Source organism: Natator depressus, chromosome 3 (genome assembly GCF_965152275.1).
Source record: "Natator depressus isolate rNatDep1 chromosome 3, rNatDep2.hap1, whole genome shotgun sequence".
Taxonomy (NCBI): Eukaryota; Metazoa; Chordata; order Testudines; family Cheloniidae; genus Natator; species Natator depressus.
In genome coordinates, this window is record NC_134236.1 from 1511972 (window position 1) to 1633867 (window position 121896).

At 56.5% G+C, this 121896-nt stretch overlaps 2 protein-coding genes across 4 annotated transcripts; both read right to left on the bottom strand.

The window, feature by feature from the left end:
- Window positions 1–26962: 26962 nt before the first annotated feature.
- MAPRE3 (microtubule associated protein RP/EB family member 3) lies at window positions 26963–98909 on the bottom strand. 3 transcript variants are annotated; one of them, XM_074947288.1, is made up of 7 exons: window positions 79829–80002; window positions 34712–34839; window positions 33632–33777; window positions 31915–32116; window positions 29806–29960; window positions 28507–28659; window positions 26963–28061 (listed from the first exon to the last, which is right to left on the bottom strand). In XM_074947288.1, exons 2-7 carry the CDS (start codon window positions 34830–34832, stop codon window positions 27993–27995), a joined length of 846 nt encoding a protein of 281 aa, XP_074803389.1. In that variant the 5' UTR covers window positions 34833–34839; window positions 79829–80002; the 3' UTR covers window positions 26963–27992. The 3 variants fall into 3 exon arrangements, with proteins under 3 accessions (XP_074803389.1, XP_074803390.1, XP_074803388.1); XM_074947289.1 differs by lacking the exon at window positions 79829–80002 and adding an exon at window positions 98813–98909 and having other exon boundaries at window positions 26964–28061; window positions 31960–32116; XM_074947287.1 differs by lacking the exon at window positions 79829–80002 and adding an exon at window positions 98813–98909 and having other exon boundaries at window positions 26964–28061.
- Window positions 35586–118298, bottom strand: LOC141983976 (uncharacterized). Its single transcript, XM_074946932.1, has 5 exons — window positions 118234–118298; window positions 117143–118119; window positions 37046–37251; window positions 36589–36714; window positions 35586–35923 (listed from the first exon to the last, which is right to left on the bottom strand). The coding sequence occupies exons 2-5, from the start codon at window positions 118039–118041 to the stop codon at window positions 35586–35588; spliced, it is 1569 nt and encodes a 522-aa protein (XP_074803033.1). The 5' UTR covers window positions 118042–118119; window positions 118234–118298.
- Window positions 118299–121896: the final 3598 nt, after the last annotated feature.

The following is a 121896-nucleotide window of genomic DNA, read 5'->3' on the forward strand; positions in this document are numbered from 1 at the left end:
CTTCCCCTCACTGTAGGCCACCCCCACATTCCCAGTCCCCCCTCCCTTCTGAGCCCCCTCACTCTCACACAGTGACCTCCTCACCGCCAACCCACCCTCATGCTACCAGTCCCGCCACCTAGCTCCCCTCACACACCCCCACCCCCATTGACCCCCCCCACCCACACACACCCAGCAACCCGCCCTCTCCTTCATCTTGCTTCTCGCCCCAGTACCCCTCACATACCCACCCTTTCCCCCCTCAAGTTTCAACCCTGACCCTCCCCCCCAATGATCCCCTGTGTCCCATCCCCCACCTGCTCCCCCTCATTGACCACACAGCTCTAATCCTTCTGCATGGACACCCCTCATCTCCTCCGCTTCCACCCCCCATGGCCCTTCCCCACCTCACCTCTCCCCTTGCCCATGGGGGCACTGCTGGCTCAGGAGGGGCTGCGCCCCTGCTGGGGGAAGTGAGGGCCTGAATGCCTACACTCACCAACTAGCCTGTGGTATTCGGCACAAGAGCAAGGAGCCGGCCAGAGTCTGGCCAGTCTTTCTGAATCTCCCTCACAGCTTCCATTTAATACCAGCTTTGTTTTCATTCCCTCTCCAGCATGGCCATGCAGCTCTGCTGTGCACAGTTATACAGCTGCTACATTCCACCCCAGAGGTGGCTGCATTTCTATTCTGGCAGGAGCTGTCTGGTACACGCAGACTGTAACGTGCTGCTGAACCCTCCAGGATGGAACAAGATTATCTACTGCTCTCGCTGACTGCCCCCGTGATTTGCAGCATCTTCCCACGAGTCAGACATTTCAAGACCAGAAGGGACTGTTAATCCTGTAGTCTGACCTCCTGCATCCAGTCCATCACCTCTCTGCGAGCTGGCATCTAGATCCAGTCTTGATTTAAAGACTTCAGGAGATGGAGAATCCACCGCCCTTCCTAGGTACATTTTTCCAATGGTTAATTCCCCGCGCTGTTAAAAATCTTCACCTTGTTTCCAAGTACGAATGTGTTCAGGTTCAGAGATTGCAAGGCCACAAGGGACCACTGTGATCGTAGTCTGATCTCCTGCCGAGCACCAGCCAGAGAGCTGCCCCCCAATAATTCCTAGAACAGATCTGTCTGAAAAACAGCCAATCCTGATTGAAACATCATCAGCGACGGAGGATCTACCACGACCCTTGGGAAATTGTTCCCATGGCTAATTATCCACCCTGCTAAACATTTTCACCCTATGTCTGGTCTGAATTTGTCTAGCTTCATCTTCCAGCCCTTGGATCTTGTTAGACTTTTCTCAGCTAGATTGAAAAGCCCATTATCAAATATTTCTTCCCCATCTAGATATTACTGATCAACCTTCTCTTTGTTAAACTACATAGATTGAGCTCCTCCCTAAATCTATCATTATAAGGCAGGTTTTCTAATCCTTTAACCATTCTCTTGGCTCTTCTCTGAATTCCCTCCAATTTATCAACATCCGTCTTGAATTGTAGACACTAAACCTTGACACAGAATTCCAGCAGTGGTTGCACCAGTACTAAATCCGGAGGTAAAATAACAACTCCACTTCTGCTCAAGATTGCCCTGTTTTATGCATCCCAGGATTACATTAGCCCTTTTGGCCACAGCGTTGCCCTGGGAGCTCATCTTCAGCTGATTATCCACCACAAACCTCAAATCTTTTTCAGTCTCAAGATGCCCAGGATATAGTCCCCTGTCCTGAGGGGCAATGCTCTGGAACTACTCCATACGAAGCCAGTCAGGACTCTAGGGGAGCCTCCTCTCTGGGAGCAGACTGTCTCCAGGGCAAGAAGCTCACACGGCTTCAACCTTCCTAGGTCTGACCTCGGAGCATTCAGCATCCTCTGCCCCTCCGTGTGCTTCCCCCAGCGAGTCTGCACAGGCGGGCTCCTGGGGAAGCCAGAGGGCCCTGCACCCAAATTCTGCAGTCAGACGTGACTCTCAGCCAGCCAGTAAAACAGAAGGTTTTTTAGATGACAGGAACATGGTCTAACACAGAGCTTGTAGGTGCAGAGAACAGGACCCCTCAGTCAGGTCCATCTTGGGGGCCAGGAAGCCCAGACCCCCATCCGGGCCTCCCTCCATTTCCCCAGCCAGCTCCAAACTTCAACTCTCCTGCCCCTCCTCTGGCTTTTGTCTCTTTCCCAGGCCAGGAGGCCACCTGATCTCTTTGTTCTCCAACCCCTTCAGTTGGCACCTTGCAGAGGAGGGCCCCAGGCCATCAGTTGCCAGGAGACAGGGTGAGTTGCCATTCTCTGTGCAGACACCATCATACTGGCCCTCTAGGGCTCTGCAACAATCACACCCCCTTATCCCACCACCTAGATACTTAAGAACTGCACAGGGGAAACTGAGGCACACACACAGTATTCAGAGAGGACATTAAGAACAGTCCCACTTCGTCACAGCAGGTTTGTATAATTTTTGTTGGTGCCCAGAATGGGTCCAAGTCCCACCCCTCCCCTCACCTGCCTACATCTCTGGGAGGGAGTTTGGGGTGCAGGCTCTGGGAGGAAGCTTGGGTGCAGGAGGGGTGCGGGCTCTGGGAGGGAGTTTGGGTACTGGGTGCAGGCTCTGGGCTGGGACAGGGGGTTGGGGTGTGGCATGGGGCTGGGGCAGGGATGAGGAGTTTGGGGTGAGCAGGCAGGCTACCCTGGGGCTAGGGCGGGGGACCAGAGAGGAGGACTCCCCCCAGCCCTCTACCTGCTGGCAGCAGCGAGCTCCGGGGGGAGTGGAAGGGGGGGGGCCCTCCCTGGCACGACACTCACCCAAGCCCCCCTGGCTACTGCTCAGGAGGTCCAGCCAGGATAAGCTCCCCCCACACCCGAGTTGACTCAGAGTCACCTGCCGGGGGGCGGGGGGGCTGCCATGCACCTCCTCCCCTCCTCCCTCTGCAGGCGCAGCAGCCGACTCAGCCTGCCCCCAGCACCGATCCCTTGTAGCCGGCAGCAGCTGGTGAGGGAGCGCAGTGTGGAGCTGCAGGGAGCAGCCGCCTGCTGCCCAGGGCAGGCAGGGACTCTCGTGGGACGGGGAGCGCGGGGAGAGTAGGCGGGGCCGGGGGAGAGACCCGGCCCCAAACATTGGTGGAACCAGGGCCCCAGGCCCTGAATTCATAGGTATTAAGGTCAGAAGGGACCATTATGATCATCTAGTCTGACCTGCTGCACAGTGCAGGCCACAGAATCTCACCCACCCACTCCTGCGATAAACCTCTCACCTATGTCTGAGCTATTGAAGTCCTCAAATCATGGTTGAAAGACTTCAAGGTGCAGAGAATCCTCCAGCAAGTGACCCATGCCCCATGCTACAGAGGAAGGCGAAAAACCCCCAGGGCCTCCTCCATATTTGGGAGCAGGAAAATTCCTTCCCGACCCCAGATATGGCGATCAGCTGCACCCTGAGCATATGGGCAAGATTCACCAGCCAGATACCCAACATTTGCTGGAGCCTGGGCACCATGGGTCCATACAACTCTCTGCCCCTGCCTGTTCTGTAAGTACGGCCTACATTCTTTGGTCCTAGATGTGTGCCTTTACATTTAGCCATGTTAAAACAATCCAGATCACTATATCAATGATTGCTCCTCTTAATCATTTGCCACTCCCCCAATTTGTGGGTCATCTGCAAACTTTGTTAGTTGTGATTTTGTGTTTTCTACCAGGTCATTGAAAAAATTGTTAACTAGCATAGGGCCTACAACCGATCCCTACAGCACCCCACTAGAAACCCACCCACTCAATGATTATTCCCTGTTTACAATTACATTTTAAGACCTATCATTTAGCCAGCCTTTAATCCACTTACTGTGGGCAAGGTTAATTTTATATCATTCTAGTTATTTCATCAAAATGTCATTTGGTAACCAAGTTAAACGCCTTAGAGAAGTCTGCTACATTAACACTATGACATTTATCCAACAAACTTGTAATCTCATAAAAAAATAAATTGTTAGTTTGATAGGATCTATTTCCCATACACCATGTTCATAGGCAATAATTATATTACCGTCTGTTAATTCTTTATTAATCAAGTTCCGTATCAGCTGCTACATTATCTTGCCTGGGATCAGTGTCTGAATGACAGGCCTATAATTAGCCAGGTCATCCCATGTGCCCTTTTTAAATATTGGCACAGCATTAGCTTTTTTCCAGTCTTCTGAAACTTCCCCAGTGTTCCAAGACTGATTGAAAAAAATTGACATTGATGGTCCATCAGGCTCCTGAGACAACTCTTTTATAACTCTTGGGTGTGAGTTACTGTTCAAATTCCAGCATTTGGATCCCATTTTGTCTCTGTCTGCAAGGGTCAGAGCCCGCTGCTATTACAAGACTTCTCCCTGGGGTACAAAAATACCAAGATCAAGTCACAAGTCAAAAGGTGCATAGTATGTGAGTTACCGGACTGCATGAGTCTGTCCTGCACTAAATGGGGGCTGCTATAGAGATGGGTGATATCTAGGGTCAACATTTAAGAACATAAGAACGACCATACTGGGTCAGACCAAGGGTCCATCCAGCCCCGTGTCCTGTCTTCCGACAGTGGCCAATGCCAGGTGCCCCAGAGGGAATGAACAGAACAGGCAATCATCAAGTGATCCATTTGATAAGATGCTACTTTACTTCTGTATTCCTTGAACATGCCTCCTCCCCAAATCCCCCCTTCCATGGCAGAGGGCCCAGAGTCTCCCCAGAAAAAGAAACAGTCATCACTTCTGCAAGAAGGCTGCAGGGCCGGTTATCCTGCTGCTGCAGCTCTGTTCGCTCTCACTGCCCTTGCTAAGGCCATATCCCAGGGTGCATGACATGCCCGAGACCCCAGGCAGAGCCAAATCTCTGGGGCTGTGATGATTCAAAAGCTTAGAGCATCCTGGTGTGTAAACAGGGAGCCTCACAATGCCAGGGAGGTAGAATGGAGCCGCTCTGTTTGGACAGTTCGGCAAATGAAGCAAGTGCCTGTCCCATGCCTGGTTGGCTAGGAGCTAGCTGGGGTGAGAGAAGGAAAACAGACCTATCCAGCGAGGTCTCAGTGCTCTACCAATCTCCATGTCTTGTGCACTGAGGCAGGCTGCTCCCCACCAGAAGCAAGACAAACTAACCTTGGAAGGACCGACCGTCTGGGGCATGACTAGTGCAATCAGGCTTCCTGCTGAGCTCTGCAGAGGCCAGACAATTGCTCACGCCCAGGCTGCCCCCGTGACTTTTCCTCCAGCAGACACCAGCCCTGTGTCCAGCCTTAATATTTATTCCCCTGCCCCATCCAAAGTGGAGCAGAAACCTTTGCCCAGAGAAATGGTGTCCTCACACAGCAGTCTGGGTTAGCGAGCTCAGCTCTGAGGTGTGGAAACTGGACTTCAGATCATTCCTAGAGGCGTTTCCGGTTGCATATTTTGGGGTCTGTGGGCGAGTAGGTGCCCTGGGATCCAAGTGATGCCATAGTCTGCTCCTGTGACTGTGCAGCAGCGCTGCACTGGCGACCAGCTGAATTCCCTGGAAGCCGCGTGGCCGCACAGCAGGCCATCAAGGGCCGCACAGGTGGGGAGAGGCACCCCTCCCTCAGCCCAGCCCTGCCCGGCCCTGCCAGAGCTGCTGCGGACATGGACAGGCTGCCACAGCCGGGAGAGCTGCCCTTCCTCCTGCCTGGTCCCAAGTTTCTGCAGCAAGAGAGAGCTGGGGGGAGTCCTCTCTCCCTGGGGCAGCCTGCACCCCAAACCCCTCATCCCTGGCCCCACCCCAGAGCCTGCACCCCTAGCCGGAGCCCTGCACCCCAATCCTCCACCCCAGCCCAGCACCCCCTCCTGCACCCAAACCCCTCATCCCCGGCCCCACCCCAGAGCCGACAAACCCACTCGGATCCCTCACCCCAGCACCCCAATCCTCTGCCCCAGCTCTGAGCCCACTCCCCCACCCCAAACCCCTCATCCCCAGCCCCACCCCAGAGCCTGCACCCCTGACCAGAGCCCTCACCCCCCGCACCCCAACCCTCTGCCCCACTCCTGAGCCCCCTCCTGTACCCCAAACCCCTCATCCCTGGCCCCACCCCAGAGCCTGTACCCCCAGCCGGAGCCCTGCAGCCCAATCCTCTACCCCAACCCAGAGCCCCCTCCTGCACCCAAACCCCTCATCCCCCGCCCCACCCCAGAGCCTGCACCCTCACTGGAGCCCTGCACCCCAATCCTCTGCCCTAGCTCTGAGCCCCCTCCCACACTCCAAACCCCTTGGCTCCACCCCTGCCACACATCACCTCCATATTGGTGCACATGTAACCCTTCTGCCTGTCAAAGTTATCAGCAACAAGGGCCAGGTTCAATATCTAGGGGATCCATTCCAATAACACAATGCAAAACCGGCTCAAGCCCCCACCCAGTGACCTGGGACAAATATATACCACCCCCGCTGGGCGCCTCCAAGAGGCAATACTTCCCCTCTCGCAAGCACAGAGTCTGAGTGTAGCAAAAAGCCTTTTAATAACAGAGAGAAACCATGTGGCATTATGTTGGGGAAACACCACCAACAGGATTCATAACACAACCCATGAGCAAAAAAACCCACCCCAAGCAAATTGGGGCATGTCCTATCCCTTTGGTTCTTGAGTCCAGCAACCCAAAATCACCCAAAGTCCCAACGACCCGAAAGTCTCTGTCCCTGGTCAGGGTAGCTCCAGAGTTTGAAAGTTTATCTGCAGAGTTATACCTCCCAACCTGAGTAAAGATTGGAGGGGAGTGGGGGTTAAGGGGCACCTTACATGGTCCAAAGCTGATGGCCCCACCTCTCCGTAGGGCTCCGCTCTGCCAGCCGCCCCATGAGCTGCTCTAGACATCCAACAAACTGCTCTGCTCCACAAGCCGTTCTGCTCGCCCTCCCGCAAACAGCTCCACCATAGATCTTCAGGCTCCCCCACTACTTAACACAACACTCAGTGATTTCAGCTCTTAGTCACTTCAGCTCTTTTGTGGTTTCAGCTTGTAGTAGGGGAGTCTCAGTACTGGTGCACCATGAGCCCAGAGTGAATTCAGCTCAGCAGCCTGTAACTAGACTCCTAATGGAATCAACATTAGCTCTGATATTCCACAGTGGAGAGGAGAAAGTGCAATTAGCATGTAAGGCCCTCACCAGAGGCCCATGTCCCCTACCTCTCTCCATTCACAGACTTTTGGAACCCATGTCCCTTGCCTAGCGAGTGCTACTTAGTTGATGGCGAGTCCCTCCATCAGAACAAAAGGCCAAGTGCAGTTCCACTGTCCTTGATTCCCATAATCAGGGTAATAACAATTTATTCTTCCTGCCCCAATAACAGAGACACTGGGGATCCCACAGCAGCCAAAGTGACCATTTGGGCAGCTATGGCCTCATTCTAGGCGGGGTGGGTGTGCCAATGCAAATGAGATCAGCCCCTGAAGTTCTTTTCCACAACTTGCCACACCTCACCACCAGATGTCAGGGTGGAGCTCATCCTGACTGCTTACACACATAACAAAATTCATTCTGCACATGGACGTAAAAAATTAGAGGGAACAATGGTCAGCAGCCAGCAGAGACAGCAGCCCCTTCTGAGGCGTCTGTCTGGCATCCACCCCATCTCTGCAGCCTCCCAGGGAGCAAGTTCAGAAATTGCTTGTCAGCCTAGCTCTCCTCCCCAGCAAGGGCTCTAGCATTTCACAGCTGTGCACTGCGAAGTCTACTTCATTATGAACATTATTGTCCTTTCCGAAACTCACAGGAACTGTACATGGAATGGACCTATAGGGTAGGTTCATCAATCCCAGTTGTCCACGGCAAGATTGTTTATGACAGTCAGGGCTTTCTCCAGTCTAGTGCAGACATCCTGAACAATTGGGACCCTTCTCATTTCCCCATATCTCACCGTCAGGCATGATTTCCGGAGAGCAAGCCTAGAGCTAACCCCCTTTGCTCCCATGACCCCTACAGGAAGGACTCAAAGAGAATCCCTGTAAAATCCACCCTCCTCCAAAGATGTCCAGGCCTGTGGATACATGGAGACACTTAATTGGAATCCACCCACCCATGTGTGAAAGGGACCCTGCCATCTGGAACAGCGTGCACACCCACAACTCCCGGTGAAGCCAGGCCTCAAGGACACTTATTCGACAGCAGCATGATTCCATGTGCATAACAGAGGAGGTGATGTTGCATTGTACATCAAGAATATATAAACTTGTTCTGAGGTCCAGAAGGAGGCAAGAGACAAACCGGATGAAAGTCTCTAGGTAAATATAAATGAGTGGGGAAAAATTGGGGGGATGTCCTAGTAGTCTTCTGTAGACCAGGAAACCAGGAGGTGGAGGAGGCATTTCTAGAACAAATAAGAGAAATATCCAAAGCCAAGACCTGGTAGCAACGGGGGACTGTCGCTACCCAGACATCTGCTGGAAAAGTGATACCGCAAAACACAAAATTTCCAGTAAGTTCTTGGAATATATTAAAGACAATATTTGTTTCAGAAAGTGAAGATAGAACCAGGGGGCAGCCATTTTGGACTTGATTCTGACCAACAGGGAGGAATTGGTTGCAAATCTGAAGGTGGAAGGTTCTTTGGGTGAAAGTGATCATGAAAGGACAGATTTCATGATTCTAAGGAAAGAAAGAAGTGAAAGCAGTAGAATAAGAAGAATGGACGGATAGGTAAGAGATTGATAGGTAAGGACTGAAGACTGATAGGTAAGATCCCATGGGAAGAAAATCTAAGGGCGAAAGGAGTCCAGGAGACCTGGCAGTTTCTCAAGGAGACAATATTAAAAGCACAAGTGCAAACTATCCTGATGCAATGGAATTATAGGAAGAATAGTAAGAAGTCCATATGACTCCATCAGGAGCTCTTTAATGACCTGAAAATCAAAACAAATTCCTATGAAAAGTGGGAGCATGGACGAACTGCTAAGGAGGAGTACAAAAGAATAGAACAAGGATGTAGGGACAAAATCAGAAAGGCGAAGGAACAAAATGAGTTACACCTAGCAAGGGACATAAAAGGCAATAAGAAGAGGTTCTTTAAATCGATTAGGAGGAAGAGAAAGAGGAAGGAAAGCATAGTCCTCTACTTAGTGGAGAAGGAGAGCGAATAATGGATGACATCAGGAGACTGAGGTGTTGAATGCCTGTTTGTCTTCGGTAAAAAGGTTAATTGTAACTAGATATGTGATGTAAACAACAAGGGGAAAGGAACATAAACCAAAATAGGGAAATAACAGGTTAAAGAATAATTAGATAAATTAGATATATTCAAGTCAGCAGAGCCTGATGAAATTAATTCTAGGGTACTTAAGGAAAAAACGGTTACTCATCTTCTCTAACTGTTGTTCTTCGAGATGTGTTGTTCATGTCCATTCCAATTAGGTGTGTGCGTGCGCATGTGCACGGTGGCCGGAAGATTTTTCCCATAGCAGCATCCATTGGGTGGGCCTGGGCACCCCCTGGAGTTGCGCCTTCATGACGCCCAATATAGAGCCCTGCTGACCTGCCACCCCCTCAGTTCCTTCTTGCCCGCTACTCCAACAGAGGGGAAGGAGGGTGGGTATTGGAATGGACATGAACACCACATCTCGAAGAACAACAGTTACAGGAAGTGAGTAACCATTTTTTCTTCTTCGAGTGCTTGTTCATGCCCGTTCCAATCAGGTGACTCACAAGCCCAAGTTCAGGAGGTGGGGTCGGAGTTGGAGCACTGCTCATCCGAAGGTCGCATCATCTCTGGCCTGCTGGGTAACCGCATCGTGCGCGGTGAAAGCGTGGATGGAGGACCATGTCACTGCTCTGCAGATTTCCTGAGTGGGAACCTGAGCCAGGAATGCTGTTGATGAAGCCTGGCCCCTGGTGGAGCGCGCAGTGATTGGAGGTGCAGGAACACCAGCCAGGTCGTAGCATTCACGGATACAGGACACGATCCATGACGAGAGGCGTTGGGTTGACACAAGCTGACTTTCATTCTCTCCGCCACTGTCACGAGCAACGGGACCGACTTTCTGAACGGTTTGGTTCTCTCGATGTATAAGGCCAGCGCCCTTTGGCCACCCAGAGAGTGGAGTTTCTGCTCCCTGCTGCTGGAATGTGGCTTAGGTAGAATACCGGGAGAAATGTGTCCTGGCTGGTGTGGAACTGGACACAGCCTTCTGGAGGACAGCAGGAGGAGGCCTGAGCTGCACCTTGTGCTTATAGAACATGGTGTAGCGAGGGTCTGACGTCAAGGCCCTGAGCTCAGACCCCTCCTGGCTGAGGTTGTCGCTACCAGGAATGCCACCTTGTAGGAGAGGTAGAGCAGGGAGCATGTTGCTAATGGTTCAAAGGGGGGTCCCATGAGCCTAGAAAGGACCAAGTTGAGGTCCCAGGCAGGGACAGGCTGACAGACATTAGGGTACAGCCTGTCGAGCCCTTTTAAGAATCAATTAACCATGGAGTTAGCAAACACAGAGTGGCCCTCCACCCCAGGGTGGAAGACCGAGATGGCGGCTAAGTGCATCCTTACTGAAGACAACGAAAGTCCCTCCTGCTTCAGATGGAGGAGGTAGTCCAGAATGAGCAGCACCGAATCGGGGACAAATGGCGCGGCGCCGACCAGATTGCAAATCTCTTCCACTAGGCAAGGTATGTGGCTCTCATAGAGGGAGGACCTGTCTAACCGGGTCTGAACAGGAAAGCTCCAACGGATTTAACCATGGAGCTTCCACCCCATTGGAATGGAGTCCAAATGTGGAGCTACGGGAAGTTCCAGCCACCGTTACTGGCGGTAAGATGGAACTGAGGGGGTAGCGGGTCGGCAGGGCTCTATATTGAGCGCCATGAAGGCACGACTCCAGGCCGGCCCGACAGATGCTGCTAAGGGAAAAATCTTCTGCGCGTGCACACCAGATTGGAATTGACATGAACAAGCACTCGAAGAAGAACAAGCTGAAACAATCTTGGAACCATTAGCAATTATCTTCAAGAACTCATGGAGGACGGATGAGGAGCAAACATAGTACTTATCTTAAAAAGGGGAGAAAGGAGGACCTGGGGAATTATAGGCCAGTCAGCCTAACTTCAATATCTAGAAAGATACTTGAACAAATAATTAATCAATTAGTTTGTAAGCATCTAGAGGATAATAGGGTTATAAGGAATAGCCGTCATGGATTTGTCAAGACCAAATCCTGCCAAACCAGCCTAATTTCCTTCTTTGTCAGGGTTATTGGCCTAGTGGATGGGGGAAGCAGTAGACATGATGTATCTTGATTTTCGTAAGGCTTTTGACACAGTCATACATGACATTCTCACAAGCAAACTAGAGAAATGTGGTCTAGATGGAATTACTAGAAGGGGGATGCACAACTGGTTGAAAGACCATATTCAAAGTGTAGTTATCAGTCAGTCCTGGGTTTGGCGGTATTCAATATTTCAGTTAACAAGCTGGATAATGGAATGGAGAGTATGCTTATAAAATATGCGGGTGACACCAAGCTGGGAGGTGTTGCAAGGACTTTGGAGAACCAGATTAGAATTCAAAATGACAAATTGGAGCATTGGTCTGAAATCAGTGAGATAAAATTCAGTAAAGACAAGCGCAAAGTACTTCACTTAGGAAGAGAAAATCAGGTGCAGAACGACAAAATGGGGACTAGCGGGCTAGGTGACAGTGCTGCTGAAGAGGATCTGGGGGTTACAGTGGATCACCCACTGACTATAAGTCAATAAAGTGGGTGAGGTGATAGCTTTTAGTAGACCAATTTTTGTTGGTGAGAGAGACCAGCTTTCGACTTTACACAGAGCTCTTCTTCAGGCTGGCAACAATGTGCGGCAGTTGTGAAAAAAGCTAATTTATTGGGGTGTGTTAACAGCAATGTCCTAACACTCGGGAGGTCATTGTCCTGCTCTAGTCGGCAGTGGGGCGGCCGCAGCTGGAGGACTGTGTCCAGTTCTGGGCACCGCTCTTTAGGAAAGATGTGGACAAAGTGGAGAGAGTCCAGAGGAGAGCAAGAAACCAGGAAGAAGCCCATCTCCCGCTGTGCTCTCGGCGCAAGGCACAAAGCCAGTCCAGCCTCCGTGCAGCGCAGAGCCCAGCGCCCTGCGCGGGGGCTCACCCCAGAGGCCCTTTTCTCGGCATGGCAGACAGCAATAGCGCCACCTTGTGGCCACAGTAAACAACGCAAGCTTCCATAGGGTAATCAGCACTGAAAGAAATCTGTCCTGAACCCCCCTCTTCTGGCCCCCAGAGCCGTCCCTTGGGTATGGCAAATTGGGGCAACCGCTCCAGGCCCCGCACTTTGGGGGGCCCTGTGCTGCAGTGTGCATGAGTCGTATGGGGGGGGGGCGCCAGGCCAGCCCAGGAGTGGGGTTAAGTATTCGGGGGGGGCAGGCTGGCCCGGGGGATCAACGGGGGGCCGGGCGCCAGCAGCGGGGGTCAGGCCTGCGCTCACCGCTGGGAAGCGCACGTTGTATTTCTTTTTCTTGCTCGCCCGCCGCCCCACCAGCCACCAGCGTCCTAGCACCGCCAGAACACGCCAGCGCCAGACTGACCCCGTCTGTTGCCCTTCCGCCCTGGACACCTCCATTTTCTGGGACCCCCCAGCACAGGGGAGGTCCCTTGCCCCTAGCATAGGTGCCACCCTGTGACTCTCCATCGTCCCTCAGCACTGGTGTCCCCTCCCCACACCAGATTTCACCTGTATAAAAAATGTTAAGGGGGCCCCATACAGGCTGAGTTGTGCCAGGCCCCGCACCCTGCTAGCCCCCAGCCCCTCCAACCTCATCATCAGAAGCAAGCTCCCCACAGACCAGGATCCACCTACTCAAAGCGGCGCCAGACCCTGCCAGAGCAACAGATGCAAAATCTGCAGACCTCTCTCCACTGCTACAATGATCAACACCCCCCACAACTCACCTTTCAATATACGTGCCTGTCCCAACACGCGGTATGGTGCGCCTCATCCCGTGCACCCCAATGCCTGTCCCAACAGCAGATTACTGAGTAGGGATGTTAATATCCCTTTAAAAAGTTAACCATTTAAACAACTAAAATTATGTCATTTAATCAGTTAACAGATCAAAGGGAGAGGGGCTGGGGCTGCTGGGCCTGCTCTGGCCAACTGGCGCGGCTTGGGTTGGCGGGCTGGTGCGGCCTGGGGGTTAATGGTTAGGGTCCATTAATTGGTAAGACTAATGCTTACCGGTTAATCGATCAGTATTTTACATAGAATCATAGAATATCGGGGTTGGAAGGGACCTCGGGAGGTCATCTAGTCCCACCCCCTGCTCAGAGCAGGAGCAATCCCCAACTAGATCAACCCAGCCAGGGCTTCGTCAAGCCTGACCTTAAAAACTTCTAAGGAAGGATATTCCACCACTTCCCTAGGGAACCCATTCCAGTGTTTCACCACCCTCCTAGTGAAATAGTTTTTCCTAATATCCCACCTAGACCTCCCCCATTGCAACTTGAGACCATTACTCCTTGTTCTGTCATCAGCTACCACTGAGAACAGTCTAGATCCATCCTCTTTGGAGCCCCCTTTCAGGTAGTTGAAAGCAGCTATCAAATCCCCCTCATTCTTCTCTTCTCCAGACTAAATAAGCCCAGTTCCCTCAGCTTCTCCTCATAAGTCATGTGCCCCAGCCCCCTAATCATTTTCTTTGCCTTCCACTGGACTCTCTCCAATTTGTCCACATCCTTTCTGTAATGGAAGGCCCCAAACTGGACACAGTACTCCAGTGCTGAATAGAGGGGAACGATCACATCCCTCGATCTGCTGGCAATGCTCCTACTTATACGTCCCAAAATGCCATTGGCCACCTTGGCAACAAGGGCACACTGCTGACTCATATCCAGCTTCTCGTCCACTGTCACCCCCAGGTCCTTTTCTGCAGAACTGCTGCCGAGCCATTCGGTCCCTAGTCTGTAGCGGTGCATGGGATTCTTCTGTCCTAAGTGCAGGACTCTGCACTTGTCCTTGTTGAACCTCATCAGATTTCTTTTGGCCCAATCCTCCAATTTGTCTAGGTCCTTCTGTATCCTATCCCTACCCTCCAGCGTATCTTCCTCTCCCTGTAGCTTAGTGTCATCCGCGAACTTGCTGAGGGTGCAATTCATCCCATCATCCAGATCATTAATGAAGATGTTGAACAAAACGAGCCCCAGGACTGACCCCTGGGGCACTCTGCTTGATATCGGCTGCCAATTAGACATCGAGCCATTGATCACTGCCTGGTGAGCCCGACAATCTAGCCAGCTTTCTATCCACCTCATAGTCCATTCATCCAGCCCATACTTCTTTAACTTGCTGGCAGGAATACTGTGGGAGACTGTATCAAAAGCTTTGCCATAATCAAGATATGTCACATCCACCGCTTTCCCCATATCCACAGAGCCAGTTATCTCGTCATAGAAGGCGATCAGGTTGGTCAGGCACGACTTGCCCTTGGTGAATCCATGCTGACTGTTCCTGATCACCTTCCTCTCCTCCAAGTGCTTCACAATGGATTCCTTGAGGGCCTGCTCCACTCTGCCCCTGAGTGCAATGCAGCCTCTGTGGAGGCCAAGCACACTAGACTCAGCCCACAGCCAGGTGTGTCAGCGCTCCTCTGTCACAGGGCGAGCAGGCGCCTGCCCACGCCCCCACCCTGGACCTAGTTCTTACAGGGCTTTTGGAAGTACCATAAAGGAGTGATCGTCCCTTCAGCAGGGCCCACCCCAGCTTTCAGGCACCTCAGCAAACCTGCCGCTGCCAGCCCTGACGATGATGACTCCCCATGACTCTGAGCACACGGACGGGGCAAGATGCCACCGGCCACACACCTCACCACACCAGTACTTGGGGGCGTCTACTCTGGGCCTTTTCACTTCTGGCCAGGATGGACTTTAATGTGATTAGCGCTCCATGGGGCGCTTTCTCCCCACATGGGGACGTCCCACTTCACGGCTTGCACTGTACGGGGCAAAGGCCTGGATTCCCCAGGAGGCACAGCTCAGAGAGCGCGAGTGGGGCTCATGGCCGGGTGCCAGTCCTGGCGGGGTGGCAAGCAGGCAGTGACAACGTCTCCCGGCCTTAGAGCTGGCCAAGGCCCCGGCCCGGGGGTACCGCAGGCCGTGTCTCTGGTGTGGGCGCTTCCGCAGCAGAGCCCTGGAGCCATAGGGCCGTGCTGTGGGGCCAGCCGGGGGTCTGTCGCTAGCTCGGGCGACGGGAGCATTCGTCCGTCAGTCCAGCCGGAGCATAGAATCATAGAATCATAGAATATCAGGGTTGGAAGGGACCTCAGGAGGTCATCTAGTCCAACCCCCTGCTCCAAGCAGGACCAATCCCCAACTAAGTCATCCCAGCCAGGGCTTTGTCAAGCCTGACCTTAAAAACTTCGCAGTGCGATGGCTGAGTGCAGGCTCTGCATGAACCCTCGTGTGTCGCGAACACAACCCTGACCCGAGTCTCAACGCCTGGGACACGCGGCAGGTGAGGAAACTGAGGCCTGGAGAGAGGGACGTGACATGGGCTTCGACCCCAGGAACTCTCGCCTCTGGGGCCTGCTCTCAGCTGGCGCCTCTCGCAGGGGAAGGGCCTTGGCTGTGTGGCCAGCTTAGGTCTGTTTGTTTTTCTAGAGGGAGGCGGGAAAAGCCCTTCGGCCCCGCAGGGCAGCCTGGGAGTCCTGGCAAAGTCTAAAAGCCAGCACTGTCTTACCCACCTGTCCAATCACACAAACCCGAAACCCTTGCCCCGCCCCTTCCCCGAGGCCCTGCCCCTGCCCCTGCCCCACGCCTTCTCCAAGGCCCCACTCCACTCGCTTCACCCCCCACCCACCCTCACTCACTTTCACTAGGCTGGGGCAGGGGCTTGGGGTGCGGGCTCTGGGCTGGGGCCAAGGGGTTTGGAGTGGGAGGGAGCTCCAGACTGAGCCTGGGGCGGGGGTTGGGGTGCAGGCTCCGGGAGGGAGGTTGGGTGCTGGAGGGGGCTCAGGGCTGGGGCAGGGGATTGGAGCACAGGAGGGGGTGAGGGGTGCGGGCTCTGGCTGGGAGGCGCTTACCTTGGGGGCTCCTGGTTGGCAGCACAGTGGGACTAAGGCAGGCTCCCTTCCTGACCTGGCCCCGCGCCGCTTCCAAGCCGCCGGCACATCCCTGCGGCCCCGGGGGGAGGTTAGGGGGCTCCGTACGCTGCTCCGGGAAGTGGCCGGTACGTCCCTGCGGCGCCGGGGGGAGGCTAGGGGGCTCCGCGCCCTGCTCCGGGAAGTGGCCAGTACGTCCCTGCGGCCCCGGGGGGAGGCTAGGGGGCTCCGCGCCCTGCTCCGGGACATGGCCGGTACGTCCCTGCGGCCCCGGGGGGAGGTTAGGGGGCTCCGCACGCTGCTCCGGGAAGTGGCCGGTACGTCCCTGCGGCCCCGGGGGGAGGTTAGGGGGCTCCGCACGCTGCTCCGGGAAGTGGCCGGTACGTCCCTGCGGCCCCGGGGGGAGGTTAGGGGGCTCCGCGCCCTGCTCCGGGAAGTGGCCGGTACGTCCCTGCGGCGCCAGGGGGAGGTTAGGGGGCTCCGCGCCCTGCTCCGCGAAGTGGCCGGTACGTCCCTGCGGCCCCGGGGGGACGTTAGGGGGCTCCGCGCCCTGCTCCGGGACGTGGCCGGTACGTCCCTGCGGCGCCGGGGGGAGGTTAGGGGGCTCCGCGCCCTGCTCCGGGAAGTGGCCGGTATGTCCCTGCGGCCCCAGGGGGAGGTTAGGGGGCTCCGCGCCCTGCTCCGGGACGTGGCCGGTACGTCCCTGCGGCCCCGGGGGGAGCTTAGGGGGCTCCGCGCCCTGCTCCGGGAAGTGGCCGGTACGTCCCTGCGGCCCCGGGGGGAGGTTAGGGGGCTCCGCACGCCGCCCTTGCCTGCAGCCGCTGCCCCCGCAGCTGCCCGTGGCCACAGGTCCCAGCCAATGGGAACTGCGGAGTGGTGCTTGTGGCAGTGCGTGGAGACCCCCTGCCGCCCCCCGACCGCAGGGACCCGCTCGCTGCTTCCGGGAGTGGTGCGGGGCCAGCGCCCCACTGTCCCACCTGAGTTCTACAGCCTAAAATCTCCCGGTTTGGCTTCAGGGGCCTCCGGGAGATAGATCCTGGTTCCGGGAGACTCCCGGCAACGGTCGGCAACGCTATCCTCCCGCTCCTTGTGGCCGTGGGACGGGACGGGGCTCAGCAACCCACTCGTGGGGCTGCTCCTGGGGAGGAGGATCTGTCTGGTCCGGGCTGCTGGAGCCGGGAACCGGATAGTCTACTGGGCTCCCCGTCATCCCTTAGGCTCCGGCCCTGAGCTGCTTACCCTGCAGGGCGGCCCGCAGGGGCAGGAGGGACCCTAGCCCAGTGCCTTCGGCAGGACCTGTCCTGCACCACCAAATACCAGCCCTTCCCTAGCCAGGTGTGGGGGCCCCTGCCCCCCTCCATTTGAAGCTGCCAGGCAGCAGAATGCCCGTTTTGTATCCCCCATCCATGGGGGCACGTTCTTGCTGGCACGTGGAGGTCAGGCTGGGACAGCACCTGGTTGGGCTGGAGCCCTGGGCTGGGCTCTCCTCAGCTGCCCTCCTTCCTGGGCACTGCACTCGCCGGGAGCCGAGGCTTGCTCTTCCTGGAAGGCTCCCAGACACCATGGTGATGGGCACCCTTGTAAAGCCTCACTCAGGCCCTGGCCTGTACACGCAGTGCACGTCCCCATGGGGCCCGACCGCTCCACCCCTCTCCCAGCCCGGGTTTCTGCTGCAGGATTTCCCTGCTGTGGGATCTGAGCCTGACCACGGGGCCTTGCCCCAGCCCTGGGTTTGTGTCTAGGGCTGTGTCTGTTGCCAAGGAAACAGCTGGCCCTGGGAGGGGACGGGTTGTTGGCACGCTGTCAGTGGGTGGTTGTAGGGCTGCAATGCTGGCGGATGAAGCTGGGGGGACTCGAGGGGTTCCCCCCAGGGCTGGGCGTGAGACAGAGAGAAAGGCCGTTCTGGGGGGGAGGGTGGTGGGGATGGCTCAAGACGCAGGTGCTGCCTTATGCCTGAGCTGCCTTGGGGCAGTGTCTGGGGGGCCCTGCCAGCTCATAGCTGCCCAGCCCGTTTCTGCCCATGCACCATCCGTCGGGTCTCAGGCACCAGTCGGCTGGCATGTGAGAGCCCAGCACAGAGGGCCGGGGGGGTTGTTTGCCGGCGGGAGATGGCAGGCGATAGTAACCCTGGGCTGCTCCAGCCCGGGCGGGACAGGGCCTTTGTGACCAAGCCTGGGGGCGACATACATAGGCGGGGAGAGAGGGCGGCTGCCCTCTGCTCAGCCCAGCAGCCCAGAGGCCTGGATCAGCAGCCAGGCTCCTGGGCGACTTCTCACGGGAAGGTCCAGTGGCATGCGAGGCACCCGCCTAGAGCCAGGCCCCAGGGAGAGACTTTACCCAATAGACCCTGGAGCAAGCCTGCCTCTCCCCATACCTGGCTTTGCAGGGGCTGCCCTTCCTCTTGGAGGATCAACCCAGGGGAGGGAGACAGCACAGCCTTAGCCAGCCCCTCCCCAGCAAGCAGCTCAACGGGAACCTGTGACCCTAGGAGCACCCGTCAGCCAGAGGGCAAGCAGCTCCCGGTGTCTAGCAGCTAGCCTCAGCTGGCCTGATCTGCTCAGTGCAGCCCACGCACTGTTGGCATTGCCTGTATCTAAAAGGTGTTGTGAAAGTCACATACACATTACCCATGTGTGTTAGCGCGGGGTGTATGTACGGGTCACACTGGTCAGTAGTGTTAGCGTGGAGTGTATATGCGAGTGAAACTGGTCAGGTGTGTTATCATGGGTGTAGCTATGGGTGACAGTCAGTAGCATTAACATGGGGTGTAGTTAGGGGCGACGCCGGTCAGGTGTGTTAGCACAGGGTGTAGGTGTGGGTGACGCCGGTCCGTAGTGTTAGCGTGGGGTGTAGGTGCGGGTGGCGCCGGTCCGTAGTGTTAGCGCGGGGTGTAGGTGCGGGTGATGCCGGTCCATAGTGTTAGCGCGGGGTGTAGGTGAGGGTGATGCCGGTCCGTAGTGTTAGCGTGGGGTGTAGGTGTGGGTGATGCCGGTCCATAGTGTTAGCGTGGGGTGTAGGTGTGGGTGACGCCGGTCCATAGTGTTAGCGCGGGGTGTAGGTGTGGGTGATGCCGGTCCGTAGTGTTAGCGCGGGGTGTAGGTGCGGGCGACGCCGGTCCGTAGTGTTAGCGCGGGGTGTAGGTGTGGGTGACGCCGGTCCATAGTGTTAGCGCGGGGTGTAGGTGTGGGTGATGCCGGTCCGTAGTGTTAGCGCGGGGTGTAGGTGCGGGTGGCGCCGGTCCATAGTGTTAGCGCGGGGTGTAGGTGTGGGTGGCGCCGGTCCGTAGTGTTAGCGTGGGGTGTAGGTGCGGGTGGCGCCGGTCCGTAGTGTTAGCGCGGGGTGTAGGTGCGGGCGACGCCGGTCCGTAGTGTTAGCGCGGGGTGTAGGTGCGGGTGGCGCCGGTCCATAGTGTTAGCGCGGGGTGTAGGTGTGGGTGACGCCGGTCCATAGTGTTAGCGCGGGGTGTAGGTGTGGGTGATGCCGGTCCGTAGTGTTAGCGTGGGGTGTAGGTGTGGGTGGCGCCGGTCCGTAGTGTTAGCGCGGGGTGTAGGTGCGGGTGACGCCGGTCCGTAGTGTTAGCACGGGGTGTAGGTGCGGGTGGCGCCGGTCCGTAGTGTTAGCGTGGGGTGTAGGTGTGGGTGACGCCGGTCCATAGTGTTAGCGCGGGGTGTAGGTGTGGGTGATGCCGGTCCGTAGTGTTAGCGCGGGGTGTAGGTGCGGGTGACGCCGGTCCGTAGTGTTAGCGCGGGGTGTAGGTGCGGGTGGCGCCGGTCCGTAGTGTTAGCGTGGGGTGTAGGTGTGGGTGACGCCGGTCCATAGTGTTAGCGTGGGGTGTAGGTGTGGGTGACGCCGGTCCATAGTGTTAGCGCGGGGTGTAGGTGCGGGTGGCGCCGGTCCGTAGTGTTAGCGTGGGGTGTAGGTGTGGGTGACGCCGGTCCATAGTGTTAGCGTGGGGTGTAGGTGTGGGTGACGTCGGTCCGTAGTGTTAGCGCGGGGTGTAGGTGCGGGTGACGCCGGTCCATAGTGTTAGCGCGGGGTGTAGGTGCGGGTGGCGCCGGTCCGTAGTGTTAGCGTGGGGTGTAGGTGTGGGTGACGCCGGTCCGTAGTGTTAGCGTGGGGTGTAGGTGTGGGTGACGCCGGTCCGTAGTGTTAGCGCGGGGTGTAGGTGTGGGTGATGCTGGTCCGTAGTGTTAGCACGGGGTGTAGGTGCGGGTGGCGCCGGTCCGTAGTGTTAGCGCGGGGTGTAGGTGCGGGTGACGCCGGTCCGTAGTGTTAGAGCGGGGTGTAGGTGTGGGTGATGCCGGTCCGTAGTGTTAGCGCGGGGTGTAGGTGCGGGTGATGCCGGTCAGGTGTGTTAGCGTGGGGTGTAGGTGTGGGTGACGCCGGTCCGTAGTGTTAGCGTGGGGTGTAGGTGTGGGTGATGCCGGTGCGTAGTGTTAGCGCGGGGTGTAGGTGCAGGTGACGCCGGTCCGTAGTGTTAGCGCGGGGTGTAGGTGCGGGTGACGCCGGTCAGGTGTGTTAGCACGGGGTGTAGGTGTGGGGTGTAGGTGTGGGTGACGCCGGTCCGTAGTGTTAGCGCGGGGTGTAGGTGCGGGTGATGCCGGTCAGGTGTGTTAGCGCGGGGTGTAGGTGCGGGTGACGCCGGTCCGTAGTGTTAGCGCGGGGTGTAGGTGCGGGTGACGCCGGTCCGTAGTGTTAGCGCGGGGTGTAGGTGCGGGTGGCGCCGGTCCGTAGTGTTAGCGTGGGGTGTAGGTGTGGGTGACGCCGGTCCATAGTGTTAGCGCGGGGTGTAGGTGTGGGTGATGCCGGTCCGTAGTGTTAGCGCGGGGTGTAGGTGCGGGTGACGCCGGTCCGTAGTGTTAGCGCGGGGTGTAGGTGCGGGTGGCGCCGGTCCGTAGTGTTAGCGTGGGGTGTAGGTGTGGGTGACGCCGGTCCGTAGTGTTAGCGCGGGGTGTAGGTGAGGGTGATGCCGGTCCGTAGTGTTAGCGCGGGGTGTAGGTGTGGGTGATGCCGGTCCGTAGTGTTAGCGTGGGGTGTAGGTGTGGGTGGCGCCGGTCCGTAGTGTTAGCGCGGGGTGTAGGTGCGGGTGACGCCGGTCCGTAGTGTTAGCGCGGGGTGTAGGTGCGGGTGACGCCGGTCCGTAGTGTTAGCGCGGGGTGTAGGTGCGGGTGACGCCGGTCCGTAGTGTTAGCGCGGGGTGTAGGTGTGGGTGATGCCGGTCCGTAGTGTTAGCGCGGGGTGTAGGTGTGGGTGATGCCGGTCAGGTGTGTTAGCGTGGGGTGTAGGTGTGGGTGACGCCGGTCCGTAGTGTTAGCGTGGGGTGTAGGTGTGGGTGATGCCGGTCCGTAGTGTTAGCGCGGGGTGTAGGTGCAGGTGACGCCGGTCCGTAGTGTTAGCGCGGGGTGTAGGTGCGGGTGACGCCGGTCAGGTGTGTTAGCGCGGGGTGTAGGTGCGGGTGACGCCGGTCCGTAGTGTTAGCGCGGGGTGTAGGTGTGGGTGACGCCGGTCCATAGTGTTAGCGCGGGGTGTAGGTGTGGGTGATGCCGGTCCGTAGTGTTAGCGTGGGGTGTGGGTGCGGGTGACGGCGGTCCGTAGTGTTAGCGCGGGGTGTAGGTGCGGGTGATGCCGGTCAGGTGTGTTAGCGCGGGGTGTAGGTGCGGGTGACGCCGGTCCATAGTGTTAGCGTGGGGTGTAGGTGTGGGTGATGCCGGTCCGTAGTGTTAGCGCGGGGTGTAGGTGCGGGTGACGCCGGTCCGTAGTGTTAGCGCGGGGTGTAGGTGCGGGTGACGCCGGTCCGTAGTGTTAGCGTGGGGTGTGGGTGCGGGTGACGCCGGTCCGTAGTGTTAGCGCGGGGTGTAGGTGCGGGTGACGCCGGTCCATAGGTGTGGGTGATGCCGGTCCGTAGTGTTAGCGCGGGGTGTAGGTGCGGGTGACGCCGGTCCGTAGTGTTAGCGCGGGGTGTAGGTGCGGGTGACGCCGGTCCATAGTGTTAGCGTGGGGTGTAGGTGTGGGTGATGCCGGTCCGTAGTGTTAGCGCGGGGTGTAGGTGCGGGTGACGCCGGTCCGTAGTGTTAGCGCGGGGTGTAGGTGCGGGTGGCGCCGGTCCGTAGTGTTAGCGCGGGGTGTAGGTGTGGGTGATGCCGGTCCGTAGTGTTAGCGCGGGGTGTAGGTGCGGGTGACGCCGGTCCGTAGTGTTAGCGTGGGGTGTGGGTGCGGGTGACGCCGGTGCGTAGTGTTAGCGCGGGGTGTAGGTGCGGGTGACGCCGGTCCGTAGTGTTAGCGCGGGGTGTAGGTGCGGGTGACGCTGGTCCATAGTGTTAGCGCGGGGTGTAGGTGCGGGTGATGCCGGTCCGTAGTGTTAGCGTGGGGTGTGGGTGCGGGTGACGCCGGTCCGTAGTGTTAGCGCGGGGTGTAGGTGCGGGTGGCGCCGGTCAGGTGTGTTAGCGCGGGGTGTAGGTGTGGGGTGTAGGTGCGGGTGACGCCGGTCAGGTGTGTTAGCGCGGGGTGTAGGTGTGGAGTGTAGGTGTGGGTGGCGCCGGTCAGGTGTTTTAGCGCGGGGTGTAGGTGTGGGTGACGCCAGTCAGGTGTGTTAGCGTGGGGTGTAGGTGCGGGTGGCGCCGGTCCGTAGTGTTAGCGTGGGGTGTAGGTGCGGGTGACACCGGTCAGGTGTGTTAGCGCGGGGTGTAGGTGTGGGGTGTAGGTGCGGGTGACGCCGGTCCGTAGTGTTAGCGTGGGGTGTAGGTGCGGGTGACGCCGGTCAGGTGTGTTAGCGCGGGGTGTAGGTGTGGGGTGTAGGTGTGGGTGACGCCAGTCAGGTGTGTTAGCGTGGGATGTAGGTGTGGGGTGTAGGTGCGGGTGACGCCGGTCAGGTGTGTTAGCGCGGGGTGTAGGTGTGGGGTGTAGGTGCGGGTGGCGCCGGTCCGTAGTGTTAGCGTGGGGTGTAGGTGCGGGTGACGCCGGTCAGGTGTGTTAGCGCGGGGTGTAGGTGTGGGGTGTAGGTGCGGGTGACGCCAGTCAGGGGTGTTAGCGCGGGGTGTAGGTGTGGGGTGTAGGTGCGGGTGACGCCAGTCAGGTGTGTTAGCGTGGGGTGTAGGTGTGGGGTGTAGGTGCGGGTGACGCCAGTCAGGTGTGTTAGCGCGGGGTGTAGGTGTGGAGTGTAGGTGTGGGCGGCGCCGGTGAGGTGTGTTAGCGCGGGGTGTAGGTGCGGGTGACGCCGGTCAGGTGTGTTAGCACGGGGTGTAGGTGTGGGGTGTAGGTGCGGGGGACGCCAGTCAGGTGTGTTAGCGCGGGGTGTAGGTGTGGGGTGTAGGTGTGGGCGGCGCCGGTCAGGTGTGTTAGCGCGGGGTGTAGGTGCGGGTGACGCCGGTCAGGTGTGTTAGCGCGGGGTGTAGGTGTGGGCAGCGCCGGTCAGGTGTGTTAGCGCGGGGTGTAGGTGTGGGGTGTAGGTGCGGGTGACGCCAGTCAGGTGTGTTAGCGTGGGGTGTAGGTGTGGGGTGTAGGTGTGGGCGGCGCCGGTCAGGTGTGTTAGCGCGGGGTGTAGGTGCGGGTGACGCCAGTTAGGTGTGTTAGCGCGGGGTGTAGGTGTGGGGTGTAGGTGCGGGTGACACCAGTCAGGTGTGTTAGCGCGGGGTGTAGGTGTGGGGTGTAGGTGCGGGGGACGCCAGTCAGGTGTGTTAGCGCGGGGTGTAGGTGTGGGGTGTAGGTGCGGGGGACGCCAGTCAGGTGTGTTAGCGTGGGGTGTAGGTGTGGGGTGTAGGTGCGGGTGACGCCGGTCAGGTGTGTTAGCGCGGGGTGTAGGTACAGGATCTAAGTAGAGTGATGAAAGCCATTTGGCCGCCGTCCCCTGGCGAGCTAGAGAAACCCAGCTCCTGACGGTGCCCGGGCCAGCCCCGCTGGATAGGAAATCTGGGGTGAGCAAACGACTTTGAAGCAATGCTTCTAGTCTGTAAATTGGGTTCAAGCCTCACAGCAACTTTGCACCTGGTTGTTTGTAACCGTTGGCAGCCAAACCCCTTTGCTTTGGCAGCACTGAACAAGCTGCTCGGGGTGTTTACACGCCAGCCAGGCACAGTGGATAATCCCTCTAGCGGAGCGGCCCATGTCCCGAGGCTCTGTGAGCTTGACGGGAGAGGGGCTGTGTATGGCAGAGGAAATGCTTTGGGGCACACGGGGCTGGGGGTCACCCTGCGTGAAGGGACCAGGCAGGTGGAAGCCAAGGCGAGGCCCTTGTGCCGTCAGCAGGCAGCTGGTGTCAGGGCGCCGAGCCAAGCTGCACAGCACGGAGTCAGCCAGGGGCACAGGGCAGGCGATGACACTGCCCCACGCTGCCCTGGGTAGCCCCCGTGGGACAGACCAGCCTGTGCTCAGCGGAGAGAGGCTGACCAGGAGCAGGGCAGGCCAGGGACAGCTGTGCACTCTTGCCAACCCCCAAGGTTTAAAAAAAAGAGCAAATTTAAGACTCTCTGACTTTTAAGCCAATCATGGTTGGGCTTGTCGGTTGATTTCCTGCTGTTCCCTGCAGCCAGATGGGCTAGAAACGCACTTTTTCTTTGACAGCCAGGGCGAGGCTGACCATGCCCCGCCGGACTCCAGGAGCTGGGGTTGTCAGAGGAAGGCTTAGCGCCAGCATCACTGAGCGGACGCTAGCGGGCGTCGTGTCCGTGCAGGCTAGTAAGGTGCTAACACAGGCCCATTGCAAACAGACTCTCAGCCCCTGCTGGGGCACCGGGGCCAGCGGGACAAGACGTGCAGGGCCCCAGCCAGTCGGTTACCCCTCTGCCAGCAGCGAGCGGAGGGCTGTGGACACCAAGGCAGGAGGCACTGCCACGTGGCCCCCTGGCCCCGTGCTAGGAGAGCGCGAAAGGAAACTGGCTCCGAAACAGGAGCCATTAAATGGTGCAGCAGGGCAGCCGCACGCGAGCACTTACCTCTACAGACGGTAGCCCGGCTGGCACCCACCCAGAGCCCACCCAGGGGAAGGGAATCTGGTGTCGCGTAGGCAGTGACAACCCAAGGACAGTCAGAGCGACGAACACCCTGCGCAGACAGGCTGGCGAGACAGAGTGAGGGGAGACGAGGGTTTGCGACCCAGGGACCACTTGACGCCAAGTGGGCATAAGGGTGACCGGGATCCCGGGGGGCTGGGATTTACACTCAAACTCACCGGTGTGTGGCCTGGGAGGTCTCCGCTGAAAGCCGGAGTCCCGCCGGGCTCAGGCGCTGTGGTGCGGGGGACAGGCGTTCCGGAGCAGAACCAAAGCTAGGTCTGTGCTAGGTTCCTCTTCGGCAAGCCCGGGCCGTGGCCTCGCGTGGTGCCCCCAGCCGGGCGGGGAGACCCGTTCGCACTCTGTGTGTATGGGGGAGTTGTGCGCTTGGCAACGGAGGCCCTTTTAATACTGAGTGAAGCGGTAGCGAAGAGCTGGCGGAGGCCTCAGGAGGAAGCTGACAGGAATGGTAAGGGGGGGCCTAGCTGGAGGTGAGCAGCAAAGGTGTGTCCTGGTATATTTGGGGGTGAGGAGGAACCCGGGCATCCTTCAGTCCATAAGCGCAAGCTGCCAGCGGCTCCCTCTTATGAGACGCGACCTCACCCAAAGTGGCTGCAATCCGGGGCACAGCCTGTGGGGTACACACTGGCCTCTAGGGTACGCCAGCCCGGGGGATACGCTGGCCTGTAGGGGATGCTCTGGCATGTGGGGTAATCCGGCCTGTGGGGTACGCTGGCCTCTAGGGGATACTCTGGCTCGTGGGATACACTGGCCCGTGGGGGGTACGCTGGCCTGCAGGAGAGCGGGGATGTCCAGCCCTAGGACGTGGTATTGTTTTATTTGCCATGGACCTGTTTGTCCCCATCTCTCCCATTGGTTTCACCGGCCTCGCTGTTCTTGCAGGTCTCTAATGGACCTGGTGCTGCGGGGCCACCGGCATGGCGGGCTAAGGTAAAACGGGGGCCCAAAGGGACTGGGTATCCTAGGGGGACACTTGGTAGGGACGGGGAGGCTGCCATAGGCCAGAGGGCAGCGCTGGGGGTGGGAGGGAGCTGATGCCCTGTGGCACAGGCTGCAGGCAGGGGAACGGGGGCGCTCGGCCCGCGGAGGGTGGAAAGGTGCCGGGTGAGGATGGCACCGGCACCCCGAGGAGGGCAGTGCGGACATGCACCCCGCAGGAATTACCGTGCTGGCTGTGAGGTCACGGGTTGAGTGCCGACAGCCTCAGCAACGTTCTCAGGCCGTGTCCACACCATGGGTGCTGGAGGAACCTAGCACAGACCACACCAAGAACGGGGGCCGGCGCTGTCATTACCCCCGGGGCAGCAGGAGCTCGTGGGCGGCAGGACACGCCTGCTGACGGAGCTGTATCTACACCAGGGGTTCGGGCGGGTTAGCTTCGGGGGGAGCACGGTAGCTAGTCTGAGCAGCCACAGACGGGTCTTGGGCTGAGCGGGTACATTGCAGGGGGAGCTCCTGGGGGAAGCCGAGCCCTCTCCCCGGGCAGAGCCATGGCGCGAGCGATGGGGGGTGCAGCGTGGGTCTGTGAGTTCGACGGGGTTCAGGGAACTCCGGGGGTTTCCTTTACTGGCCCCGCAGGGCCGGCTCTGGCCTGAGCGAGGGTCCAGCAAAGAGGTGCCAAGGGAGGGAAGCACGGTGCTGGTGGGGTGTGCCAATGGGAACCACCTGCCTCTGCCCTGGAATCCTGGTTTTTGGCTGTGATGCCACGTTCTGTGCAGTGATGGCCGGGGCCCTGCCCCGACCTCAGGGCATTAGGTGCCCATCCCTCAGCAGCTCCAGAGGGCCTTGCCCTCCTGAGACGCCCACCCCCTTTGGAGCTGGGCCCCGGCCTGCTGCTCCGGAGGAACCCGGTGCTCCATCCCCTGGCCTGGGGTAGCCGAGCCAGAGATGCCCCCAGACACTCGTTTACCACACCAGTTTATTTGAAATCCAACGTAACACAGATGCAGGTTTGCACAGCAGGTGACTGGGCAGACAGGCAATATGAACAGGGAGGCGGGCAAGGCAGCAGCGGCTGTGTGGCATTCTCATCGAAACGGCAGGACCCCCGGCGGTGGTGCTGGAACCCGTGGGGCAGGGACTGAGCCTCCCGGCCCCGGGTCTGCACCTCCAGGCCCGGGTCCCGCACCCCCAGCAGCGGGCCAAGTGCCCTGCGCTGCAGTCAGGGAGGGGCGCTTTGTGGGTGACCAAAGGGGAAAAAGAACATTCGCAGATCTCAGTGTGGAGCCTGGGGGCTCCCGCTCCCCGCAGCGCAGTCGTGTTGGGGGTGTCCCCTGCTCTGGGATCCTGCCAGCCCCCAGGATAAGTGGACACCTCTCCCCCTGCCCTGGGCATGGCAGGCAGGGGGCGGGGCGCGCTGGGAAAGCCACATTTGCAGCTTAGTCGTCGTTTCTGACAACGTGAACTGAGACCAATAAATCAACGCGCCGTCCCCAGCGCCTGCGAGGCCAGGGCAAGGCCAAGCCTCGTGTGGCGCAGGGACGCTCCTGGAGCCCGCACGCTTCCCAAGCCGTGACAACCGGGCGCCGGTGCCCACACAGGCAAAGTGCAAGTAAACGCCATCCCGGGGCTATACACAAAGGGGTCGGGCTGTAGCTATAATACAGGGGCCAGGCTGGGCGGCGCGGGGGCCGGAGCCTTCCCTGGGAAGGCTGCAGCGCTCACACCAAAGGTGACAACTGAAATAAATAAGGGGGATGAGGGGGTGAGGGGCCTGAAGGGCCGGGGCCCTTCCCCACCCTGGCAGCCCCATGCGTATTTACAACTCGGTTCTCCTCTCTAGGCATTTGTCGGAGTCCGTGGGTCCCAGGATCTGCTGGCTGGACAGAAAGCACTGGGGTGGTGGGCTGGTTGGTTGAAACTCTTATAATGTGTGATAGTGCAGGCCGCGGCTGTACACGCAAACCCTCCAGTGTCTATGTCAGGACGAGCACGGCCGGCGCGTCATGGGATGCAGGAGGGCTCAGAGCTAGTATTCGTCCTGGTCCTCCGGCTGCTGGTCCTCCACCTCGTCATCCTCCGGAGGCGCAAAGCCTTCCTGTGGGGGGCGCAGAGACGGCGTGAGCCTCCCCTGGCCCCGTGCCACGGAAACCACCCAGAGAGACTCCCACCAGGGAGGAGACGGGGGGGCCCGGCGCCACCTCCCCTGGGAACTCGGCCCCATCCCGCTCCCAGCACCAGGTGCACGGCTCTGACCGGCCTCCCCGGGAGCGACCTGCTCAGTGCCCAGCGGGCAGGCACTTGGCCCTGGCAATGAGGAGAGACCCGTACCCAGCTCCCACAGCAAGGCCCACAGAACGGGACGGAGCCAGGCACAAAGATCTGCCCTGGCACCCGCTGACCGTGAGCCCCAGGGCCTGCCCAGGGCAGGGCCGAGAGACGAGACAGCCTCCCCGATGGTCAGCAGGGCCAGCTGGCACCGGCCCAAGGACCGGCCAGCACAGAGGCTGGAGCTATCCCATGGCGCTCTCGTGGGCACTGACCTCAGTGGCATACAGGATGCCAATGATGCCCGCGATGACGGGGCTGTTCTCGCTCTCGTGCTCCTGGCAGATCAGCTCAATGTCCCGCAGTTTGCTGAAGTAGAAATCGCGCTCCTTCTCCAGCCCGTCCACAGTCAGCTTCAGGTCCATGAGCTGAGCAGGGCAGGGAGAGGAGCTGTTAACAGAGCCCGGCAGGACCCGGTGTCTGTGCCCCCCAGCAGGACCTGGCTTCTGTGCCCCCCAGCACCCTGCAGGATTGGCATCTGTGCCCTCTGTGAGGAAGCAGGACTGTTCTTAATGTTTCCTCTGAATAGTATGGGTGTGCCTCAGTTTCCCCTATGCAGTTCTTAAGTCTCTAGGGGGTGGGGTAAGGGTGTGTGATCATTGCAGAGCCCTAGAGGGCAGGTGTGTGCAGGGGTCTGGACACAGAGAATGGCCGACACCCTATTTCCTGGCCACTGATGGCCTGGGCCCTTCCCCCCTGCAAGGTGAGAGCTAAAGGGTTGGAGAACAAAGGAATCAGGTGACCTCCTGGCCCGGGAAAGGGACAAAGCCCAGAGGAGGAGGGGCTGGAGGGAGTTTCAGTTTGGGGCTGGCTGGAGACATGGAGTGAAGGGCAGACGGGGTTGTCTGGCTCACTGCCCCCCAAAATGGACCCAGCTGAGGGGTCCTGTTCTCTGCACCTACAAGCTCTGTGTTAGACCATGTTCCTGTCGTCTAATAAACCTTCTGTGTTACTGGCTGGCTGAGAGTCACGTCTGACTGCGGAGTTGGGGGGCAGGACCCTCTGGCTTCCCCAGGACCCCGCCTGGGCGGACTGGCTGTGGGAAGCGCACGGAGGGGCAGAGGATGCTGAATGCTCTGAGGTCAGACCCAGGAAGGTGGAGCCGGGTGAGCTGTTTGCCCTGCGGACAGGCTGCTCCCGGAGAGGAGACTTCCCCAGAGTCCTGCCCGGCTCCGTAGGGAGCAGTTCCAGAGCATCGCCCGGGGACCCCGTGACACCCCCCAGCACCGCACGGGATCCAATGTCTATGCCCCTCAGCACCCCGTGAGACCTGGCACCTGTGCCCCCCAGAACCCTGCCAGTGGGACTGGCATCTGTGCCCCCCCAGCACCCAACCTGGGACCTGGCACCTGTGCCCCCCCAGCACCCTGTGGGACTGGTGCCTGTGCCCCCCCAGTACCCTCTGTAGGGCTTGGTGTCTGTGCCCCCTGTGCCCCTCATGGGACCTGGCATCTGTGCCCAGCACAGCTGCTGCCCATGCCCCGGGAGCAGCCCTGCCCGCCCACGCCCCTCACCTGCTGGTTGAGCTCCAGGATCTGGGTGTCGGCCTCGCTGCCCCCGTTGCGGGCAGCAGGCGGGTTTTTCCGGGTGATGTTGCTGGGGATGACATTGGTCACTCGGGTTGGCACCGGCATCGTCTTCGGGGCTGTAGGGGAGGTTCTCTGGGGGGCTGGAGAGAGCCGCCCGAGACAGCCAGAGGTTAGCACGGGTCCCAGTGCAGCCCCCCCAGCCCCAGCACAGCCCCACCCCAGTGCAGCCCCCCCCAAGCATAGGCACCCCCCAGCGTGCCCCACTCCCGGTACAGCTTGCTCCCAGAGCCCCTGCTCAGCACAGGCCCTGCCCTCTACTGCGGGGTGCGGGACACGGGCATGCGGGGTGCGGGTGTCAGGGGCAGGGGGTCATATAGGTCTGCGCTGGGCAGGGGGTTGCAGACACAAACCATGGTGCAGGGTGGCACTGCCCAGAGCACAGGAGTCAGTCAGGATGCCTGGGTTTCATGCCCTAAGTCCTGGGTCTTCCCTGCCTCAGTTTCCCCAGATGGGAGAACAGGACCTCCCCCATGGTGGTGCGGGCTGCAGGGGGGTCATTCATTAGCAATTGTGGGGGAAGGGCAGGGCACAAGAATGCCCGTGGGGCAGCCCCATGGCCCTGTGGGCAGCAGGGTACAGATATCACCCCCCCGAACTGGTGCTCCCCCCTGCCAGGAGCATGCGGGGAAGGTGCCACGTACAGCCATGCACCTGCCCCAGCTCTGTGGCCCCCCCTGTGGCCCCCAGAGCTCAGCAGGCTCCTCCCCTGCTGCACCCCCCACCCCACCCTGCCCTGCCGCGCCCCAGCTCAGCATGTCCCTCCCCGAGTGTGAGGAAGCGGGACTGTTCTTAATGTTTCCTCTGAATAGTGTGGGGGTGCCTCAGTTTCCCCATGCAGTTCTTAAGTATCTAGGGAGTGGGGTAAGGGTGTATGATCATTGCAGAGCCCTAGAGGGCAGGTGTCTGCAGGGGTCTGGACACAGAGAATGGCCGACACCCTGTTTCCTGGCCACTGATGGCCTGGGCCCTTCCCCCCTGCAAGGTGAGAGCTAAAGGGTTGGAGAACAAAGGAATCAGGTGCCCTCCTGGCCCGGGAAAGGAACAAAGCCCAGAGGAGGAGGGGCTGGAGGGAGTTTCAGTTTGGGGCTGGCTGGGGACATGGAGTGAAGCGCAGACGTGGTTGTCTGGCTCACTGCCCCCCAAATGGACCCGGCTGAGGGGTCCTGTTCTCTGCACCTGCAAGCTCTGTGTTAGACCATGTTCCTGTCGTCTAATAAACCTCTGTTTTACTGGCTGGCTGAGAGTCACGTCTGACTGCGGAGTTGAGGGGCAGGACCCTCTGGCTTCCCCAGGACCTGGCCTGGGCAGACTCGCTGGGGGAAGCGCACGGAGGGGCAGAGGAGGCTGAATGCTCCGAGGTCAGACCCAGGAAGGTGGAGCCGGGTGAGCTGTGTGTCCTGCAGACAGGCTGCTCCAGGAGAGGAGACTTCCCCAGAGTCCTGCCTGGCTTCGTAGGGAGCAGTTCCAGAGCATCGCCCAGGGACCCCGTGACACCGAGCCAGCCCCCACTCCCTGCACTCCGGGGAACCCGCCTGCCCCCAGGGCCTACGGGCTGTGCCCCTCCTCTAGCCACCCCCTCCCTCCGCTGACTCTGCAAAGCTGCAGGGCCTTTGCCAGGCCGGCACTCACTGCCAGCGGCTGGGTTGGGCAGGGTGGGGCAGGTGGATCCGCAGCAGGAGGAACCCCCCATCACGCACCCCTTCACCGGCCCCCCACCCCATCCCTCCACCCCTGCTGGCCTCCCGCCCCCTTGCCACCCATCCCCTTGCTGCCCCCAATCCATCACCGCCCCCCACTTCTGGGAGTGCCCCACCCCTCCAAACCTACTTGGCACTCCCGAGCCACCAACACAACGCACGCGGCGCCACGCCACCCAGGGGCTGCCGGCGCGATGGGCAGGGCCCGACTGGCACCACCGGCGCAGGGGCTGGGGCAGGCAGCCGAAGGCCATGCTAGCAAGCTGTGCGACCCCGGCGGAGTGGGGATCCTGCAGGCGCAGGGGTGCCAGCTGCCTCCAGGGGTCGGCGACATTACCTGCAGTGCCAATGGGTTTCTTGGGTTTGTTGAAGTTCTGATCACCTGGGTTTGGAGACGGTGCCACCTCCTGCCCTTGCCGTGCCAGCAGCGGGTTGTATTCCTTCCCATCGTAGTTGGCATCAAAGAATTTCTTAAACCACTGAATAAACTCAAAGTTATCCTGGAACTTCCCTTTCACCAGCTTCTCCACTGCGATGATCTGGAGGGACAGGCAGGGTGTGAGGGGCTGGCAGGCTCGTGCTCCCCCACTGCGCCCAAGGGTGAGCGCCAGGGCAGCTCCTGCAGGGTCAACTGGCATTTGCCCACAACCACAGCTGCTGAGAGACTTTGGGGTAATGCCGATTCCTATCGGCTCCCTGGGCCTGTCTCAGCCAGTCCAAAGCATTGGTGGGGGTAGGGGGGGCTGGTGGGGAGTGGCTGGCGGGCATGCGGGGGGTGCTGGCTGGCACAGGGAGGTGCTGGTGGTGGGTGGCTGGCAGCCATGTGGGAGGGGTACTGGCAGGAATGTGGGGGCGTTGGTGGGCACAGGGGATGCTGGCAGGGGGTGGCTGGTGGGCACGCAGGGGCTGCTGATTGGCACAGAGGGAGGCTGGAAGGCATGGGGAATCTTGCATGGGGTGACTGGCAGGTATGCGGGGTTCATGGCAGAGGGGTGACTGGTAGGTGTGCGGGCTGCTGGCTGGCACAGAGGGAATGCTGGCAGGCATGCGGGGGTGTTGGTTGTGGGTATGCATGCGGGGGTGCTGGCGGCTATTCTGCGGGGTGCTGGCAGGTATGCTGGAGGGTGCTGGCAGGCACAGGGGGAGGCTGGCAGGCATGCAGGGGGGTTCTGGTCGGGGGTGGCTGGCAGGTACAGGGGGTGGCTGGCAGGCATGCAGGGGGGTTCTGGTGGGGGGTGGCTGGCAGGTACAGGGGTTGGCTGACAGGCATGCAGGGGGGTTCTGGTGTGGGGTGGCTGGCAGGCACAGGGGGAGGCTGGCAGGCACACATGGGGTTCTGGTGGGGGGTGGCTGGCAGGCACAGGGGGAGGCTGGCAGGCATGCAGGGGGGTTCTGGTGGGGGGTGGCTGGCAGGTACAGGGGTTGGCTGACAGGCACGCAGGGGGGTTCTGGTGGGGGGTGGCTGGCAGGTACAGGGGGTGGCTGGCAGGCATGCAGGGGGGTTCTGGTGTGGGGTGGCTGGCAGGTACGGGGGAGGCTGGCAGGCATGCAGGGGGGTTCTGGTGGGGGGTGGCTGGCAGGTACAGGGGGAGGCTGGCAGGCACACATGGGGTTCTGGTGCGGGGTGGCTGGCAGATAGGGGGGGGCTGGCAGGTATGCTGGAGGGTGGTCATGGGCACAGAGGGTGCTGGTGGGCATGGGGAGGCTGGCAGGGAGTGGCTGGCAGGTACAGGGGGAGGCTGGTGGGCATGGGGGGAGGGAGGGAGGCTGGTGGTTCTGCCTTGTCCGCACTCGCCTCAGGCTCCCAGCTGGGCTTCCCACCCCCGGATCTCTGCCACCGGGGTCCCCACATTCCAGGGGTGACTGACCCTGGGCACGCGGCTCAGCGCCTGGCAGGGCAGTCAGGAGAGGGGCCCCGCCCCCGCCAGGCCGTATGGCACCCAAATGACTGGGGCACAGGGTGAGCAGTCCAGGCCCTCAGGTCAGTCCAGCTAACTGGGCCCCCACGTGCCGAGCCGCAGGGCGGATGGGAGTAGTGCCCGGCAGGGACCCACCTTGTCCACCCCCATCTTCTTGAAGGCGGCCTGCAGCACCTTGAAGTTGTGGATGAATTCGTGCTCCAGCTTGGCCTGGAACTTCACCTTCCGCAGGTGCACGCAGCCCGGGAAGAGCATGTCCATGAACTGGCAGTAGGCAGCACCTGCGGGCATAGGGCTGCCAACTTTCTGATGGCACAAAACCAAAACCCTGCCCCGCCCCTTCTCGGGAGCCCTGCCCCCACTCGGTCCTTCCCCCTTCCTCCATCACTCGCTCTCCCCCACCCTCACTCACTTTCACTGGGCTGGGGCACAGGGTTGGGGGGCGGGGGCGAGGGCTCTCTTGTGGGGTGCAGGCTCTGGGGATGAGGGGTTTGGGTGCAGGAGGCGGCTCAGGGCTGAGGCAGGGGGTTGGGGAGCAGGAGAGGGTTCAGGGTCCCGGTGGCACTTCCCACGTCTCCCAGGGCGTGGCCGCCAGGTCCCTGCAGCCCCTAGGCGCATGGGCGGCCGGGGAGGCTCCACACGCTGCCCTCCTGCCCACAGGCTCCAGCCCCGCAGCTCCCACTGGTCGTGGTTCCCAGCCAATGGGAGCTGCGGAACCGGCACTCGGGGGTGGGGGGTAGAGCGTGGCGCCTCCCTGGCCGTCCATGCACGTAGGGGCTGCAGGAACCTGGTGGCCACTTCCGGGAGCTGCGCGGAGCCAGGGCAGGCAGGGAGCCTGCCTCAGCCCTGGGCCCCTGCTGACCGGACTTTTATCGGCCCAGTCAGCAGTGCCGACCGGAGCCACCAGGGTCCCTTTTCCACCGGCCCTTCCGGTCAAAAAACGGACACCTGGCACCCTATGCCGGCAGCACGGGTGCAGGGCACCTGGCTTCCATGCCTGCCAGGAACGGCACAGCTCTGCCGACGCCCCCCCAGCCCCTGGATCCCGGACCTGGGCCCCCCCTTGCCCTGCAACCCCTGGCAGGGACAGGGCAGGGGCTGAGAACTCAACCACCCAGAGGGCACCTCTCCACGGCTGGGCTGGCTGGCTGGGGCAGAGCCGCTGGGCCCCTCCTGCCCTTGCCCCTCGAGCGGTTCTGGGCCCAGGGCCCCTACCTGAGCAGAGCTGTTCGATCTTGGTGTAGTTGAGGTGCAGGGAGTCGTTGACCCAGGCTAGCATGTCATGGCGACTCAGGTTTTCGCTGGTCACGGATGTGGAATACACATTGACGGCCATGCCCCAGCTGGTGCACAGAGAGAGGGTGTCATGGCAGGCTCGGCAACCCAGGCCCCCTTCCCCCCGCCATGGGGCCCCGCGGGCCACGGGCTGCTCCAGCTCAGCTCCCCGCCCAGCAGGGCCAGGGCCGGGGCCAGTGGGCAGCGTCTCCTCCATCCCAGGAGCCAGCCTGGGTCGCCTGCCACCCATCTGTGCTCAGGTGGGAAGTGTCCCCAGGAAACACTGGGTTCCCCGGTGTGCCCGGCTCAGCCTGGGGGCCCCGGGGCAATGGATGCTGGGCTGTGCAGGGCCATTGGCACATGACGTCCCCTGCTGGGGGCAATGCATGCCAGGGGCCGGGGGCAATGCAGGCTGGGGGTACACACCGTGCCCTGCTGGGAGAGCTTCCCCTGCAGGTGCTCCTTGAAAGCAGAATGTCACCAGGCTTTACCCCAGCAAGGGGCGAGGGTGGGGGCGCCCAAGAACCCCTCTTGGAAGCAGGTGCTGGGAGCAAACACCCCATGCGATGGAAAGGGCGACGGGATGAGTGAGGAATGTGCACGGCCAGGGCTCAGTGCCCTAGTGCCCCCACTCCCCACAGCCCGGCCCCCCACTGAGCCTCTGCCCCGCTCCCCACAGACCGGCCCCCCACTGAGCCTCCTACCCTCAGCACTGGGTCTGAGGGGACAGCGCCCCCTAGTGCAGCGGTTCTCAACCTGGGGTCTACGGACCGCAGAGGGCCTGCATTGCCTACCCATTAACCCGACACAGCCGCTATTTCGGTTTGCACCACACCTTCCCGGGGCCCGGCCGGCGCTCACCGCGCCGCACCCTCCCGGGGCCCGGCCGGCGCTCACCGCGCCGCACCCTCCCGGGGCCCGGCCGGCGCTCACCGCGCCGCACCTTCCCGGGGCCCGGCCGGCGCTCACCGCGCCGCACCTTCCCGGGGCCCGGCCGGCGCTCACCGCGCCGCACCTTCCCGGGGCCCGGCCGGCGCTCACCGCGCCGCACCTTCCCGGGGCCCGGCCGGCGCTCACCGCGCCGCACCCTCCCGGGGCCCGGCCGGCGCTCACCGCGCCGCACCTTCCCGGGGCCCGGCCGGCGCCGCAGCGCTCACGGCACAAGTGTCAATGTAAAACACTCACTGCCTGGGACAGCAAATCAGAAGGTTTTTTTCTGAGACATCTGGCGGGTGGAAGTGGAATATTTGTATCATGTGTGAGCAAATTACATTAAAATGGAGACGTTTTTAAAAGGCCCTAATTCTAATCCTGCTGGTTGTGCTGAAGCCAAGGACAACGCACAGCCAAGGAGGAGGAAAGAAGTGAAGGACGGAAAGTTTGAGGAAAGCGACAGTGATTTCGGTGTTATGGAACTTGGCGACAGATGAGCACAATGCGTTGTGTGTGTACAGATCCCATCCACCGGAGCAGTGAAACCTGCAAACCTGAACCCACAACTCCCAGCAAGGCACTGGAGTGTAAAGACAAATCCAGAGACTTTGTCCAACAAGAGAGAGAGGCATACAATCCACAGACAACTCAAATGACAAATGTAACATCGGTTCCTGGCAAGGCTCTGAAAGCATCTTTCTCTCCAGCACTTTGGATTGCAGAGTGAAAACTGCCCTGCCACGGGAGACGAACTGCTTCTCCCAGCAGCTGTAGAAATGTGCGTCGTGCTGGTAAGCGAAGCTGCAGCGAAGAAATTAAGGCTACGCCACTTTCGAAGGACACGGCTAGGAGGAGAACTGACGAGAAATGCCGCCAAACCGTACGTGTGAACAGTTTGCAGTTCAGCTTGAGGCGACAGCTGCTGTCGGCAATGCAGAACGACGAGTTCTTGGTCATTATATGTTTGGCTGGGGGAAATTCTGGAAGATTTTCTTTTTTGTCAGGAGTTACTGGACAGGAGAACAGGTCAGGACGAGTTCAGGGCTCATGACAGCTGAATTGCTGAACTGGGAGAAGTGTTGCTCTTTGCACGGACGGTGCAGCTGCCATGACAGGCCACAGGAGCAGTGTCGTAGCAAGAATCCGCGCCCGAAACCTGCAGGTGACGAACACACTGTCTGTTGCCTCGCCAGGCCCTTGCAGCAAAGAGACTGGGACCCGAATTCCATGATGTGCTAAATGCAGCTGGGACCGTTGTGAATTTTGCCAAGTCCTGGCCTTTGAGTTGCCACCGTTTTGCCAAGTCGCGGTTAGCGCTGGGAGCAGGACGTGACAAGTTACCGTTCCCTACGGCAGCGTGCTGGCTGTCTCGCGGCAGCATGGCAGAGTTCTGGAGCTTCGCACGCAGCTGCTGGGTTTTCTTTCTGTGCTTGAGCCCAAGGTCACGGCACTTCTCTGCCCCGACGTGGAGCGCGACACTCGCCGGCCCGCAGACACTCTCACTTGCGGGATGCGCGACAGCCACGCCCGGTGCCCAGAGAGCAGCTCTTCAGAAGAAAGCAGAGATTGGGACACCGAGACTGAGCGGGGGAATCTCAGACCTGGGTCCGCCACTGAGTGGATTTCTGGACACTACCAGCACCACCTCACCGTGGGAGAGAGAGCGTGGCCGCGCCCCGTCCACTTCCGCAGAGCGCTTCGTGCTGGGTCCGGGATCCGTGCTCAGCGTTTGCTGGAGCTGCTCGAGCAGACACCTGGCCAGGCGCTGTGGCGGAGCCCCAGAAGCAATGGAAGTTGCTGGTTTTCCCTATGCCATATCTCTGAGCGGCACCATGGCACTGGGCCCAGGCTCCGAAGGGGCCCCAGCCTGGCCTGCTCGCCCCGGCAGCTCTTCTCTGCCCCCAGCCCCCTGCCCCCCGCTCGGGCTCCTTTCCACCCCCTGGCCACAGCTGGGGCTCAGAGAGCTGGAGCCCAGTGCCGCCTGTCTGGGGCTTTGGCCCTCCCCCCACAGCTCCGCGCCACCGGGGCTGACCCTTCCTCTCCTCCCCCAGCTCCCCGGGCCGTCGCCAGGGCTGATTCTCCCCCTCCGCCCCCGAGCTCCCTGCATTGCTGCCAGGGGGCTGGCCACCAACCCCCCCAGCTCCATTCTGCCCAGGGCTGGGCCTGACCCCCCAAGCCCTGCTGCCTGACACCTCGTGTCACCACCCCCCCCAGACGTTCCTCCACGCCCCACCCGACGTTTCTGGTAATCTGGGCATGTGTTCGTTTGCTCTGGTCAGTTGGGAAGATCAAACGGAACAAATGCCCGTTTTTGTCAAAAAAGTCGGGATGGCCAGGACAGGGCTCCAAAAGGGAACTGCCCCAGCCAAAAGGGGGCGTATGGTCACCCCACCGCCAGGCAACTGGGTCAGCTGGAGCGGGGGCAGACCCTGGCCTGGCTGGCTGCACCATTTCCGAGAGGCCAGAGCAACTCCCCACCCTGGCCCTGGACCGGCCCCAGCTGCGCTCCCAGCTCAGCCTGACAGATGCCATCACTTCCGAGTAGGGCTGATGAGTGTGGCCAGGGGCAGGGCGTGGGGGAGTGGGTCTCTGGGAGACTTGTGAGGGGGTGCTGGGCTGTAACGAAGCGGCCTCTGGCGGCACACTACTGAGAGTATCAATTCAGGACAAATTGCTTAGAGCAGGGCAGTCACAGGCCAAGGCTGGGGGTCCTTTGCACCCCAAGGCAAACCAAACCAGCCAGACAGAGAGGACTTCGGTCTCACCCCACTGGCTGACCACAAGTCACACAAGCAATTCCCTTAGACACTCCAGTTTCCCAGTATCCCCACCAGTGCCACTCGTTATGGGGACAGATGGTTATGAAAACCAATACCCCAGTAAAAGAGCAAAGGTTCCCTCGATCCCAAAGGACCAAGCCCCAGACCCAGGTCAATATACAAATCAGATCTTACCCACAGCTCACACTGTTGCCAATCCTTTAGAATCTAAAATCTAAAGGTTTATTCATAAAAAGAAAGAAATACAGATGAGAGCTAGAGTTGGTCCAAGTAATCAGTTACATACAGCAAGCAAGTTCCAAACACAAGCTGCCCAGCACATGGCCTGACAGCCTCAGAGTCCTCTCCATAGACATGTCCTTGCTGAGTCCCAAGATGTATCTGCCTTCTCTCAGTGGGTCAATTGTACAGCTGATGGTCCTTCATGGGCCATCAAGCAGGCTAGGCAGAGCTGATCTGTCTGGGGTGTCCCCAGAAGCATAACACAAGTTTCAAATACAGACAGTATAGAACCAATACTCATAACTTTAAATACAAAAATGATACATGCATACAGATAGCAAAATCACAACCAGCCAACCATAACCTTGTCTTAGACACCTTATTTGACCTCCTTTGTACAAGATTTGGTGCCACTATAGGACCTTGGTTGCAACAATGATCTATACGGTCACAGTTCATGTCAATAACGTCACATGGGCATCGGGAGTCGGGGGCTGTGTGGCACGGCCTGGGCCCACCCCCGAGGGGAAGGGGCAGGCTGGCAGCACAGGGCCGGGTGGGCCAGTGTGCGTCTGGCAACTGCTAGTTCGTAGACAGTGCCCTTGCGCTGGGCTGGGTGGAGCGGGGACAGCCCCACCATGCCATGCCCCATTGCCCCGGCTGGCCTCTTGCTCTGGGGACTGACCCCCCCGCGCTGTGTTCCACTGCCCCCATGGGGCCCCACAAAAGGTTAATCCGGCCCTGCTGCCCGGCCAGCCATGGAGAACGATGGATGAGTTTGCAAACCCCAGGGCAGAAGGACTCTGCAGTCAGATGCAGGCAGGCCTAGCTCTGAGACACTGTCCCAAAGCGGGTTGGGGTGGGGGGGGGAAGAGTGCACGCAACACTGTGCAGTCTGTTCTCAGCTGGTTCACATGCATCCGAACGGGGTATAGCAACAAAAACCACTTTCAGATGCTCTGCCGCCCCCCGGCACGGCGCCCCCCAGTGAGCCCCACTCTGCTGACCCCGGCACGGCGCCCCCCAGTGAGCCCCACTCTGCTGACCCCGGCACGGCGCCACCCAGTGAGCCCCACTCTGCCGACCCCGGCACGGCGCCACCCAGTGAGCCCCCACTCTGCCGCCCCCCGGCACGGCGCCACCCAGTGAACCCCCACTCTGCCGCCCCCCGGCACGGCACCCCCCCAGTGAGCCCCACTCTGCCACCCCCCGGCACGGCGCCACCCAGTGAACCCCCACTCTGCCGCCCCCCGGCACGGCACCCCCCCAGTGAGCCCCACTCTGCCGCCCCCGGCACGGCACCACCCAGTGAACCCCCACTCTGCCGCCCCCCGGCACGGCGCCCCCCCAGTGAGCCCCACTCTGCCGCCCCCCGGCACGGCACCACCCAGTGAACCCCCACTCTGCCGCCCCCCGGCATGGCGCCCCCCAGTGAGCCCCACTCTGCCGACCCCGGCACGGCGCCCCCCAGTGAGCCCCACTCTGCCGCCCCCCGGCACGGCGCCACCCAGTGAACCCCCACTCTGCCGCCCCCCGGCACGGCACCCCCCCAGTGAGCCCCACTCTGCCACCCCCCGGCACGGCGCCACCCAGTGAACCCCCACTCTGCCGCCCCCCGGCACGGCACCCCCCCAGTGAGCCCCACTCTGCCGCCCCCGGCACGGCACCACCCAGTGAACCCCCACTCTGCCGCCCCCCGGCACGGCGCCCCCCCAGTGAGCCCCACTCTGCCGCCCCCCGGCACGGCACCACCCAGTGAACCCCCACTCTGCCGCCCCCCGGCATGGCGCCCCCCAGTGAGCCCCACTCTGCCGACCCCGGCACGGCGCCCCCCAGTGAACCCCCACTCTGCCGACCCCGGCACGGCGCCCCCCCAGTGAGCCCCACTCTGCCGCCCCCCGGCACGGCGCCCCCCAGTGAGCCCCCACTCTGCCGCCCCCCGGCATGGCGCCCCCCAGTGAGCCCCACTCTGCCGACCCCGGCACGGCGCCCCCCAGTGAGCCCCCACTCTGCCGCCCCCCGGCACGGCGCCCCCCCAGTGAGCCCCACTCTGCCGACCCCGGCACGGCGCCCCCCAGTGAGCCCCACTCTGCCGACCCCGGCACGGCGCCCCCCCAGTGAGCCCCACTCTGCCGCCCCCCGGCACGGCGCCCCCCAGTGAGCCCCCACTCTGCCGCCCCCCGGCACGGCGCCCCCCAGTGAGCCCCCACTCTGCCGCCCCCCGGCACGGCGCCCCCCCAGTGAGCCCCACTCTGCCGCCCCCCGGCACGGCGCCCCCCAGTGAGCCCCCACTCTGCCGCCCCCCGGCACGGCGCCCCCCCAGTGAGCCCCACTCTGCCGCCCCCCGGCACGGCGCCCCCCAGTGAGCCCCCACTCTGCTGCCCCCCGGCATGGCGCCCCCCAGTGAGCCCCACTCTGCCGACCCCGGCACGGCGCCCCCCAGTGAGCCCCCACTCTGCCGCCCCCCGGCACGGCGCCCCCCAGTGAGCCCCCACGCTGCCGGCCCCGGCACCTGAGCCTTCTCCAGAGGTCCCACCACAGGAGCAGCCAGGACCCTGCTTATCCCGGGACAGCAGAGGGTGACGCTGCTGTCAGTCATGCCGAGAGGCAAGCTGCCCCCTCCACCCTGGGGCTGGAGTGGATTCCCCTCTCCTCCTGGGACCAATGCAGAGCCACCCCCATGTGCCGTGGGGCAGAGAGGGAGCCCTGGCCTGGATTTGCACCACTCCTGCTTTCTGGCTCCGTGCTGCACATTTCAGTCTCACCACCAGGGGGAGCCCCCTGAAAGGCAGAACCGGGCGCCTGGCAGCTGTCTACACCGCAGCGGGGACCCGGGCTGGGCAGACAGGCAGGCACTAGTGGGGCTACAGCTGGCGCCTAAAACTAGCAGGGTGGGTGCGGCGGCTAAAACAGCCCCGGACCCCCAGCCCGCGCACGGGTGGCTAGCCAGGATCTCCGCCCAGCGGCTGCATCCACACTGAACTAACAGCTCAAGCCCCACTCGTGCCGGTCTCTCCGCCCAGGCTGGGAGCTTGCCCCCCAGGGCAGCGCAGACGTGGCCAGCAGGGGGGAAGCAGGCAGCCCTGGGTGTGGGGGGAGGAAGAGCGCAGCCCAGGCGGAGGGGGGAAGCTAGCAGCCAGCACCAGCTCCCTGCCCTGTGCCCAGGCTTTGCCCTGCCCAGGGTGGGCAGGAGGCAGCCAGCGCTGCCCTGTTTGCACACAGCCCCTCTGTGCCCGGCCCCTGGGGCTGGAGGGGTGGCCAGGCAGCCTGTGCCCTCCCGCACCGGCAGCCCCCGCCCGGGCAGAGGCAGCCCCCAGCGCTCCCAGCAAAGTCACCTGGACGAGGCTCTGGCCTGCTGCGGCCCCAGTACTCAACAGGGTGCTGCCCCCCCAGGGCACCGAGCCGCTGTGTCACAGAGCCCCCCCCTTCCCAGCCAATCAGACGGCAGGACGGGGGGCACCTCACCACCAGCCACATGCACACAAAGGGCAGGGGCACAGGTCTAGCTGGGCGGAGGGGGGAGGGCACTGGCTATGGGGAAACCTGGTGGGGGTGCGACTGGATCTTGGGAGAGACTCCCTGGCAGTGGGGCCCGTCCTGGGAAGGGCTGGGGACTCCGTCACTCCCCAGCAGGGAGATGGGGCTGGCGGGCGGGTGGGTCTCCCCGGGAAGGGCTGGGGGCCCTGTGCTGGGATGTTTAGGCCCAGACCAGACACAGCCTGGCTCCAAGGGGGATGGACAAGCTGCGCCCCCACTCCCCAGGGCCTAGCCGGCCAGGCTCACCCACGTGAGGCAGAGAGGAGGCTCTGACAGGGCAGGTGTCCCCGGGCCCAGATCCTGTCTCAGGCCAGCCCTTGCTGACTGCCCAGAGCTCTTGGCCTGGCTCCCCACTTGGGCAGCACTGGCTGTAGCTGGGTCTGGCTGTGCTGCCTGGCAGGTCCCGGCCCCATGGGAGGGGAGGACAGGGGGCCAGGCCCACTACCCTGCACCAATCCCTACTCGGCCCCCCACGGCCCGAGCCAGGTGATCCCTCTGGGGGTCTGCTCCGGCTCTGGGCTATGCCAGAGAGGTTCCCCCACCAGTGCCAGTGACCCCTCGGGGACCAGTCCCCACGGCACAGTGCTCAGCAGCGGGCTCTGGCCGGCATGGGCTGGGGGGCAGCAAGGCCCTGTGTGATGAAGCGGGACTGTTCTTAATGGTTCCTCTGAATAGTGTGGGGGTGCCTCAGTTTCCCCTATGCAGTTCTTAAGTATCTAGGTGGTGGGGTAAGGGTGTATGATCACTGCAGAGCCCTAGAGGGCAGGTGTGTGCAGGGGTCTGGACACAGAGAATGGCCGACACCCTGTTTCCTGGCAACTTTCCTGGGCCCTTCCCCCCTGCAAGGTGAGAGCTAAAGGGTTGGAGAACAAAGGAATCCGGGGACCTCCTGGCCCGGGAAAAGGACAAAGCCCAGAGGAGGAGGGGCTGGAGGGAGTTTCAGTTTGGAGCTGGCTGGGACATGGAGTGAAGTGCAGACGGGGTTGTCTGGCTCACTGCCCCCCAAAATGGACCCAGCTGAGGGGTCCTGTTCTCTGCACCTACAAGTTCTGTGTTAGACCATGTTCCTGTCGTCTAATAAACCTTCTGTTTTACTGGCTGGCTGAGAGTCACGTCTGACTGCGGAGTTGGGGGGCAGGACCCTCTGGCTTCCCCAGGACCTGGCCTGGGCAGACTCGCTGGGGGAAGCGCACGGAGGGGCAGAGGAGGCTGAATGCTCCGAGGTCAGACCCAAGAAGGGGGAAGCCGTGTGAGCTTCTTGCCCTGCAGACAGGCTGCTCACAGAGAGGAAACTGCCCCAGAGTCCTGCCTGGCTTCATGGGGAGCAGTTCCAGAGCATCGCCCGGGGACTCCATGACACCCTGCTAGCCGCTGCCTGGGAGCCCGAGGGCCAGCTGCCCTCCCCAGACTGCTGCCCAGCAAGGCCAGGAGCACGCATTGGCCACACCGTGCCAGGACGGGGTGGCTGCCCCCGTGCAGGATGCAGGCTCAGACCCAGCGGGGAGTGGCCATGGAGCCCGAAGGGCTGGAGCCAGGGTGAAGCAGCCCGGAGCCAGCCCGCGGGGTGGAGCTGCCCTGCCAGGAGTCACTCTGTGCAGGGGGCTCCAGGGGAAACGTTAAGCTGATAAGCGGTTTACAGGGGTTCCCATTTCGCCTCAATCGCGTCTTAATCCGCCCGAGATCGGCCACAGGGTACGTTACAAGGGCTCAGGCCGGCAGCTCTGCCCAGGAGTTTGTCAGGGTCAGGCGCTCCAGCTGGCAAGCCCACATTAACCCCCTCCTTGGCATGCCCGCACTGGCCTGGGCACACGGCAGCCCAGCGGTCTGCACACGCTCCGCAGCAGCGACTGAGGGGTTAAGCACAGAGTGCTTCGAGCTGGCGCTTGGCTGAGCGAGGAGCTCCCCCGGCCCCTGGCGAGAGCTGGGGACCCGCAGAATCCCCTCCCTGCCAGCCTCAGCCAGGCAGAGCCGCGGGCACCGTCGGGCTGGGAGGAACACAGGATTTCCAGGGAGGGGCAGAGGAAGGGGGCCCCGGAGCCCGAGCAGCCATGGAGCCCGATGGCAACTCACACACCGGCTGCCGAGCGGCGCAGAGTGGGCAAAGGGGCAGCTCTGGCTCTGGGCAAGGTGCAGTGTGGGGGGTGGGGATCCCAGGTGTCAGACAGAGCTGGGCCAGCCCTGGCCCAGGGTGAACTGGTCCTGTTCGCGGTCAAGGCAGCTGCCTCAGTTCCCAAGGCTTCAGCCAGCCTGGACAGCTCCCCCCTGTCCCAGTGCAACCAGCCCCCCCGGCTGTATCCGGAGTCAGCACAGGCCTGAGTGTGAGGCTGCCGGGGCGGGAGAGAGGTGATTGCTGGGGGGTGCGTTCCTGTCTGGTTCAGAGCAGCGAGCCCCACAGAACTCTGTGGGCGGAGGGGCCAACAGGGCGGCATGGGTGGCAGAGGGGAGACCCAATGACTTCACAGCGTGGGAGGGTGTCGCTGTCCCCCCAAACCCAGGGGAAGCTCAGCTGGTGGCAGACAGGCTGTTAAACACCCCCTGGCTCTCCCCCCCCCGCCATTTTTTCCCTGAAAAATTAGCAGCAGCAGGAGTCTGCCTGCAACCACGGCAGTGAGCGTCGCCCCCATCGCCTGGACCCGGGCCTCCACCATCCTCGGCCTGAGCCGAGGGAGCCACGTGCCCCCTCCTCCAACCCACCGCCACGGCCTTTGGCATCCCCACTTTATTCTGCTCTTTCCTCTCTTGCTTTTCCTCCTGTCTAACACGAGCCTGGCTGAGCCGGCCAAGACTGCTGTGAGCCTGGGACCACTGAGGCAACTCAAACAAATCTCCAAACTGGCTGATGCTGGCACGAGTTTGCCAGGTCTCGGAGTCGCTGCTAAAACGGCCAGGTGGGCCTGCAGTTCTCCAAGGCTGAGGCTGCACGGGCAGTCACCACCAACGCCAGAAGCTGCATTTTCTGTCTCTGCGGTTCCTCTCTCCCCCCTCGCGTGAGTTTGTCTGGCTCAAGTAGCCAGGTTTAGTGTCACAGCAACAGCCCTGTCAGTGCAGTGAACACAAAGGTACAAAGCTCAGCAACCCTGCGGCTGCGGCAGAAGGACTGTTACCGAAACTCCAGCGTGAACCCCAGCCTGATACATGGGAGATCCTGCTCTGTCGTCCTCTCCCCATGGCTGCTCTGCTCTGCCCCCATCTTCTTCCGCTCTCTTGGCTTTTCACCTGATCCGAAAATCAACTGTACGGAGATGAGACCGCCCATCCAGCTCTGCTGGGCCTGAGAAGGACCAGTGAAGGACAGGATCTGACCAGACCAACCAGCTGATGTCCCTGACCAGGGAGGCGAGCTGGGGTCCAGAGCAATAGCTGGTTTGCCCAACCTTCCAGCACAAAGTATCCATCTGTGACTGACCAGTCGCCCTATACCCAAAAATCATGACTGGTGTGGAGAGAGTGAATAGGGAACTGTTATTTAGTCCTTCTTATACCACAAGAACTAGGGGTCACCAAATGAATTAATGGGCAGCAGGTTTAAAACAAAGAAAAGGAAGTATTTCTTCACACAACGAACAGTCAACCTGTGGAACTCCTTGCCAGAGGACGTTGTGAAGGCCAAAATAATAACAGGGTTCAAATAAGAACTAGACACATTCATGGAGGAGAGATCCATCGATGGCTATTAGCCAGGATGGGCAGAGATGGTGTTCCTAGCCTCTGTTTGCCAGAAGCCAGGAATGAGCGACAGGGGATGGATCACTTGATGATTCCCTGTTCTGTTCATTCCCTCTGGGGCACCTGGCATTGGCCACTGTAGGAAGACAAGATACTGGGCTGGATGGACCATTGGCCTTACCCAGCATGGCTGTTCTTATGTCACCTCCCTCTTCCCTAGCGTATCAAACAGAAGTTCCACTCTTGAGGCTCTTTCTGGCCTGTCCCACCCTACCTAGCATCGATGACCCGCTACCGAGGTGTCGCCTCTCCCCGCCATCTGCCCATGGGGCCAGCATCTACTGCCCCCACATTTACCTTTCACACACGTTTACCTTTCATCCCGCTCCCTCCTGGGAACGGCCACAGAGGTACTCCAGCTCTCCTGCAAACCTCTCCTTTGTCTGCAAAACCTGACCCCGGGGAGGCTGCTGCTGGGTTGAGCGCTGCCCAACACGGCCCCCTTGTCCTCTCACGTCTGCCTGTCTGTCTGCAGCTGGTCTCTCGTTTTATTAACTTTGACTGTCAGCCCCGTGGGGCAGGGGCTGGCTGTTCACTCTCTGTCTGTCCAGCACCTGGCACAATGGGGGAACTGACTGGGTCAAGATGGGGGGCCCAGGTGCAAGGGTAACCCAAATAATAAGAATACTCATTTTAGAAAGAAATCTAAATCTAGTTCTGATGTGAATTCTCCAAGTGGGGGAGAATTCACGGCACCCTGGCCAGCGGACCCAGTGGTTAACTCACCGTGGGGGAGAATTCACGGCACCCTGGCCAGCAGACCCAGTGGTTAACTCACCGTGGGGGAGAATTCACGGCACCCCGGCCAGCGGACCCAGTGGTTAACTCACCGTGGGGGAGAATTCACGGCACCCCTGGCCAGCGGACCCAGTGGTTAACTCACCGTGGGGGAGAATTCACGGCACCCCTGGCCAGCGGACCCAGTGGTTAACTCACCGTGGGGGAGAATTCACGGCATCTTGGCCAGCAGACCCAACGGTTAACTCCCCTCACCATGAATAACCTGCAGTGTAATGCCTGTTGGAATCTGCCCCATTTCACTCACCAGCCCTGGGGCTGGTTCTGCCTTTGGCTGAGATTAAGGAGCTGCCTGCTCTCAGAAATCTCTCCACACAGATGCCGGCCAGCCGGTCGATCAAGGCACCTCTCAGCTGTCTCACAGATTCTTTAGCCTCTCCCTGCCAGGCCCTGTCGCTCTTTCCAGTCAGCCAGCATGTTCTCAAGTGTGGGCACCAGAGCCGGGCACAGCACCCCGAACGGTCTCCCCAACGCAAGGTGGGTAACTCAGATGGGGAAGGTGAGGGCAGCGTCACATTGGCTGAGTCTGGGGTCAGAAGGAGTAAGGAAGCATGTCCCAGCCCCCACTTATCCTAGCCACAAGCCAAGCAGCATCCAGCCCCGTGCCCACCAGCCTGCCCTGGAGCCCTGCCCGCCCTCTGGGGAGACAGCAGAGAGAAGGGAAGTAGGCTGGAAGAGGCTCCTGCAAATAAACAAACACTGCTCTCCCCCCCGCAAGAACCCTCTTATCCAGGAGCCCTGGGGGCGAGAGCTGGACACCTGCCCTCAGTACAGGGGCACCACCGCCTGCTGATAACAGAGTCCCCAGGCTGCCCCTGAGGTCTCACCACTTCCGAGGGGGCTCTGTGCCCCCAGCCCTCTACCACTGCTGTCAGGGTTCAGCTGCGACCTCCCACCCCAGCAACAACCAGTATGTGCTTGGAATGTGTCTCTGGAGCCACTGGGGCTGGCCAGAGGGTGCTCTTGCTGAATTACAGATCCCTTTAGAGAGGGAATCGGCGGGTGCGAGGCGTGCCAGGGCGGGTGCAAAGTGGAAAGTTCAGCGTGAGCTCTGCCCCGTGTGCAGACGTCTGAGCGTGGCATATTTGTGGCTGTACCACTGGCTGAGACAGGCTCCGAGGCTGCAGCCTGCCCGTGGATTAGCTCACGGGAGAAGCCCTGCGTGCTCAGCACATAACGAAGGTGGTACCTTCATGCATACCAGGGAGGAGAATTAGGGCTGCATCTAATACTTCTCATTGCCTGATTTCCGCTTGCTTTATAGCTCAGCCTCAGTGGGCACTAAGGCCAGCTTTCATCAATGTCACCTCACCTGCCAGGGCAATGCAGCCACCTCTGCTGGCCAGCAGGCGATCAGCACCCCATTCCTTTGAATGCTCACGCACTGCTGAGCACCACTGTTCCCATCTCTGCCCACTGCAGGGACAGCTTACGGTTCAGTTCGGGCCAGACACCACAGCTGCTGCCTCTGCCCTGGAGGAGAGGGCATCACTGCTCTTCGCAGGACTGTTGTAGCCGGGAGGGTCCCAGGACATCAGAGAAACAAGGTGGGGGAGGTAATAGCTTGGATTGGATCAGCTTCTGTTGGGACAGAGACAAGCCGCCGGCCCAGGCCACCCAGAGCTCCGGGAGCTGAAGACAAGCTCTGTGTAACTTGAAAGCATCTCTCCCCAGCAGAAGTGGGTCCAACAGGAGATGTTACCTTCCCCGGGCCCACAAGCAGTCAGGCCTGGCTGTGTCTCGTCGGAATGACAACGCAGCGCAGCCTGCTAGGACACCAGCTCCGTCCTGGCTCCATAGGACAGCAGCCTCCCGCAGCCCCAGGCCCCTCCTTGGAGGTCTCCCACCCAAGCTCTGCCATGTCCTGCGCCTCCCTCCCCGGATGATTTGAACCCTTCTCCTGTCCCCAGCCAAAAGCTCTTCCTGGCCAGTTCACCCGTTCTACTCATGCCAGCACGGGCCTTCAGCGGCCTCTCTCCCTCCCTGGTGCCCCAGCACCCCGCTGGGTTTACAGACAGCGCGCAGACCCTGTCCCACATGACGCAGGCCCTCAGCAGACAGCAGCTCACGCACGCCTCTCTGGATTAGTAGGGGCCCTGCTTGGCCCCCCAGCTCAGCCAGGAGGGGGGAGGGTGCCCAAGCCAGGCCTGTGCTTCTCGAGAAACACCAGCGAGGCCCCGCTGGTGCTGTGAAGGAGACAGGGGCCTTTGCCCTGCCGCCGGTACAGCTCTCGGTGGAGGGTGGGCTGGGCGAGGCAAGCTCGGACCAGGAGGCCATAGGCCCTGAATAGGGCAGGGGAGTTGAGGAAACTGGCTGCCATCCTGTCAGGTGGGGATGGACGGGTGCCTGAGGTCAGAGCGCGCCAGCCAGGCACAGCCATCGGGCAGGGCGTCTGCAGAGAGATGCCTCTCTAGGACAGCCAGGGCCCAGGCCAGGCTGCGCCGCAGAGCGAACACAGCGCTTTGGAAACAAACCGGCAGCGAGGGCAGGTGCCTGGCACCAGCGCCGTATTCCCCCAGAGCCACTCAGGCCGCACCGTTCCCTCACCAGCCCGTGCTCAGGGCCCATTCCGGGCTCCGCCGCGGCCGGCAGGAAGGCAGCCCCAGGCCTGCAGGGCCGGGCCGTGAGCCGCAGAGGCAGGCTCTGCCTGCTCGCCGCAGCCCCCTGGCCGTTGTGTGTGTGTGTTTTGACGTCTGCAGCCCTTCTGATGCCTGGAGCAGCGTGCTCAGCCAACAACCTGCTCCGGCCGCTGAGCCAGAGCGGCCCCCGCACCGGGCGCTTGCTCCAAAAATCCATTCCGGGCTATTTCCAGCACTTCCCCACGTAGCCCCAGAGTGTGAGCTGAAGCGGGGAGACCCTGATCGGGGCTGGGTTGGAGGCCTGCAGAGCGCAGACTAAAGCTCCCAGCATGCAACGCTCCAGCAGCTGGGACCAGCAGCCTCAGTGGCCCCTTAAGGATGGCCAGGTACCTCCCCCACCCTGCCTCTCTATTATCCTGGGCCTGGACAGCTACAAGAGCCCAGCCGATGGCAGCGATTCCAGCAGCGCCGATCGCTGCCCGCTGCTCCCGAGTGAGCCTCAGAGCCCTGCTGACGGGGGTCGGTGGCACTGCCGGCGACAGGGCTGGGGGGAAGGTCCGGCGCCGAGCGTGGAACCCGGTGGGGCCCAGGCAGCGTGGAGGATGCTGGCCTCGCAGGGCTGTGCGGTGCTGAAGTGCAGGCCCAGCACCCGTTCACAGGGAGTGGGGGCGATGCAGCCTTTGAGGTGAGCGTGGCTCACAGGCAGGCTCTCCTGCTCTGCCAGGGGTCGCAGGTACCGCCCCGTCTCTGCGGTTTGCATGCGGAGACACCCGAGGGCTGTCACGGCAGAGACTCGGTGTGCAAGGAGCCCAGGGCACGGGGCACCTGCTCAGAGCCAGGCATTAGGCTCCAGGAAGGGCATGAGGTGGGCGGTCAGACGCTCAGGACAGGCTCTGGGGGCGGACGTGTGACGGACAGGAGGCGCCGCTCAGCCCTGGAAAGCAGAGGGAACGGAAGCAGGTGCCTGGGAGGGGGGATGGGCTAGGTTTGCAAGGGGCAGATTATTTTGGGCAGGAGAAGGAGGGTCACAGAAGCAACTATTTCCACTCAGCACCTGCCCCAGTAGTATCTGTGCTATTTATTTTTAGCACCCCCAAGCATGCTTGGCACTTCTGTCCACAGAGCTTACACACCCAGCTGGCCGGCCAGCCCAGCCGCAAACGGGTGGGGTGCGCCTGCGTTCGGGGGGCTTCGCAGAGAGTCTGACTGCACACTGCGGGGCTCCCTGCACCCTTCTCGCATGCAGGCCCCCCAGATCCAGACTAGGTGGCCCGTGGCTGACCGGGCTGGTAAGCCCCATGTTCCCAGGACTTATCACGTACCGGTAACACTCCGGTGGGGAGCCGGAGAGGTTCTTACACACAGCGTGGGGCCCAGAAGCTTTGGGCTTTCCAATGGTTACATATGGAGATGGACTGAAAGAGATTTGGGGGAGTGAGCTCCTCACCCCAGGGACCTCGCCCTTCCCCCGCCAACGCCCCATCTCCCAAAATCCTGTTGCAGAGACCCCCCCCCCATTGTGACAGACCTGCCTGATCAGTGCACAGGGCCCCTCCCGTTAGCTGTGGGCCGGAGCCAGTCAGGGCTCCTGGCCCCTGCTGTCCTGACACAGGCACCTCCTGTTAGGGCCATCGTCCCCTGCTCACTTCCTGAACAGCAGTGCTAGAAACCAGCTGGAAACCCGGCTGCACGTGGAGGGGGTTCGGGCCTGTCTCAGCCCCACAGTGTCCTGCTGCCAGAGATGCGGACGGGCAGCTCAGAACGGGGATTAGAGCTGGACTGCAGGAAACCGCCCCTCCCACACTTACCTATGAGACCCACGCAGAAAGCATCACAGCTCAGAGCAGCAGACACAACCAGAGCTACACCTTGTCGGATGCAAAGCTCCTCTGGTTTGCAACACAGTGTCCCAGACTGCTCCAGCCAGGTTCAGCTGCTCTGCAAAAGCAGGTCACAAGGAATCATGTCCCACTTCCAGGGACCCACAAGAGACTGAGCGTCGCACGCAGACCGCGCTGCCCAGCCCGGGCGTTTGGGGCACGGGGCACACACAGGAGCGTCGCACGCAGACCGCGCTGCCCAGCCCGGGCGTTTGGGGCACGGGGCACACACAGGAGCGTCGCACGCAGACTGCGCTGCCCAGCCTGGGCGTTTGGGGCACGGGGCACACACAGGATCCCTGCTTAAAACAGTGACAAGTTCTGCTGATCACAGAGCTGTGTGACAGCATCATGCAGCAAGGCGCGCTTAATTATTAAACTATATGCACCAAAATAGATCAGAAGAAATGACTCTGTTTGGCAGACTTGGGGGGGGTAATGCTGCACAGTGAGAAATACCATGCTAGTAACATGGAGCAGCTTTCTGTCCCCCAGCCCTGATCCTGCCTGACCATGGTCCGGGGCAGCTTGGCTTCAGTACCGTAAGAGCTGACACCAAATCTCCACCTTGTTCCAACAAAATCCAACAGAGTTGCAGGCCTAGGCAGCCCACAATGCACCAGGCTTCCTGCAAAGGCCGGGGTGAACCACGCACTTACTGCTGGCACACCCACGTGGTGCCCAAAGCTGTGCAACGCTGGTCACTCAGCAGCAGCCATGGGGATGTATGTGATTTGCACAAAGCAGAGCAGAATGCAGCTGCCCGTACCTACACAGGGGCTGCCTGCAGGTCCCAGGAGGCAATGCTCCAGGCTCCCGGATTCCGAACACCTCAGCCAGTACTGTCATCTGCCATGTTGGGGTGTCTCACTCCTGGGGTGCAGGGCGCATGTTACATTCGTACACCGCTGCCAGCACTCTCGTAAGACACACTGCAGCTGGCTGTATCCCACAGTGCATGCCAGGGTGGGCACAGGCCATGGGGGAGAAGCAGACAGCCATAGCACGCCTGGAGAGGGTGCAGGTGGAGGCTGGGTGCTTGGAAACTGAGGGCTATTCCTCACAGGGAATCAGCAGAGTCACTATTATGCACAAGAGACTCAGTGCAAAACAAATACAAGGCAGTTAAGCTCCTTGCCTGCACCTCCAGAGAGCAGCCCATTGTGAGGGGCAGACAGGAACCAACGGCCTTTCTGCACTGGCCCAAGGCACCAACCCATCTGGGCATCTGTGATGTTATTAATATGAAGTGTAAAAAGAAAAGGAGTACTTGTGGCACCTTAGAGACTAACCAATTTATTTGAGCATGAGCTTTCGTGAGCTACAGCTCACTTCATCGGATGCATTAGTATGCATCCGATGAAGTGAGCTGTAGCTCACGAAAGCTTATGCTCAAATAAATTGGTTAGTCTCTAAGGTGCCACAAGTCCTCCTTTTCTTTTTGCGAATACAGACTAACACGGCTGCTACTCTGAAACCTGTCAATATGAACTGTGACCACATAGACCATTGCTGCAACCAAGGTCCTGTAGTGGCACCAAATCTTGTACAAAGGTGTCTAAGACGAGGTTATGGTTGGCTGGTTAGGATTATGCTATCTGTTTGCATGTATCATTTTGTATTTAAAGTTATAAGTATTGGCTCTAAACTGTCTGTATTTCAAACTTGTGCTCTGCTTCTGGGTGACACAGCAGACAATTTGGCATCAGCTCTGCCTAGCCTGCTGGATGGCCCATTAAGGACCATCAGCGACACAACTGACCCACTGAGAGAAGGCAGACACGCCTGAGGACTCAGCCAGGCATGCAGGGACATGCCTATGGACAGAACTCTAATTGCCATAAGCCGGGAGTGAAGAGTCGGTGAATTACTCTGTAATTGCCCTGTTCTGTACACTCCCCTGATGTTCTGGTACAGACCACTGTCATAGACGGGACACTGGGCTAGATGGACATTGGTCTGACCCATTATGGCAACTCTTATGTTCTTATACCATTGCTAGGGTTTCTTTTGTTCCTAATAGACTTAACTCCTTCTTGTCGTCCTAAGCCCTGCCAACCATGGATTTATCCCTGAATTCTTTAGCTTCCCTCATCAATTTTCCACACTTCATAATTTTTAATTTATATCAATTACTATCTACTATTTGTTTGAATTGCTGCCTTCACTTCCCCACTGTCCTCTTTCCTTCTTGACTGTGAAATTGTGGCTTTTGGGCCCCCTCAAACTCTCCTTAAACAACTCCCCAGTCTCATTCACATTTTTCCCACACATCAGTTTTGCTCATCATTTTTCTCACCTGTGGGGAAGGAGCCCCTTCTAAGCGCCAAGTACATCTATCCCTGGCTGGGTCTGTCCTCTCTTTGCCCATACGGAACGTAACCAGGTGCGGTCATTGGTCCCTAGGCAGCAGGCAGCTTCCAGTCCAGTGATCACTTCATCTTTCTCTGTCCCCATGAAGTCCCAAATACAGTCATCTTGCGGTAAAGAATTATCGGCATCTGTGTTTAGAAACTCCCCTGAGGTTCTACTACCCGCTGCGTGAGACTGCCACAGGTCTTCCAGATGTGATCCCAGACGACACCACTATGGTATGATGCAGCAGGATGTGGAATCTTATCCCAGGGAAGGGCTGGGAGCCCCATCACTGGGCACATTTACAACTAGGCTGGATAAAACGACTGGGGAAAAAAGCAGCTATTGGAACCACCAGCATTTGCTTTGGAGCAGGGACTAGGGAGCCTGGCCTCCGTCAGATACCCGGGTGATGGGCCCTGTAGAAATGCAGACAGACTGGCTAGGAAGAGGAGTCTGCATGGGACATGTCTACACTACCACTGCTGTCTCCACTTCCTCCTTTGCCATGATCTCTTCCAAGCCACAGGCCACCCTGAGCCAGTGCTCAACCCTTTCATTCTGGGCTCGTGTTTGGCACCAATACAGGCCTTTAGAGAAGTCATCCCAACCCAGCAGCCCCAATAATCCCCGAGAGCACTACGCCCCAGCGCCAGCCGATCCTCTCCACTGGGCACGTCTACACTACGGTGCAGCATCGGCACAGCTGCACTGCTGTAGGACGTCTGGTGGAGGCAGGAGAGAGCGCTCCTCTTGGCATCATTACTCCACCTCCGGGAGAGGCGGAAGTGATGTTGGCAGGAGAGTGTCTCCCCGGGAGGTGTCACGGAGTGTGGGGGAGTCCAGGCCCTGCACCCCTCTTCCTGGGATTCACTGAGACTCTCAGCCAGCCAGTAAAACAGAAGGTTTATTGGACAGCAGGAACACAGTCCAAAACAGAGCTTGTGGGTACACCCAGGACCCCTCAGTGAAGTCCTTCTGGGGGAGCAGGGAGCTTAGACCCCAGCCCTGGGGTTCCCTGTGTTCCTCCACCCAGCCCCAAACTGACACTAAACCCACCGAGCAGGTTCCCTGCTGCAGCCTCCATCCACATTCCTGGGCAGAGGTGTCACCTCCCCCTCCCCCTCCTGGCTCAGGTTACAGGCTCTCAGGTCTCCCGTCCCCAGGGCACATTCCCAGGTCAACACTCCCCCCTCCCTGCTGCGTCACATCGTCACATCTCTCCCCCCTTCGAGACTGAACTGAGCGGGGTCACTGTGACCAGTGACCTGGGGAAGTTCGGGGCCCCCTCTCCGGGACAGCGCATCCGCTATCAGGTTGGCACTTCCCTTCACATGGACCACGTCCATGTCGTAATCCTGCAGGAGCAGGCTCCACCTCAGGAGCTTGGCGTTGGCTCCTTTCATCTGGTGCAGCCAGGTCAGGGGAGAGTGGTCGGTGTAGACGGTGAAGTGTCGCCCGAAGAGATAGGGCTCTAGTTTCTTGAGGGCCCACACCATGGCCAGGCACTCCTTCTCGATGGCCGCGTAGTGTTGCTCCCGGGGTAGCAACTTCTTGCTCAGGTACACGATGGGGTGTCTCTCCCCCTTTTCATCCTCCTGCATTAACACCGCCCCCAGTCCCGTGTCGGAGGCGTCGGTGAACACCACAAAGGGCTTGTCAAAGTCTGGGTTTGCTAGAACTGGGCCACTGACCAGAGCCTCCTTCAGCGCCCGGAAAGCCTCCTGGCACTGCTCGGTCCAGACCACCTTGTCTGGCTTCCCCTTCTTGCATAGCTCAATGATGGGGGTGGCTATGGCGCTAAAGCAGGGCACAAACCTTGGATAGTATCCTGCCAACCCAATACAGGCTTGGACCTGCTTTTTGGTGTGGGGAGCGGGCCAGTCTCTGATCACCTCCACCTTGGCCGGTTCCGGCTTTAGGCGGCCGCTCCCCACCCGATGGCCCAGGTAAGATACTTCAGCCATCCCCACCTTGCACTTCTCCGCTTTGACAGTCAGCCCAGCCCCCTGGAGTCGGTCCAGCACTTGTCTAACCTGGGACACGTGGTCCTCCCAGGTCTGGCTAAAGACACAGATGTCGTCAATATACGCCACGGCAAAACTCTCCATCCCCCTCAGGAGCTGGTCCACCAGGCGCTGGAAGGTGGCCGGCGCTCCCTTGAGGCCGAAAGGCAGGGTCAGAAACTCATAGAGCCCCAGAGGGGTGATAAAGGCCGATTTCAGCCGGGCATCTGCATCCAGCGGCACTTGCCAGTAGCCCTTTGTAAGGTCCATGGTGGTAAGGTACCGAGCTCCTCCCAGCTTGTCTAGGAGCTCGTCCGGCCTGGGCATGGGGTAGGCATCCGATACAGTGATGGCATTGAGCTTCCGATAGTCCACACAGAACCGGACTGACCCATCCTTTTTGGGGACCAGCACCACCGGCGAGGCCCAAGGGCTGGCCAATGGCTGGATCACCCCCAAAGCCAGCATGTCCCGGACCTCTCTTTCCAGGTCCTGAGCAGTTTTCCCTGTGACTCGGAAGGGGGAGCATCTTATCGGCGGGTGCGACCCTGTCTGCACCCGGTGGACAGTCAGATTAGTGCGTCCAGGCTGGTTGGAAAACAGCTGTCGGGACGGATGCAGCACCCCCCTGACCTCAGCTTGCTGGGCAGGGGTGAGCTGATCCGAGAGGGGGATTGTTTCCAGGGGGGAACCAGCTCTGGTCCCAGGGAATAGATCTACTAAAGGGTCATCTCCCTGCTCCTCCCACTGACCACACACAGCTAACACCACATTCCCCCTGGCATAATATGGCTTCATCATATTCACATGGTACACCCGGCGGTGGTGGGCCCGGTTCGACAGCTCCACCACATAGTTTACCTCATTGAGCTGCTTGACGACCTTGAACGGGCCCTCCCAGGCGGCCTGTAGTTTGTTCTTTCTCACGGGGATGAGAACCATCACCTGATCCCCGGTGGCGTAGGCACGGGCCCGCGCCGTGCGGTCATACCAGACCTTCTGCTTCCTCTGGGCTCTGGCCAGATTCTCCCTGGCCAGGCCTATGAGTTCAGCCAGTCTCTCTCGGAAGGTCAGGACATACTCCACCACTGACTCTCCATCGGGAGTGGCCTTCCCCTCCCACTCGTCTCTCATCAGGTCCAGGGGGCCCCTCACCCTCCTTCCATATAACAGTTCGAAAGGCGAAAATCCGGTAGACTCCTGGGGCACCTCCCTGTACGCGAACAGCAGGTGAGGTAAGTACTTGTCCCAATCCTGCGGGTGCTGGTTCATAAAGGTTTTCAGCATCATCTTTAGCGTCCTGTTAAACCTCTCCACCAGCCCATTGGACTGGGGGTGATACGCTGAGGCCCAGTCATGCCGGACCCCACATTTCTCCCACAAGCACCGGAGCAGGGCCGACATGAAGTTGGAGCCTTGGTCTGTCAAGACTTCCCTGGGGAACCCCACTCGGCTGAAAATGGTCAGGAGCGCATCTGCCACGGTGTCTGCTTCAATGGAAGCTAAGGGCACTGCCTCGGGGTAGCGGGTGGCGAAATCTACCACCACCAGAATGTATTTCTTCCCCGACCGGGTCGTCTTGCTGAGAGGCCCCACGATGTCCATGGCCACCTTCTGGAAAGGCTCCTCTATGATGGGCAAAGGTCTCAACGCCGCTTTCCCCTTGTCCCGGGCCTTCCCCACCCTCTGACAGGGGTCACAGGATCGGCAATACTGCCGGACGGTGGTAAAGACCCCGGGCCAGTAAAAGTTCTGTAGCAACCTCTGCCGGGTGCGCCGGATTCCCTGGTGCCCTGCGAGGGGGATGTCATGGGCCAGGGACAGGAGCTTGCGGCGGTACTTCTGGGGGACCACCAGCTGCCTCCTGACCCCACAGGACTCCCCTTCCCCTGGGGGAGCCCATTCTCGGTACAGGAACCCCTTCTCCCACAGGAACCTCTCCTGGCAGCCTCTCCTCATGGTCCGTCCCTCACTGAGGTCGGCCAGGTCCCTGAGCTTCTGCAAGGAGGGATCTTTCCTCAACTCGGCCTGGAACTCAGCGGCTGGGGAAGGGATGGGGCCCGGTTCCCCCTCCGTGGCCAGGTCTGAGGCCGCAGCCTCTCTGAGCCGTGCCCCTCGGCGCTCCCTCCCCACCCGAGTAGGGTCTCGCGCCTCCAGTGTGGTACCCTCCCCAGGGTCAGGTCGCAGTGCCCCTCGCCGGCTCTGGCTATGGGTCACAACCAGGGCGGTCTGGGGGTCGCTTGGCCAGTCCTCTAGGTCTCCCCCCATCAAAACTTCAGTGGGCAAATGGTGGTGTACCCCCACATCCTTGGGGCCCTCCTTGGTCCCCCATTTCAGGTGTACCCTTGCCACGGGCACCTTAAATGGGGTCCCGCCCACCCCCGTCAGGGTCAGGTAGGTGTTGGGCACCACCCGATCTGGGGCCACCACCTCGGGCCGGGCCAGCGTCCCCTCCGCGCCCGTATCCCAGTATCCATTGACCTTCCTCCCATCCACCTCCAGGGGAACAAGGCACTCTCTCCGGAGGGACAGTGCCCCGCACCCACCCTGTAAACCGAGCACCCTGAGTCCAGAGCCTCCAGCCCTCTGGCGGGGCTGGCTGGGGGTACTCTTCCCTCCTGAGCAGGTGGCAAACTGGTAGCCCCCCTTTCCTGGGTCGCCTGCCCCTCGTCCAGCTGAGTCCCTACCCAGTTAACCCTGGGTAGGTTGGGTCTGCTCAGTTTGTCCCGGAGCCCGGGGCACTGGGCCCGTACGTGGCCTCTCTGGCCACAGTGATAGCAGCTCAGGTCACGTTGGTCCCCTCGAACGGGTCGGAGGGGCCCGACACCAGGCGTTCCCCTTTGGAGGGGGTTCTCCCTATTTCCCCGCTGGGAGGCCCCATGGTGACTCTCTCTCTGCATCGGGGGGGGCCTGTTCTTTTGGGACTCCTCCCGGCTACCCCCTGACCGACTGTTCACAAACTCGTCGGCCAGCTGCCCTGCATGCTGGGGGTTCGCGAGCTTTTTGTCCACCAGCCACAGCCTCAGGTCGGAAGGGCACTGTTCATACAGGTGCTCCAGTACAAACAGGTCAAGCAGGTCCTCTTTAGTTTGGGCCCCCGCTGTCCACTTGCGGGCATATCCCTGCATCCTGTTGACCAGTTGTAGGTAGGTGACCTCAGGCGTTTTACGCTGACTCCGGAACCTTCTCCGGTACATCTCGGGGGTCAGCCCAAACTCACGGAGCAGGGCCTGTTTGAACAGTTCATAGTCCCCTGCCTCTGCCCCTGTCATCCGGCTGTAGACCTCCACGGCTTTGGGGTCCAGTAAGGGGGTGAGGAACTGGAGCCTGTCTGCAGGGTCAACCCTGTGCAGCTCGCAGGCATTCTCAAAGGCCGTCAGGAAGCTATCCATGTCCTCCCCCTCCTTCCGCTGGGCCAGGAAGCACTTATCAAAGCTCCTTGCAGTCTTGGGTCCCCCCTCACTCACCGCAGCCGGGGCCCCACTGCTCCTCAGCCTGGCCAGCTCCAGTTCATGCTGTCTTTGTTTCTCCTTCTCCTGCTGCTCATGTTGACGTTCCCTCTCCTTCTCCTGACGTTCCCTCTCCTTCTCCTGACGCTCCCTCTCCTTCTCCTGACGCTCCCTCTCCTTCTCCTGACGCTCATGTTGACGTTGTTTCTCCTTCTCCTCCTGCTCATGTTGACGTTGTTTCTCCTCATGTTGACGTTGTTTTTCATGATCCTCCAGCTCCCTCATTTTCCTCTCCCTCTCCCATTCCAGCCGCATCCGCTCCAGGGATGGGGAGCTCCGCGGGGAGGATCCCCTGCTGGCTGCTGGGGTCAGGGGGCCCTCGGTATTCGCTGGGCTTCCCACAACCCCTCCCCCAGGCATAGGTAGGAAGGGTCTCGGGGTGTCCTGGGCAGCAGTCTGACCCCTCCCAGCCTGGTCAGGCCCCAGGGCCCACGCTGCGTCCGCCGGGCGGCTTCCCTCAGGGACAGGGATCGGGTCATCCAAGCGATCCCTCTCCTCCAGCTGGGCAATCAGCTGTTCCTTGGTGGACCTCCCGACGCGCAGCCCCCTCTGCCTGCACAGCTCCACCAGGTCGCTCTTAAGGCGTTTAGCGTACATCTCCCGGCTGGCCACTCGCAGGCCGGGCAGCTGTCCACGGTTTCCAGGAAAAGCCCCTAGTGTGCCAGTCCTTCTTGAGGTCACCACCTCTTTGCCAGGGTCGAGCTGCAGACTCCTCCGCCCCTGGGACCGCTCGCTGCAATCCCCCGGGGGACCCTGTTACTGCAAAAGTCCTTCTCTCTGGTCACACACTCCCAGGGGTTAACCGCCCCCTGAAACCGTCTCTCTCTGAATCTTCAGCACGCCTGGTCCCCGTCAATCCCCCTTCGTTTTACTGTTCCCCAGTCACTTACTGCAGGAAGCGCCGTTCACGGGGTGCAGTAGATCCCACCGCTGCCACCAGTTGTCACGGAGTGTGGGGGAGTCCAGGCCCTGCACCCCTCTTCCTGGGATTCACTGAGACTCTCAGCCAGCCAGTAAAACAGAAGGTTTATTGGACAGCAGGAACACAGTCCAAAACAGAACTTGTGGGTACACCCAGGACCCCTCAGTGAAGTCCTTCTGGGGGAGCAGGGAGCTTAGACCCCAGCCCTGGGGTTCCCTGTGTTCCTCCACCCAGCCCCAAACTGACACTAAACCCACCGAGCAGATTCCCTGCTGCAGCCTCCGTCCCCATTCCTGGGCAGAGGTGTCACCTCCCCCTCCTGGCTCAGGTGACAGGCTCTCAGGTCTCCCGTCCCCAGGGCACATTCCCAGGTCAACACTCCCCCCTCCCTGCTGCATCACATCGTCACAGGAGGACAGTGCTTGACGCCGATGTAGCTTATGTCGCTCTGGGGGGCGTCGTTTTCACACCCCTGAGCAACGTAAATTACAGAAACTTAAGCCGTAGTGTAGAGCAGCCCTGAGTCTGCGGCTAATCCGGGGACAGAGCTGAGCTCACTGCCAGCGTCCCCTGCCAGTGTAAACGTAGAGCCAGTTCCCTTCAGCTCAGGAGCAAGGTTACAATGGAAAGATGATGATGCTATGCCATGGAAGCATCAACACAGCACACATCACACTTCAAACCTCAACACGGGAGCAACACCAAAGGAAGGGAGCCAGTCTGACAGGCTGGCATGTTTGATCAGTGCTGTAATTGGCACAAGCTCTCCGTACCTTGAAGGCGAGTGGAAATGCTGTTGTGAAGCTGTGAAAAATGAATCACACTCCCAACGCAAGAACAACGCACAACATGTGCAGCCTAACAGACGACACGTCACCGGAAAGGCTCCGGGAACGCCAGGTCCTCCTCGACCAGTCCGCCCAGACCTGCATTCAAGGTACACCCTGCCTTCCCCTCCTACGGAGAATTCAAAGCTTGTTCTGCGCTGCTTGCGAGTTTACATGGATAGTTTGCCGGGCAGCGCAAACACCGGCTGGGAGCTGCAATTCAGAGGCACGCAGGCAAAGGACACACATGCCTTGTTGAGGATATATAATCTTCCCAAAGAGCCCTGCTCTCTGCCCCAGGGCCCCAGCCAACCTGCTCCAGCACTGCCACCCCCAGCACTCACCTTCCACACCACCCTCCCTGGGAGGGGAATTACTCACACACTGGCCAAAGGGGTCTAAAACTTCCCGAAGGGGGCCCACAGGGCTAGTCCTGCTCCCCCCACATTGCCTGGCTGCAGCTCTGCCCTCCCCCTCCTACACAGATACGGGGCAGGGGGAGGGGCTCCAGGGAGGGGGCAGGAACCGCATGGCCAGTCCCTCCACACACCCAGCATCCAAGGGCAGCTCCTGGTCACACTCTGCCCAGCCTACACTGCCACTCCCAGGGGGCTGCGCCCACGACAGTGCCATGGGACGGGCTCCAGGGAGAGGGCAGGACAGAGAAGGCTAGAGCCAACCTTCATAATCCTGAGCGGAGCTGGGAGACCCAGGTTGTCTGGTAACCTCCTGACACCCAGCCACACACTGCCCAGAGAATCCCCACACCTGCCCCACGGCTGTCCTCACCCTTAACAAGCCAGCTGTCACTCGGGGACTACACGTCCCAGCAGCCCCCGCAGACAGGCCGCTGGTCAGAGCAGCCATTGCATTCTGGCCTGCAGCCTGGGAGCTGGGCTAGGGCTGACAGCTGCACTCTGCCCTGGTTCACCCTGGGTCCTGGCAAGCCGGCCCTGTGGCTAGGCAGAGCTGTCTGTCTTCCCTGCATGCGAGCGCACTCCCAATCCCAGATCAGGGCGTGTCAGAGGTTTAAGTCCCCTTCTGATAGCACAGGGTTTATGGCACGTCCCGCCTCCCAGTACCCAGGAACGCCCAGGCTGGTCCTGCAGGAGCGCCCAACCCGACTGCTCTTAAGCAGAGATGTGCCTGCCGAGCAGCCGCATGCTCGGGTGTTCCATTAAACAGAGCTGGCTCCAGACGATGCAGGCTCCGGCATCTGCACGGCTGGCCCAGTTCCCGGGGCTGGAACTCCTGCTGGCTGCATCCCGGGTTGCAACAGGAGCCCAGCAGAGCGAGCACAGGGCTGGGACCAGGTGGTACTGGATTCTAATGCTGGCTCCGCTGCGTTCCCTTGGGCAAGTCATCCCACCTCCGTTTCCCTCAGACTAGTGGACGATAATGCTTGTAAACAGGCCCACCAAACAGGGCTCCTTTCGGTATGGCAGGCCAGAGCCCAGCGCCCAGAGAAGGTGTGTCAAACACAGGCAAGCAGGAGGGGCTGGGGATGACTCCTTGGGGTGCTGCCACCTCATGGAGACTGGAGAGTGTCTGGCAGACAACCCTGGTTGTACCTTTGAAGCTGGAAAGCAGCATGTCTGCCCGGGGCTCCTACCCTGCTCCACCTCCCCATGACACTGCTGTGCAAGGATCTGCCCTGCCCCGCCTCCTCCAGTGACCACACGTCCCCTGCCACAGCACCCTCATGAGCTTCCTAAAACAACCCAGAGGGGACAGCCCCGGGAACCAGCTGGTTTGGGAAGGAGCAACCGCTGACGCCAGGGGCCGCAGCACAGACTCCTCTGTCACGGGCCAGGGCCAGGCACTGACGTCAGCGGCTCCGCGGCTCTCAGCAGCCCTGGGAAAGGACTTGGAACGGGGTGCTGGCAGGAAAGGGACACAGGACTAGGGCACCACCCAGCATGCTATGCCCCGTGCATCCCTGCACGGGGCCCGCAGCCCTCCCTCGCACAGCACTGCAGGTGCTGCTGGTGGTCGGCCAGTCACTGAGTGCCCCAGGAGCCCCCCACCTGCCCGCTGCGGAGGAGCCATGAAGCTCAGTTCTGCCCCTCTGACAGTCAGTGTGGGAAGATCCAAGCGGCGCTGTAAGCAGGGGTTACCACTCACCGGCCTGGTGTGACGTTCTCTACGCCGGGGAATGTAGGGCACCTTGTGAATAATTCATGGCAAAGTTGTCCCTATTTATAGGCTCAGCAGCACCTGGAGTGACTGGAATGGTGCGAACCAGCCACCCAGGCTGCAGCCCGCTCATGGGGACAGCGTTGCTCCGGGAGGCTGCTCTCTGCCAGCCTGGCACAGACATTCCAGCCTAGCGACTCCAGCGGGATGGGGAGTCTGGGGACACGGTGTCAGTCACTTTCAGGGGAAGGCGCCCATCAGGCAGATGTGCACTGTGCAGACCCTCTGAGAATCAGCCCCTTTCAAATTCACTTCCTCTGGGACGAACGGGGGCAGCGTGCTCTGGACAGCCAGCTTCGCCCCGGGACAAAGAGCCAAGCAACACTGTCCCAGTTGGTTCCATCAAAGCATAGCTCCCCAGGCCAGAAGGGACCACTCTGATCGTGCCCCTGCATAGCACAGGCCAGAGACCAGCCCTCCAATTCCTAGAGCAGATCTTGTAGAGAAACAGCCAGTCTTCATCTAAAGAATCCACCACGACCCTTGGCAAATTGCTCTAATGGTGAATGACTCTCACTGTTAATAATTTACACCTTATATCCAGTCTGAATTTGTCAAGCTTTTCAACTTCCAGCCATTGGATCCTATCAGACCTTCCTCTGCTAGACTGAAGAGCCCATTATTAAATATTTGTTCCTCATGTAGGTACTTACAGACTGGGAACACGTCACCCCTTCACCTTCTCTTTGGTCAGTGAGATAGAGTCAAGAAGCTCAATCTATCGTTATAAAGCAGGTTTTCTACTCCTTTGATCATTCTCATGGCCCTTTTCTGACCCCTCACCAATTTATCAGCACCCTCCTTGAATTGATATCATTCTAGTTTTTTAATCAAAACGTCGTGCGGTAAACGCCTTACTCAAGTCTAAGTACATTATGTCAACACTATGAACTTGATCAACCAAACCTGTAACCTCATAAAGAAAAGACACCCAGTTAGGTAGACAGAATCTATTTCCAAACACCCCCCATGCTGATGGGCATTAGTCACCTTACCCTCCTCTAATTCTTTATTAACCAAATCCCGTATCAACCACTCCAGAGCTTGCCTGGGATCGATGTCAGACAGACAAGCCTCTAATTAGCCAGGTCAGCCTGTTATCCCTTTTTAAAAATTGGCACATTAGCTCTCCTCCAGTCCTCTGGAACTTCCCCATGCTCCAAGACTTACTGAAAGTCAATGTTAACAGTCCAGCGAGCTCCTCAGCCAGCTCTTCTTAAAATTCTCGGATGCAAGGTATCCGGCCTGCTCCCCTTAGTAGCTTCTGTTTAACATCTCCCAGCAATACTGGTGGAATGGGAAGAGTGTTGTCATCACCATCCGATGAGATAGCATCATCTGCTTTTTCCCCAAATACGGAACAGAAATCTCTATTGAACACTTCTGCCTTTCCTGCATTATTACTGATAATTCCTCCATTTCCATCTAGTCATGGACCCATACCATTCTTTTTGTTCCTAATATATTTTAAAAACACCTTATTGTCCTTTTCTCTGCAGGTCACAGATTTATTCTTGTGTCCCTTTGCTTCCCCTGTCAATTTTCTACAATTCCTCACTTCTGACTTATATTCATTACTACTAACTTCTCCTTTCATCCATTTGTTATATATATATATATATATATATATATATATATATAACATTTTTTATAGCTGACTTCACTTCTCTGCTAAACCAGGTCAGTTTTTTAACCAATACGTCCTTCTTCCTCAATTGTGGCTTTGGGGGCTTCTGGTGAGGTGCTCTTAAATAATTCCCAACTATTCACATTTCTCTGCTTCAATTCTCCTTCCCAGCTAATCTGGCTCATAATTGTTTTCAGCTCTGTGAAACTGGCCCTGTTAAAGCACTAAGTGTGTATATTACCGGTCTGGACTTTATTCTGCTTGCACTTTATAAATGCGATCAAGTCATGATCACTTGTATCTAAGCCACCAGTAACTTTTAGTTCTGCGATTAGTTCCTCTTTACTGGTTAGGATGAGGTCTAATATAGAATTCCTCTGTGTTGGCTGCAACACTTACTGAGTTAGGAGATGGTCATCTGTACTGTTCAGAAATTCCAGGGATGTTTTAGTTACTGGCAGCATGAGACTTCCAGCACTTGTTACTCCATCATCACGCAGCTTTTTCCGACACATTACACATAGGTGCGTAAGGAGCCGGTCCTCCTGTTCCCTCATGTCATTTGGGGGTCTGTAGCAGACACCATGTAATGTCGCATCTTGTGCTGTGTCTGTTAGGACACTGATCTATAGGCATTCCAGATCCTTTCCTTACACTCACAGACTTTAAGGTCAGAAAGGATCATCATGATCATCTAGTCATTGCAGGCCAGAAAACCTCGCTCGTCCACTCCTGGTTGAGTTGCTAAAGTCCTCAAATCATGATTTAAAGACTTCAAGTTACAGAGAATCCACCATTTACACTAGTTTAAACCAGCGAGTGACCCATGTCCCATGCTTCAGAGGGGGGTGAATCTGCCAATCTGACTTGGGGAAAATTCCTTCCGAGCCGCAAATCCGGGGATCAGTTAGACCCTGATCATGTGGGTGAGACCCACCAGCCAGACAGCTGGGAAATAATTCTCTGCAGCAACTCAGAGCCCTTCCCCCTGCCCCATCACCAGCCATTGGGGATATTTGCTGCTAGAGGTCGCAGATCGGCCATCTGAGGCAGTCCCATCATACCATCCCCTCCATAAACGTATCAAGCTCAGTTTTGAAGCCAGTTTAGGGTTTTCCCCCCACTGCTCCCCTTGGGAGGCTCTTCCAGAACTTCACTCCTCTGGTGGTTAGAAACCTTTGTCTAATTTCAAGCCTAAACTTGTCGATGGACAGTTTCTAGCCATGTGTTCTTGTGTCCAGATTGGTGCTTAATTTAAATAACTCCTCTCCCCACCTGGTATTTATCCCTCGGATGGATTCACAGAGTTATCAGAGTCTCGGAAACAGGTAATCCCATTTTGCCTCTTACCCGCAACACTTCTGCCCACGGGGTCCTTCCTCAATAGGTTATAACCACAACTTTCAACATTCCAGCCAGGCAGAGGAGCCCACCAGGTTTCAGGGACAGCACAAGTGTCCTTACTGAGATTATGGGAGCACCCCACCCTGTGCTGGCCACCTCCAGGAGAGGAAGAGCCCCAGAGAGCTCAGTCTGGAACCAGATTGCTTTCTAATGGGACTCAAATTGTCTCTGCCTTTCCTGCGACAGCTTGGGCCCTGTTGCCCCATTGCAGCGGGGGTTGCTCACAGACCTAGCCAGGGAAGGGCGGTAGGGACTGAGCCTGAGAATTCACGGAATGGGGGTCAGACGAGAGCGGGCCACTGCAGCTTTCAGCGAGCGGCCCAGCAAGAGAGCAATGGCAATGCCCAAGAGCCCGCCAGCCCATGGGGTGAGCCGACGCACAGCCCCCAAGGGGAGGGTACAGCTCTGCCAGAGCTGAATGGCTGGCAGTGAACACTGAGCTTACGTGGCGCCGGCGCTGGGATGGGGCTGTCTCAGTTGGGGGCGGGGGTGGTTACGGTGCTCAGTGGAAGTGGAGTGATTGAGACCGAGCAGCAGCCCCAGATCCGCAAACAGGCTCCCTCCACTCAGGGACCTGAAGTGCACACGCTATCTCCTCGTCCCAGCATGCCCCAAAATGTTGGGCTGCTTTAAAAAGAAGAGCAAACAGCTGTATGCACAGACACATCTGGTTCCAGCTGAGAGAGGTGAGGATGCCAGGGCAGCCGAGGAGACTCATCCTGGAGAACGGAAACCTGACATACCTGCACCCAAGGGTCTTTTTACTGCCAACTCCTGCCTCCAGCAACTACAGCAAGCTGGGGAAGGGAACAGCAGCTGAGGAATCCCTCCAGCCAGCACATCTGTGCACTTGCGACATGAGACGGCCCAGAAGCGTCTAGTCCCCTTTTGAAATGCCATGCCTTCGGAGCATGGGACCCCGAAGCGGGGCTCGGAGAGTTCAGAAGGGCTCTGAGGCACAAGTGAATTCCCATGGCTGGGACAGATGATTTTCACTCCACATTCCCCTCCGGACCCCCTAGCGGGGATGGCATGTAACACATGGCTGGTGCAGCAGGCCTGCAATACAGAGCTCTGACACATCCACACCACCATTTGTCCAGGGAAGGCAAAAATAATTTAGATGCCAGTTTAGGAAAATGCCAGACTTGGGCAAGTAACTGATACCCACTCACATTCATAGAAAAGCAGGAATGCAAAATCCCAAGCATGATGAAGCGAGATGAAGGCAGCTGGGCCAGCTTGACATGGCTGTTGGCAGGGACAGCTTGGATGTAACTCATGCTGTACAAACTCTGCAACATACGTCCCGAAAAGCGAGGCCTGTTTGAATATAATATTAGGCTGCCCAACGGCGTAAGTGGCCTTCCCAGAATTAACACAGCTGCCTCCATGAGAGCCTTAGACAAATGGACTGTGTTCTGGGGCCTGACAAGCCGGTGGGGAACCTTCCCTGGCTACTTCCCTTTCGCTGACTGAATTCTGCCAGCTTTCATTACGCTCCTGGTGTGTAAACTGCACAGCCAAACAGCTGACTCAGCTGCTGGTGGTTTTAACAGGACCTGACACAGAACCAGAGAAGTGCAGGACTGGAAGGGACCTTGAGATGTCGTCTAGTTCAGCCCGCAGCACTGAGGTAGTCCTATGTAATAACCAGACCATCCCTGGCAGGTGTTTGTCGACATATCGAATGGTTTTCCAGGGCTCATATGCAAAAGGAAAAACCCAGCAGCATCTGGCTCTCAGGGAAGACTTGAGCTTGACCAACCCAGGGGGAATGACATGTGCTACCCCACCCCAGCCCAGAGCTGCAAGCCCCCGCTGCCACATGGGCATGGAGGGGCTGGATAGCAGCAGGACTGTAGAGGCAGGTTAGTTTTCTTGTCCACCTCGACAGACTCTCCAGTCTGGGAGGAATTCCCAGCTGGAGACCAAGCAAGAATGTGTTTGCAGGTGTAGCTTAAACTGCAGAAGTGAAGCTCTCGACCTCAGAGGACATACAGGGCATGTGCTATTGACCTGGGACCGAAGGAGCGCCCCTCCAGACAGGACGGCTGTCGGGGTACACCCGGCAGCCTGGGACCGAAGGGAGCGCCCCTCCAGACAGGACGGCTGTCGGGGTACACCCGGCAGCCTGGGACCAAAGGGAGCGCCCCTCCAGACAGGACGGCTGTCGGGGTACACCCTGTCACGGAGTCCCCGGGCGATGCTCTGGAACGGCTCCCTACGAAGCCAGTCAGGACTCTGGGGAAGTCTCCTCTCTGGGAGCAGCCTGTCTTCAGGACACACAGCTCACACAACTTCCACCTTCCTGGGTCTGACCATCCTCTGCCCCTCCGTGCGCTTCCCACAGCGAGTCCGCTCAGGCGGGGTCCTGGGGAAGCCAGAGGGTCCTGCCCCCCAACTCCACAGTCAGATGGGACTCTCAGCCAGCCAGTAAAACAGAGGTTTATTAGATGACAGGAACATGGTCTAACACAGAGCTTGTAGGTACAGAGAACAGGACCCCTCAGCCGGGTCCATTTTGGGGGGCAGTGAGCCAAACAACCACGTCTGCACTTCACTCCATGTCCCCAGCCAGCCCCAAACTGACTCCCCCTCCAGCCCCTCCTCCTCTGGGCTTTGTCCCTTTCCCGGGCCAGGAGGGCAACTGATTCCTTTGTTCTCCAGCCCTTTAGCTCTCACCTTGCAGGGGGGAAGGGCCAGGCCATCAGCTGCCAGGAAACAGGGTGTTGGCCATTCTCTGTGTCCAGACTCCTGCACACACCTGCCCTCTAGGGCGCTGCAATGATCATACACCCTTATCCCACCCCCTAAATACTTAAGAACTGCATAGGGGAAACTGAGGCACCCCCACACTATTCAGAGGAAACATTAAGAACAGTCCCGCTTTGTCACATCTCTCCCCCTTCGAGACCGAACTGAGCAGGGTCACTTTAGCCGGTGACTGGGGAAGTTGGAACCCACCAACGTTCTCATGAATGCCCCAGCATCTCTCCCGTTCCTTGGTGGGAGTTACACCAAGCCCTTCCAGTTTCACGCCCTCCCTTAGGTCGGGGGTAGTTGATAGCACTCGCATGCCGCATGTGGGAAGGTTTATGTGGCCTGTGCCCTTTGGCCACCCCAAAACCCCCGGGGGTCAAACTGGGATCAGGTCTTCTCCCAGCGCTCCAGTCTGGAGGCCTGCAATTTGGGCTCTCTTGGTTAAGAGCCCCCATCTTGATCTGGGCGACATACTGTTCACTTACAGAACCAGCATGGAGATATCCCTTTCTCAGCAACCTTGTCTCCCCAACAAGCTGGCCAAACACAGCCACTTGGTTATAGGACTGTTTAACTTTCTTAACAGCTTTCACTCCATCTGAGACCTTCTCAAAGCTATCCACACTGGATCTTTCAACAGGAAAGTCAGTGGATCCATTCACAACAGAAAATTTCCGGCTGTTAGGAACTGAAACTTTCTTGATTAAATCACTTTCACACCCTTCAGTTGCAGTAAACTGCTTGCAAAGACTCCATGACGATTCCTTTCCCTAGGGCTTTTCTATGCAACAATTCACCCCTCACAGAAATTCTGCCCTCTTACCCTCTTTACCTAGGGCTTGGTCTAGAGGAACACTTTCCTGAGCAACAACAGACTCTTTCTGGGTCTCACATACATCCAGAATCACCTCTGGCCCATCAGGCGGATTCCTACACAATCCCCTTTCAGGCAAACTTACAGACTTCCTAGATAAAAGGTCAGAAGCATTCTCCTTCCCTTCGCCACACACAAGTTCAGGAATCTTTTCCTTCTTGCTACAGGTTTCCACACCCTCAGTAGGTAACACAATCACATCACCTTTCTGCTCTCCTTGTGCCCTGGCTAGGATCTCACCCTGATTAGACAGAGTTGCTGCACCCTTTCCCAAAAACACACTAGCAACAGGCAAAATACAAGCACCAGAATTGTCTGGGCTCTGGGATTTTACATAGACACTAACTGGATGCGACCGAGTTACAGGGCCATTCTCCCGAGCAGACACAAACTTAGGACCCTTCCCTTCCTGGGCTTTAGCTGAATCCAGAACCAACTCTGAGACAACTGCACTACCCTCAACCATCACAGGCTGAAAGGCCCCTTCTGTCTGCTCCACAGACAAAGAAGAGCCGGACACACTTTCTCCTTTCCCAGACACCCAGCTTGGGATCTCTTTCCCCTTGTCCCGGCACACAGGGCTGGTCACAGACAACTGCCTGGAGACCGGGGTAGCTCCCTCCACAGGCAAGTCAATACCCCTGACGGACACAGGCACATTTCCTTCACTCTCACAATTCTCCACCCAGCTAACAGGTAAGATCCAGGATCTTCTTCCGCTCTCCTCGCCTTCCCACCCTGCTGACTAGACACAGCCATCTGCTCACAAGGCTGCCTAGGCTCATCCAGACTTTCCTTACCCAGCACCTTGCCACTCCCAACAGATGCCCTGCCCTGCCTGTGTCTCCCCCCACTCAGCTGGGGTCTCAGCTCCCACTGTGCTCAGCGCTGCCCTTGCTGTCCCAGGGCGGTAGGCAGCGCGCTCCCTGCTTTCCCCACTGCATCAGAGCCAGCCTGAGCCCCCTGAGCCCCCCTCTCCAGTGTGTAAAGCGGCAGGCAGCATCTCTCTGTCCCCCACAGCCCCAGGGGTCTGGTTACAGGCAGGCAGGTAGCCTAAGCCTAGCAGCTCCTGCCCGCTGCCAGCCAGGTAATCTGCATTTTCACTGACCATTTCCGTCTCCGCCGATTGGTTCCCTGGATTCAAATTCAAACCCTCGGCAGTTACAGGAGCAAGGCCTGGATCCTGTCCCAAAGAGACACAGTCACCCCCCCAACAGGGTCTCGCAGCTGGTGTCCTGGAGAACCCCAACAGCCAGCCAGCCCCACCCCTCCTGGGTCGGCACAGGGATCTGGGCCACAGGCAGGGCGAGGGGCTTCGTCCCTGGGACCCTCACCCAGCTCACACAGCCCCTCAGCATCTGAGGCTGCACCACCCAGGGCCTGACAACAGTTCTCTCTGTCCCAGGATGTCGCCACCCCAGGAATGTCTCCCCATTGACCATCACCTTCCGCTCCCACTGGGGGTCCGAGGGGCCCGACCCCAGGAAACTCCACACAGAAGTATAGGTTGGGGTCAGGAGTTGGAGCCCGTCCACCTCCCCACCCATCTGGCTGATGGAGTCTATGGCCTTGGGATCCAGCAAGGGAGCTAGACACCGGGGCTTTTCCGCAGGGTGTCACGGAGTGTGGGGGAGTCCAGGCCCTGCACCCCTCTTCCTGGGATTCACTGAGACTCTCAGCCAGCCAGTAAAACAGAAGGTTTATTGGACAACAGGAACACAGTCCAAAACAGAGCTTGTGGGGACACCCAGGACCCCTCAGTGAAGTCCTTCTGGGGGAGCAGGGAGCTTAGACCCCAGCCCTGGGGTTCCCTGTGTTCCTCCACCCAGCCCCAAACTGAAACTAAACCCACCGAGCAGGTTCCCTGCTGCAGCCTCCATCCACATTCCTGGGCAGAGGTGTCACCTCCCCCTCCCCCTCCCGGCTCAGGTGACAGGCTCTCAGGTCTCCCGTCCCCAGGGCACATTCCCAGGTCAACACTCCCCCCTCCCTGCTGCGTCACATCGTCACACAGGGTCCCCCTGGTTCAAATCTCCAGCCTGCTCAAAGCAGTGAGGTGGGCATCCACATCCCCCCGCTCCTTAACCAGGGGCAGCAATTTAGTCTCGAGGTTCCCTGCGGAACTGGCCCCCCGGGGTCTATCCCCACTCACCCCGGGGAGGTCCCCTAGGCCTCTCCGCTCCCCCACCGCCAGTTCATGCTGCTGCTGCAGCTCTCTTTCTCGGGCTCTCGCTGTCTCTCCCAGTCCTCTTGCTCTCTCGGACTCAGCTCCAATCCCATCCGTCTCCGATCCCCCAATGGGGAACCCGATCGTGAAGAGCCCCGTCTGGTTGGGGACAGGAGTCTTGGGGATGCCTGGCTACCACTCCAGCTGCTCCCAGATCCTGCTATAGCCCGATTTGGGTCAGGAATCTGTTCCTTAGAGCGGTCATCCTCCTCCAGCTGCACAATGAACTGTGCTTTGGTGAACTTTCCAAGGCGCAACTCTCTCTTTCTGCACAGGGTTACAATGTCCTTCTTATGGAGACGGTGACAGGCCTTCACTCCGCTCTTCCCAAGTTGTGGTGGACTCACAGGCCTGTGTGCTCTCAGCTCCCCACGGTTTCCAGGGAGAACCCCTAGTGTGCCAGCCCTTCTCGAGGTCACCACCTCTTTGCCAGGGTCAAGCTGCAGACTCCTCCGCCCCTGGGACCACTCGCTGCAATCCCCAGGGGAACCCTGTTACTGCAAAAGTCCTTCTCTCTCCCAGAGCCAAGCCGCAGGCTCCTCCACCCCTGAGACTGCTCACTGCAGACCCCAGGGGGCCCCCATTACTGCGCAGTCCTTCTCGCTGGTCACACACTCCCAGGGGTTAACCGCCCCCCGAAACCGCTCCTCTCTGAGCCTTCAGCACACCTGGTCCTCGTCAATCCCGCTTCGTTTTACTGCTCCCCTGTCATTTACTGCAGGAAGTGGTGGAGGTCTCCCCCCAGGTCACTTCGAGAACAAGAAGCTCCTCAGAACCGTCCTGGCAAAGATCTCCTATGGTTACCTTCTGCCTCCCAAACCTTCCCCCTGCATTTTCAGCTGGATACAGTATTCTCCTTCACTTCCTGTCCTAACCTCTCACCAGCCCACACCCCGCTCCCTCCTGGGGCCTCTGTTACAGCGTGGAGCGGAGCATGTAGGAACACTGACCTGTGGCAGGGAACGGCTGCCACTAGGACTGGCAGCTTTGACTCAGCACCAGGCAGATGATCTCTGCCCGATTGCAGGCTACATGGGGCAGGGCCGCTCACAACAGAGCTCTGCAGAGAGCAAAGTACGCTTAGGGCACTGTGTAAATCAAAGTCGCACGCTTGGCTCAAGACTCTGTAAAGCATTATTGTTAGAAACGTCGACAGGATATTTGAAGTGGCTTTTAACATTAGACCAAACCCCGGAACCTGGTCAGACAGCAGAATTGGTGGGGCAGAGCGGAGAGATCTCATAGACTTTAAGGTCAGAAGGGACCATCATGATCATCTAGCCTGACCTCCTGCACATGGCAGGCCACAGAACCTCCCCCCCACCCCGTGATAGACCCCTGACTGAGTCACTGACATCCTCAAATCAGGATTTAAAGACTTCACGTGACAGAGACGCCACCATTCACAATAGTTCAAACCAGCAAGTGACCTGGGCCCCAGGCTGCAGAGGGAGGCGAGACCCCCCCAGGGTCCCTGCCAAGCTGACCCGGGAAAAATTCCTTCCCCGCCCTAAATCTGGGGATCAGTTAGACCCTGGGCACGTGGGTGAGACCCACTAGCCAGGCACCTGGGAAAGAATTCTCTGCAGCAACTCAGAGCCCTTCCCCCCGGTGCCCCATCACCGGCCATTGGGGAGATTTGCTGCTAGCGGTCGCAGATCAGCTCCATGCCATCGTAGGCAGCCCCATCGGCAGCCCCATCACACCACCCCCTCCATAAACTGATCACGCTCAGGCTGGAAGCCAGTTCGGGGTTTTCCCCCACTGCTCCCCTTGGGCGGCTGCTCCAGAACTTCACTCCTCTGGTGGTGAGAAACCTCCATCTAATTGCAAGTCTGAACCTGCTGATGGCTAGTCTCTAGCCATGTGTTCCTGTGCCCACGTGGGCGCTTTGCTTCAGTAACCCCTCTCCCAGCCTGGTCTGTCTCTCGAGCAGGGAGCGATGCGCTTATAAGCAGCAACGTCCTTGCCGTGGCCAGAAGCTCCTCCCAGCCCTGTGGCGCAGGCAGTTGCCGTTCTGAAGCCAGCACTTCGGAGGGACCTTGCTCCAGGAGGCAGAGCGTGGACACAAGGCAGCGAAGAGCCCCTGATCCAGAGGGCCTGGCAGAGAGGACACGCCGAGGCTCCCCGCTGGCCTGAGGGGCGCAGCCTGTCCTAGTTTATCTGGGGCCAGTGGGATAAGCGGCCCGGGTGGCGTGTGCAGCGGTGTTTGGAGCCCGGAGCTGGAGACGGGGGGTGGAAACCCCTGGGCAGTACTACCGGCTGTGGGGCTGGAGGCGAGAGCGACCGGACGGCAGGCTGGAGCAGCAAAGGCCACACTGTGGGGGCAGAGGTGGCTGGGAACATGGGGCGAGATGGCAGTTGTTGTGTTTAACCTGCTCTCCCCTCATACCCACCCACCACACTGGCCCCAGGGGGGCTAACGAAGGGCATGTCCTGGCGGCGATGGGGGAGCTGTAAGGAGCGAAAGCCAGAGGCCCCCACTGCACCTGCCCCCCACCTTCGGGACGGGCTGGCGTACTGCCATAGTCACAGCGCTGCAGCCCCCACACGGCCATAGGCACTGAGGTGGAGGGGGGCTTGCAGCCATGCTGCTTGCTACGGTTCCTGGGTAAGCAGCCCTGTGCAGCGCAGCCACGGGGGTTTGCACTGCTGGAGTTATTACCAAAGGAGCTCAGCACTCCCCGGCTCCTCCGATCACGTTCAGTCTGATCCCCTTCCGTCCCCCAACTCCTGGCTGGTCTGTTCTCCCTAGATCTGCGAGCAGCCAGGCTGGCTGCAGGGGAACGGGACTAACAAGGTGGGGAGTGTGCGATGGGACAGGACAGAGTCAGGTCCCGCCCAGGGATACAGGGAAGCTGGGCACAGGAGGCCTCTTCGGGGTGGACAGAAGCACCACTCCGGGCTCCAGCTGGGATGCAGCTTCCCCGGCAGGCTGGGCTCTAGCAGAGAAACTAGGCTTTTCTCCGAGGGTCGCAGCCCCTGCCCCTCCCAGCTTGTCTGTTAGATTCAACCGGGCCTCTTCCCAGCTAGACCATGAGTGCTCTGGGGCAAGGCCCAGGTCTCGCCTCCTGCATGTACATCGCCAGCGGGGCCCAGTCCTGGCGGGGGACTTTGGAAAGGTGCTGCAAACCAAAGGACCTCTGCACCGGGTGTTAACTGGTGGGGGAGGAGAGGGGTGCAGGAGTGCCTAGGTATTAGCCAGTACGGGGAGCGGTGGGGAGTCCAGGCCCCGGGAATTAGCCGGTGAGGGCTCTGTAAGACCCCAGGTTTGTGACCAAGCGACGAAGGGGCACTGAAGCACTGTTCTGGAGCCCTGGAGCCCAGATCCCACCTAAATACCAGCCACAGCTCACGGCACATTCATTTCAGGGGAGGGCACAGCACATTTCCCTTCCATTTCCACAGGACAGCAGTTCCCAGGCTGGGGGCTCCAGGCTCCCTCCCCCACTCACTGCTGGGGCCTGCAGGGTGAGACGCTTGCGCCAGGCCTCACTCTAGCCAGCGCAGGTCCCGATTTATCCTCACAGTTGCTCACTGCACCTGAACACACCAATAGGAAACTGGTGAAGTAGCCAGCCGGTGGTCTGAGGGGAACAGCTCCCCGAGGGGAACCAGCCCGTGCAGACACTAGAGCAGCAGGCCTGCTGCAGCTCAGGCTACAACAGAGGGGAGGCCTGAAAGCTGCAGGGTAGAGGGGACCTACGGTAATTGCTGGATGTTCAGAGCACGTGCCAGGCACTGGGAGACCCAAGAGGGACCCTGGGCAGAGAGCAGAGCACGGCGAAAGCCCGGTAGCCATCTTCCCCACTCAGACCCCAAGGGGAAGGGGTCTTCAAGCTCCCAGAGAGGGCAGGGTGGAGCGGCTGCAGAGCAAGGGGCACAGAGATCCTGTGATCCCAGGGCAGGCCTCCTCCAAGGGGCACCACTGTTCCTGTCTCTGGGGGCAGGTGGCTGGAAAGCAGAGCCCAAAGCACACAGGCTACTCTCTGCCCGCAGATCTCATCTCATTCAGGCGTAATGGGAGTGGATAAAGAGAACAGTTGAGGGGAAAGTGAGGCGTGGGGATCTGCAGCCTCTGTCTGTGGTTCCTTAGCACCAGGAAAAGGATAAGACAGGAGTATGGGGGCGAGGGGAAATCTCACCACCGCTAAGCCAGAGCTCACAGGGTAGCATAGCAGCTCACTTTAGTTAGGCATCTCTACCTGTATTAGAAATCAGGGCCCCAGGGTGCTGGGCTCCGCACAGACACAGAACGTCGCCAGTCTACTGTCTACATCCAAACAGTGTGCTCCACGCTCCAGCGCCGAGACCTCTACGCGCGACCCAGCATCTCTGCGGGATCCCCTGCTACCCAAGCAGCATCGCCAGCTACCTCGCCACCACAGGGCTGGGGACATCAGCTCCGCCACTGGCAGTCTCAGCAGCAGGGCATCTGGGTCCGCACTGCAGTAAAGGACAGGCATGGAGGCTGGATCTCCTTGGTCTTGCTAAGCAAGGGGTGGATTAAGACTGACCTAGAGATCCCTCCAATACCCCCGACAGTTCCCAGGCAGGTCAGACACAGATTACATTCTCCGAAACAGGACTCAGTTAACGTAGGTCACTTTGCCCATCACTAAATGCAGCCACCGCAGGGCTGGTATGAGGCAGCTGTTTACCAGCTGCACAGCAAGTAAATACCATAGCGAAGGAAAGGAGGCCAGAAGCTGCGGGAGACACAACTGCCTGAAGAGGGGTCTGGGCAGGACACCAGGGTTCATTCTCCTGTACTCTGAGGAAGAGCTCATGGGATCTCTAACTACCACAAGCCAAGAGGACATTGATTCTACAGACAGCGCCCTCCCTAGTCCAGAATGCCCGGCCCCATGCCAGGGCAGTGTTCAGTAGGGACACCTCCTCAGAACACTGCCCGGTGAACGCTGCCACAGCACAGCGCACACAGGGCTGTCTCCCGGGCGCCCCGCTGGCATTCGCCATCACGCGCCCCCACCCCCACTACCCTGCACCGCCGCCGGGGCTCTGCCCCACCACCGGTGGTGGTACATTCGTAACTGTTTACGTGGAAGAGGGTGACTAGGAGAGAGGGCTTAGGCACTGTTAGCTGCCAAAGCAGCTGGGAAAGACGTGTGCCCCTCTGTCCCACCAGCTCGCCCCACACCATCGGGATCCACACCCCAGTTTCGGAGCCACTGGCTTGGAAGTCACTTCTCCAAGTAAAACCCAACCCAACCCTGTGTCACACAGGGGGCCAGAGCAGATGACCACAACAGGCCCTTCTGGCCACGGGAGCTACGACTCCCTGTTGGGCTGAGAGATGCAGCAAGCTCAGTTTGCAGCCTGTGCTCAGGCCCAGCCGCACGGACGATGGATCAGGCCCCGGGGGCTGCACTGCAGATCCCCGTCTGTCTTGCTTTCTGCATACCCTCGCTGTAGGCCACCCCAGAAAACCACAGCCCTAGAGTGCATTCCATCCTCCCAGCGACGGAGGCCTGCTGTATATTAAGCTGTCTGCTGCGTCTACTACGACTTGTCTTTTGCAAGCACAGATCATCCCTTTCTGCGGCACTTCACTGCAATCAGACAAAAGAAGAGGTGCCTGGACACAGCAGCACATGGCTCAGCACGGCAGCTCGGGGCTCCTTCACTTGCTAGTGACACCACCGATCCCTCCCCTCCCCAGCACAGAGCCAGCAGATCTGTCTCCATCCATCCACTCTACAACTCTGCTGTTCCAGTTTACCCAGCCGACAGCCGCTGTCCTGCCAAGGCTGTGTTCAGTGGGTGACGACTAGGAGAAGCTTCAGAGCGAGCGAGGGCGTTGTAAGTGTATGAAAAAACCACCACCAACTGGCCCAGCTCCAGGGTTTAACTAATAGAGGAGGACACCTGCTGAGTCAGGCACACCACAGAGGGAGGAGCACTGCAGCAGGGCCAAAGACCCGGAATTAGTAGGCAAAGCCTGTGAAGGTGGACCCACTCCCAGCAGCTGGGGCAGCCAGTCACATCCCCTCTGCTCAAAGCTCCTTTTGTCCACAGGCTGAGAGCAACCACCTGTCCTGCCTGGCCCGGGGAGGATGGAGCCAGTGGTTTCCACCACCTACAAGTGCTGCCCTGATGATCCTTTGCCTTCCCTGAATCCTGGGGTCAAACTGCAGCCAGAGGAGTTCCACAAATGGGCTCCCCACATACAGAGACGACAATTCCCAGCATGCAGGGTTCCCTCTTGATCTCTGCAGCCTCCACTAAGATCAGAGAGGAGCACTGTGCTGTGTGTCTACAGATACTACAGGGGAGGGTGGGAGCAGTCTGCTCCTCTGTACGCAAGCGAGGCTCAGCTCTTAGATTCCCATGGGGCCCATGGCGGGCACTCTGCCCCTAAATGTACTCAGCTACAGTGTACCAGAGACATCCCAAGTGCCCCTGCACCATGCACAGCAGTTACAAGTAAAACACAGAAGAAAAACGACCTGTTTGACAAATCCCTTCCTGTGACCGACTGGCTGAGATGGAGATCCAGAACACTGGTCATAAGGAAGGGAACAGCTGCCCAGGGGATTACAGAACACGTGCTGCCAAATATCCGGGAAGGGGAGAGAGACAGGCCTGTGGGCTGCTGCAGTATGAAGGAAGATTTGCTCTCAGCAGGGGGAAAACAGGGAATCATGCCTCTTTGCAGAGCCAGGGTGAGAAATATGGCACCACACTATTGCTTCAGATGGCCAGACCCCAGTTCCCATGTCTGAATCCCCAGGGTGGGACAGATATTTATTCCTTTCGTGCAGTCATGACTTAACCAAGCCCCACAATCTTCCGCTGACCCACTGACCCGGCGTGAGTTAACGACATGCTCTCCTTATCACCCTCAGCCCACTGTGAGCAAGCCCAGAGAACAGGGGCTGGGGCTCGTTAATTTCCACAATCCTTCCCTGGTTTAACCAGATGGCAGATTCCAGTTTCCTGTCCCGACTCCTGATCCATCTAACCCTCGGGCAGGAGCACAGACTATTCAGAGGTTTATTTTTGGCAGTTCCAGGGGGACGTTACAAAGTCCCCAAAGAAGCCATCAATCCAGAGTGGTGGGTGATCTTGAGAAGGATGGGAACTGGCAGGTCTAAGCATGGGCAAGGGAATCTCTGCATTCACATGATGGGTGTCCTAGACTAAGGCCCTTCTGCTTCTACATCTTCTTCACAGCCAGCCAGTCTAGCTTCCCTTTCTGGACTTCTCTGGGCTACTGGAAAAGGGGTGCCAATTCCAGAGCAGATAAAAGCAGCTGCCAAATCCAGGAGATTGGTTTCAAAGGTGCCCCCACAGACCTAGGGATCTGCCAATGCACCCAAAGCATCCCACTTGGCTGGCTAGGAGCAAGCCAACAGCATCCGTCCTGGAGAAACGACAGGGTTGTAAATTAAACTTCAACACCAACATAAACTCACAAGGAAGGCACTGTACACCACCCAATTGCGACGAGCTGTCCAAGGCCATGCTCAGCCAGGTAGAGCAGCCAAGCCAGCACTGGGAAAACTGTGTGTTCACCTAGCCCATCCCAGGGCAGGCCTGGGTCACGTGCTACAGTCTGTCCTCTAGGGCTCTGGCCAGGCCAGTCTCAAATGGACCGAGCCACTAAGTCTCTACCACTGATTCCACTGATCATTCACTCTGAACATTGTCCTTGATATTCAGCCTAGGATTCTCCGTGGCAGTTACATCCTCAAGCACATCCCCCCACGCTCCACCAGTGTCTGCCAACCTACAGTTCTCCCCAAAGATGCTTTACCAAGGTCCCCCGCCACACCCCTGGAGGGTGAAGAGCCCTCTCCATGAAGCAGCCCACGGCTCCACCTCCATGTCTCCCAGGCACCTGGTTCTCCTCCACGTACGGTACCTACCCCAAAGGTGGATGCAGCTCGTCTCGCCTCCTGTGCTCGAAGGGCTAGGATGGGAATCAGGGAGCAGGCTGAGCTATTAGCAATTCGGAACGGAGCTCAATGTGTGCTCCGTCTTCTCCACGGTAGGACAGCACAGGCTGCTCGCATGCTGGAACACAACCAGAACACCAAAGAAACCTGCATTTCCAGGCACGGCCCATGCACCATTCATCAGACAAGCAGGGAGTCATTAGGTCTCTGTGCATATACACTGATAACAGAGTGCGCTGATTGGCTCACGAGGACTGTAAGCTACATAACAGAGATTACAGACGCACAGGTCAGAGCTTATTACCCAAGACAATGTTCTAACCCCACGCCGAGGATGTTGTCACTCACCCAGTGCAGAAGACGCCTTTGCTACACCCACTTTGCGTAACGCTGTAATAATCCCACCCCTCTGGTGTGCTCAGACCTGCCTATTTTGAACACAAACAGTTAGCTGCAGGATGCAAGGAGAATCCAACAGGGACATTCCGGCTAGTCACAGCCATTCAGTCTGATCTGCTCGGCTGCTATGAGAACTTGTGTACAAGCAGAAAACAAGCACCTCTCAAATTCATACGTTCCGTGGTTCCTCACACGCCCTCAACACACGATTTACTCAAGAGGTAGTCAAAATCCTGCCGCCAGCCCTCTGCTTGCTGCCCACTGAGACTACAGGTCCCGGAAAGCCATGCTCCATCTCGAGCCAAGCAGCCTCCACCTGGCTCACGATGGAGCAGGCATGCTGGGATTTGTAGTGGCAGCCGGTCACCCCTCCATATTAAAGGTGAGCAGCTCTCAGCAGCTCCATTCCGTGCCCAAGTGCAGTCCCTGATGTCTGCCCCGCATGGCTCCCAGCTGCAGAGCGTAGGCAGCCCATCTCCTCCAACTCAGCAGTCCCACATTCACATGCCAGCATAGCAAGGCTCCCTGCAGCTAACAGCCACCAAGGGATCTGCTGCCTTAATGCCTAGGCCCCCAGAAAGGGAAGGAAGGATAGCACAGTTAATGACCAATCATCGCTGGACATTTCCGCCGACAGACAACACACGGCAGAGTGCATAACACATGCAGAGCCCTCCTCCGACAGCCATCCCCACAGGGCCCTCTGCAAATACCAGAGCAGTTCAACCCCTCCCAAAGCAGAGCAGGAAACCCAGAACACCAACCTCTGTCCTTGCACTGAAGTCTCATTAGCTGGGCGGGGCCTACTGATGTTCCCAAACCTCACCCCTAGCCTCCCAGAGGCTCAGAGAATGCCCTGTTTATTCCAGAGCCTGAAAAGCACCCATCCCACTCTGCCTTACTGCTCCTGCCCAGAGAGCTGACTGCTTAACTCAGACAGAAACCCCACCTAGGACACTGACGCCAGAGCCCCACGAGGTCCCTGGGGCAGCAGGCTCGCCCGGCAGGGAGACGCCACATTACTAGCAAAAACAGAAAGGCGTGACATTCATAGGATGATCAGGGCCCTATTTATTGTGCTAGGTGCTGTACGTAGTCACATTTATAAAACGTACAGCGATCCATGGACGTAAGAGCTGAGGCTTATTACAGGACAATGAGACAGAAATGTGACCCCATTACTGGAACAAAGCACTCTCCGTAACAGTCTTGTGGCCTGGTATCCTTTGCTCAGTTCTACCTCCCTATGCTGACCAGTATGCTGGCTGTCGTCTGGATGGCTCTCTCCACCCCAGAGGTGGCCGCATTTCTGAGGACCTGTAGGAGTATAAATCTAAGTGCTATGAAGCGCTTCAGGATAAAATAAAATATTCCTTTATCAGCCATGAGCTGCAGTTTTCTTTCATACACTCGGTGCCTAGTTTCAAATTCATCATTGTTATTCTGCACCAATGACTTGCTTGAATTCTACGAAACAAAATCCGCCAGCGCCCATCCTAGAGAGTGTACAGCCAGGGCCCCAGCCCTGCAAAGGACTTCTTCACTAGGGGATCGAGCACAGGATCAGCGTATAAGAAACGGACACACAGAGGATGGGCTGGACCTGGGAAATCCAGAGGGGTGGGGATAATTTGGAGGGGGTCTCTCTCTCTGGTTACAGGTGGAGCAGGTGGTGACACCTGGAGATCAGTTTCCCAAGGACTACACAATCCACAGAGCTTCTTTCGGTAGCTTATAACTTTGTCAAACGAATGGTGACCTTTCCAGATTACATTTTCCACCTTGAGCACCTTGTCTCAGTTGAGCACAATATTTGTTTTGAAAATCTGAAAAGAAACTTACACCACTTCCAAGCAGGAAGAGACTGATATACATACACTCGCCATTATGTTAAAAACACTGCCAACTTAAAAACCAACCCAGCTCCAGCCGTCAGCAGGCAGCGAGAGGAACCTGCAGTTTGCTACAGAGACGCCATTGACTGGCCGCCCAAAGAGAGACTTGAGTTTAGGCAGATTACAGATGCACTTTGCACAGGCAGTCACTGCTTTGTGTGACGGCAATGGGTTCCCCAGCGTGCCACTGGCACGGCGTACATGCGAGTATGAGACAGAGGACGCAGCGCTGTTGTAGCTGGGTCTGTCCTAGGATATTAGACAGACAAGGGGGGGGGAGGGAATATCTTTTATTGGACCAACAGCTGTTGATAAGAGAGACAAGCTTTTGAGCTAACACAGAGCTCTTCCTCAGGTCTGGGAAAGGTGCTTCTCGTGACACTCTGACCTCATCCATCTTGTCTCCATGAAACCAAGTGGAATTTTTCATTCCTTGCACAATCCCTCTCAGTGCCCTTTTAGCGTGCACGTGTGAGGCACTTCTCTGCACATTCACATGCGTGCAACAGGCGCTGAGGCTCAGTGCACAATCAGGCAGGCCAGAGGGACTCCTCAGCAAAAGATTCCCGCTCCTGTGCTGAGAGGCTGTCTCCCGTCGTGCGTGCATGGTGGGGCAAGCGAAGGCTGCCCACGTAAGAGCCAAGAAATGGCAAGTTAAAGGTTGACTGTGTTTCTGGGCAGCCTGCCTTCTCTAAGCCAAGTGTTTTGCTGGGAAAACGGGAGGGCAGGGACACTGGCTCTCACCACACTGCAGGGGATGCTCTTCTGAGAGCAGCCCAACATCCACACAGAGCAGGGCCTTGGTTTAATGTTGCCTTCAAAATCTCACACACAATAAAACACAACACGCTCCAACTGATCTTCCTCTGGAGGAATGAAAGGCAGGAAGTCCAGGCATTTCAAACCCAGCATCCCTCCACAGGTCCCAAAGTCCCCGGAAACAGCTCCCAGCTGCCAAGAAATCAGTATCAGAGGCTGACACAGAAACTGTCTCATGAACCAGAATCTGCCACTTCAGGAACAACATGTTTCACAAAACTCCAGGGTCTGGGCCAGATCCAGCCGAGCCTCCCTGCACGGGCAGAGCTGGATAGACTTTGTTGCCTGCCACCAGAGAAAGCACTGCATGGGGCTCGACAAGAGTGTGCCTTCAACAAAAGCGCAGGGAGTGGGAGCCAGAAAAAACAAATCAGGACAATGAATCTGGATTCTGCCCAGCACAGTGGAAGAGCTTCAAGGTGGGATGAATCTGGGGCTTAAATTGGTGACAAGCTTGCTCTGCCGATGTAAAAGGTACAACAGAAAAAGCAATTCAGTTATTTCTGGCCTGCCATCCAGCCAGCACTTAGGATCATATCCGCGTCCCTCACAAGACAAACACATCCCGTAATGGCCCTGCCTAGCATTATTCCACATGGCTGGGATTTTTCCCTGGAACATGGAATGGGATAATCTTGCTTAAGTAAACTTAATACACACTCCTCTTTAAGGAGACGGATCCATTTCTGGGAAAAGCACACAGACTGGCAGGCTGAAATGAAAGCTAGCCCAGCCCAGTGTCCTTCTCTGCCACCCATGGAAGCAGACACAGATGGTTACTCGTCTGAGCACCAACATTCCCTATATAGGCAATATTCCCCATTTACCTCTGTGTCTGAAACTGACAAATGTACCCAAACCCATTACGCTCCCCTTACCAGGGTCGAAAAAACCACCACAGGAAATACGTGTCTCCCCTGACTCGTAGCTCTATTTGACTGAAGCCTGTGAAAAGATCCAAGGTCAAAGGCAGCGTGACTGGGTGTAGACCGCAGGGTCACGTGCAACTGTAATATTTTAGAGAACAGGCTATAAAACATTTTTCAATAGCACCCACTACTTGGCTTCAAGTTAATTCTCAGCCTCCAAGAGACAGCTTGAGGCCTGTATGTAGCACCCACGGCTACCTCAGCACTAGGCACGCTGCTCGCATTTAACGAAAGACAACTAAACAGTCTGCACCAATCCCAAACGAGAGCGTTTGTAAAACAAGCTGTGCGCGAACTCTCCCGATACAAGGATCAGAGATATGCAGCCCTTCCCTTCCCCAATGCCATGGTGATGCTTGGACCATTACTGAAGGCTTCCCCTGCAACAGTCACTGCAGGCTTTTTTTAAAAAGTTCAGGATGTTTTAAAAAATCCGCTATTACACCCCTGGATGGCACGAGCCGGACGCTGCTCGGGACAGGCAGACTGAGTGCTGTCAGTCACAACACGACCACAGTCCCTCGGAGGAAGGCCAGATGCATTTACAGCAAGCCTGTGTCTCGCGAGCCCTTTGGGCCCGAGGAGGGTCACAGAATCCCAGCACTAAGGTGTCCATGCCCACCTTGCGGCCTCCTCCCTTGCCCAGCCGCTCGGGTCCTGGCCCTGGTGAAAGACAGCATGCCCCGGGTGAAGAACGCAGGTGGCCAGGCTGCTTTCACCGCCCCACACTCCCTGCGGCGCCATTCTCAAGTGCCACGTCCAGTGAGAGCCAACAGCTGCCGATGCCAGTCGGGCACGCTGCACCAGGCAGCTTCTTGCGAAATGAGCCCTCTGGAGCTGGGCTTTGAATTTGCCAAGATCCATCCTCCCCCACACATGCTGTTCTGACCACGTCTCCCCAGTCAGCCTATGTCCTGGCATCCCAGCTCACACCACATTCGGTTCAAATTTCTCCTCACTTGCAGTGTTCTCCATAGGGCAGCTCTGCCTGCCTCTGCCATCCTCCTGCTGCGGGTGCCTCTACCGCACTTCTCTCCCGACTGCTCACTTTGTCTCCTCCAGAACCCACACCTGCCTACATGCAGCCCAATTCATTGGCACAGTAGCCACCCCAGCTCCCCCTTCACACCCTGCAAAATCAGTGTTTTTGCTAGAGCTTGGCTCTGTCTTCCATTAATGTGGTGCCCAGAACAGAGCACCATGTCCCAGGTGGGGTGTCAGCCCTGCTATATTTTGGCTTGCTAACCCTACTGGCTGTGCGCCTGGTGCTGTACAAAATAGAGCGGGTGACAATCCCTGCCCCCAAGAGCTCACAGACAAAACAATCGTGACCAGAGGCTGGGGCCAGGGGTTGGAGGACAAGTGTGACAACAGCTCTTATTGAGGGCACACACCACAGAAGAAGCGACTCTCACAAGTGGTTTGAAGCAAGAAAGGTTTCAGAGTAGCAGCCGTGTTAGTCTGTATTCGCAAAAAGAACAGGAGGACTTGTAGCACCTTAGAGACTAACCAATTTATTTGAGCATAAGCTTTCGTGAGCTACAGCCCACTTCATCGGATGCATACAGTGGAAAATACAGTGGAGAGATTTATATACAGAGAACATGAAACAATGGGTGTTACCATACATACTATAACGAGAGTGATCACTTCAGATGAGCTATTACCAGCAGGAGAGCGGGGGGAGGGGGTAAGGGGGTGGAGAAACCTTTTGTAGTGATAATCAGGGTGGGCCATTTCCAGCAGTTGACAAGAACGTCTGAGGAACAGTGGGGGGTGCGGGGGGGGGGGGAATAAACATGGGGAAATAGTTTTACTTTGTGTAATGACCCATCCACTCCCAGTCTCTATTCAAGCCTAAGTTAATTGTATCCAGTTTGCAAATTAATTCCAATTCAGCAGTCTCTCCTTGGAGTCTGTTTTTGAAGTTTTTTTGTTGAAGAATTGCCACTTTTAGGTCTCTAATCGAGTGACCAAAGAGATTGAAGTGTTCTCCGACTGGTTTTTGAATGTTATAATTCTTGACGTCTGATTTGTGTCCATTGATTCTTGTACGTAGAGACTGTCCGGTTTGACCAATGTACATGGCAGAGGGGCATTGCTGGCCCATGATGGCATATATCACATTGGTGGATGTGCAGGTGAACGAGCCTCTAATAGTGTGGCTGATGTGATTAGGCCCTGTGATGGTGTCCCCTGAATAGATATGTGGATACAGTTGGCAACGGGCTTTGTTGCAAGGATAGGTTCCTGGGTCAGTGTTTTTGTTGTGTGGTGTGTGGTTGCTGGCGAGTATTTGCTTCAGGTTGGGGGGCTGTCTGTAGGCAAGGACTGGCCTGTCTCCCAAGATCTGTGAGAGTGATGGGTCATCCTTCAGGATAGGTTGTAGATCCTTGATGATGCGTTGGAGGGGTTTTAGTTGGGGGCTGAAGGTGACGGCTAGTGGCGTTCTGTTATTTTCTTTGTTGGGCCTGTCCTGTAGTAGGTGACTTCTGGGTACTCTTCTGGCTCTGTCAATCTGTTTCCTCACTTCAGCAGGTGGGTACTGTAGTTGTAAGAATGCTTGATAGAGATCTTGTAGGTGTTTGTCTCTGTCTGAGGGGTTGGAGCAAATGCGGTTGTATCGTAGAGCTTGGCTGTAGACAATGGATCGTGCAGTGTGGTCTGGGTGAAAGCTGGAGGCATGTAGGTAGGAATAGCGGTCAGTAGGTTTCCGGTATAGGGTGGTGTTTATGTGATCATCGCTTATTAGCACCATAGTGTCCAGGAAGTGGATCTCTTGTGTGGACTGGTCCAGGCTGAGGTTGATGGTGGGATTATCACTTGATTATTACTACAAAAGGTTCCCCCCCCGCCGCCTTCCCCCGCTCTCCTGCTGGTAATAGCTCATCTTAAGTGATCACTCTTGTTACAGTGTGTATGGTAACACCCATTGTTTCATGTTCTCTATGTATATAAATCTCCCCACTGTATTTTCCACTGAATGCATCCGATAAAGTGAGCTGTAACTCACGATAGCTTATGCTCAAATAAATTTGTTAGTCTCTTAAGGTGCCACTGGTACTCCTTTTCTTGAAGCAAGAAAGGGTGTTTGGCTTACACCCTCTCCGAGCTCAGGAATAAGGAGTGGGAGGAAGACACACAGAGCAGTGAGGGAGGCAGGGGAATACTGAGCAAGGGTGGGGAGAGACTCCGGCTCCTGCCACAGTCCCAGAGTAGATGATCTGGGAAACTGATCTCCAACAAAACCATTAGGGGGTGACATTTAAATGGGCTTCAGGAACCTCACGGACGTGAATCGGCAAATCCCCACCTCCACAAAGCTACCTGAAAAGGAAAACACGGGGGAGTGTTCACAATGTACACATGTGACCTGAAAGTCCAAGCCCCTCTTTCCCTCAAAATAATCTTCTTTGGTTTTTTTAAAAGGTGTAGCTCTCAGCACCTATCTCCAAGTGTGCTGGTCAGCCAGTATACCTGGGACATGCCCAGAGCCTGGAATCTGAGCAGCGGAAAGGAGAAGACATTTAGTCAGACTGTTTTCTTGTTTGTTTTTGTTAACACCTATTTAACTCAAACTCCTGCCAAATGCATGGGAGAGAAGAGCATTTTGTTAAAGATTCAATACACCCACTCCTCCGACTGCAGGCTCAGACAGATGACAAGACTTGGTATTTCTAGATCAAAGCCAAGCACAATTAAATGTTCAGACCCGCAGGGACTTCCTGGGTCAGTAAAGCATCAAGCCCCAGCTCACCATGAGATGGGGGGGAAGGAAGAACCGAGACCTGAGACACAGGCAGGAGCAGCACTGTGCAAAGCCTGCCACGTGTGATGCTATTTTTACATAGTCACTTCTCTGCCCATGAGCACCTTGAAGGAAAGCAGCACTCTAGACACAAAGGAAATTAAGGAACACCAGGAAAAGCAAATGTCGAAGCTTGTCAAGAGCAGAGGGAATTTGCAAAGGTCACTTTCGCTTTTCAAAGCAAAGATGGATTTTCCCAGACTTGCTGCCGAGGCCATCAGGGAAAGATGTCCAAAGGTCTCAACAATCTCTTCTCACTCCCAGCATTCTATTCTGAAACTGACCACAGAAGCTTCCTCACCAGAAATGCTTGCAAGGCAAAGCTAGAATTTAGCTTCCATGGCATTTTAATTGTTGAACTGCTGAATGTTGTTTAATTAATGACCAATTGTTAAATAATGCTTGGATATGTTTTTATTCAGAGAATCACTGCACAGTCCTGACCTCTTTTCACAAGAGTCTCTGGAGGTTATTGGCCCAACTCCTAATGAAGATCCCCAATTAGACAAAGAAGACAAAACAACTGCAAATACCTCATGTATAATAAAAGCAAATGTCACAAATGTTACACATGCAGTTTTAAACAAACAAAGTCTAGCCAAAAAAAAAGCAGGAGGAGAATTAAATCAGTCACAACGTTGGACTTGTTTATTCAGTGTTAAAGGCAAAACAGCAAGGACTGCTGCCAAAACCTCATTATCAACTTTTCATCCTGGTTGTTGCTTGCTCTGAATGATTTTCCACCAGAATCTGGGCAATCAGTGAGTGGATAACCTGTGGCAATTAACCAAGGAAAAAGCCTAAAGACCATGCCAACATTTCCCCCCCAGACATAACTACACAGTACAGATTACAGCCGAGCAAGATAGTACTTCGGGAGGTTTGCTTATGCATGTGTGAGCGGGAATCAGTTTCATATTTCAGCCCTAACCCTGCTTGCTGTAGCACGCCAACAAACTCACTCCAAAAAAAGAACAGGAGGACTTGTGGCACCTTAGAGACTAACCAATTTATCTGAGCGTAAGCTTTCGTGAGCTACAGTAAGCTGTGATCTCAGTGACTTTGCATGTTTCTCCTGACTTGTCACAGAGGTGAACAAACAAACAGGAGCTGGGCTGGCCCCATCCCACTCCAGAGTAACACACAGTAACACCTGCCGGGAGGAATCATTAACTACAAAGGCTTACAGCAGGTCTTCTGTTCTAGGAGGGGAGGGAGGGGGGCGAACACCTGAGGGCCACGTCAGGGAATGGAAATTGCACGGCGGGCCATGAATGCTCACGAAATTGGGGTTGGGGTGCGGGAGGGGCTGAGGGCTCTGGGGAGGGGCTGGGGATGAGAGGCTTGGGGATCAGGAGAGTGCTCCATGCTGGGATCGAGAGGGTTGGAGAGCGGGAGGGGGATCAGGGCTGGGGTTGGGGAGAGGCTCAGGGGTGCAGGCTCCGAGCGGTGCTTACCCCAAGGGACTCCCGGAAGCAGAGCCATGTCCCTTCTCCAGCTCCTACATGTGGAGCAGCCCCCTATCCTCGGAGCGGGGCGACGCGGCTGCTTCCAGGAGCCATGCGGTGCAGCTCCTGACCTGGCGCCCCGGCTGGGTCCCAGGGCAGGGCAAGTCCCAGACCCTGCTCCCCAGTGGGAGCTCACAGGCCAGCTTAAAACAGCTTGCAGGCTGGATCTGGCCCATGGGCCGTAGTTTGCCCACCCCTGTTCTAGGACCATCTCTATGCTGCTTGTTAAAATTACAAGTAAACAAAGATTGGAAAGTCAGATGAATTAGCCTGTACAGTTAGTGTGGCCAGAAGTCGGACCAGGGTGGAACAGTGACTAGAAAACCAGGAGGAATTGTTTTGATGCTCACATGCTTAATCCCCATTGGCAAGATTCCTGCTCACCTGCCAGAGCTGAGAATTCCTTTATCCTGTCCCAGGGCTTGCACAGATGCTCTCAATGTCCTTCCAAGGGGTCCTCTCTCCTGCCTGCGAGGGTGTTGGTAAGGTGCCTCGCACCGAGGTATCTAAGCACCTCCAGACTACCACTGAGATGAGACAGCACGAGCACAAATATATAGAAGTGCATCCCCACCCGACTCTGCCTGCTCTCCATTCACACCTGCCTTTTAAACCCTTGCAGTGACCATCTCGGACCTTGTTTCTCTCTACTCCTCTACCAGCTGTCTCCTCCAGCCCTTCCTACAACCCAGCTACTCTTGGTGCAAGAGCTTTCTCCTCTGAAGCTTTGAACTGCCTCACTTACTCTCTCCCACCACAGATTGTCTTGCTCATTTCAACCCTCAGCTGAAAACCCCTCTCTTTTCTCCCTTCACTCCCCTCCCTCCCACATAACGCCAATGTTTGTGTGAAGATGCTGCACATAACAACGGAGTGCTCTGTGCCAGCGGGACATATCAACACATGACATCAGACTTCCCTCCTGGGCAACGGGCTCTTGTACCAAGGGTTTTCTTTATAGATCAGTCTGAGACCAGCCTTCCCTACCTGGATATATCCCGGGGCACAGGAACCGGAGCAGCCTCGAGGCCCGTCTCTGACCAGATGTTTCAGAGGAAGGTGTAAGAAAGCTGTAGTAAGATGTAGGATAAGCTGCCCCCACATTATGTCTCCCCCAGGAACACAGGAGTTGCCAGACAGAAATTTCCGATTTCCCTTCTCCAGACCATTCATCGTGTTATTAGTATCATCAGCTTAGCATCTCTGCGGTTTTGTGTTACTATAGCACCTAGGGGCCCCACTCACAGAGCAGGACCCCTTCGTACCAGGCACTGGACAAACACAGAGCAAAAAGATGGGCCCTGCCCCAAGGAGCTGACGCTCTAAGTACCAGACAAGAGACACCGGAGGGAGACAGACAGACAGACAGATGGGCGAAGCACATGGAAACAGTGAGACAATATTGGTCAGCACAGTACTTTTATCACATCCCCCCTCGTTCGTCTCCTTTCCAAGGTAACAATCCCCGAGGTTTTTTCCAAGCCTTTCATCATTCTTATCCCTCTTCCCTGAGCCCCGTCTAGTCTGCAGGACCCTGTGTGTGACGGGCTGTTCGCACACACAGCACAAATGCATTAATACAGCCTTTATCCTCCATCTTGTTCCTTATGCCGCCTGACACCTCGCTTGCTCTTTTTCCCACAGTCACAATTTAAGCAAACGTTTTCAAGGGCACCCAGGTCCCTTGCCTGAGCTGATTGTTAATTTAGAACCCTGTAATGTATGAGCAGCTTCAGTTTCTCTCGGCTATGAATTTATTTGCATTAATCTTCATTGAAGAGCATTTGCCATCATGTTGCCCATTCACCTAGAATCATAGAAGGTCAGGGTTGGAAGAGACCCCAGGAGATCATCTAGTCCAACCCCCTGCTCAAAGCAGGACCAACCCCAACTAAATCATCCCAGCCAAAGCTTTGTCAAGCCGGGCCTTTAAAACCTCTAAGGATGGAGATTCCACCACCTCCCTAGGTGACCCATTCCAGTGCTTCACCACCCTCCTAGTGAAATAGTTTTTCCTAATATCCCACCTAGACCTCCCTCACTGCAACTTGAGACCATTGCTCCTTGTTCTGTCATCTGCCACCACCGAGAACAGCAGAGATCCATCCTCTTTGGAACCCCCTTCAGGTAGTTGAAAGCAGCTATCAAATCCCCCCCACACTTCTCTTCTAAGACTAAATAATCCCAGTTCCCTCAACCTCTCCTCGTAAGTTATGTGCCCCAATCCTCTAACCATTTTCATTGCCCTCAGCTGGATTCTCTCCAATTTGTCCACATCCCTTCTGTAGTGGGGGGACCAAAACTGGACCCAATCCTCCAGATGTGGCCTCACCAGTGCCGAATAGAGGGGAATAATCACTTCCCTCAATCTGCTGGCAATGCTCCTACTAATGCAGCCCAAAGTGCCATTAGCCTTCTTGGCAACAAGGGCACACTGTTGACTCATCTCCAGCTTCTCATCCACTGTAATCCCCAGGTCCTTTTCTGCAGAACTGCTGCTTAGCCATTCGGTCCCTAGTCTGTAGCTGTGCATGGGATTCTTCCATCCTAAGTGCAGGACTCTGCACTTGTCCTTGTTGAACCTCATCAGATTTCTTTTGGCCCAATCCTCCAATTTGTCTAGGTCCCTCTGTATCCTATCCCTACCCTCCAGCGTATCTACCTCTCCCCCCAGCTTAGTGTCATCTGCAAACTTGCTGAGGGTGCAGTCCACGCCATCCTCCAGATCATTAATGAAGATGTTGAACAAAACGAGCCCCAGGACCGACCCCTGGGGCACTCCGCTTGATACCGGCTGCCAACTAGACATCAAGTCGTTGACGTCTGGTTGGCAGCCTGGTTAGATCTCACCTTCTTGTCAACTGTCTAAATGGGCCAGCTTGATTATCACTACAAAAGTTTTTTATTTTTCTCCTGCTGATAATAGCGCATCTTAACTAATTAGCCTCTCACAGTTTGTTTGGCAACTTCCACCTTCTCTGTATGTGTATATATATCTTCTTACTATATGTTCCATTCTGTGCATCCGATGAAGTGGGCTGGAGCTCATGAAAGCTTATGCTCTAATAAATTTGTTAGTCTCTAAGGTGCCACAAGTACTGCTGTTCTTTTTGAGGATACAGACTAGCACCGCTGCTCCTCTGAAACCTGGAGTTACTCACAGTCCTCTGGTCTTTAATAAACTTAGTACCATCTATTAGAGAGTCCATGCAGAAAACTGATGACTCTGGACAACACCCCACAGGTTTCACTTAGTGACTATGTTCTTGGACTCGCCTTCTCAGACATAATTATGCTACACACTATCCTCTGAAATATTAATGTCGAGTGCATTCTGATCACGCTTACCTTCCACTGGTTCTGAAGCCAACTAACACAGCCTTGCAGGGCAGGCAGAAAAAGAGACAGCAAAGTCTGCTCACTGGCCCTGGCAAAGAGGGTAACGGGAAAGAAACAATCCCACTCAGGCAGGCGGAGAGATCACGGCAAAGTGGAGTAATTCCTCCACACTTTCAGAGCACAGCTGGTGCCCCCCTGTCTTTACTGGCCAGATTTACAAGAAGTCTAAAGCTGGTGAGAAATTTCTTGGAAGCAAGACCCCCCCCGCTCACACACACGCCCATTGTCTTGGAATCACAGGATCTCACATTCCCAGCAGGTATCTCATCGTTTTTCATGGGCTTCAGACAGAACGGTGTTCCCATCTGAATACATAAGAACGGCCATATTGGATCAGACCAAAGGTCCATCTAGCCCTGTATCCTGTCTTCCAACAGTGGCCAATGCCAGGTGCCCCAGAGGGAATGAACAGAACAGGGAATCATCAAGTGACCCATCCCCTGTCGCTCATTCCCAGCTTCTGGCAAACAGAGGCTACGGACACCATCCCTGCCCATCCTGGCTGATAGCCACTGATGGACCTATCCTCTGTGAACTTATCTAGTTCTTGTTTGAATTCTGTTATAGTCTTGGCCTTCACAATATCCTCTGGCAAGGAGTTCCACAGGTTGACTGTGCGTTGTGTGAAGAAATACTTCCTTTTGTTTGTTTTGAACCTGCTGCCTATTAAATTCATGTGGTGGCCCCTAGTTCTTGTGTTATGAGAAGGAGTAAATAACACTTCCTTACTTACTTTCTCCACACCAGTCAATATGTAAAGTTCCTTGCTGTCAGACCTGCGAGGGAGAACTGAAACCAAGACAGTGCCGCACTGAACCTTTCTCAGGGCTTGGGCCAGCAGAACCCCCTGAGGAAGGAGAGGGGCAGCCCTAAACTTTGAGGTCTCCCCTTGGTTTCTCAGTACTCCTTGCGGGCAGTGAAACGGCCAGGAAGCTGCTGGGTGCTCAGCACTCTGGGAGCCGAGCCCCTGACCGAGGTGCCCAAGCAGGCCATTAGGCTCCTATGTTTTAAGAAGGGGGAGCACAAGGAAATGGTGAGACAACATTGGCTATGATTTTTCCTGCCATGGTGAGAAAATAGCCAATAGAGAGGAGGCCACAAGCTGCCACTTCAACTAGCTCCCGTGGGCCCTAATCCCCCATTGGGATGGGATCAATGCATAACTACTCGAACTAAAATCTTCATGGACAGTTATCCAAATGGCTATTTCTTCCCTAAGATGTGGAACAGTTCCAAGCAAATACATACTCGGCAGCGCAGCAGGTAAACAGATAAGCAGGCAGAGATTTGCCATCATCCCAAGGTAAGGTCGGAGGTCGTCTTCTGCAGTAAAAACAGCAGCCAGATTGAGAGATAGCAGCCATGAGCTAAGTTGCAGAGAGTCAAAGCCTCACCTTCCATTTATTGCACCAAAACTGTACTGTGCGGTGTTCAGAAGGCTCCTGTCCGAACAGTGCCCACCACCACCAGATACAGAAACAGAGCTTAAGATGGCTAAAGAAAACTTGGTTTGACAGCATCCTGCCTGGCAAGGAACCACTTCTCAACAGCCTGTGTGTGAAATCCCTACTTCTATTGTTTTGCCTTTATAGTCCCTACTTCTCGATTGTTTATCTGTAGGGTCTCTGCCTGGTTCTTTGATCGGTTCTGCCTGTTGCATAACTAATTCTGTAAGGTGTAAATCAGCTAAGGTGGTGGGGTCTGATTGGGTAAAGAATGGTTTCATAATGGGCTAGGATGGGTGAAAAATACTGTCTGGCAGGACTTTAGTTTACAACGACTGGTGAAGGCAGAGCTAAGCAGGATTCAAGTCTCACTATACAAACTGAGGTCCAAAAGGAAGTACTTTGGAACCTAACTCCAGGACTCAGCCCCAAGATCAGAGCTGCCAGACCTCAACACCCTGCCAATCATACTGTGCAGAAGCTGGAGCCCTCCGACGACCTGATCCTGACTGGCCAGCAGGAAAAGCTCGTCTGCCTTATGGGGAGTGGTGAGCATTGTATGCTTAGCGTGAGCATTCTGTTTTGGTAACTGATAATTAATAGAGATGTGTTAGGCTCTTTCACTGGTAAAAGGCCCAGCAAACCCACAGAAGATTACACCCTGAGCCCTAGGAACTGGGTAAGGATAGGTGCCTTTCACCCCAAGCCCGAGGGACTAGGTAAGGGTGGGGGTGCTTAAATTAACCGGGTTACCCCTTCAGTGCACGGAAGGGTACAGGTGGGTGCCCTAGAGCGTGCGGGTAGCACCACCTCTCCGCTCTGGCCCCTCAGCCCATCCAAAGTGCCACAAAAAGCCTGTTGCTCTGATCACACTATGCCCCCTCACCAGCTCTCTCTTTCTGCACTGAGTTCAGACATCCCATCCTATTGTCCAAGACTATGCATCGTTCCCTTATCCAGTTCCCAGCGCACTCTGCCCACCCCCTTAACATTCCCTTCCCCTTCTCGCACTCATGCCTCCCCCTGTTTTCATGCTGCCCCTGGGCCTGGAACAGCCTCCGGCTCCTCCTGCTGTGTAGCCTCCACCCCAGCATGGTTCCCTGTTCTACGGTAGCTCCATAACACCAAGAATGCTGATTCCCAGCTGTCCCAGCCTGTGACCCACAGCTGGTTTAGCTCCATCCATATAAGACTGGGCTGCTGCAGACAGGGAAAGCATCTCAGGCACCAACAGGAGCAACAACCTCCTTGTCTACTAAGCACAGCCGAATCATAGAATATCAGGGTTGGAAGGGACCTCAGGAGGTCATCTAGTCCAACCCCCTGCTCAAAGCAGGACCAATCCCCAATTAAATCATCCCAGCCAGGGCTTTGTCAAGCCTGACCTTAAAAACTTCTAAGGAAGGAGATTCTACCACCTCCCTAGGTAACACATTCCAGTGTTTCACCACCCTCCTAGTGAAAAAGTTTTTCCTAATATCCAACCTAAACCTCCCCCACTGCAACTTGAGACCATTACTCCTTGTCCTGTCCTCTTCTACCACTGAGAATAGTCTAGAACCATCCTCTCTGGAACCACCTCTCAGGTAGTTGAAAGCAGCTATCAAATCCCCCCTCATTCTTCTCTTCTGCAGACTAAACAATCCCAGTTCCCTCAGCCTCTCCTCAGAAGTCATGTGTTCCAGACCCCTAATCATTTTTGTTGCCCTTCGCTGGACTCTCTCCAAGTTTTCCACATCCTTCTTGTAGTGTGGGGCCCAAAACTGGACACAGTACTCCAGATGAGGCCTCACCAATGTCGAATAGAGGGGAATGATCACGTCCCTCGATCTGCTGGCTATGCCCCTACTTATACATCCCAAAATGCCATTGGCCTTCTTGGCAACAAGGGCACACTGTTGACTCATATCCAGCTTCTCATCCACTGTCACCCCTAGGTCCTTTTCCGCAGAACTGCTGCCTAGCCATTCGGTCCCTAGTCTGTAGCGGTGCATTGGATTCTTCCCTCCTAAGTGCAGGACCCTGCACTTATCCTTGTTGAACCTCATCAGATTTCTTTTGGCCCAATCCTCCAATTTGTCTAGGTCCCTCTGTACCCTAACCCTACCTGCCACTGTATCTACCACTCCTCCTAGTTTAGTATCATCCGCAAATTTGCTGAGAGTGCAATCCACACCATCCTCCAGATCATTTATGAAGATATTGAACAAAACCGGCCCCAGGACCGACCCTTGGGGCACTCCACTTGACACCGGCTGCCAACTAGACATGGAGCCATTGATCACTACCCGTTGAGCCCGACAATCTAGCCAACTTTCTACCCACCTTATAGTGCATTCATCCAGCCCATACTTCTCTCGCCCATCGTCAGGGTGGTGCACAGTCTGGGGTCCTACTAGTCTCAACCCCCCTGACACCAAACAGCAGAGCTGGCAGGGACACCTTCCTCATCAGCTGCCAGGGGACTGCACCTGCTCCACTCCAGTGCACCATGCCTGCAATGACCCATGCCTGTCACCCATAGGCTCTACCTGGGGACGCATGTAAAGGCCATGGAGACGTCTCACAGCTGGCAACCTTCTAGGCAGGGCCAAGGGGAGCACTTCACACCAGGGTGCTGCTCTGACTTCCCCCCATCCAATTCCAGACTTGGTTCAAGGTTTTGGACCTTAGGTTCAAAGGCCGTTATGTTTACTTCTGTGACCATGTTTCCACGTGCACACTGCTGCAGGGTCAGGATGTCACAGCACAGGGCTGTGGAATTCCCCACCCGCAGGGACCAGGAGGAGCCAGCATCTGACCATTTTAAGGCCTAGCACAAGACTCTTCTCTAAGCAGGCGACTGCTCAGTTAACAGAAGGGCCAAGCAAAGCTTCTCCAAGACTGATCCCACTGAGACAGAACCCTGATAATGGCGACAAGAGTTTGGTTTCTTTCCTAAGTGATCCTTCATTTTGCATGCGGTGACCAGGTGTTTCAGTGATGGCAGCATTAGAAATGCAGAGACCAGAGCTTTACTGATGACTCTCTCCTCTGTCCCTGCTGATCCCCATCACCATAACCCTGTTATATCTGTAAGCTCCTCTGGGACCTGGCGTCTTTGTCTACAGCCCCATAAGCACAACCACTGCACCAAATACACTAGCATCTGCAGTAGCCCAGCTGGTTTAAGTTAGGAACTGCTCTTTACTCTTTCAGCCATATCTCAGAAAGGCCTCCTGAGTCAAGAGTGGATTTTAATTGCATACATTCATATTCTATGGCCATTGTTCACCTGAACAGCCAGAGTGTTTAAGGGGTCACAATGACCAGTTCTGCAAAACCATCTTCTAGCACTTCCCATCACATCGCTAACCTGCCCCGTAATTTGTGCATTTCTCCCCCCACCACCACTGCTTCTCCAAAGGCAGGAGCACAAAGAAACGCTTTCTGCTGTTCGTCAAGCTCTCTCTTCTCCGCGCTCACCAAGTCATTCCCCATGGTTCCCCATACAATTCCTCCACGCAATCTTCTGCTTCACAAACCATCGCAGAGCTACAGCCCTGAGTTCAGATCTCCATGTGCCTCAGCTGAAGCAGATGGACTGGTCCATAGCCACCCTCATCTTTAGCTGGTGGCCATAAAGCCTACAGATCCCAGTATGCATTGCCCGACACCCATATGAGCTCTCAGAACAAAAAATCCCAAGCATGCTGGGACATGTAGTCTTAGTTGTCTGCTCCTCCATATTAAAGTTGAGGGTATCTGCAAGTTACATGCAGCCCTAGGGCTCTTGGCGAGTTGCAGTCGTAGCCCTTGGTAGGACAAGGGTCGGGGATCCCTGGTGTATGGGAAATCTGCATACAAAGCAATTTAGATTGGGTAAAATATCACAGAAACTAAGAGGCTGGCATCTGCCGGCTTTTCAGCTCTCTCTAGCTACTGGTAGCTGCAGGCCCTTCGGCGCGGTGAGCGAGTGTCTAGACGATTACTTTCTCGGAGGAGGTTTTCCCACTCATCCATACGGCACCGAATATGTTGACACTCAGTCTTGGAGTCCAAGGCTCTCATCTCAAAAGCATTACAGTGATCAGAGACTTTTCCGGCTCTGTTGCTGAGCACGTCCACATCTGACAGCCTGGCCAGAGGCAGAGCCCAGTGGATCACGCCTGCGTTTATGTCAGGAACAAGAAGGATTTAATCCACCCCCAGCGGACGGACAGCTACCAAAAAATCGACAGCTACACTGAAGCTTCAGCTCTGCCACAAAACTAAAAATACCACGGTGTGAGAGGTGGGAACAGGTGTGCTCAGGACACAGCGTGGAGGGGCTCAGGCCGCTCCCTGTCAGCTGGGTAACAGCAAGTGCGTTTCCCCCGCAGAGCTGGGAGATCCCGGGGGTCTGAGCAGCCACTCGGGGCGATTCCCACAACACCCAACACTGCACCCTGCAACCCGCGCCAGGCTCTCGCCCCATCCACCCCAGCCCCTCACCCAGGCATCTCCTCCGGCAACGGGGCCCTGCCCCCAGCCCTAGGGCTCGGGCCCCCGGCTCCTCCCCATGGGGCGCCCGGGCAGCGGGACCCCCCCCGGCTCCCCCGCCCATGGGGCGCCCGGGCAGCGGGACCCCCCCCGGCTCCCCCGCCATGGGGCGCCCGGGCAGCGGGACCCCCCCGGCTGTCAGGAAGGCAGGTAACACCCCGGCCGCCCCCGGCCGAGCCCATGCCCGGCGGGCTCGGGGGGGCGCTGGGCCCGGCCCCGCCCCGCACTCACCGCGCTCCGGCCGCTGCTCTCGCTGCGTCTGCACCGAGCCGGGCTCTGCGGGAGGGGCCGCACCGCGCATGCGCCGCTGCCCCCCCTCCGGGGCCGGCCGCCCCCCCGGCCCGGAGCCATGGCAACCGCCGCCGCAGCGGCCGGGCCCCCCAACCCCGCCACGCCTCCGTGGCCCCCCACATCGCCCCCGCCCCCGACATCGCCCCCCACATCGCCCCCGCCCCATCCCCTGCCCCCGACATCGCCCCCGCCCCATCCCCCACCACCCCTGCCCCCCACATCGCCCCCACTCCACCCCATCCCCCATCCCCCACCGCCCCTACCCCATCCTCCCGCCCCCCACATCGCCCCCGCCCCCCACACTCCCCACCTCATCGCCCCCCACCGGCCCAGCCCCCCACATCGCCCCCACCCCATCCCCCACCACCCCTGCCCCCCACATCGCCCCCACTCCACCCCATCCCCCCCGCCCCCCACATCGCCGCCCCCCATTGCCCCCCCACACTCCCCACGTCGCCCCCACCCCTACCCCATCCCCCACCACCCCTGCCCCCACCCCTACCCCTACCCCATCCCCCACATCGCCCCCACTCCACCCCATCTCCCACATCATCCCTACCCCTTCCCCCCCCGCCCCTGCACTCTCATCCCAGCCCCCAATCCCACTCCACCCAGAGCTCCTGGCACTCTCATCCTTCCCCAATACCCCATCTCAAATCCCAAGCCCCGACCCCCCCACTCCACCCCAAACTCCCACCCTCACCTTTCCCCCATACCCCAGAGACACTGCCTCCCGGCAAAATCAATAAGCCGCAGAGACAGCCCCCTAAAATCTGCCTGACCCGGACGTGGCTCTAGGAACCCTCTGGATCTCCCAACCTCCCAGCGGGGTGAAGAGGGAGGGGAGACTCCGGTAACCCCCGGGCACACTGTCACCTCCCTAGGCCCGAGCCACAGCAAGGGCGCTCAGTTACCCCACGTCCATAGCTGCACCAGGGATAAACAGACCCCCCCACCGACCTTCTGCTGAGTGCCACACACTGTGGGAGCACCCCATCGCACAAGCACAGCCCATTGGCCAAACTGGGGCGATGCAGGAGCTTTCAAGCTGAGGGGGAGCGTGAAAACCAGCCTCCGATGCTAGTCATCAAGGTGGCAGCGAGAAAGACAACCACCTGCGACTGGTGGTAGGGACTTCAGAAGGCAGCATGTTCCCCTGAGAGCTCCTGGGGCAACCCCAAGACCCCCGGCAGAGCTAAGGGGCTGCGGAGAGACGCTACCATGACCCCCCTGCCATCACCCTTCAATGCATGGAGAGGCCCCACCCTAAGCAGCCAATGTCGAGTACGTAGCCCTGCCAGCCCCTGCCGAGGCCGCACTTAGGCAAGGCCACCCAGCGGGATGCGGTCAGAACCCAGGACCTTCTGCTGCGCCCCTCTGCCCGCTGCTGCTGCCCCGCCCCGGCCGGCGGGTCCCACCCAAGCGTTCTGAAGGAGCTGAGTCCCCGCTCCAGCTCTGGGGCCAAGTTAATCCCTAGGGCATCCCCATTGTCTTCAGCTCAATGACACCAGGGATGGGTTTGGCCCATGAAATCTAGCCTTCAGCAGCAACTGTCCCTGGGGCTTGGAAGGCAGCCAATGCAGCACTCCTGTTTATTAACAGAAGGGAACGAAGCGTGAGACCAGCAATGAGCTTGGCTCCTGTACCACAGATTCTGGAGAGGAAGAAGAACCTCTAGGCCCGCAGAGGGCAGGGCAGGGTTTCCCCTTCACATCTCTGTATGCGCCAGGGCTTTGTCTGATCTCACCTCCCATGGTCCAAGCAATGGAGTTTCCACTCCAGTCTGGGAGACTGTTCCACAGCCCGAGAGGTCTCCCTGCTGCTGGGAAAGGTTTCACAAATGTCAGACGAATTTTTCCCATGCTCAGCCTTGTCCTGTCCCGACACGCTGGCACTGACTCCTGTGTCATACAGAGCCAGGAGATTACAGGACATGGGAACTGGTGTCCAAAGGCAGAGAGGTGGCGACTCTGGGGGAAGAGGGTGAGGAAGGAGAGATTGCAGGAAGAAGCTGCAGAGGGAGGAGGAGAGAGGCACAGGGAGGACAAGGAGGGGGAGATTGTTCCCACTGAGGAGGAGCTGACCAGGATGTGGCCAAGGAAATAATGCGAGGAAGTCAGATCCTGTCATGTATTGCAATAAATTTATGTTTTATTATTGATATATTCTTCTGAGTTATACGTACTTAATTTGGTTTTTTCTTATATATAAATATTATATATACATAAAAATAGTGTATGTTGTGTAATTTTTTTTTTTAATTCAGATAACTGAGGTAAGGGGCAGGATGAAACGTAACCAACTGAGTGGAGCACAGAAACGTAAACTGGCGGAAGAAAAGAAACAAAAAACTAGTGACATTTTCCAAAATCTTCCAAAGCTGACATCATTTTTCAAAGCGAATCCATCAGAAGCAACATCTTCTCTCAGTAGCACAGACACTGTTTCAAAACCTGTAGGTGTTTCAGAGACTGACCCTTCTATTGGTGAAACAAACCCCATTCCAGAACATGCGGATGTGTCAGAGACTGTAACTGTTCGTCCTACTCCTGGCGGTAAAACAAACATTGTTCTAGAAGGTGTGGATGTGTCAGAGACTGAACCTGCTCATGCTGTAAGTAATAGGAGAAAAGATCCTGGTATGTGGGTTGATTTCAGTACCGATGATGTAGCTTACTGGATAGATTGTGGACCAAATGACTGTCAACACCACACTGGGCTGTTTGAGAAATCATGTCGGACTTTTACCAATGACAAACAAACAAGATATTGTTCACAAAAAATATTTCTTGGCATGAAAGCCAATGGTGAGAAATACACTCGAGGATGGCTACTGTATTCACCATCAACAGGGTCTGTGTACTGTTTTGTTTGCAAACTTTTTGCATATAAACCTTCAACATCCCGGTTTGCTGCAGATGGATTTAGTGACTGGCGGAATACTGTTTTAATTGAACAACATGAAAATAGCACTACTGACAGAGATTCAATGTTGGCATATTTAAATTGAAGACAGGGCTTTGGATTGACACAAGAATTAGAAGAACAAATTAAAGGGTAGCGTGGATACTGGCAACATGTCTTGCAGTGTGTTATAGCTGTTATTCAAACATTAGCTGAACATGGTCTGCCTTTCCAGGGATCAAATGACACATTTGGATCATTGCAGAATGGAAATTTCTTGGGATTGTTCAAGCTTGTGGCTCAATTTGACCCATTTTTAGCAGGCCATATCTCAAAATATGGGAATGCTGGCAAAGGTAATCCATCATACTTATCCAAGACAATATGTGATGAACTCATGTGATGAACTACATGCCTCCAGCTTCCATCCAGGACACACCACACGATCCATTGTCTACAGCCAAGCTCTGCGATACAACCGCATTTGCTCCAACCCCTCAGACAGAGACAAACACCTACAAGATCTCTATCAAGCATTCTTACAACTACAATACCCACCTGCTGAAGTGAAAAAACAGATTGACAGAGCCAGAAGAGTACCCAGAAGTCACCTACTACAGGACAGGCCCAACAAAGAAAATAACAGAACACCACTAGCCATCACCTTCAGCCCCCAACTAAAACCTCTCCAGCACATCAAGGATCTACAACCTATCCTGAAAAATGATCCCTCACTCTCATAGATCTTGGGAGACAGACCAGTCCTCGCATACAGACAGCCCCCGTAACCTGAAGCAAATACTCTCCAGCAACCACACAACAAAAACACTAACCCAGGAACCTATCCTTGCAACAAAGCCCGTTACCAACTGTCTCCACATATCTATTCAGGGGACACCATCATAGGGCCTAATCACATCAGCCACACTATCAGAGGCTCGTTCACCTGCACATCTACCAATGTGACAGATGCCATCATGTGCCAGTAATGCCCCTCTGCCATGTACATTGGCCAAACCGGACAGTCTCTATGTAAAAGAATAAATGGACACACATCTGACATCAGGAATCAGAACATTCAGAAACCGGCAGGAGAACACTTCAGCCTCTCTGGCCACTCAGTAACAGATTTAAGGGTGGCAATTTTGCAACAGAAAAGCTTCAAAAACAGACTCCAAGGAGAAACTGCTGAGCTTGAATTCATATGCAAACTAGATCCCATTAACTTGGGTTTGAATAGAGCCTGGGAGTGGCTGGGTCATTACACAAATTGAATCTATGTCCCCATGTTAAGTATCCTCACACCTTCTTGTCAACTGTCTAAATGGGCCAGCTTGATTATCACTACACAAGTTTTTTTCTCCTGCTGATAATAGCTCATCTTAATTAATTAGCCTCTTACACTTTGTACGGCAACTTCCACCTTCTCTGTATATATATATATATATATCTTCTTACTCTATGTTCCATTCTATGCATCCGATGAAGTGGTCTGTAGCCCACGAAAGCTTATGCTCAAATAAATTTGTTAGTCTCTAAGGTGCCACAAGTCCTCCTTTTCAGTTTATCTGTCGACTCTACACCTGATCTTTCACATATTGATCAACTGAGTATTGTATTAAGATATGTGTCTCCCACAAATGGAAAACCAGTTGAACAATTCATAACATTCCTCAATTTGAAAAGCCACACTGGTGAAGAAATGGCAAATCAAGTACTGCCTTATCTGTGCCAAGTTTGCAAAATAGATTTCTCAAAGTGCAGAGGTCAATCTTATGACAACGCTGCCAGCATGGCAAGGCATCATCAAGGAATGCAGAAGAAGCTTCTAGAACAGAACAAATATGCCATATTCATACCATGTGCTGCACACTCTCTCAGTCTTGTTGGCCACAGTGCTGTTGATTGTTGTCTGGTGGCAGTAATTTTTTTCTGAACAGTCCAGTTACTTTATACATTTTTCTCTGCCTCAACACACTGATGGGCAGTTCTTAAAACATATTTGGGCAACGATCGTGTCGTGTGTTGAAATCTCTTTCTAATACTCGCTGGGAGGCACATGCAGTGGCAACAAGTGCAATTCTGGAGCCCTACTCAAAGATTGTGGATGCAATAGAAAGTACAGCTGAAGACCAATCACAAAAGGGAGAAACTATACGAGAGGCAGAAAACATTGCAAACGAGATGCAAGAACTAGAGTTTGTATTTATGTGGAATGAAATTTTACAACACTTTTACCACACAAGTCAAGCTCTCCAAGAAAAAGAATTGGATTTGAAAACATGTGCAGACCTCTGTCCATCATTAGCAGACCACTTACACACTTTGAGGAATGATTTCGAAAGATTTGAAGACATATCAAAAGATGTCTTGCCTCATACTACCTACAAAGAAGCCCAGTCCCGCAAGCGAATCAGGAAAAAACAAGCAAATGATAGCAGTGCAACAGAAACAGCATTGAATCCTAGAGACAAATTTCGCGTATCTACTTACTACGCTATAACTGATACACTGGAAGCTCATATGAAGTGTACAAAGTAGCATCAAGTAGATTTTCTTTTCTAAACGATATGGACTTATCTGACGAACAATATTCACAAGGTTCCCAAGAGCTAGTTGACTCAGACCCTGTTGACTTGAACATGAGTCTCTGTGGAGAAGTGCGGCAGTTCCACTGTTATATGCGCCTAAAGTTTAAAATGAAATTCAGTCACATTGATCTTCATGACACAATACTGAAAGGCGGAATACAACGTGTATTTCCAAATGCAGAGATCGCACGACGGATTTGTCTAACATTGATGATTACTAACTGCTCCGCAGAATGCTCTTTTTCTCAGCTGAAAAGAATAAAAAACCCTCAGAGAACAACAATGTGTCAGGACAGACTTGATTCACTTTCCCTATTGTGTATGGACGCGGACATGCTTTGTCGAGTCAGCTTCGATGAACTTATCCAGAATTTTGTAATCAGATTTTGCAATCAGAAAATCTAGAAAGAAGCTGTTATAAATATAAAGGGAAGGGTAACCACCTTTCTGTATACAGCGCTATAAAATCCCTCCCGGCCAGAGGCAACATGCTGTTACCTGTAAAGGGTTAAGCAGCTCAGCTAACCTGGCTGGCACCTGGCACCAAAGGACCAATAAGGGAACAAGATACTTTCAAATCTTGGCTGGGGTGGGGGGGGGGAGGCTTTTGTTTGTGCTCTTTGTTTACGTGCTTGTTCTCTCTTGGGACTGAGAGAGGCCAGACAGGAATCCATCTTCTCCAACCCATGCTAATCCAAGTCTCCAATATTGCAACCAGTAGAGGTAAGCCAGGCAAGGCAGATTAGTTTATCTTTTGTTTTATGTGAATTTTCCCTGGGTTAAGAGGGAGGTTTATTCCTGTTTTCTGTAACTTTAAGGTTTTGCCCAGAGGGGGATCCTCTGTGTTTTGAATCTGGATACCCTGTAAAGTATTTTCCATCTTGATTTTACAGAGATGATTTTTACTTTTCTTTTTTTTTTAATAAAATCCTTCTTTTAAGAACCTGACTGATTTTTCCATTGTTCCAAGATCCAGGGGTTTGGGTCTTTGAAGATTTTGTAACCAATTGGTTAGGCTATTTTTCTCAAGCCTCCCCAGGAAAGGGGGTGTAGGGCTTGGGGGGATATTTTGGGGGAAGACATCTCTGAGTGGGCTCTTTCCCTGTTCTTTGTTTAAAACACTTGGTGGTGGCAGCATATGGTTCAAGGACAAGGCAAAGTTTGTACCTTGGGGAAGTTTTAAACCTAAGATGGTAAGAATAAGTTTAGGGGGTCTTTCATGCGGGTCCCCACATCTGTACCCTAGAGTTCAGAGTGAAGAAGGAACCTTGACAGAAGCAATTTTAGTTTCAGCATACACTAAGTTTGGTGTCATTTCAAAAAATAAAATTTTATTTTATGGTATAGTATTGTTTTTATTTTGAATTATATATGGGGGAGCACCATAATCTTTTCAGTCCTTAGGGCCTCTAAAGGTCTTAATCTGGCCCTGGCTCCACCCCTCCCCCGCGGGCTCCACCTCTAAACATTTCCCAAGTCAAAATGCAACTGGAAAAAGTGGGATCTTTGCCCATAACTCACTGAAGATCCCTCCAGGCCCAGCCTGACTCCTCAGCTAGGGAAAGGGCTCAGTTTATAGTGGCTTTATCTCCCAGGAGGCCTTGCCTCAATCCAGGACCACAAACCAGCTGCCAGGGAAGTGAAGCTTACTTTCTTGTAACTTGGGAGACAGGCCAGTCCTTGCTTACAGACAGCCCCCCAGCCTGAAGCAAATACGCACCAGCAACCACACACCACACCACAAAACCACTAACCCAGGAACCTATCCTTGCAACAAAGCCCGTTGCCAACTGTGTCCACAGATCTATTCAGGGGACACCATCATAGGGCCCAGTCACATCAGCCACACTATCAGAGGCTCGTTCACCTGCACATCTACCAATGTGATAGATGCCATCATGTGCCAGCAATGCCCCTCTGCCATGTACATTGGCCAAACTGGATAGTCTCTACGTAAAAGAATAAATGGACACAAATCAGACGTCAAGAATTATAACATTCAAAAACCAGTCAGAGAACACTTCAGTCTCTCTGGTCACTCGATTACAGACCTAAAAGTGGCAATTCTTCAACAAAAAAACTTCAAAAACAGACTCCAACGAGAGGCTGCTGAATTGGAATTAATTTGCAAACTGGATACAATTAACTTAGGCTTGAATAAAGACTGGGAGTGGATGGGTCATTACACAAAGTAAAACTATTTCCCCTTGTTTATTTCCCTCCCTACTGTTCCTCAGACGTTCTTGTCAACTGCTGGAAATGGCCCATCCTGATTATCACTACAAATACTACAAATGTTTTGTTTTTTTCCCCCCTCTCCTGCTGGTAATAGCTCACCTTACCTGATCACTCTCGTTATAGTCTGTATGGTAACACCCATTGTTTCATATTCTCTTTGTATATAAAATCCCCCTCCTGTATTTTCCACTGCATGTATCCGATGAAGTGAGCTGTAGCTCATGAAAGCTCATGCTCAAATAAATTGGTTAGTCTCTAAGGTGCCACAAGTCCTCCTGTTCTTGTAACTGGAGTTCTTCGAGATGGCTCTGCAAGGTCACACTCATGGATACTGCACCGCCTTGTGGTGCCTTGCGGTAGATCCTCTCCCAGTCATGTCCCTTAGAGCAATGTACCAGAGGGTAGCCATGCTCGTCTGTGTCCACAAAAACAAGGAGTCCGGTGGCACCTTAAAGACTAACAGATTTATCTGGGCATAAGCTTTCGTTTGTAAAAAAACCCACTTCTTCAGATGCATGGAAAATCATTTATGCCTGTTTCTGTAATTTTCACTCCATGCATCTGAAGAAGTGGGGTTTTTATCCATGAAAGCTTATGCCCTAATAAATCTGTTAGTCTTTAAGGTGCCACCGGACTCCTCGGTGTTTCCTTAGAGCAGTGGGTCTCAACCAGGGGTACATACCCCTGGGGCATACACAGAGGTCTTCCAGGGGATACATCAATTCATCTAGATATTTGCCTAGTTTTACAACAGGCTACATAAAAAGCACTAGCGAAGTCAGTACAAACTAAAATTTCCTACAGACACTGACTTGTTTCTACTGCTCTAGATACACTATATGCTGACATGTAAGTACGATATTTATGTTCCAATTGATTTATAATTCTGTGGTAACAATGAGGAAGTAAACAATTTGTTAGAACTAGTGTGGCTGTGACACTTTTGTATTTTTATGTCAGATTTTGTAAGCATGTAGTTTGTAAGGGAGGTGAAACTTGGGGTACATGAGACAAATCAGACTAGAGGGTTACAGTCATCTGGAAAGGTTGAGAGCCGCTGCCTTAGAGTGCTCTCGCACCCTTAGCATTTCTTCATGTCCCAAGAGCAAGTCTATCTAGGGGATGGAGCATCCTCCATCACCTCAGTCCCTTCCATGGCAACAGCAGAGAACAGTGAGCAACTAGGACTATGAATTTGCAGAGCCATCTTGAAGAACTCCTGTTACAAGTAAATAAATCTTCATTTCTTTGTGTGTTCCCACTTCTGGGACAGACTGATCAGCAGGGCTGAAAATTACGTGGACGTGGGGACAAAGTCCTAACTGAACAGAGACTGCAGCACTGCTCTCCCGAACCCAGCATCTGCTCTAGATGACAAGTCCAGTACATTATGCTGAGTCAAATTGTGAACAGAACTCCAGGTAGCAGCTCTACAAATCTCCACAGCAGGGGCTTGTTTAAGGCAAGCAAAAGAATCTGCCATGACTCGAGTAAAATGTGGACGTATTTTCCAGGTACAGGAATCCCTGCTAAGGAATTACATTCAACAATACATTGCTTGATCCATCCAGAAATGGTCTGGAAAGAAAGCATATATCCCATGGGATTTTTTAGCATAAGAAACAAACAATCTGGATGATTTACAAAAACCTTCAGTTCTGTCTAAATTATAAGCAAGGACCCTCCTTGTATCTAAAGCATGTAAAGCCCATTCAACATTGTTAGGATGTGGTCTGGGACGGGGGGGAATGGCAAATGAATGGACTGATTGACATGAAAATCAGAAACCACCTTTGGCAAAAACCTGGGATCAAGCGGAAGAACCACCTTATCTTTATGGACAATAGTGAGCAGTGGACCAGCCATAAGAGCAGTTGGCTCACCCACCTTTCTGGCAGATGTTTTAGCAACAATAAAAGCCATTTTAATAGATAACTCATGTAAAGAAGACTCAACAAAAGGTTCAAAGGGTGGTGCCATCGTAATAGCTAGAACCCAATGTGACAGAGTTCCTCCTCTGCCTTGGAGGGTCCTGCACTTATTGGCGGATTTGCTCGCCTCAGAGAGTCCCGGCAGCCCTCAGTTTGGCCACTTTTGCTAGTGGCTCAAACCTGCCGTCCACTCAGCTACCCTCATCGCTGGCCAGCATGGGGGAAATGCAGAACAATCCCCACAGTCTCTGTGTCCCACCTAAAGGGTCGGGAACAGGCCAGATCCCTTTCCAATTTAGACCTTCCCTTCTGGTGTTTCTCACAGACCAGGTCAACTCCTCCAGTGTCCGACCAGGAGTTGGGGGAATGGGGGGATCCCAGGCCCACCCTCTACACCGGGTTCCAGCCCAGGGCCCTGTGGATTGCAGCTGTCTACAATGTTCCCCGTATCAGCTGCATGACAGCTACAACTCCCTGGGCTACTTCCCCATGGCCTCCTCCCAGCACCTTCTTTATCCTAACTGCAGGATCTTCCTCCTGAAGCCTGATCACGCTTGAACTCCTCAGTCCTTCCGCAGCACGCCTTCTCACTCCCTGCTCCTGGCGTGCCCCTCTACTAACTGATGGGAGGTCCTTTTTAAACCAGGTGTCCTGATTAGCCTGCCTGCCATAATTGATTCTAGAAAGTTCTTAATTGACTCCAGGTGTCTTAATTACCTTGCCTGTCTTAATTGGTTCTAGCAGGTTCCTGATTGCTCTAGCGCAGCCCCTGCTCTGGTCCCTCAGGGAACAGAAAACTATTCATCCAGTGGCCAGTATATTTGCCTTCGACCAGAGGTGAAAGTAAGCCGGTACGCCCTGGTATGGCGTACCGGTAAGAGCCGGTGCACCGTACCAGGACCGGCTTTCCGAGAGGGCAATTTAAAGCCCTGGGGTAGCGGCGGCGGGGCTCTGGCGGGGATTTAAAGGGCCCCAGGGCAGTAGCAGCGGCTGGAGCTCTGGGGCCCTTTAAATCCCAGCCTGAGCCCCACCGCCACTACCCCAGGGCTCGGGCAGCAGGGCTCAGGCAGGGATTTAAAGGGCCCCGGAGCTCCAGCCCCTGATACCCTCCCGGGGCCCTTTAAATCCCCGCCTGAGCCCTGCTGCCGAAGCCCTGGGGTAGCGGCGGTGGGGCTCCAGCGAGCATTTAAAGGGCCGGGGCGGTAGCGGCGGCTGGAACCCCGGGGCCCTTTAAATCCTCAATGGAGCCAGGCCACCGCCACCCCAGGGCTCGGGCAGCAGGGCTCAGGCAGGGATTTAAAGGGCCCCGGAGCTCCAGCCCCCGATACCCTCCCGGGGCCCTTTAAATCCCTGCCTGAGCCCTGCTGCCGAAGCCCTGGGGTAGCGGCGGTGGGGCTCCAGCGAGCATTTAAAGGGCCGGGGCGGTAGCGGCGGCTGGAACCCCGGGGCCCTTTAAATCCCCGATGGAGCCCGGCCGCCGCTACCCCAGGGCTAGGGCAGCAGGGCTCAGGCGGGGATTTAAAGGGCTCGGGGCTCTGGCAGCTGCTACCACAGAGAGCCCCAGGCCCTTTAAAGCTCTGCCAGAGCCCAGAGCCCCAGGGTAGCGGTGGCAGCCGGGAGCCCCCAGGGCTCCTCAGTGATTTAAATGGCCCGGGGCTCGGCTGTGGTAACGTCAGCTGGAGCCCTGGGCCCTTTAAATCGCCCCCAAGCCCCGGGGCTCCCAGCTGCCTCTGCAGCTGGTAGCTCAGGGGTGATTTAAAGGGCCCCGGGCTCCCAGCCGCCACTACGGCAGCGGGAGCCCTGGCCCTTTAAATCACGATTTAAAGGGCCTGGGGATTTAAGGCCCTGCCTCTTCCGGTTGAGGCCAGGCCCCCTGCTCAGGACTCCGGCATACCGGTAAGTCCTCTAACTTACTTTCACCCCTGCCTTCGACCAGACTCCTGTACCCCACTGGTCTGGGTCTGTCACACCAACTAAGATCCCAAGGAGGGACAGTATCTCTCACAAAGGAGGATACTCTTTAGATAAGCCCTTCGTAAACTTCTTAATGGTATTATATACACTAATCCACCATCAACTAAAGTATGCGAGGCAGAAACGGCTGCCATATGAATCCTTAATGAGGAGTTAGATAACCCTTTAGACTTTAAAAACATCAAATATTCTAGAGCACAGGGTACGGATGCTGAAGCAAGAGAACCAGAATCACCCTTCTCACTCACCCAAGTCACAGATCTGGTCCATTTTGTAATATTGTCTGATTGACCGCTTCCTAGCATTATGCAGCATCTTGCAAACAACCAACGAACTGCTCGAGATTAAAGAGAGTCAAAGTCCGATACGCCAAGCCGTCAGGCGGAGGGACAGCGGGTCTGGATGAAGAAGTCTCCCTTCCTGGTGAGCCAACAAATCTGGTGACAGAGGAAGCAGCTTGAATGCTCTGCCGGACAGCTGGAGGAGATCAGTAATACCATTGCTGGGGTGGCCATGCTGGGGTGATGAGCTTCATCCGTGCACTGTCCTGACATATCTTCCTTACCTCTTTCTGGATCAATGGAAATGGGGGGGAAGCATCCAGCAGGCTTTTCCCCCAGTGCAGTAGAAGAGCATCTACTGTCCCTGCTGGCTCTGGAGCAGAAGGGGGGACAGACACTTCTTGTTGAATCTTGTTGCAAACAGGTCCACAGCTGGTTGACCCCATCTAGCGAATATGTTGCGAGCCAACTGATCCTTCAGGGACCATTCATGCATCTGAGATGTGTCTCTGCTGAGACAGTCTGCAACCACACTGCTCTCTCCTGCCAAGTTCAGGGCCACTGGGGAACACATGGTGGAGGATGCACCAATCCCGTCACCTTATTGCTTCTGCACAAAGTCTGTCTGCTGACATAACCCACTGCGGAAGTATTGTCTGTGACTACATGCACCACCTTTCCCTGCACGTGAGGAAGGAATGATCTGAGGCCAGCCGAATGGCTCTGAACTCCAATACACTGATATGCAGAATCTTCTTCTGATGAGACCAGTGCCCTCGCACAGACAGATGATTCAGATGCACCCAACCACTGTTGGACACATCTGCAGTTGATGTCACAGATGGTGACAGAGGATTGCACTGGACAACTCTGAAGACATTCATTCTGCTTAACCACCACTCTAGTGACAGTGCAAACTCTCCCGACTTGAACTATAAACCTGAGACATTCTGTGCTGCTTAGGCCTCATTCTCAGGCTGGCGAAAGGAGTCACACTGTAGGGGGAAATTTTCCTGTGTTGTGCAATATCCCTATAGTACCATCTTCCCCATAATGCCATCTTGGATTTCTGTTACAACCACTTGGAATCCATATTTGATATCCTTCTTCCTCACGCCCCCCTTGTGTTTTGGCGCCTTTTTCATCTAAGGGCAGGAAACTGGTAGTTTGCTCAGAGACTGGGCAGTATATATGAGTTTGGTCTCCAGTCAGGAGGGGCTCCCATCACCTTGAAGGGTAGGCCTAGGACCACACGAAGGGGTGTCGGGAGGGACACACCTGCACTCAAGAACGAGCTATCATCTGCCATTCTGATCCTTCTCATACATCCACCCATGCTGACGCAGGGAAGAAGAGCAAGAACAGAGCATCCATCAGCCTGTGCCAGAAGGTCCTGCCTTCCTTCCTGCCGAGCCATCTGGACCTGGAAGCGGAGCCAGGCCCGTCGTGACGGTGCCATTGGTAAAAGCTGCAGACTATGGTAGAGACCCAACATCTTTCTTTCTACCTAGCCTAATCTGGGAGTAGCCTGGGGCTGGGGCTTCAAGGCCTCCCCTGCTATGGCCAGTGCCCGCTTTGTATTTGGTTCCGTTTGGTTGTAGTTCGGGCTTCCCTAATGTGTTGTTTAATATTTACCTTGTTATACTTCCCATAGTTCACCTTTACCTTGTTAACTGTTGTCTGTCAATGAATCTGTTCTTAGTTTGCATCTTATCCTTTCCTTAGCTTCCTTTGGGGAACAAGGGCCCTGTTGAGGGAAGACGTACCTGAGACTGGTCCTCTGGCCAGGTTAAAAAGCCAGTCAACAACATATGTAGTGGCTGTGTTAAGACCCAGGGGAAAAGGTTCCTCTTCCAGTTGGACACTCTTGGGCATTGAGAATACGTTGCCTCAACCACAGAAACCTGTCCGTTGGCAGAATGGCTCTCCCGTCCACCTAATCCAGCGGGCCACTGTAGACTTTGATTTTACTGGAAGTGAATTTTGTAATGTGGTATTACTCCGCCGGGGGTTCGGCTCTCCTGGCTACAGTTTCAAGCTTACTAGAGTGAAAGTCCCCTCTGCTACGTGCTTCAGAGTTAGAGTCTCTAGGAGCACACAGAGACCAAGGGCAGTGACCACATGGCCATTGACCAGTACGAGGCCTAGACTGTTCTACAATTTTGTATTAAAGTTACAATTAAAGTGATGATTACCCAAGCATATAGAGATTCTATACAGACCTATGCACAAGTTACAAATGTAGTTATACTCCCATCCTTAACAACAGGGTGTCACGGAGTGTGGGGGAGTCCAGGCCCTGCACCCCTCTTCCTGGGATTCACTGAGACTCTCAGCCAGCCAGTAAAACAGAAGGTTTATTGGACAACAGGAACACAGTCCAAAACAGAGCTTGTGGGGACACCCAGGACCCCTCAGTCAAGTCCTTCTGGGGGAGCAGGGAGCTTAGACCCCAGCCTGGGGTTCCCTGTGTTCCTCCACCCAGCCCCAAACTGAAACTAAACCCACCGAGCAGGTTCCCTGCTGCAGCCTCCATCCACATTCCTGGGCAGAGGTGTCACCTCCCCCTCCCCCTCCTGGCTCAGGTGACAGGCTCTCAGGTCTCCCGTCCCCAGGGCACATTCCCAGGTCAACACTCCCCCCTCCCTGCTGCGTCACATCGTCACATCTCTCCCCCCTTCGAGACTGAACTGAGCGGGGTCACTGTGACCAGTGACCTGGGGAAGTTCGGGGCCCCCTCTCCGGGACAGCGCATCCGCTATCAGGTTGGCACTTCCCTTCACATGGACCACGTCCATGTCGTAATCCTGCAGGAGCAGGCTCCACCTCAGGAGCTTGGCGTTGGCTCCTTTCATCTGGTGCAGCCAGGTCAGGGGAGAGTGGTCGGTGTAGACGGTGAAGTGTCGCCCGAAGAGATAGGGCTCTAGTTTCTTGAGGGCCCACACCATGGCCAGGCACTCCTTCTCGATGGCCGCGTAGTGTTGCTCCCGGGGTAGCAACTTCTTGCTCAGGTACACGATGGGGTGTCTCTCCCCCTTTTCATCCTCCTGCATTAACATCGCCCCCAGTCCCGTGTCGGAGGCGTCGGTGAACACCACAAAGGGCTTGTCAAAGTCTGGGTTTGCTAGAACTGGGCCACTGACCAGAGCCTCCTTCAGCGCCCGGAAAGCCTCCTGGCACTGCTCGGTCCAGACCACCTTGTCTGGCTTCCCCTTCTTGCATAGCTCAGTGATGGGGGTGGCTATGGCGCTAAAGTGGGGCACAAATCTTCGGTAGTATCCTGCCATCCCAATAAAGGCTTGGACCTGCTTTTTGGTGTGGGGAGCGGGCCAGTCTCTGATCACCTCCACCTTGGCCGGTTCCGGCTTTAGGCGGCCGCTCCCCACCCGATGGCCCAGGTAAGATACTTCAGCCATCCCCACCTTGCACTTCTCCGCTTTGACAGTCAGCCCAGCCCCCTGGAGTCGGTCCAGCACTTGTCTAACCTGGGACACGTGGTCCTCCCAGGTCTGGCTAAAGACACAGATGTCGTCAATATACGCCACGGCAAAACTCTCCATCCCCCTCAGGAGCTGGTCCACCAGGCGCTGGAAGGTGGCCGGCGCTCCCTTGAGGCCGAAAGGCAGGGTCAGAAACTCATAGAGCCCCAGAGGGGTGATAAAGGCCGATTTCAGCCGGGCATCTGCATCCAGCGGCACTTGCCAGTAGCCCTTTGTAAGGTCCATGGTGGTAAGGTACCGAGCTCCTCCCAGCTTGTCTAGGAGCTCGTCCGGCCTGGGCATGGGGTAGGCATCCGATACAGTGATGGCATTGAGCTTCCGATAGTCCACACAGAACCGGACTGACCCATCCTTTTTGGGGACCAGCACCACCGGCGAGGCCCAAGGGCTGGCCGATGGCTGGATCACCCCCAAAGCCAGCATGTCCCGGACCTCTCTTTCCAGGTCCTGAGCAGTTTTCCCTGTGACTCGGAAGGGGGAGCATCTTATCGGCGGGTGCGACCCTGTCTGCACCCGGTGGACAGTCAGATTAGTGCGTCCAGGCTGGTTGGAAAACAGCTGTCGGTACGGATGCAGCACCCCCCTGACCTCAGCTTGCTGGGCAGGGGTGAGCTGATCCGAGAGGGGGATTGTTTCCAGGGGGGAACCAGCTCTGGTCCCAGGGAATAGATCTACTAAAGGGTCATCTCCCTGCTCCTCCCACTGACCACACACAGCTAACACCACATTCCCCCTGGCATAATATGGCTTCATCATATTCACATGGTACACCCGGCGGTGGTGGGCCCGGTTCGACAGCTCCACCACATAGTTTACCTCATTGAGCTGCTTGACGACCTTGAACGGGCCCTCCCAGGCGGCCTGTAGTTTGTTCTTTCTCACGGGGATGAGAACCATCACCTGATCCCCGGTGGCGTAGGCACGGGCCCGCGCCGTGCGGTCATACCAGACCTTCTGCTTCCTCTGGGCTCTGGCCAGATTCTCCCTGGCCAGGCCCATGAGTTCAGCCAGTCTCTCTCGGAAGGTCAGGACATACTCCACCACTGACTCTCCATCGGGAGTGGCCTTCCCCTCCCACTCGTCTCTCATCAGGTCCAGGGGGCCCCTTACCCTCCTTCCATATAACAGTTTGAAAGGCGAAAATCCGGTAGACTCCTGGGGCACCTCCCTGTACGCGAACAGCAGGTGAGGTAAGTACTTGTCCCAATCCTGCGGGTGCTGGTTCATAAAGGTTTTCAGCATCATCTTTAGCGTCCCGTTAAACCTCTCCACCAGCCCATTGGACTGGGGGTGATACGCTGAGGCCCAGTCATGCCGGACCCCACATTTCTCCCACAAGCACCGGAGCAGGGCCGACATGAAGTTGGAGCCTTGGTCTGTCAAGACTTCCCTGGGGAACCCCACTCGGCTGAAAATGGTCAGGAGCGCATCTGCCACGGTGTCTGCTTCAATGGAAGCTAAGGGCACTGCCTCGGGGTAGCGGGTGGCGAAATCTACCACCACCAGAATGTATTTCTTCCCCGACCGGGTCGTCTTGCTGAGAGGCCCCACGATGTCCATGGCCACCTTCTGGAAAGGCTCCTCTATGATGGGCAAAGGTCTCAACGCCGCTTTCCCCTTGTCCCGGGCCTTCCCCACCCTCTGACAGGGGTCACAGGATCGGCAATACTGCCGGACGGTGGTAAAGACCCCGGGCCAGTAAAAGTTCTGTAGCAACCTCTGCCGGGTGCGCCGGATTCCCTGGTGCCCTGCGAGGGGGATGTCATGGGCCAGGGACAGGAGCTTGCGGCGGTACTTCTGGGGGACCACCAGCTGCCTCCTGATCCCACAGGACTCCCCTTCCCCTGGGGGAGCCCATTCTCGGTACAGGAACCCCTTCTCCCACAGGAACCTCTCCTGGCAGCCTCTCCTCATGGTCCGTCCCTCACTGAGGTCGGCCAGGTCCCTGAGCTTCTGCAAGGAGGGATCTTTCCTCAACTCGGCCTGGAACTCAGCGGCTGGGGAAGGGATGGGGCCCGGTTCCCCCTCCGTGGCCAGGTCTGAGGCCGCAGCCTCTCTGAGCCGTGCCCCTCGGCGCTCCCTCCCCACCCGAGTAGGGTCTCGCGCCTCCAGTGTGGTACCCTCCCCAGGGTCAGGTCGCAGTGCCCCTCGCCGGCTCTGGCTACGGGTCACAACCAGGGCGGTCTGGGGGTCGCTTGGCCAGTCCTCTAGGTCTCCCCCCATCAAAACTTCAGTGGGCAAATGGTGGTGTACCCCCACATCCTTGGGGCCCTCCTTGGTCCCCCATTTCAGGTGTACCCTTGCCACGGGCACCTTAAATGGGGTCCCGCCCACCCCCGTCAGGGTCAGGTAGGTGTTGGGCACCACCCGATCTGGGGCCACCACCTCGGGCCGGGCCAGCGTCACCTCCGCGCCCGTATCCCAGTATCCATTGACCTTCCTCCCATCCACCTCCAGGGGAACAAGGCACTCTCTCCGGAGGGACAGCCTCGCACCCACCCTGTAAACCGAGCACCCTGAGTCCAGAGCCTCCAGCCCTCTGGCGGGGCTGGCTGGGGGTACTCTTCCCTCTTGAGCAGGTGGCAAACTGGTAGCCCCCCTTTCCTGGGTCGCCTGCCCCTCGTCCAGCTGAGTCCCTACCCAGTTAACCCTGGGTAGGTTGGGTCTGCTCAGTTTGTCCCGGAGCCCGGGGCACTGGGCCCTTACGTGGCCTCTCTGGCCACAGTGATAGCAGCTCAGGTCACGTTGGTCCCCTCGAACGGGTCGGAGGGGCCCGACACCAGGCGTTCCCCTTTGGAGGGGGTTCTCCCTATTTCCCCGCTGGGAGGCCCCATGGTGACTCTCTCTCTGCATCGGGGGGGGCCTGTTCTTTTGGGACTCCTCCCGGCTACCCCCTGACCGACTGTTCACAAACTCGTCGGCCAGCTGCCCTGCATGCTGGGGGTTCGCAAGCTTTTTGTCCACCAGCCACAGCCTCAGGTCGGAAGGGCACTGTTCATACAGGTGCTCCAGTACAAACAGGTCAAGCAGGTCCTCTTTAGTTTGGGCCCCCGCTGTCCACTTGCGGGCATATCCCTGCATCCGGTTGACCAGTTGTAGGTAGGTGACCTCAGGCGTTTTACGCTGACTCCGGAACCTTCTCCGGTACATCTCGGGGGTCAGCCCAAACTCACGGAGCAGGGCCTGTTTGAACAGTTCATAGTCCCCTGCCTCTGCCCCTGTCATCCGGCTGTAGACCTCCACGGCTTTGGGGTCCAGTAAGGGGGTGAGGAACTGGAGCCTGTCTGCAGGGTCAACCCTGTGCAGCTCGCAGGCATTCTCAAAGGCCGTCAGGAAGCTATCTATGTCCTCCCCCTCCTTCCGCTGGGCCAGGAAGCACTTATCAAAGCTCCTTGCAGTCTTGGGTCCCCCCTCACTCACCGCAGCCGGGGCCCCACTGCTCCTCAGCCTGGCCAGCTCCAGTTCATGCTGTCTTTGTTTCTCCTTCTCCTGCTGCTCATGTTGACGTTCCCTCTCCTTCTCCTGATGTTCCCTCTCCTTCTCCTGACGCTCCCTCTCCTTCTCCTGACGCTCCCTCTCCTTCTCCTCCTGCTCATGTTGACGTTGTTTCTCCTTCTCCTCCTGCTCATGTTGACGTTGTTTCTCCTTCTCCTCCTGCTCATGTTGACGTTGTTTCTCCTCATGTTGACGTTGTTTTTCATGATCCTCCAGCTCCCTCATTTTCCTCTCCCTCTCCCATTCCAGCCGCATCCGCTCCAGGGATGGGGAGCTCCGCTGGGAGGATCCCCTGCTGGCTGCTGGGGTCAGGGGGCCCTCGGTATTCGCTGGGCTTCCCACAACCCCTCCCCCAGGCATAGGTAGGAAGGGTCTCGGGGTGTCCTGGGCAGCAGTCTGACCCCTCCCAGCCTGGTCAGGCCCCAGGGCCCACGCTGCGTCCGCCAGGCGGCTTCCCTCAGGGACAGGGATCGGGTCATCCAAGCGATCCCTCTCCTCCAGCTGGGCAATCAGCTGTTCCTTGGTGGACCTCCCGACGCGCAGCCCCCTCTGCCTGCACAGCTCCACCAGGTCGCTCTTAAGGCGTTTAGTGTACATCTCCCGGCTGGCCACTCGCAGGCCGGGCAGCTGTCCACGGTTTCCAGGAAAAGCCCCTAGTGTGCCAGTCCTTCTTGAGGTCACCACCTCTTTGCCAGGGTCGAGCTGCAGACTCCTCCGCCCCTGGGACCACTCGCTGCGATCCCCCGGGGGACCCTGTTACTGCAAAAGTCCTTCTCTCTGGTCACACACTCCCAGGGGTTAACCGCCCCCTGAAACCGTCTCTCTCTGAATCTTCAGCACGCCTGGTCCCCGTCAATCCCCCTTCGTTTTACTGTTCCCCAGTCACTTACTGCAGGAAGCGCCGTTCACGGGGTGCAGTAGATCCCACCGCTGCCACCAGTTGTCACGGAGTGTGGGGGAGTCCAGGCCCTGCACCCCTCTTCCTGGGATTCACTGAGACTCTCAGCCAGCCAGTAAAACAGAAGGTTTATTGGACAACAGGAACACAGTCCAAAACAGAGCTTGTGGGTACACCCAGGACCCCTCAGTGAAGTCCTTCTGGGGGAGCAGGGAGCTTAGACCCCAGCCCTGGGGTTCCCTGTGTTCCTCCACCCAGCCCCAAACTGAAACTAAACCCACCGAGCAGGTTCCCTGCTGCAGCCTCCATCCACATTCCTGGGCAGAGGTGTCACCTCCCCCTCCCCCTCCTGGCTCAGGTGACAGGCTCTCAGGTCTCCCGTCCCCAGGGCACATTCCCAGGTCAACACTCCCCCCTCCCTGCTGCGTCACATCGTCACACAGGGTTAGGGTCTGATGGGTCTCTCATGGCTTGATCATCAGAATAGGGACGGTTCCTGCTGGAGTCTCCCAGAGTGAGCTCCGGCTTCCCATTCTGGGCACCCCCTTTTTATAATGTGATTCTGGCTATACCTACATTTGGAGCATGTCCATGAAAGCGTCAACCCTCTTGTCTCTTATTGGTCCGTGTCCCCTGGAAACTTAAGGGACACAAATTTTCTATAGGCTGGGTGAGTTCCCTCTGTTCTCATTAGCACTGACACAACCTGTATCCCATGGTTAAGACACATGTCAGAGACAGATGCGCCTTTACATTACTTTTATGATCTGATATTAATATTTTGGGTAATTTTGCACAATATTACCACTTGGTACCTCCTTCCCCATAATCTTAGGGCATCGGGTTATTTTCTGGTTACTCATGTCATCGTTTCTTGTCTCCAAGGCCAAAACCAGCTACGCTAAAGTCTTGCAGGCCTCAGCCTACAGGTTCTTGCATTTCAGCTGGTCTTACTCAGGTCTAATACTTGGTTCCTCTAAATACTGATTAATCTGATACTTTTATAATCCTACAAATTAACTCTAATTAACATACAATGAATATATGTACTATAAAAGATTGATTAATCATAACATCACACAATAAATGGATAATAAACTAAAATCATTGGCTACATTCCCCCCCCGTTGACAGGGTGAGTGTTATCTCATTATCAGGTGATAATTAGATAATAAGAGCCCTGTCACATACATATTACATGACAGTATCCAGCAATGATTAATACCAGAGTACACATAGTGAGAATACTATGGACAAAAATTATTTCTTTTCATTCAATTTTCATCCCTCTTGATACAGTGAATACCTTATATGAGCTGCTACCATCCAAAATTTCAGGCAGTGCTTAGTTTGTCTTCTATATGTGTGACGTTATCTGATTAATATATGACCATGTAGATCATTGTTGCTACCACTGTTATATAATTGCAACAAACCTTGTACAAAGTATGTCAAGTAATATGTCTATTGAAAGGTTATGATTTGATGAATATGATTATGCTATTGGTATTCATGTATCATTTTTGCATCTGAAGTTATGAATATTAACTATTTACCTGTATTTCAAATGTTTGCTCCTGTGGTAACACTCACAAGGTATTTAGCCTGCACATCTTGAAGGGACTATTCAAGTTAAATGGCTCATCAGGGAACGCTTAACACACAGTGACCATGGGAGACACCCATTCACACCTGGTGAACTTCCATTAACTAGAGTATGGGGAATGGCCTCTACTGTGACAAAAAGAAAAGGAGGACTTGTGGCACCTTAGAGACTAACCAATTTATTTGAGCGTGAGCTTTCGTGAGCTACAGCTCACTTCATCGGATGCATACTGTGGAAAGTGTAGAAGATCTTTTTATACACACGATCTTCTACACTTTCCACTGAATGCATCCGATGAAGTGAGCTGTAGCTCACGAAAGCTTACGCTCAAATAAATTGGTTAGTCTCTGAGGTGCCACAAGTCCTCCTTTTCTTTTTGCGAATACAGACTAACACGGCTGTTACTCTGAAACCTGTGACTAAGCGAAGCAGGCATGGACATGTGACTTGCCCATGTGACTCCAAACCCCATCTTGTTACCTGTAATTTTCCATGAACTAGAACAATGGGTTCCTCTTCACTTGGCAGACGCTATAAAAGGCCCTGGAAACACCTTCATTTTGCCTCTTTCCTGCTCTGATCTCTGGACTAGGAACTTGTACTAATGGAAACAACAAGGAGTCTGGTGGCACCTTAAAGACTAACAGATTTATTTGAGCATAAGCTTTCTTGAAGAGGTGGGGTTTTTACCCACAAAAGCTTATGCTCAAATAAATCTGTTAGTCTTTAAGGTGCCACCGGACTCCTCGTTGTTTTTGTGGATACAGACTAACACAGCTACCCCCGGATACTTGTACTAACGGGAGCATCTAGCCAAGGGACTGAGGACCTTCCCATGATTTGGAAGCAGCTAGAAACTTAACAAGCCAGCAGTTTATTCCATCACTGTTACAAGCCTAAACCAAGAACTTTGCCATCGCTGTGTGTATTTGATTCCTTTAACCGATTTTAACTCTCACCTCTTTCTTTCTTTTTATAAATAAACCTTTAGATATTAGACACTAAAGGATTGGCAAAAGCGTGATTATTGGGTAAGATCTGAGTTGTATATTGACCTGGGTGTGTGGCTGGTCCTTTGGGATCAGAAGAACCCTTTTCGTTTGATGAAATTGGTTTTAAATAACCACTCATCATTAAGTCTAGTGTCTGGGTGTTGAATCCAGGACTGGAATGCCTAAAGAGGCTGCATTTCTGACTTCTTGTTAGCCAGTGTGGTGAGACAGTTTACTTTTGTTGCTGGTTTGGTATATCTTATGGGAGAATAGCCACTGGTTTTGCGGGGTGTCTGCCCTATTTCTCAGCAGTCTGTCCTGAATTTGGTATTCTCAGTTGTGACCCACTGAGGCACGGTGACAATATGTCATTCCTAATTTTAATTAATTGTGGATTTTTTATTTTTAATGATTGTGTTAGCTGTAAAGTTAATGGTGGAAAATATGAAACACTGGAGTCTTTTGTTTAATAAGATCCTGGTAATCTGGGTTGCTAAGAATACCAGTTCCATTTGCAAAAACATTGGAAGTATTGTCGTGTGCCCAATAACTGTGTGTAGCTGTTGCTTAAAACAAACATTTGGATTTGTGACCATACGTCTAATAGAATTCCT

What these genes read in the sequence shown, in the direction of transcription:
- MAPRE3 (XM_074947288.1), bottom strand. Translation starts at nt 34,832, where the DNA reads ATGGCCGTCAATGTGTATTCCACATCCGTGACCAGCGAAAACCTGAGT. An exon ending in GATCGAACAGCTCTGCTCAG is followed by an intron (nt 33,778 to 34,711) that starts GTAGGGGCCCTG and finishes CTATGCCCGCAG; the next exon opens with GTGCTGCCTACTGCCAGTTC. An exon ending in GCATCCTGTATGCCACTGAG is followed by an intron (nt 28,062 to 28,506) that starts GTCAGTGCCCAC and finishes CGCCCCCCACAG; the next exon opens with GAAGGCTTTGCGCCTCCGGA.
- LOC141983976 (XM_074946932.1), bottom strand. Translation starts at nt 118,041, where the DNA reads ATGCGGCTGGAATGGGAGAGGGAGAGGAAAATGAGGGAGCTGGAGGAT. An exon ending in GCACGCTGCCGTAGGGAACG is followed by an intron (nt 36,715 to 37,045) that starts GTAACTTGTCAC and finishes TCTCCTGTCCAG; the next exon opens with TAACTCCTGACAAAAAAGAA. An exon ending in GAACTGCAAACTGTTCACAC is followed by an intron (nt 35,924 to 36,588) that starts GTACGGTTTGGC and finishes TTGTGCCGTGAG; the next exon opens with CGCTGCGGCGCCGGCCGGGC.